This window comes from Nerophis ophidion, linkage group LG06, assembly GCF_033978795.1.
Source record: "Nerophis ophidion isolate RoL-2023_Sa linkage group LG06, RoL_Noph_v1.0, whole genome shotgun sequence".
NCBI classification, from domain to species: Eukaryota; Metazoa; Chordata; class Actinopteri; order Syngnathiformes; family Syngnathidae; genus Nerophis; species Nerophis ophidion.
Genome location: NC_084616.1, coordinates 36,159,789 through 36,303,967, shown reverse-complemented (window position 1 = coordinate 36,303,967; position 144,179 = coordinate 36,159,789). Strand labels below are relative to the sequence as shown.

The 144,179-nt window shown below is 38.5% G+C and overlaps 4 protein-coding genes and 1 pseudogene across 10 annotated transcripts; 2 read left to right on the top strand and 3 right to left on the bottom strand.

Moving 5' to 3' along the window:
• Positions 1-13,112: 13,112 nt before the first annotated feature.
• On the bottom strand, positions 13,113-31,053 carry ormdl2 (ORMDL sphingolipid biosynthesis regulator 2). Of its 3 annotated transcripts, XM_061903616.1 has the most exons (5): positions 30,895-31,053; positions 29,006-29,179; positions 23,028-23,179; positions 16,072-16,173; positions 13,682-13,827 (listed from the first exon to the last, which is right to left on the bottom strand). In XM_061903616.1, the coding sequence occupies exons 2-4, from the start codon at positions 29,177-29,179 to the stop codon at positions 16,101-16,103; spliced, it is 399 nt and encodes a 132-aa protein (XP_061759600.1). In that variant the 5' UTR covers positions 30,895-31,053; the 3' UTR covers positions 13,682-13,827; positions 16,072-16,100. The 3 variants fall into 3 exon arrangements, with proteins under 3 accessions (XP_061759601.1, XP_061759599.1, XP_061759600.1); XM_061903617.1 differs by lacking the exon at positions 16,072-16,173 and having other exon boundaries at positions 13,113-13,755; XM_061903615.1 differs by lacking the exon at positions 16,072-16,173 and having other exon boundaries at positions 13,113-13,827; positions 30,895-31,052.
• Positions 31,054-56,014: 24,961 nt separating this feature from the next.
• Positions 56,015-86,959, top strand: pan2 (poly(A) specific ribonuclease subunit PAN2). 2 transcript variants are annotated; one of them, XM_061903609.1, is made up of 26 exons: positions 56,015-56,168; positions 62,444-62,758; positions 62,842-63,011; positions 63,482-63,602; positions 63,692-63,769; positions 63,851-64,121; positions 67,399-67,744; positions 71,737-71,833; positions 71,945-72,064; positions 72,143-72,262; positions 72,355-72,483; positions 72,566-72,765; positions 79,256-79,404; positions 79,495-79,601; positions 79,681-79,779; positions 80,170-80,258; positions 80,339-80,483; positions 80,561-80,701; positions 80,780-80,839; positions 80,907-80,997; positions 82,331-82,488; positions 82,607-82,750; positions 84,803-84,982; positions 85,052-85,145; positions 86,389-86,592; positions 86,684-86,959. In XM_061903609.1, exons 2-26 carry the CDS (start codon positions 62,468-62,470, stop codon positions 86,716-86,718), a joined length of 3,639 nt encoding a protein of 1,212 aa, XP_061759593.1. In that variant the 5' UTR covers positions 56,015-56,168; positions 62,444-62,467; the 3' UTR covers positions 86,719-86,959. The 2 variants fall into 2 exon arrangements, with proteins under 2 accessions (XP_061759593.1, XP_061759592.1); XM_061903608.1 differs by having other exon boundaries at positions 86,681-86,959.
• A 2,235-nt stretch (positions 86,960-89,194) lies between these two features.
• On the bottom strand, positions 89,195-118,596 carry spats2 (spermatogenesis associated serine rich 2). Of its 3 annotated transcripts, XM_061903614.1 has the most exons (15): positions 118,462-118,542; positions 116,670-116,740; positions 111,101-111,358; positions 108,121-108,200; positions 103,573-103,681; positions 103,097-103,146; positions 102,344-102,566; positions 102,077-102,247; positions 99,627-99,762; positions 95,672-95,730; positions 93,380-93,489; positions 93,202-93,304; positions 92,986-93,125; positions 90,804-91,057; positions 89,195-89,298 (listed from the first exon to the last, which is right to left on the bottom strand). In XM_061903614.1, exons 3-14 carry the CDS (start codon positions 111,120-111,122, stop codon positions 90,809-90,811), a joined length of 1,452 nt encoding a protein of 483 aa, XP_061759598.1. In that variant the 5' UTR covers positions 111,123-111,358; positions 116,670-116,740; positions 118,462-118,542; the 3' UTR covers positions 89,195-89,298; positions 90,804-90,808. The 3 variants fall into 3 exon arrangements, with proteins under 3 accessions (XP_061759598.1, XP_061759594.1, XP_061759597.1); XM_061903610.1 differs by lacking the exon at positions 89,195-89,298 and having other exon boundaries at positions 89,908-91,057; XM_061903613.1 differs by lacking the exons at positions 89,195-89,298; positions 116,670-116,740 and having other exon boundaries at positions 89,908-91,057; positions 118,462-118,596.
• A 2,567-nt stretch (positions 118,597-121,163) lies between these two features.
• pym1 (PYM homolog 1, exon junction complex associated factor) lies at positions 121,164-127,074 on the top strand. Of its 2 annotated transcripts, XM_061903606.1 has the most exons (4): positions 121,164-121,451; positions 125,532-125,676; positions 126,043-126,136; positions 126,225-127,074. In XM_061903606.1, the coding sequence occupies exons 1-4, from the start codon at positions 121,329-121,331 to the stop codon at positions 126,730-126,732; spliced, it is 870 nt and encodes a 289-aa protein (XP_061759590.1). In that variant the 5' UTR covers positions 121,164-121,328; the 3' UTR covers positions 126,733-127,074. The 2 variants fall into 2 exon arrangements, with proteins under 2 accessions (XP_061759590.1, XP_061759591.1); XM_061903607.1 differs by lacking the exon at positions 125,532-125,676 and having other exon boundaries at positions 121,165-121,451.
• A 4,503-nt stretch (positions 127,075-131,577) lies between these two features.
• The window catches only part of LOC133554637 (transmembrane protein 198-like), a 14,675-nt pseudogene continuing 2,073 nt past the window's right edge, over positions 131,578-144,179 (bottom strand).

The following is a 144,179-nucleotide window of genomic DNA, read 5'->3' as shown; positions in this document are numbered from 1 at the left end:
CAGTCCACCCTCAAGGCATATGTAGAGGCGAGTTCGCAGCGAGTCCCCGTGTGATGTCTTTCTTATCGACGGCTAGCCGCTACTAGGTACAAACCCGTTTCCATATGAGTTGGGAAATTGTGTTGAATGTAAATATAAACGGAATACATCCATCCATCCATTTTCTACCGCTTATTCCCTTTCGGGGTTGCGGGGGGCGCTGGCGCCTATCTCAGCTACAATGATTTGCAAATCCTTTTCAACCCATATTAAATTGAATGCACTACAAAGACAAGATGGTTGATGTTCAAACTCATAAACTTAATTGTTTTTTGCAAATAATAATTCACTTAGAATTTCATGGCTGCAACATGTGCCAAAGTAGTTGGGAAAGGGCATGTTCACCACTGTGTTACATCACCTTTTCTTTTAACAACACTCAATAAACGTTTGGGAACTGAGGGAACTAATTGTTGATACTTTGAAAGTGGAATTCTTTCCCAATCTTGTTTTATGTAGAGCTTTAGTCGTTCAACAGTCCGGGGTTTCCGTTGTCGTATTTTACGCTTCATAATGGGCCACACATTTAGGATGGGAGACATGTCTGGACTGCAGGCGAGCCAGAAAAGTACCCGCACTCTTTTAATACGAAGCCACGCTGTTGTAACACGTGGCTTGGCATTGTTTTGCTGAAATAAGCAGGGGCGTCCATGATAACGTTGCTTGGATGACAACATGTGTTGCTCCAAAACCTGTATGGACCATTCAGCATTAATGGTGCCTTCACAGATGTGTAAGTTACCCATGCCTTGGGCACTAATACACCCCCATACCATCACAGATGCTGGCTTTTGATCTTTGTGCCTATAACAATCCGGATGGTTATTTTCCTCTTTGTTCCGGAGGACACCACGTCCACAGTTTCCAAATATAATTTAAAATGTGGACTCGTCAGACCACAGAACACTTTTCCACTTTGCATCAGTCCATTTTAGATGAGCTCGGGCCCAGTGAAGGTTTCTGGGTGTTGTTAATAAATAGCTTTTGCTTTGCATAGCAGAGTTTTAACTTGCACTTACAGATGTAGCGACTAACTGTAGTTACTGACAGTGGTTTTATGAAGTGTTCCTGAGCCCATGTAGTGATATCCTTTACACACTGATGTCGGTTTTTGATGCAGTACCGCCTGAGAGATCAAAGGTCTGTAATATCATGGCTTACGTGCAGTGATTTCTCCAGATTCTCTGAACCTTTTGATGATTTTACGGACCGTAGATGGTAAAATCCCTAAATTCCTTGCAATAGCTCGTTGAGAAATGTTGTTCTAAAACTTTTCAACAATTTGCTTACAAATTGGTGAGCCTCGCCCCGTCCCTGTTTGTGAATTACTTAGCATTTCATGGAATCTGCTTTTATACCCAATCATGGCACCTGCCTGTTCCCAATCAGCCTGCACACCTGTGGGATGTTCCAAATAAGTGTTTGATGAGCATTCCTCAACTTTATCAGTATATATTGCCACCTTTCCCAACTTCTTTGTCACGTGTTGCTGGCATCAAATTCTAAAGTTAATCATTATTTGCACAAAAAAAAAATGTTTATCAGTTTTAACATCAAATATGTCGTCTTTGTAGCATATTCAACTGAATATGGGTTGAAAATGATTTGCAAATCATTGTATTCTGTTTATATTTACATCTAACACAATTTCCCAACTTATATGGAAAAGGGGTTTGTACATGTCAGGCATGTGGCGGGTGCATCCATCCTTCCGTCCGACTTCGCCAGTCGCAATGCCCCAGAGTGTGACAACCCGATCTGCCAAGTGTGTGTTCATTCAAAGCACGGCGGACTCGGCCGTTCGCAACTTCGACACTTACAACGTTGTGTCGGGTACCCAGAAGCTGTCTTTCACCAGTAGGTCGGCTTGGTTGGTGTTGCAGGCCGAGTGCCTCACTGGCGCCCACCTGTGACGGGACGTTGTCATCGAGGAAGCTTAAAACTGCGTCATCAAGCTCTGCCTGAATGTCGCCACACTTGGCGAGGATGGCCTTCTGGTGGTCCACCGACATAGCCCGATGGCCCCCAGGCAGGAATGTATTATTGTGCGCAAAGCTTTGCTTGACCACTTGCTTACGTCCCTTTATGTCAAGCTGGACCACCCCACTGGACAGTGACATCTCCCGTGTCACAGAGAGCTGTCGTCCATGTGTGGCGTTACATACGGTCCCCACCTCTGTGGGCACACTGTCCACTGGCGTCGCACCAGAGGCTGTCGGGACTGCCTTCGCGGCTGACATGATGAAACGCAGCAGGCAATTCATCCTCGTGGTTAGGGTGTGTCACGTCTTTCACGCTCTCTGCTCTGATCGAGGATGAGCGCCGGGATACCCTCAGGGAAGCCTTACTGCGCCTCTGCGTGGGCCTGTGTCCCCTGGACGGCCCATTTAGTGTGGACAGAACTGACCCGGCCTCCGCGGTTCGCAGCCTCGTCCGTGGATGATCTGCTGGCGCAACACCGGCTTCTGATTGTGAACGAAGCGCTAAGAATGTGAACAAGAACCCGGTGGCCAAGATGGCCACTGTGGTACTGTCACCCCCCCCTCATGCTCGCCGTAGCTACGGCGCGATTGAACGGCTTTGTTAGGGCCCGCGACTGATCGGCAAAAGCGATGTTGTTCCAACGTGACTAGTTCTCCCACGGGCAGCTTCCCGTCGATGATCTTGAGCTCATCTTGCAGCAGCATGCACAACGTGTTGCGAACCATCCCCATGGTATGAGGTCTAGGGCCCCGTCTGGTCGTGTGGCCTTGTCTCCGGACCTTCGGCCTGGGGATTTGGTGTACCTGTACGACAATTGCAACAAGTCCAGGGTGAGGGATCGCTATTTGGTGACCTCTGTGGACGGTGATTGGTGTAACATACCGAAGTTTGCATGTAGTCAGTTGCGGCGCACTTCATATAGACTGAGTGTGGGTGACTGCCACGTAGTGCGCAACCAGGCCCCTGTGTCAGACTTAGACGAGGTGGGACTCACATCGGACAAAGAGGGGCCTGCGGAGGACTCGTTCTTGCGATGCCCAGACATCCTGTCAGCTATAACTGACCACCCCCGACCAGAAAGGCTGCCTCTGCATTTGGACAAAGCCAGCGTGGGCGTGCCTGTGATGGGTGGGGACTGGTCCAGTGAGGTGACTGAGGATATGCTTTCCGTAAATCCTAAACCTGGGCTCTTGTCGTGGGTGGCCGAGCTGATCGATCTAATCAGTCCTTTGAGCCTGAATGTAATCAACCGCGAAGGCACCATGCATTATAAACCAATTAGAAGCACTGTAAGGCGGGTCTAGTCTGAGAATTTAGCAGAGAGGACTGCACCTGCCGGTAGCCGCGCCTGTCAAGTGTGGCGGTGGCGGTATATTCAGATTTGTGACTAATCGGAATAAAAGAGGGTAGCAGCGGGATATCATCAAATACTTCTTAATGGCCAAGAAAAATTAAATAAAATGATTGAGAGTCTTGGATGGCTAACAAGAGATGTATAAAAAAGATCAAAAATGATAATATTATACCAATTACGCATACCGCAGTGGATTTGCGACATCCCAGGAATGAATATGCAATTATTAAAGAATTGAAGTTTAAATTATTATCAGATAGAAAAAAATTAATTGAGGAAAAGATTCAGAATATGTGAAAATATACAGATCCATCTACAAAACCCAAAACCAGTGAATTTGACACCTTGTGTAAATAAAAAACAGAACACAATGATTTGCAAACCCTTTTCAATCTATATTCATTGGTAAAAAAGCTGGCACAAGCGGCAAAAAATACTGACAAAATTTAGGAATGCTCATCAAACACTTATTTAGAACATCCCACAGGTGAACAGGCTAATTAGGAACAAGTGGGTGCCATGATTGGGTATAAAAGCAGCTTTCATAAAATGCTCAGTATTTCACACACAAGGATGGGGCGAGGGTCACCACTTTGTGAACAAATGCGTAAGCAAATTGTCCAACAGTTTAAGAACAACATTTCTCAACAAACTATTGCAAGGAATTTCGGGATTTCACCATCTACGGTCTGTTATATCATCAAAAGGTTCAAACAATCTAGAAAAAACACTGCACGTAAGCGACGATATTATGGACCTTCAATCCCTCAGGCGGTACTGCATCATAAAGCGACATCAGTGTGTAAAGGATATCACCAAAAGGACTCAGGAAAACTTCCGAAAACCACTGTCAGTAACTACAGTTTGTCGCTACATCTGTAAGTGCAAGTTAAAACTCTACTATGTCAAGCCAAAGCCATTTATCAACAACACCCAGAAACCCCGCTGACTTCGCTTGGACCTGAGCTCATCTAAGATCGACTGATGCAAAGTGAAAAAGTGTTCTGTGGTCTGACGAGTCCACATTTAAAATTGCTTTTGGAAACTGAATGTCGTGTCTTCCGGAACAAAGAGGAAAAGAACCATCGGGATTGCAAAGTTCAAAAGCCAGCATCTGTGATGGTATGGGGGTGTATTAGTGCCCAAGGCATGGGTAACTTACACATCTGTGAAGGCACCATTAATGCTAAAAGGTACATACAGGTTTTGTAGCAACATATGTCGCCATCCAAGCAACGTTATCATGGGCGCCCCTGCTTATTTCAGCAAGACAATGCCAAGCCACGTGTTATAACAGCGTGGCTTCATAGTAAAAGAGTGCGGTGACTAGACTGGCCTGCCTGTAGTCCAGACCTATCTCCCATTGAAAAAGTGTGGCGAATTATGAAGCCTAAAATACCACAACGGAGACCCCGGACTGTTGAACAACGTAAGCTGTACATCAAGCAAGAATGGGAAATAATTCCACCTGAAATGCCTTAAAAATTGTTCTCCTATTTCCCAAATGTTTACTGAGTGTTGTTAAAAGGAAAGGCCATGTAACATAGTGGTAAAAATGCCTCTGTGCCAACTTTTTTGCAATGTGTTGCTGCCGTTACATTCTAAGTTATTGATTATTTGCAAAAAAAAGTGTTCAAACATTAAATATATTGTCTTTGCAGTCCTTTCAATTGAATATAAGTTGATAAGGATTTACAAATCATTGTATTCTGTTTTTATTTATGAATTACACAACGTGCCAACTTCAATAGTTTTGGGTTTTGTAAATCATCACAAAAAGGTATAAAATCAAGAAAAAGGCAAATTCAAGGCACTTGTCAGTAATCTTTCTGCTGCTGCCAACAGGTATCAGGTGTGCACCAGTGATATTGTTTTTGTTAGTGATAGTGTTGTTGTTATTGTTACATTTTAATTGCATAAAAATCCATGTTAGGAATGTTTGACTTATTCAAGGCTCCAATTACAATGTATCAAATATTTGGGGAAATTTTGCATACTTTGCTCAACAAAAAAAAAGTGTTTTCTTTGACAAAAAGGGCATACAACATACGAAAACATAAAGAAATGAGCAAAAATTTAATATCAACGGATAGATCCAAAGTGGATCTTGAAATGTTAGCGTCCAAAGAGAAAAAATATATATATCAGTATATATAACTTACTTTTAAAACATTTATGAGTAGGAGCTTTAAGGATCCAAGTGTTGTTTTTAATTTAAAACAGTCATTGCTCAAACAATTATTATGAATCAAAATCAATGTTGTTGCGAATTATTGACCTATTTGAGGCTCTAACTACTTCACATCAAATATTTTACTTTTGAATTTTCTAGGAGAAAATATTGCAGAGTGTGTGTTATTAGGGGGATTAAAAAAATAAATACATTTAGGTATAAAGTTGAACTAGCGATGTAAGCATTGAAAGTAAAAAAAACTAACAAAAAAAAAATTTTTTTAAGATTTTATTGGCTGAAACCCTTTTAGGTCCTGGGACGTATAACTTTAAAATATTTAACTTATAAGTTTTTGGAGGGAAAAAAATCGCATAAGTTTTGTTTATGTAATGCAAAAAAAGGGGTTTCTTTGACAAAAGGGTACAAGATAAGATGTACAAAAACATAAAAAACAACAAAAACTTATTATCAATGGAAATATCTCAAGTTAATCTACAGATTTAAGCATTCAAAGACAAAAAAATAAATCTAGATATATGACCCACTTGTAACACTTTTATGAGTGCAACCCTTAAGGTCTAAAGATTTTATAATGTAATTTTATTTGTAAATTTAAACACGGTCAATGCTTACTATGAATCAAAATCAATGTCATTGCGAATTATTGACCTATTTAAGGTTCCAAATACTTCACATCAAATGTTTTACTTTTGAATTTTCTTTTGGAAAATTTTGCCTAGTGTGCCTGAAAGCAGCTGAGCACTCCCCGCGACCCGAAAGGGGCAAGCGGTAGAAAAATGGATGGATGGACGGATGTGTTAGTAGGGGCTTTAAAAAAATAAATAAAAAACATTTTATTCTAACGAATGGATTTAAAGTTGAACTACAGATTTAACCATTGAAAAAAAAACTAACTAGGGCTTAAAAATAAAAAATTGGATACATTATTTTTAATCAGAATTAATCGCACTATTTTTCCAGTTTATCACGATTAACTGAATTCTATACGCAAAACCCAATAACGAATTCAAAAGTAGTGGGTAGTGCACATTCATTGGAATATTCTCCCATATGAACAAAACAGTTGTTGTGCAAACACAATTTAAATCAGTACTTGTTAAACAGTAGCAGTTAAATAACATATTTTATGAAAATCCACTCGAAAAAATGCAAATACAAACATTCAAGCTTATTGCCACTGCCAGGGTATTTAAGTTATCCTGTTTGTTATGGAAAATAAATATAATCTACATACAAATCCCTCAACCACATTCACAACATCCGAACAGGCAATTTCTGAGGTAACAGCAGAAACCTTTTCTTTCATCAGCGAGAAAGAAAAGAAAGGGTAAAGCACAAAACACTTCACTGCTGGGATTTCCTTTACAGGGGACTAGAATGTAAAGTCCATATTAATGATGGAGTTCCTTCAGAGAATCTCACTCAACTCGGTGCAGTTTGTTCATTCTTAGAACTTGACGGCCATTAATTTATTGATAAAAACATAAAAATGTTTTCATCAACGAAAAGACTTAAAAATTGATCTACAGATTTAAGCATTGACAGTAAAAAAAAGTATATATATTGCTATATTACTTACTTTTAAGATTTTATTGGGACCTATAACATTCATAACATTTAGGGATTCCCCAAGGATTCAAATGACCTATGCACTGCCGCCATCTTTCAATCTTGAAAAATTTTCAGGGTATATTGGTCAAGCGTAAGGGTGGCTCACCTGAGGTTTAATTACTCTTATTAAATGGGTAGAAGTGTAAAAACAGACCTAATTGGCAGCTAAAGCTCAAAGCCAGACTGAAAAACCATGATGCATTGTTCAGTGCGCTCCATCAAACATTGAGAAGATTTATGTAGTTGCATTAATGAGGCAGATTTGACACGGTGACATTTACTGTAACTGTGCTTGTCATTCTCCTGCTGTGACTCAACACAAAGCCTCCGATTACACTTGGCACTACGTGGGGAAAACAGCTGACGCAGCAAATCAAATCTGTACGTGTTTCCCCTGGGCCAAAGGCGGCTTGCACAGCGACGTAATCGCATTTCCTACGCAGCACAACATTAGAAGGGGTAACTTTGCACATGAGAAAAGTCACCTCTTGATGACTAATGGGTAAATTAGCCTGTACACGACCCCACTGTCACACACTTGCCTTTACGTCATAGATAAAGAAAGAAAAAAATAATCTGGAATCTGACCTAAAATGTGGCATGTTGCAATGTATACATTTGCAGCCACATTCATACTCGTTATCTCCAGTTCTATTTTTAGAAATGTGTTGGCACGTTTTCTGTTTCATGGTAGGGCTTTGACCAAAAAAATCAAATTGAGAGACAGAAAAAAATGTAGCACACATTTTTAATGTTGGCTACATACATGCCTTTAAGTGGCTTTTGTCTTGGTTAATATGCCTTACTTTCTTCACTCAATCAAATTTGATTTATATATAGAAAAATATACATATATACATATATACATATTTTGTTTATATTAGTTAATCCAACGAAATAATACACAATAATACAATAATTATACAATTCCAATTCCAAAACCAAACCCGGCCCAGCAACATTCACAATAGCAATCAACAGAGCAATTGAGAGGACACACAAACATGACACAAAACAATCCAAAGGCAGTGAAACAAAAACGAATAATATCGACAACAGTATCAATATTAATAAGAATTCCAACATAGCAGTGATTAGAAATCCCTCATTGACATTATCATCACAGACATTTATAAAAAACAAAAGCATTTAAAATATGAACAATAGTGTCACAGTGGCTTACACTTGCATCACACCTCACAAGCTTGGAAACACATTATGTTCAATATTTTCCACAAATATAAAATATGTCATATTTTAGGTTAATGTAATAGTTAAAACAAATTTAGATAACGGATCCCATATCCAAGTGGGTTTTATCTTTATTTTACCTTGGTTGACATGCCTTATTTTCTTCATATATATATATATATATATATATATATATATATATATATATATATATATATATATATATATATATATATATATATATATATATATATATTGCTTGTCATGCACAGGCAACTGGCAACATCTAAAACATTGTATAAAGCTTATTTAAAATACATATAGTGCATCTATCACTTTTCCACATTTTGTTATGTTATAATTTATTCCAAAATGAAATACATCATTTTTTGTCTCACTATAATGACAAGATGTGTTTTTATTTTTTATTTTGCAAATGTATTAGAAAATAAAATAAATACCAAAATCACATGTACATACAGTAAGTATTCACAGCCTTTGTTCCATTCTTTGTTGATGCACCTTTGGCAGCAATTACAGCCTCAGGTCTTTTTGAATGCGATGCCACAAGCTTGGCACGCCTATCTTTGGGCAGTTTCACCCATTCCTCTTTGCAGCACCTCTTAAACTTCATCAGGTTGGATGAGAAGCGTTCTTTTTTTTTTTTTTTTATCCAGGATGTCTCTGTAAATTGCTGTACTCATCTTTCCCTCTGTCCTGACAAGTCTCCCAGTTCCTGCCGCTGAAAAACATCCCCACAGCATGATGTTACCACCTCCATGCTTCACTGTAGGGATGGTATTAGCCTGGTGATGAGCGGTACCTGGTTTCCTCCAAATATGACGCCTGGCATTTATGCAAAAGAGTTCAATCTTTGTCTTATCGGATCAGAGAATTTTGTTTCTCATGGTCTGAGAATCATTCAGGTGCATGTTGGTAAACATTTTACAAAGAAATGGCATCCGTCTGCCCACTCTACCATGTACAGGCCTGATTGGTGGATTGCTGCAGAGATGGTTGTCCTTCTGGAAGGTTCTCCTCTCTGCACAGAGGAATGCTGTAACTCTGACAGAGTGACCATCGGGTTCTTCGTCACCTCCCTGACTAGAGTAAGATGACTGCAGCAATGTACAGAGACATCCTGGATGAAAACAAATGCTTTCCATCCAATCTGATGGAGCTTGAGAGGTGCTGCAAAGAGGAATGGGTGAAACTACCCGAAGATAGGTGTGCCAAGCTTGTGGCATCGTATTCAAAAAGACTTGAGGCTGTAATTGCATCCAAAGGTGCATCAAAAAAGTATTGAGCAAGGGCTGTGAATACTTATGGACATGTGATTTTTATTTAGTTTTTAAATACATTTACCAAAAAAAAAAAAAAAAAATCACCTTATTATTTGGGGTATTGTCTGTAGAACAGGGGTCTCAAACTCAATTTACCTAGGGGCCACTAGATGAAGAAACTGGGTGAAGCTGGGCCGCAAGAAAAGATTTCTTAAAAAATCCAACATGCACTTTTTAATGAATTCACCTTCTATGAATGGCTTTCCCGCCCTAGCATTGTTAGGGCAGGAAAGCCAACCCTCGGGATTTTTCCGGGAGACTCCTGAATTTCAGGGCACCTCCCGACAATCAACCGGTGCAACCATTTTCCCGATATTGTCCCAATTTTCACCCGGCCGACATTATTAAGGGCTGCCGTGACTGCACTGCCTTTAACGTCCTCTACAACAGTGGTTCTCAACCTTTTTTCAGTGATGTACCCCCTGTGAACATTTTTTAAATTCAAGTACCTCCTAATCAGAGCAAAGCATTGTGGTTGGAAAAAAGAGATAAAGAAGTAAAATACAGCATTATGTCATCATTTTCTGATTTATTAAATTGCATAACAGTGCAAAATATTGCTCATTTGTAGTGGTCTTTCTTGAACTGTTTGGAAAAAAAGATATGAAAATAACAAAAAAACTTGTTGAAAAATAAACAAGTTATTTAATTACAAATAAAGATTTGTACACATAGAAGTAATCATCCACTTAAAGTGCCCTCTTTGGTGATTGTAATAGAGATCCATCTGGATTCATCAACTTCATTCCAAACATATCTTCACAAAAAAAGAAATCTTTAACATCAATATTTATGGAACATGTCCACAAAAAAATCTAGCTGTCAACACTGAATATTGCATTGTTGCATTTCTTTTCACAGTTTGTGAACTTACATTCATATTTTGTTGAAGTGTCATCCAATAAACATATTTATTAAGTATTTATGACTGACTGCTATATTTTAGAATGTTCTTGATAAATCTCACTTAACCCTTGGCATTCCTTCACGTGGCGTACCATCTATAAGAAAACAAGTGCTCTACAACTCGTCATTGCGCACGTAACACAACTAAAGTGACAACTCTTGATCATGTTGTGCGAGACTTGTGCAAAACAACGTTGACGGCTGCAAGACGTACTTACTCAACAGCCATACAGGTTACACTGAGGGTGGCCGTATAAACAACTTAAACACTGCTACAAATATGCGCCACACTTTGAACCCACACCAAACAAGAATGACAAACACATTTTGGGAGAACATCCGCACCCTAACACAACTTAAACACAAGAAAACAAATACCCAGAACACCTGGTAGCCCAAACGTCCCGGGTTACAATATACACAACCTCACCCGACGCAAGTAGGGAGGGTGGGGGGTTGGTGGTAAAGTCAGGGTTGCATGGGATTCTGGGTATTTGTTCCGTTGAGTTTATGTTGTATTACGGTGCGGATGTTCTCCTGAAATGTGTTTGTCTTTCTTGTGTGGTGTGGGTTCAGAGTCTGGCACATATTTGTAACAGTGTTAAAGTTTTTTTTACTGCCACTCTCAGTGTGACTTGTGTAGCTGATGACCAAATATGTCTTGCAACGTCACACATGTGGACTGCTCAGCCAAATGTAACAATCAAATAGGCCTGCACGTTGTCTGTACAGGATTCAGAGGGCGCTAGGAACAGTGCCTTTGCGGCACCCCCTGAGTATTGTTGATTGGGTAGAAATCGGCAGGGATTACCAGAGAATGGTCACCCTGATATTAAGGGAACGTTGGGAAGTATGACGCTGTCAAGTTCTGTTGATATTAAACTCACGGTTCGCACATACATTAAATTGTCATATCAAAGTGCGGGCTGCAAAATAACCTTTTTGAGACCCTTGCTGTAGAATGTGTAGGACGAAAATGAATTTATTAAATTTTGGAATACAGCTGTTACATAACATGTGGAAAAAGTAAATCACTTTGAATAATTTACAGGTGCTCTGTATATGTAAAAATAAAAAATAATACATTAATAAGTGAATAAAAACAAAACTTAAAGAGAATAATAGTAAATAAATGCAATTGAAAACCTAAGAAGATTTTAACATGATCAGCAAAAAGCAGGATTAAAAAGATGAGTCTTTAACGTTTAAAAAAAAAATATATATACATATATATCGATTACTGCAGTCCTGTTCCGCATAGTGGCTAAATGCCAAGTCACCATAGGTCTTGGTTCTGGTATTTGGAAAAGGTAAAAGTTTGTGGCCAGAGGCCCTTAGGATCTGCAAGTGTTGATATGGTAAAAGCAGGTCAGATATGAAGGCGCAAGGTCATTAGGAAATGTATAAATTAATGGAGGCATTGCAGTGGCTTTAAAACTGGTGTAATGTGGTCCTTGCCAGTACAAGTGCAGGTGAGTTTTGTAATATTTATGTATTGTGTTTGAAGACTTCTCTTTTTAGTAACGCTTTTAGTTAATCCACTTTTTATGGCGTTGCTCCTGTTGTTTTGATTCACCTATGTTTTGTACAGCGCTTTGTGATTTTATATATGAAAAGTGTTTTATAAATAAAATGTACTTACTTACTTTGGAAAGACCAGAGCAGAGCATTACACTTGTCTGGATCAGTGGTTCTCAAATGGGGGTACATGTACCCCTGGGGGTACTTGAAGGTATGCTAAGGGGTACGTGAGATTTTTTTTTAAAATATTCTAAAAATAGCAACAATTAAAAAATCCTTTATGAATATGTTTATTGAATAATACTTCAACAAAATATGAATTAAGTTCATAAACTGTGAAAAGAAATGCATCAATGCAATATTCAGTGTTGACAGCTAGATTTTTTGTGGACATGTTCAAATATTGATGTTAAAGATTTCTTTTTTTGCAAAGAAATGTTAGAATGAAGTTGATGAATCCAGATGGATCTCTACAATCCTCAAAGAGGGCACTTTAAGTTGATGATTACTTCTGTGTACAAATCTTTATAATTAAATTACTTAAATTAATAACCTTTTTTTTTTTTGTCATTAAATAGGGACGTTTTTGTCATGAAAAAGGGAGGTTTTTGTGGTTGGTGCACTAATTGTAAGTGTATATTGTGTTTTTAATGTTGATTTAAAAAAAACAAAAACAAAAAAAAAACACTGGTCTAGATGACAGGAAATACAAACATGCATTAGTAAGTGTTGGCCTTAGAAGAAAACGGGCAGACTTAGGTTTTTTTCAAGTTTACTAATAGAATATATAGTTAGTATGCCTTGCTGTTATTATAAGTGCATTTTTTTCCCACTAGAAGATTATATTGTAATGTTACAATATATCTGCAAACTAACTTGCAAATGTAAACACTTGCCTATTGCCGATATAAAGATAATATGGATCTATGTGCATCCACTGGTCTTTGTATTAAATTGATTAGAAATACAATTTAATGGAAATCACAGCCAATATTTATTGTACAAACACAAAATGTAAAAAGGTCACATTAAAAGCCATACATACAGTTTGCAGACCTACAGCCAATCCTGGTTGTGTCTGATAAATGAGGGTCAAACATTTTTCTCATCTTGTGAAAACAACGTCATTATGAAATATTTTGAAGGCAACCATCTAGTGCTTGATTACATGCAGGTAAATTAATATATCAGCTTTCCAAACAATCATCAAACTAAGAATAGATCTTAATTTAACAAACTAAGTGGTTTACAAAAAAGACACATAGTAGTGGGCAGTGTGTCATAGTTCTAAAATAAAGGTTCAACTTCCCATTGCAAAGCAGAGCAACTTAAACATGCTGCTTTTTCGACAGCAAGAAGAAAAAGATGTCACTTCTGACAAAAAGACATATCTTTACAAAACATCAGCAGAGCGTGGGCTCCTTTAACAGACAAGACAAACAGCAAATCCATATATCGCTTCACAGAGGACTCAGATAGATGTAAAACGGTAAAGCCTGGACACAAATCAAAAGTCCAGTGTTTAATTCCAAGTTTTCAGTTTGTTGTGTCAGTATTTGTTGATTCCAAATATCCGCACTCCATGGAACTGAGGCAACTTTGGCAGCAGGACACTGAGGAGGGAGCAGGTGTTGATTAAGAAATGCGTACGGTCGTACTTTGTGTAGAAACTGGCAAGAATGTAGCTGTAAAGACAAAGACATTAAATGAGTACAGTATAAGGTCAACATTAAGGGGCAATGATTTATTCACTTTCACTTTACTGGCAGTGCAGTTGCCAGAATTTTACCTTAAAAAATACTGTAGTACTGTAAAAACAACTGTGGATTTTACCACATCCTTACATGTCGCTGCCCTTCCAACACGCGCGCGCGCGCACACACACACACACACACACACGCACACACACACACACACACACGCACACACACACACACACACACACACACACACACTGTGTCAGTGTCACTTCTTTGGAATCATTAAAACAACTTAATTCTAACAGCCAGCTTGCTGCAATGATTAGGAATACAAACATAAACTCCACTTTGCCTACTTAACTAGTGGAAAGGACGGAGTCAGGAAGCCATTACATGTTATGTAGACCGCAAGGAAGTGTTTTAAGTGTAGAAAAATAATCATGTGTCTCCACTGCGACAGCGTCATGTACGTTGTAGGTTTTAGCGCTTCCAGATATAAGTGTGAACAATACGCTAATTTGTATTAGAAATTGCAACAGCAAAGGATGCATGTGCATGTGCGAGCCAGTCTGCCCCACAACAAGAGGATAGAGAAAAATCAGGAACTTGTGGACGACAGCGTTGGACTACAATGGTGGAATTGTCAGCTCAGCAGTGCTATCTTCAGTGCCAACTCTTGTGCTTTTTGACTGTCTTTTTTGTTGTTTTAGCCCTTTTAAAGCATTTTTGTAGTTTTGTTGGCTCAATATGAGTACTAAGAAAGCAATAGACAAGCAATGAATGTTTGAAACAATCAAGAATAGAAACAGTATCCACAGCAATGTGGACACTGCTTCCTGCCTCAATCCTTTCCACTGGTAAAGTAAGTAAAATGGATTTTACATTTTTATTCCTAATAATTGCTGCAAGCTGGCTGTTAAGGTTAAGGAGTTTTAATGATTCCAAACTGTGCGAGCATCACAGAACTGACACAGGCACAGTGTGTGTACAAGCGTCTGCAGGGCAGCAGCATAAAAAATAAAGAACATTTTAACTTAGAGATGTCAAACATGTGGCCCGAACGGGTTTCATCTGACCGCGAGATGGGTTTGTTAAGTGTAAAAATGAGCTGCATTTTTAAATGAAAGAAACCGCTGTTTTAAATGCGTCCACTGGATGTGGATGATTCTTCTGTTAGGCAAGCAAAAGATTCTAGGTGACATCATACGCAAAGATTCTAGGTGACATCATACGCAAATACGGTGTTAGCTTTTACTGTTATGGTGATGACACCCAACTCTACATGTCCTTAAAGCTGACCAACATGGCAGATTGTAGTTACCTGGAGGCGTGTCTAAATGAAATTAAATAATGGATGTCCAGCAACTGTTTGTATCTTAACGCTAAGAAAACGGAAATGCTGATTATCGGCACTTATTTATTAACATCACCTTAACATTTGACAACCAAACAATTGTACAAAGCGACTCGTTAAAGATTCTTGGTACGATTTTCGACCTAACTCTCACATTTTAGTCACACATTAAGAGTGTTACAAAATGCCGCTGCTTGACTTTTGATAAGAATAAGAACGTTTGATCATATTACGCCGCTACTGGCTCACCTGCACTGGCTTCCTGATTGATTGATTGATTGAAACGTTTATTAGTAGATTGCACAGTACAGTACATATTCCATACAATTGACCACTAAATGGTAACACCCGAATAAGTTTTTCAACTTGTTTAAGTCGGGGTTCATGTTGATCAATTCATGTGCACTTAAGATGCGACTTTAAGATTTTACTACTTACGAATAAAACTCTAAACGGTCTAGCTCCATCCTATCTTGCTGATTGTATTGTATCATATGTCGGGCAAGAAATCTGCGTTCAGAGAACTCCAGCAAAAAATTCTGCAGGCTTTAAAGCGTTTTCTATTCAAGCTCCAGTCCTTTCAAGTGCCCAGTTAGAGATGCTACCGCAGTAGAAGCATTTAAGTCCCCTCTTAAAACTCATTTGTATACTCTGGTCTTTACATAGACCCCTTTTTAGACCAGTTGATCTGCTGTCTCTCTTTTCTGCTCTTCCCCTCTCTCCTGAGTGGAGAGGTTATCAGGTGACCTTGGATCAGCCTTCATGGATGATGCGTGAGCTGTTCAAAGGCGGGACCCAGGATGGACCATTTCTCTTTGCATCAGTTAGTGACATCTCTGCGCTGCTGACTTGTCTCCATTTTAAATATACTGTACCTCTGCTAGTTTCCCAATGGGCTGGACTTTCACATGAAGTCGGGACTCAGGATGGACCACTCCTTATGCATCAGTCGGTGACGTCTCTGCACCGTGACATGTCTACATGCAAGAGGATCCCCTTTTTTGAGTTTGAGTTTGAGTTTGAGTTTATTTCGAACATGCAAGCATACAACATGATACATCAAAATTTCCAGTTTCTCTTTTCAACATGTTCGAAAACGAGGAGGAAGAAGCAGAGCTTATTTAATCCTACCCCTTTTCTTTACATAATAGTTGCTAAAACTTTTGTTCACTTCCTGTTCTCAATGTATTCACAATGTATACTCCATAAGTAATAAGTAATCACCATACAAATAAATAAATAAATAAATAAATAATTGCTTAAGTAAGTTTTATTCCATACAATGTGATAAATCAGATTATTTTGAGAATGAATGGGTGAGTAAAATCAGAATGTTTATCATGGTTCTTCATTTTTGTACTTTGTAAAGACTTCCAGTTTGAAGAGTTTCTTGAAGTGGATCATATTAGTACATTGTTTGATTGCTTTGCTTAATCCATTCCATAATTTAATTCCACATACTGATATACTGAAGGTCTTAAGTGTTGTACGTGCATACAAATGTTTTAAATTACATTTTTCTCTAAGATTATATTTCTCTTCTTTTGTTGAGAAGAATTGTTGTATATTCTTGGGAAGCAGGTTATAGTTTGCTTTGTGTATAATCTTAGCTGTTTGCAATTCCACTATGTCGTGGAATTTCAGTATATTTGATTCAATAAATAAATGTATGTTCTCTATACCCTCAATTATCTAACTGATCATTTTTGTAACACTGTTAGTGAATGAAGTGTTCTTTTGTAATTATTTCCCCATATTTCTACACAGTAACTCAGATATGGTAACACTAGTGAGCAGTAGAGAATATAAAGTGATTTTTGGTCTAGAACATATTTGGCTTTATTCATTATTGATGTATTTCTTGCAACTTTATGTTTTATATTTTTTTACATGAGATTTCCAGTTCAATTTATCATCAATCATTATACCTAGAAATTTGGTTTCATTTACTCTTTCAATTTCTATTCCGTCTATTTGTATTTGTGTTTGACTTTCTTTTCTACTGTTACCAAATAGCATTATTTTAGTTTTACTGAGATTCAATGATAGTCTGTTTTTGTCAAACCATTTTTTTAATTTGTTAATTTTTTCTGTTATTATTTGTATTATCCACTGTGTGTTCTCTCCTGAACAAAAGGCTGTTGTATCATCCGCAAATAATACTAACTTTAAATCTCTTGTAACTTTACAAATGTCATTTATATAGAGATTGAATAATTTAGGTCCTAGTATTGATCCCTGAGGTGCACCACAGGAAATATTTAGCATTGTAGAAGTGTGTTCGCCTAGCTGCACGTATTGTTACCTGTTCATTAGATAACTTCTTATTCAATTTAAGACTAACCCTCTGATGCCATATCGTTCCAGTTTTTTTATTAAAATATTGTGATTAATTGTGTCAAATGCTTTAGTTAGATCCATAAACACTGCTGCCGCACATTTTTTACTATCTATTGCATTGGTAATTTCTTCTGTGATTTCAATTAAAGCCATTGAAGTTGAAACATTAGTTCTGTATCCATATTGGTTGTCTTCGAGTATTCTATATTTATTTATGAAACTCTCTAATATGTTATTGAACAGTTTTTCAATGATTTTAGAAAATTGTGGAAGTAAAGAAACAGTACTATAATTTGTAAATAGATGTTTATCACCAGTCTTATAAATTGGTGCAACTTTAGCTATTTTCATTTTGTTTGGAAATGTACCTGTTTGAAATGATAGGTTACCAATATACATTAATGGTCCTGAGATCTCATCAATCACCTTTTTTATCGTATCCATATCAATTCCATTACAATCAGTTGAAGTCTTTGATTTACATTTTTTCACAATTTTAACTATTTCCTCCTGTGTCACATTACTGAGGAACATGGAGTTGGGATTTCGCTCTATGGTATCATAATAGTCCTCAATTGAAACTGGGTCTGGAATCCTTTCTTCCAATTTTGGTCCAATATTTACAAAGTAGTTATTAAAGCTTTCAACTACTTCCTTTATGTTGTCATTATGTTTATTTCTGTCTAAGAAGTAATGGGGGTAATCCCTTAGTGCCATTTTTAATAATGCTATTGAGAATGCCCCATGTTGCTCTCATATTATTTTTGTTCCTGTCCAATAATTCACTGTAATATTCTTTTCTACATGATCGTAGTATGTTTGTTAACTTGTTTTTATACTTTTTGTACTTAACTTCTGCCTCTGTAGTTCTTTGTACTATACATTTTTTATATAGCGTATTCTTCTTCTTACAAGCATTTTTTAATCCTTTTGTCATCCATGGTTGATTATTCTTTCTCTGTTTACTACTGAGTTGTCTCCATGGACAATGTTTGTCATAAAGTATTATGAACTTGTTTAAGAAATGTTCGTATGCTTCATCAACCTCTTCTTCATTGTACACATTGTCCCAATCTTGCTTTTGTAGCTCCATTTTAAAAGCAATCATCCTCTTCTCTGTGCACAGTCTTTGAAATGTCCTTTTGTCTTCCGTGTTCTTTTTGCAGTTTCCATCATATATTGTAAAAACTGGCAGATGATCACTAACGTCGGTTATAAGTAGACCACTTGTAGTGTTATTATCAAAATCATTGGTAAAAATATTATCAATAAGCGTGGCACAGTGTCCTGTGATTCTGCTTGGCTTTGTGATTTTAGGATATAAACTGATGCTGTACATTGTATCAATGAAGTCATCATCGATAAACTTTTGCTTGTTAGAATTCAATAAGTCAATATTAAAGTCACCGCATAAGAAAATTATTTTTTTACCATTGTCCATGTAAGATGCCTTGATCCATTCTTCAAAGGTTTCTATACTTGACTTAGGTGATCGGTATATACAACTAATTACTATGTTTTTGCTATTTTCCTGACATATTTCAATGGTAATACATTCTACGATATTATCTACAGCAAATGACATGTTTTTTACCACTTTGTAGTTCAGGTTCTTCATCACATACACAGCTACTCCTCCTCCATTTTTGTTGGTTCTGTTAATATAGTTTAGTTCATATCCTTCCAGATCAAAATCGGTTCCTTTTTTTATCATCAATCCATGTTTCTGTGATGGCGATCACTTTGAAGGGTTTGTTGATGTGTTTCAAAAAGTTCTTAATGTTGTTGTAGTTTGCATACAAGCTTCTGCTATTAAAATGAATAATTGACAATTTGTTGTCACTTTTAATGTTACTATTATATTGCTCATCTGTGTAATAAAAACAATTGTTACTAATGTGGGAATTTTTTTTTATATCTGGATCTATATCGTTTTCCAAATCCTGGTTTTTGTGCTCTTTGTTGCAGAAGTTTTGTAGTTCCATATTTCCTTGCTCAACAATCTTTGATGTCGTTTCAATAATCTCTATAAGTGTAGATGGATGCAGTTCTGAATCTAAGTCTTCTTTTTTAGTCGTCCCTTGCAGTGTAGTAGTTTTGATGTTGAATTTAGGTGCTTGTTTTCTGTCAGAGTCCATTATCATCGTTGTTGTGGAAGCTGTGTAAACTTAAAATTTTTCCAGGTCTTTGATGTCATTGACAACAATTACTCTTGCTTCTGGACCTCCATTCAGCTTGATGTAGATTTTACAGTTGGCGCTCCAAGTTCCCTGGATTTTTCCCTGCTTTCTCAAGTCGCGTGCTTTCTTGGCGATTCCAGCATTACGTTTAGTGAGATGCTCATTCATGTACACATTTGTTCCCTTCAGCTTCTTTCCCTGTCTCAGCAATGCCATTTTAGATTTTCTGTTTACAAATTTCACAAGCACGACTGGAGTGGCGTTGTTGTCTCTTCTGTTCAGTGGGATGCATGTTTCGATGGTATTAATGTCGATTTCAATTTCCTTTGATTGCAGGAAGTTGACCACTTGCTATTCTGCCGAGACAAGATCCATTTCATCTGGTTCACCTTCATTATTCACAGCTTTCGCATAGGATCTTGGTTTAATTCGGTGCCCTGTCATGATGATATCATTCATTCGTTTATCCTCCTCCATTTCATCTATGATATTCCACAGCAAGTAGTTTTCTTCTTGAAGGGTCTTCATTTGTTGGCGCATATCTTCTTGAAAGGTCTTCATTTGTTGGCGCATATCTTCTTGAAAGGTCTTCAAATGTTGGCACATGTCAGAGACTTCATTTTTTCTGGTGATGATTTGAGTTTGCAGACTTTCAATATTTTGCTGCAGACTTTTCACATCTTGTTTGTGTTCTTCCATTGCTTTTTTCTGATCTTTTTTTTTTTCTTTAATTTCAAGGAGTATTTTTTGTAGTACTCCTTGTTCCCCATCATGTCCTGTGTCCAGTCTCAAATCTTGGTCCCAGTTGTGTCCTGTCGGCTGACACCGAAGATTTTGGGCTTTCAGTCTTCCCTTTAGCTTTTGGCATAGCGGCAGATCGATGACGTCAGTGCCTCTTGTGTCTTAAACGGCAGTTACTTTAGCAGCTTACAGCAGGTTTAACTTGGTTGTTCCAACAATGCGTACCTTGTGTTGTTCACAGATCAATTTGAGGTGTTAGTCTGTCAACTTATAACACTGCGACGTTGGAAGCACTTTAAAACAGCTGTAAACTCGCCGTAGTTTTTGGTTGCTAGGCAACCGCTTTGAGCTGCGGTAAGGCGCCGATGGCTTGAGGCTAACGACTCATCCAACTTGCCTTATTTCAGCGTATCAGTGCCTCACAACTGACCAAAATGAGGTCAAGGATGCCAGGTTACTCTCCTGTGGCTGTGATCGCAAATAAGTGGTCAAAATCTTCAGAATAGACAAAAACTCCAGTAGCAAAAGTGGAGCCTTTTTCTTTGCGTCCTTTTCTCATGAACAGGAAGTGACGTACAGTCCCACTATGGACTGTACTTTCACATTATTAATCGTATCCACTCAGCATACATTGCACTGCGGTCCCTTCCAAGGTTTCTCGTTGTTCCCATTGGGTTGAGTTTTTTTCTTGCCAAGTTGTGGGATCTGAGTTGTCATGGCTTATGCAGCCCTTTGAGACATTTGTGATGAAGCACTATATAAGTAAACTTTGATTGATTGAAAGGTTTATAAAGGTTGAGCAAGAAGAACAACAAACAGTAAAGTGCGGCTGCAGCTCTACCCTCTGGACCCAAATGAAATGTAAAACCTGCCGTTTTTCATCTTTTGCTTCAAACTCATCATTTGGCACCCTCATCTTCCTAAAATATCTTGGTCTAAAATGAGAAAAGTGGACGCAGAGTGTTCCATGAAAAAATATCTTCTTTCTTTTTATTAACGGAATTGAAAGAGAACCCACACATCTTTGTGAGCAAGTTTTCTCTGTAAGGAGCATCAATAGAACAATAAAACGCTCAAGGCTCACGCAAAAGCACTTGAATGATATTCTGACACTGTCTGCCAATTAAGATGTGACACTTGATATTGATGTATTTGTGAAAGCTAAAAGAGGCCAGGTTTCATAAGTAAAATAAACAATTGGTACCCCCACTTAAAAAGCTGCATGAGACATTGCACCTTGATGTAATTCTGTGAAAATGATTGTCCTCTGTGCAAATGTAAAGAAAGTGAACAATGTGTGATTTACTGCAATACTGTCAGTCTTTTAAGTTTGTTGAATTGGTTCATGGATTGCTCTCTATCCATCCATGTTCTACCGCTTGTCTCTCTTGGGGTTGTTTGGGTGGCTGAAGCCCATCCCAGCTGCATTCGGGCGGAAGGCGCGGAACACCCTGGACAAGTCGGTTCATTTATGCACTGCTTTTATTTTTCTATCAATACACAGCGATGCCTACAAGACAGGAAGTTACTCAACCCTCTTGAATAGTTTCTATCTCAGTTGGTATGGTTTGTTGAGTTAGCGCAGGATTGTTATATGGAAATTAAAAATGAGGTTGTTGATACCTACAAGTTTTTATTTATTATCTATTTTTGCATTTAGGTCAATCCTAGATAGGCTGTGACTTACAGTTTATTGGCTTTGTAGATACACTGAGACAAAGTCTAAGTTCATGTGTTCTTTATGGTGTTTTTGCAACTGCACCAATTTTTCCTCAGATATTTCAACTACATTTTCAGAATGTGCTTGTTCTATTGAGGGTCAGAGTAAAAAAAGAAAAAACATCTGTAGTTCTCGTAATTTTATTTTTTAAGTTATTATACTATGATTTTATCAGTCGGAATAGATTTTCCTCCATGCGGCACCTGAGCTAAAGTGAGTTTGACACCCCTAGTTGAGCAAATTGTTTTTTTAACTTTGTTATTAAATCGTAAGTTCATCCATCTTGTTATAATTTTTTTTTATAAATGGTACTGAAAAGTGCTTTATATTGTGATCAAAGTGCACACACTTTTACTTAAGCACGGTATGGACTTTTGTCAAGACTGTAATGCATTATTCATGTTTACGTTTTTTCTTATGAGGACATTTGCTTTAATATAAAAAATGTTATTTTTATGAACCCTGTTCAAAAAACAGTTAAGTTTGTAAATTCAAGTTACACTGTATTTTCATTTAGCAATACATTTTTATTAACCCCAAAGAGGGCAGTTACAGTTAATTATTTTATGTGTTTTGGTTTTTTATCTCCAAATCTTTTAAGTAAGACAACTACAGATAAACACTATTTTGGACAGTAAAAAATTAGATACTGATACTGCACTGCTTTGTTTTTAACAAAAGTGCAGGCCTATTGTAGTGGGAGTCCTTGGATAAAAAAAAAAAAATTCCACAGGTGGTATAGATCTACATGGTGCATGTATTCAGATGCATACTCAAGAATGAACACAGGTGTTGTGAGTAAACGACAGACCAATTGCACGGTGACATAAACAATTGTAGACCCACTTACAGAACAATTGGTGAGATGGTGAGGAATTTGCGTGAAGCTGTGAACTGTATGCCGTAGTCCATCTGTTCCCAGTGTGTGAGCAGACGAGCTTTGCCTTGGTCCGGTGTCTCAAAGGGTGTGCCCTTTACCGTATGCAGGAACAGGTACATCACCTGCACAGGTACAGGAAGGAAAAACACTTGGTCATTGATCAACATTGGTACTTCATATCCTCCTCTCTCCCTGAGAATACATTTAAGTAAGAGACAATTCCTGAGTGTACGCAATCAAGAAAACATGTATACTTTTAATTACACAATGTTTCAAGCCACAAAAGCAAAGTCAAATGTTATTATAAAAAGAATATTGCTGCTCAGGAGTTTCCATCTTTGTGGATGGAGCTCACTGATGTCATGATCTTCTGTGGAATGTCAACCAATCGAGAATGAACAGCGTCTTAAGTCATACATTCCCACACATCCCATATCCTTGAAATACTAGTTATGGTGCAACCAGATCACTTCCTATATTTGGGTGATGTTGCAGCTGAAAATGTGTGGAATCCCCTTATTCACTGCAAGTAAGATGGGTACAAAAGTCAATTCATTCACCAGTAAGCGGTTGAAGATGCCAGGGTGCCTCTCTGAAAAGGATATCTTTGGAAAGAACATACTACAACCACAGTCCATCAGGTTAGGCTAAAAAATGCAGTAGATCAAGGTAATTCTTGATATAACAAAGTCTGCTGATCAGTCAGTAAGGAACCAAACTATAGTGTTGCGCTGAAAGTGGAATGCACATACTGAGGCCGATTGAGTCGTCGCTAGGCTTCAACATCAGGAGATTGGCAGAGTCTGCGCAGGTAAAGCAGCACTAAGATGGGGAGGAGGCGCCTTGCTTCTGGTCTAAAGCCAACCGCGAGGAAATGAAAAGAGATTCTGGTGTTGGAGGTGACAAGGATGAAGGTAGAGCGATATAAGATGAAAGCTGAGTCGCAAGGCCTACAAGGAAGTTGGACAACCTGAGATGGAGTTGTCAACCGCAACTTCAGTTCAGAAAATTGTAAAATTCAACAGGCGAGGCTTAGCATCCTGAGTCCGTCAACCTAAGACACATTTTCCTGCCATCACAAACTCCACCAGTGGTTTGGGAACGAGCAATGTTGTTACATCTGCAATAGGAAGAACGCGAGTCTCCAGCGCATCTTATCAGGCTGTACGATCGCACTCTCTCAGGGGCGCTATAAATGTCGCCACGACCAGTACCTAAGTAACCTAGCCAAAGTGCTGGTATCGTCAAGGCAACAAGAAGTCACCACCAGTAAAGAACCCCACCAACTTTGTCATGTAAGGTGAGGAACAGAGATAAACCAGACCAAGGAAAACACCAAGAAGAACTCAAAATCCCAACCAGAACGCAGGGGGAAATACTATCAGCGGCAGATAGTGACAGAGAGACGTCCCGAAAACTGGTTTGCCACAAGGTGACGTTCCAGGATGAAAGTAGTGAAACAATGAGGATTGGTGGTTCCTGGCTAATAACCCTGCAGCTGACCCACGGGCACTGGAGGAGGTGCGACAGCAGAAAATTCAACTTACCTGTACCTTTACAACCCCCCAATAATGCAAGTAAATACATTTTGTACAGTAATTTCACTACTTTATCAATTACAACAGTATATTTAAAATATAATGGATAACAATAATAATTAAAATGTAGTAAATAAATGTAATTTCAGTTAAAGAGCTTCTGTTTATCAACCGTTACCCAAACCTTAAAAATGTTTTTGTAATTTATTACTATCTATGTTGATTAGGGTAATCATGCCTAACCCTAACCCTAGCAATGGGTGGTTGTCTCATAAATTTGTTAACGGGGAACAGCACTTTTTTAAAAACGTTTGCCTATCATTCACAGTACTAATAAGCGATAAGAAGACAAAAGTTTTGTTTTTTTATTCTAACATGTAAAAATCAGCTCGTTGTAGGTAGCGAGCCATGCAGCTAATGGGAGCAATCAATTCTACTTCCAAATCATTTAAAAAAAATGCATTCAAATACCGTTACCAATACTTCAATTATGTTCTGTGACCTGTAAAATAATAAAGCTGTAGTAACATAAATATAGTAAGAGCAAACACTGAGGAACTCTTTATCTAGCGTAGTAACACTTTGGCATGCTTCGGTATTAGCCTTAAAAGCTAACTACTGCAAGAGTTAAGCTAGCTTCTATGTCAGCACAACATGCACATCATTGGGATGGACACCAATCTGTACTGACTGAAAAATATGAACAATCATATTACTGTATCTGTAAAGTATTAGCCAACGTTTCGTGTTCTGTTTGTACACAGCTAGCCAGACAGCATATGCACTGCAGTTATAAAAACATGCACGACGTGCTGCGTGTATATCAGTATCACGCTTAGCCTTTTTTACTAGCGGCACCGGTGCTACTAAATGACAAAAATTAATAGAACAGATTTTTTTTTTGTAGCACGGAAATTTTTTTGTAGCAATATGAAATGTCTAAAATATTACAAATTCATTAACACTCAAAAAAGGTACACGTGTGCCCCCATACATATAAACACAATACCATCATAAGGCCTACTGTAACGCTCAATTAAACATAGAGAACATCTCTAAACTGTGCTCGTACAGTCGCTAACATGAGTGTAGGGTTGGGCGATATGGATCAAAACTCATATCCCGATATAGTTTGGCCCATAAACTAACCCATCCATCCATCCATTTCTACCGCTTATTCCCTTTGGGGTCGCTGGAGCCTATCTCAGCTACAATCAGGCGGAAGGCGGGGTACACCCTAGACAAGTAGCCACCTCATCGCAGGGCCAACACAGACAGACAGACAACATTCACACTGACATTCACACACTAGGGCCAATTTAGTGTTGCGAATCAACCTATCCCCAGGTGCATGTCTTTGGAAGTGGGAGGAAGCCGGAGTACCCGGAGGGAACACACGCAGTCACGGGGAGGACCTGCAAACTCCACACAGAAAGATCCAGAGACCGGGATTGAACACAGGACTACTCAGGACCTTCGTATTGTGAGGCAGACACACTAACCCCTCTACCACCATGCTGCCCCATAAACTAACCCATTAATGTAAATATTCGTTGACGTAACTAAGTATCTCCACCATGCCTTGTTTTTCTATTTTCGAGACTGATGGGGATCCCAAATGCCCCAAAACAGTTACCAACAAGTAAGAAAAGTAGGTTTTGCATAATAGGAACCCAACTTAAGAGGTGTTTTGAGATAAGAAAAAAACTAACTTGAAAATAATATAAGAAAAGTCAAATATAATCCGCAATCTTCTTTAAGAAAACATTATCTATGCTCAATTCTTCAGCTAACAAAAACACAAAAGAAAAAAATATGAAATAAAGTACCTTGGTTTAAAAGGACGTGTTTAGCAGCAACATTAAATTGTTGACCTTTAACAATGGTGTTTTTATAGGTAAACATTGTTATAAGACATACACAAAGATTTTAGAGAAGTGGTGGTGAAAAAACATTTGTCTTTTACTGACCAGTTCCTTCAACTAAGATGTAGTTTCATTTGTGTTGGATTGAATGTGCGCGCTATGAGGAGCAGCCCCGCTCCCCTCTGTGCATGTTGCGGGTGGGGTAGGGTTGGTGGGTATACATACAGGTCAATGTGGGAGTGATCAATCATTTGGTTATGGTTTAAATGTATTGCAATCATGCTATGCAAAATCTTACTCTAGTTTTAGCAAATTTGGATGGATTTTAGGAACAAAATGCTATAATGGGTCGAAATCTGTTTTCGCACATGTGAAACAGTTTTTTGTTTTTTTTTTAAGTCGCACGGCCTATTTTTAGGCCCATTTGCGAGTAAATTTGTCACAACGTACAGCACTGTATCCTGATCAATATTAAAATGTGACTCACTCGATGGACAGTTGTGCATTTGGTCGAGTGGCCGGGGATGTTTTATCCTAATGATTTTGCACTTTATTTATGTCAAAATAGCTATTCTGCAAATTCCATGTTTGCAGCTTTGTGTCACGCCGACCTTACTCACTTGGCTTCCGTCCGCTCCGTTTCACCCTTTGTCCGTGTTTGCTTCTATATGCAGTAGTTCATCCTCTGTTCATTCAGCTTCAAAAATATAAGGTTTTGAATCCTCATTTGTCCAAAAATAGTCATCTTTGTTGTCCATTACCAAGTCTGCCATAATTACAACACACACATGCCTGTTTCCGGAAGAAAACGGTAAATGGATTATTATACTTTTATACGTTTTTTTTTTTTTACCTTCAAGGTACTCAAAGCGCTTTGACACTATTTCCACATTCACCCATTTAAACACACATTCACACACTGATGGCGGGAGTTGACCCACTCAGGAGCAAGGGCAAATTTATGTGTCTTACACAAGGACACAACAGGTGTGACTATACTAGCGGAAGCGAGGATCAAACCCGGAACTAGGGCTGGGCGATATGGCCTTTTTTTAATATCTCGATATTTATAGGCTATATCGCGATACACGATATATATCTCGGAATTTTGCATTAGCCTTGAATTAACACTTGATACATATAATCACAGCAGTATGACGATTCTACGTGTCTACATTAAAACATTCTTCTTCATACTGCATTAATATATGCTAATATTTTTAACTTTCATGCAGAGAGGGAAATCACAACTAAGTCCATTTACCAAAACTGTATTTATTAAACAGTTATTAAGCAGTGGCACAAACATTCATGTAATTTCCAAAACAGAAAGTGCAAGATTGTAAGAGACATTTAAAAACAAGCTATTAGTGCACTTTTGTGCAAGATGTCACTAAGATGACATATCAAAACACTAAATTAAAGTGCACTTTTTGTACAAAACACCACTACAATAGTTTAAAACAAATAAAGTGCACTTTTTTGCATGATTTTGGGTGCGTGTGGCACCGAATGGAGATGTTGACACGCAAAGTAAACATTCTTCATTCTCTAGCAGGTGACTTTTCAAATGATGCTACATATTAGCAGTAATGTTACTTTTGGTAGCAACGCTTTAGCACCACACTTGACAAATTACGGTTGTCTGTTCGACATATTCCCGCTTGAAGTCAAACCAGCGCCAGAAGATGGACCCCCTGCTGTTTTTCTTGAGAAGTAATTATTCCTTAATTTTTTACCAGATTCGCACCTTCTTACTCTTGTATTAACGCTAGCACCACAGCTAACAATACCAATGCTGCTACCTCTCTGCTGGGCGAGGGCGTATAACTATGTGACGTATGACGTGACAGTTTGTGACGTGTGTAAGAAGGTGCGCTTGCTCTCTGTGAGACAACAAACAGTAGGAAGCGCCTGTCGTGTAATGCCAGCAGCTAAGCAACTGCGTGAGAACGTATACTCGAATATCAAGATATAGACTTTTTCTATATTGCGCAGAGACAAGTTTTGCGATATATCGCCCAGCCCTACCTGGAACCCTCATGTTTCTGGCAAGGCCGCTCTACTACACGAGCCACGCCGAACCAAGTAGGGACACACGTACGTTTATTGCCGTAAGTCGGATGTGTGCTCCTTTGGAAACGGAAATCAATGCGCGAAAGAAGTCAGTTTTGGCTATGTTTAAAATGACTAAAATACAGTAAATATTGTACATATTACATATTGTTATGAACGTATCTGTTAATAAATTATATACATACTTGCAGTATGTATACAAAACGTTTGATGTAAGGTTTTGAAGTTGTTTTAAAGGGCTTTGAAGGCTACAACGGTGACTCCCACTAGTTGCATCTTCCAAGCGTTTTTGTCATCTTTAAAATACTATATAAAAAAACATGTGGATTCTTGTCTCTGATAATGCTTGTTAACAATAGGCACAATTCCAAACAAAGTGCAGCTCCCCTATAAGAACAACTCATACGCTCAAGAAGCTGCAGAGTTTATCTGCTCAGGTTTTCGTGATGAACATAATTTGAAAACTTACCAGGTTGTGAATAACATTGGTTAGGGTCCAGACAAGCGGCACAGTGAAAAAGGGAATGCTTAGCAGAATGATGTGCAACACCACAGTCAGCAGCATGTAGGCGAGCCATATGCCTCGGCTGTTCATCACCTGTGTGTTGGGGTTGACTTCGCTGTGAGCCACGCCCACGTTCATCTTGGACAGAAGAAGAAAACATCTTAGTTGCTGAAAAAATCGATTCGGTTGTGTGGTTAATCCGCAAAAACGAAAATAAAATGTGTAAGTTATATACGCACATACGAAAGATGAATGAGGGAATAACTGAAATTGCAGTTTTTGGTCCGGCCCTCATTGACTTGGGACCATTGCAAAATTATGTGCGTTCCAAAGTCACCAGCCTTGGCGTCACTATAGACAGCGATTTTAAACTTGACAAACAAGTCAATGGCGTTTTAAAATCGTGTTTTTATCACTTTCGTCTTTTAGTAAATGTTAAACCTTTTTTATCTTTTAAACTTTTTGAACAAGTCGTGCATCCTTTTATTTCAAGTCGCCTGGACTACTGCAATGGACTTTATGCAGCACGACTTTTAACAGGGACCAGGAAACGCCAGCATATAACCCCAATTCTTCAGAGTTTGCAATGGGTCCCTGTTCATTTTAGAATTGATTTTAAAACCATTGCTGTTTGTTTTTAAATCTTTACATGGACTGGCACCTCAGTATATCTCGGACCTTATCCAAATTTACACTCTGAGGTCCGAGAGCCAGCTCCAGCTCGTGGTGCCCAAGACCAGACTTAAAACCAGGGGAGACAGGGCCTTCTCTGTGGTGGGCCCTAAGCTCTGGAACATTCTGCCCCTCCATGTTCAAACTGCTTCCAAAGTGGAGTGTTTTAAGTCTCGTCTTAAGACCCACTTTTATTCTTTGGCTTTTAACACTACGTGAGTTGTGTGGTCCTCTGTCCTCTGTTGTCCTCTGTGTTTTTATACTTTTTGATTTCTATTTTACTGTTTTAATTGATTTTACCCTTTAAAATTGTTTTTAATCATATTTATTTTTTATATTGTTTTTATATTGGTTTCTATATTTATTTATTTTTTGTTTTTATTCAGTCATTGGTGGAGCATAATATGTTTTTTAATATTGTTTTTAACATGACTGTGTAGCACTTTGGAAACGTTCTTGTTGTTTAAATGTGCTATATAAATAAAGTGGATAGGATTGATTGGATTGAAATGAAAACACATTGACTGCAAGTAATCTATTTTGCATTACAACAAATATTTGTAGAAAAATAATCAGTGTTCAGTAATTACTGTGTATGACTACATGTTGAGGAGAAGTGTGCATAGTTTTTCTATATTGTATTTACTTGACTCAGTAGTATTCTTATGTTTTGCATAATTCTGCTGCTCACTTTCTTGTGACACAGTTGTGTAGTTGCAAACATACATTATATGGAAATATATATCAGAAATTGCTAGGCACATCTGTGTCCCACAAGAGATAATAGTGTACGATATATCCATATGCTGTCATTCCTAAGCGCCCACCTGAACTCTGCTGAGTGTTTAAACAGGTAATCCCCTTCAAAGGACTGAACATTCCCAAACTTAACATTAAGCGCGTAAAACGCCAATACGTGTTAAGTATGAACTTTTCAAAATGAATATAAATGTTCACCATATTAAAATCTCGTCACGTTCTGAATTCCTCAAATGACATATTGTATTCATGCTAGCTAGCGAACGATCGCAGCTGCTTGCTTGATAAAACGCAATCTGGGTCAAATTTACGCTTATTGTGGCAAGCAATAGCGGTCAGCGTGGGATAAAATGCCACCACATTTTGTTTTTACAAAAATGCGAAGTAGAACTGAAGTAGGTTTATTGGGTTTAAAACTTTACCTTTGCGTGTTGTCACTGCTGAGCAGGAAATAACTAGTTTGGGTTAAACCCCGCCTTCTTGGGCTGTCCCTCTACGTATGTCAATTGTCAAAGACCAGCCGAGGATCCATGATTCAGATAAGCGTCACATCACTTTTCTGACCACCAAAGGCACAAACTACTTAACTTTCACCTGATAGTTACTTCTCTCTCTTTTCCTCCAGACAATTGAGTTGAATAACCCTGCTCTAAATTGTCTATAAGTGTGAACGTGAGTGTTCTCGCAGTGGTCCTCAAACTTCATTCACCATGCAAGTACCACTTCAGAATGAACTCCAACTACCACCTTAATGATCAACAATATAATACAGTAGCACAGTAGGCCCAGCATTCATTAAAAACAAAAAAGAGCTTAAATGTAACATGTATATTTAATGATTTGGGACACTGTAACATTGAACATTGAACAGTACTGCGTGTGACTATTTAATTAAGTAATTCTTTGGTGTACCACTAGGTATGGATAACAAAGTTTGAGAATCCCTAGTCTATATGTATTGTGTGATTGACACAGATTCAAGTCAGCTGTGATAATGAGGACAATCAGACCAGAAAATGAATGTATGGACAGTCAGACATACATTATCATTGCGACAAATTTTTCACGACATAAATAATTCAAAATTGGTTTAAAATGTTATTAGGGTGGAGTTGTTTTCCATACGTGCTTATAAATGTCATTTCTTGTTTCAATTTGTTCTACTCAGATTCAAATTAGAGCGACAATCCATCCATCCATCCATTTCTACTGCTGGTCCCTCTCGGGGGTTGCAGGTGTGACTGATGCCTATCCCAGCTGCATCCGGCGAGGAAATGTCACCCAATGGGAAAGTAGCGACACATTAAGAAACATTAGTAAATATACAGATTTTTAAAATGACTTTAAATCGTAAAACACACACACACACAAAAAAATGATTACAATACAACAAGTCAGTGTTCAATCATTCCAAATATATTTATTTCGCACTTTTCATACACAGGCTAGTTGCAACACAGAGTACTTTGCACCAATTTAATAGGCAAATTGACAATAAAAATACATGGAATTTTACTAAGGATTTAGTAAAAAGCCACCTTTGAGCGGCGAATAATATAAAATGTATGTCATCGAAAAATATTTTAATATTATATATATATATATATATATGTATATATATATATATATATATATATATATAGGTGTGGGAAAAATCACAAGACTATTTCATCTCTACAGAACTGTTTCATGAGGGGTTCCCTCAATCATCAGGATATATATATATATATATATATATATATATATATATATATATATATATATATATATATAGTATCTATTGCTACTTTTGCTACAATTTTTCTTAATAGTTTATGTTGTTATTTATGTATTATTTATACTGTTTTGTATTTGTATATATATATATATATATATATATATATATATATATATCTATATATATATATATATATATATATATGTAGGTGTGGGAAAAATCACAAGACTACTTCATCTCTACAGAACTGTTTCATGAGGGGTTCCCTCAATCATCAGGGGATTTTAATGGAAGCATTCACATACAATGGTTTATATAGGGCATAGAGTGGGTGGGTACAGGCAGGCGTAGGGGCGTGGTGATTGGCTCATGTGTTACCTAGGAGGTGTTTCCGTCTGTGGCGGCATGTTGAAATGATTTCACTGCGCTTGTTGAGGGATGATAGAGCTGGATGATATATAATAAACAGTTTCTCTTTTAAGCATAGGTTGCATCTTTTATTACCACTGTTGTAAGGTGTGCTGGATGCAAGAATTTGCCATGTTATTGAATATTCAACATTATTGTCTTTGAGGTTCCAAATGTGTTTGCTGAGTTCTGTAGAATTCCGCAAAGTCTGGTTTCTAAAGGAGGCATTGTGATTATTCCATCTTGTTTTGAACGCTCCTTCGGTTAATCCTACGTACGTATCGGATGTGTTAATGTCCTTGCGTATTACCTTTGCTTGGTAAACGACTGATGTCTGTAAGCACCCTCCGTTGAGAGGGCAATCAGGTTTCTTGCAACAGTTACATTCCTTATTCGTTTCAGAGTCGTTTAGTCTGGGGGTAGGCAGTCCTTTTGCAATTGCTTGGTTGTGGTTAGAACTTCGCAAATAACCCAACATGCCGACTAATAAACCCAACTAAATCCGAAATAGGAAAAATCAGCAAAATAATCCTGGACAGAATCAACACAAAAATCAAGGACACAACACCACTCAACCAATGGAGAAATACAGCAGCAGTAATCAAATGGTTTAACAACATCCAACACAAACAACAACACAACTTTATCTCCTTCGACATCGAAGAATTTTACCCTTCCATCACGCAAGACCTACTGACCCAAGCACTAAACTTCGCCTCGGACTACGACTCAATCACAGGCAATGAAAGAAACATCATCATCCACGCAAAGAACTCCATACTCATCCACAACAGTACACCATGGCAAAAAAAGAACAATTTGACATTTGACGTTACTATGGGGAGTTTTGACGGAGCAGAAACGTGCGAACTCGTTGGGAGTTTCCTCCTCTCCCAGCTTGCTAGCCTCAACCTGAACCTTGGTATTTACCGTGATGACGGACTGGCAGTGTGCCGCGCCTCGCCAAGGAGCAGCGAGAACACCAAGAAGCGCATATGCCAAATCTTCAAAGAAAACGGCCTACGGATCACGATTGAAGCCAACAAGCAAACCGTCAACTTCCTCGACGTCACTTTCAACCTGAGAAATAACAGCTACCAACCATTCACAAAACCCAACACAACACTCCAATACGTGCACCATGACAGCAACCACTCACCCACCACCACGAAAAGAATACCTACCGGAATTAATAAAAGGCTATCAATGCTGTCATCTAGCAAAGCTGAATTTGACCTAGCAACCCCCCCGTACCAGAAAGCACTTGATGAAAGCGGATACAACTTCACCCTCACCTATGAACCCACTCCAGGAAACCAACCAAAAAAGAGCAGAAAACGAAACAACATCATCTGGTACAATCCGCCATTCAGCCAAAACGTCTCAACCAACATCGGCCGCAAGTTCCTCACTCTGATCGACAAACACTTCCCCAAAGGCAACACCCTAAGAAAAATATTCAACAAGAACAACATTAAATTGAGCTACAGCTGTATGAATAACATACAACAAATCATTTCAAACCACAACAAAGCAATTGCAAAAGGACTGCCTACCCCCAGACTAAACGACTCTGAAACGAATAAGGAATGTAACTGTCGCAAGAAACCTGATTGCCCTCTCAACGGAGGGTGCTTACAGACATCAGTCGTTTACCAAGCAAAGGTAATACGCAAGGACATTAACACATCCGACACGTACGTAGGATTAACCGAAGGAGCGTTCAAAACAAGATGGATTAATCACAACGCCTACTTTAGAAACCAGACTTTGCAGAATTCTACAGAACTCAGCAAACACATTTGGAACCTCAAAGACAATAATGTTGAATATTCAATAACATGGCAAATTCTTGCATCCAGCACACCTTACAACAGTGGTAATAAAAGATGCAACCTATGCTTAAAAGAGAAACTGTTTATTATATATCATCCAGATCTATCATCCCTCAACAAGCGCAGTGAAATCATTTCAACATGCCGCCACAGACGGAAACACCTCCTAGGTAACACATGAGCCAATCACCACGCCCCTACGCCTGCCTGTACCCACCCACTCTATGCCCTATATAAACCATTGTATGTGAATGCTTCCATTAAAATCTCCTGATGATTGAGGGAACCCCTCATGAAACAGTTCTGTAGAGATGAAGTAGTCTTGTGATTTTTCCCACACCTACATATTGCGCTCTACCACGGTATCGAGCACTATTCTCTGGGTAATCCAATCAAGACATATATATATATATATATATATATATATATATATATATATATATATATATATATATATATACATATATATATATATATATATATATATATATATATATATATATATATATATATATATATATATACAAACCCCGTTTCCATGAGTTAGGAAATTGTGTTGGTGCACATATAAACGGAATACAATAATTTGCAAATCCTTTTCAACCCATATTCAATTGAATGCATAACAAAGACAAGATATTTGATGTTCAAACTGATAAACTTTTTTTAATTCTTTTGCAAATAATAATTAACTTAGAATTTCATGACTGCAACGCGTGCCAAAGTAGTTGGGAAAGGGCATGTTCACCAGTGTGTTACATCACCTTTTCTTTTAACAACACTCAATAAACATTTGGGAACTGAGGAAACTAATTGTTGAAGTTTTGAAAGTGGAATTCTTTCCCATTCTTGTTTTATGTAGAGCTTGTCGTATTTTACGCTTCATAATGCGCCACACATTTTTGAAGGGAGACAGGTCTGGACTGCAGGCGGGCCAGGAAAGTACCCGCACTATTTTTTCAGGAAGCCACGCTGTTGTAACACGTGCTGAATGTGGCTTGGCATTGTCTTGCGGAAATAAGCAGGGGCGTCCATGAAAAAGACAGCGCTTAGATGGCAGCATATGTTGTTCCAAAACCTGTATGTACATTTCAGTATTAATGGTGCCTTCACAGATGTGTAAGTTACCCATGCTTTGGGCACTAATGCACCCACATACCATCACAGATGATGACTTTTGAACTTTGCGTCGAAAACAGTCTGGATGGTTCGCTTCCCCTTTGGTCCGGATGACACGATGTCCAATATTTCCAAAAACAATTTGAAATGTGGACTCGTCAGACCACAGAACACTTTTCCACTTTGCATCAGTCCATCTTAGATGATCTCGGGCCCAGAGAAGCCGGTGGCGTTTCTGGATGTTGTTGATAAATGGCTTTCGCTTTGCATAGTAGAGCTTTAACTTGCACTTACAGATGGAGCGACAAACTGTATTTAGTGACAGTGGTTTTCTGAAGTGTTCCTGAGCCCATGTGGTGATATCCTCTAGAGATTGATGTCGGTTTTTGATACAATGCCATCTGAGGGATCAAAGGTCACGGTCATTCAATGTTGGTTTCCGGCCATGCCGCTTACGTAAAGTGATTTTTCCAGATTCTCTGAACCTTTTGATGATATTATGGACCGTAGATGTTGAAATCCCTACATTTCTTGCAATTGCACTTTGAGAAAAGTTGTTCTTAAACTGTTTGACTATTTGCTCACGCAGTTGTGGACAAAAGGGTGTACCTCGCCCCACCCATTCTTGTGAAAGACTGAGCATTTTTTGGGAAGCTGTTTTTATACTCAATCATGGCACCCACCTGTTCCCAATTAGTCTGCACACCTGTGGGAGGTTCCAAATAAGTGTTTGATGAGCATTCCTCAACTTTATCAGTATTTATTGCCACCTTTCCCAATTTATTTGTCTCGTGTTGCTGGCATCAAATTCCAAAGTTAATGATTATTTGTAAAAAAAAAAAAGTTTTATCAGTTTGAACATCAAATATGTTGTCTTTGTAGCATATTCAACTGAATATGGGTTGAAAATGATTTGCAAATCATTGTATTCCGTTTGTATTTACATCTAACACAATTTCCCAACTCATCTGGAAACGGGGTTTGTATATGTTAAATATGCTCTGTGATGAGGTGGCGACTTGTCCAGGGTGTAACCCGCCTCCCGCCCGATGGTAGCTGAGATAGGCAGCAGCGCCCCCCGCAACCCCAAAGGGAATAAGCGGTAGAAATGGATGGATGGATGGATGTATATATATCTATATATATATATATATTTATATATCCTTTAGGACTGCGAATCTTTGGGTGTCCCACGATTTGATTCAATATCGATTTTTGGAGTCGCGATTCGATAATATATCGATGTTTTTCGATTCAACGCGATTCTCGATTCAAAAACGATATTTTTCTGATTCAAAACAATTCTGTATTCATTTAATACATAGGATTTCAGCAGGATTTACCCAGTCTGCTGACATGAAGAATCGATTTTTAAAAGTACCTTTTTAATACTTCTACACGCTTACTTCATGTCTCCTATGTTAGCCACCAAGAGGGTACTTTTGTAACCTGTAATTTGTTTCAAAGAAGTCTTGTTGTACCAAATATCTTGGGAGAATTGGTCTGATATGGATTTCGGTTAAATCAAGAAGTGATTCTGAATTTTTTTGTGACCCCAAAAATCACACCTGAATTGAATCCTGAGTGTTTGGAAGATTCACATCCCTTGTGGCAATAACAGGGAAATAGAATGCAATGGAACTTTAATTCACTCGTGAAGGAATTTCAATAAATATTCAGCATCTGTCTCTTAACTATAGCAATAGCCTTGATGGACAAACATTGAGTTTTTGACACATTGTAAACAATTTTGGAACTGGAACGCTTCATATCACATTGGGACCTGTGATAAATTATTAATCCACATTTTTTTAAACCTGAAGTACATGCACGGTACTTGTTCAATGTAAAATAAATGCAGGAAATGGCAAGTGAATGACTTGCCCAGAGAATCAAAACATGGCCTTACATCAGCATGTAGAACAGTAAATGTGGAAGTGATGCCAGGTTCAATCTACAAATATTCCATAAATTACACACTGTGACATCCTGAGGAAATGACTTCATGACTCTTGTGGCACATTTTATACAGACGTGTTTTGTTTAATCATTAATAATTTTTTGTTTTGCCTTTCTTCTTTTTATGTCTACAAGGGGAAAATTGCATGCACTTACTGTGGTGATCAGCAATAACAAAACAAACTTTCCCTTAAATAACATTGAAAAAACACACTTATATTGTTTGTTAATGCCCATGTGACTTAAAAAGATTTTTTTTCTTTTTTGTTTTTTTTAGCTCAAGATTACAGCAAAATCTGACAAACACCATGAAAATGTAAACAAATTATATCCAAAAAGCCAAAAATCTTAGAGAAATGTAAAAATCCTGATAATATGGAAGAGAAAGAAACCAAAAACACTTTTCATTTACAACACATTGTAATATTTTCCATGAAACTATGAATTTATTTCCAATATATATATATATATATATATATATATGTATATATATATATATATATATATATATATATATATATATATATATATATATATATATATATATATATATATATATATATATATATATATTTCCTTGAATTGCCGCAGGGCATATAGTATGCGCCTCCCTTGAATTAGTGCCGGGTCAAATTCGCTTCGCAAAATAATTAGCGCATGCTTAGTATTACCGCCTGGTCAAACTCGTGACGTCACGAGTGACACTTCCCCTGTCATCATTTTCAAAATGGAGGAGGCTGATTTCAATACCGGTAATTTGAAATCGCATAAAGGGAAGAAGATTAAGAGCTATTGAGTAGGGTTTAAGGTCCAAGCATACATCACACTTTTTACTGCATGCCTTTGGTAAGTGCCGGAGTGAGAAGAGGTTTTAAAATAATTAGCGCATTCTTACATTTACCACATGCCTTTGGTAAGCGCAGGAGTGAGAAGAGGCTTTAAATTAATTTGCGCCTCTGCGGCAATTCAAGGAAATACAGTATATATACTGTGTGGGCCCTTGTTTCCTTGGGCGGCTGGGGCCGTACTTTGGCTCCCACACACACTGGGAGACAAATATATTGTACATACAAATGCACATACATACTCACATACACACAATTATACATACATACACACATACTGTATGTATATTCATTCATTAATACATATATACACGCACACATTGGCATTCTGGAAATCCATCCATCCATTTTCTACCGCTTATTCCCTTTGGTGTCGTGGAGGGCGCTGGTGCCTCTCTCAGCTACAATCGGGCGGAAGGCGCTGGGCCATTTTGGATATGTAGCCCTCAAAACAATTTAAATAACTATCCCTGCAGGTTTACCAGAGAATTTAAGGGGATACCTTTAGTCAAAAGTGATTTATGACCCCTCATAAAACAATGATTTATGACCCCTCAAGGTCAAAGGTCAATGATTTATGAGGGGTCAAGTTCAAAGGTTAATGATTTATGAGGGGTCAAGGTTAAAGGTCAAAGTCAAAGGTCAGGTTCAAATGTCAAGGTCAAGTGGGTGTGGCTTACCCGGAAGAGGGTGGAGTTAAGACCTGCGGTGGGAGTGGTTAAACCAGGAAGAGGGTGGAGTTTTAAACAGAAAGAGGGCAGAGTTAAGACCTGCGGTGGGAGTGGTTAAACCAGGAAGAGGGTGGAGGAAAGAAGAGACGGAAGCCCTTTCTCGATATTTTCATCGTTATCTACCGTGGATTGGGAAGTTTTTGGTGGACACGCACACACACGCACACACACGCACACACGCACACACACACACACACACACACACACACACACACACACACACACACACACAGACACACACACACACACACGCAGAGGAGGGGTACAAAAGGGCGGTGTAAGGCTTAGTCATTATTTGGAGCTTTATACGTTAGCGTAAAGACTTTGTTCGATTCGGTCATGATTAGTGAAACGCCTGTGTCGATTTATAAAAATAATAAAACTTACATTGACGCTCCGCAAAAAAGTCGAGTGTTTCTAAATCGTATTCAGATGCCGCCGACCGAGTCTTTGCGTGAGAAATGGGACTTGGAAGGGTTAGGGATGGAGGGATCTTTTGGATTTGTATTCAGATACGAAATGGGTGATATCTGCTTATTTCAGCTAAAAGAAAGAAGAGACGGAAGCCCTTTCTCGATATTTTCATCGTTATCTACCGTGGATTGGGAAGTTTTTGGTGGACACGCACACACACACACACACACGCACACACACGCACACACGCACACACACACACACGCACACACGCACACACGCACACACGCACACACACACACACACACACACACACACACACACACACGCACACACGCACACACACACACACACACACACACACACACACACACACACACACACACACACACACACACACACACACACACACACACATTCGTACGCACACATCGTTAAGACCTGACGAGGGAACAAAGCAGGGTTCAGTTTTTTAAGAAAGCAATGTCATCTGAGCAGCATGTGACCACCCATCTGACAGTTTAAATGTTTACGATCGTCTGAAACAACTTCCATACCTCACGAAAACATATTTAAACAGATGGAAAAAACTATCGCAGAACACAGTGTCACGTAGCAACTGGTCTTTACGGTCGTTTGAATCAACAGGTCAGTTTGGGGGACAAAGGAGGGTTCAGTTTTTACTGACTTCCCATCTGACAGTTTAAATGTTTACGATCGTCTGAAACAACAGGACACGCACGCACGCACACACGCACGCACGCACGCACGCACACACACACACACACACACATACACACACACACGCACACACGCACACACACACACACACACACACACACACACACCATTACCTCTGCTTCACCATGTTATTAGACATTGGTTTAACTCCATTTAAGCATTTAAACGTTAAAAGCATTGCACTTGTACGACGTTGTAATACTTTTTTTTTTACAGCCGATGACGACGAAGTGAAAGACGATGAACTTTGCTTAAACGATCTTACAAAGTTGGAAGATGATTATCGAGGTGTGTTTAAACCTTCAAATTATTTAATATTATGTGTATTCATTATTTAGTTTCATAGAGGATTTGCCGTAAGATCCTAACGCGATCGTTTTAACACAATCGCAGTCTGGTGAGTCAAATGATTCTCATTTTACAAGAAAAAAAACATGCGGTATACAATACATATATACATATATTTACTTACAGATTTTCCGTTTACATCTCCGGCTCGCTCGTTTCCCTTAAAGCTGGCGGGTCCGTCAACGGCCGTTCCAGGCAGAGGAGAAGGCTTGATTGCGCCAAAGACTCCAGACATCGAATCCTTGCTCCGAGGGGAAATCATCGAAAACGACGGTGAATGTCCGACAGGCACCCGCTGTAAGTTTTTCTCGTTTTCTGTAAGCTTTTTAAGATTCTCAGGAGCTTTAAAGAGCTCCTCTCACTCTAATGTCTTTCGCTCAAATGAATTTCGCGCCTAAGGGGAATGGGCGGGGACTGATTCCGGAGGTGGGCGGTTGTTTCCGCCAAGCAACCTTCTGGTTGAAATGGAGTGTGGATCAAGATGGATCCCTACTCTATATTCTTTTATTTAACCCAATGTTTTTTAAATACGTGTATAATGCTTTATATCCTATGTGTTGTGAATTCCATCCTACAATATCTTCCAAGGAACCCAAAGAAATGTTACCACACCTCCCGCTTTATTTATTCTATAGATTGCCTGAACTATTTCATAAACTAAATCTTGTCTTGTTTCTGATGCTATGTTTTTTATGCTCATCAATGCACTGTTGGACTGCGAGCACACAACTACTTTCCTTGCTTTGTTTTCCTCTATCCAGTTAACTGCCATATAAATTGCTACCAATTCCCCCGTAAAAACAGATAGTTTATCACTGATTATTTTATTTAATACTATGTTTCCTTGTGGGATAACTGCTACAGCTCTTACCTTTATTTTTTTTTATATAGTTTTTGATGCATCCGTATATATCATATCTCAATCCATTTTTCTATCCGGTAACTATTTAAATTTCTATTCTTTAGTAATTGCATGTTTTCTTTTGGGTTATCAAACATCCACGGTGGTATTGCAGGCATTGGTACTGTAGGACTAACTTTAATATTGTCAATTTTAACTTTATTACATATGTCTCCTATAATCCACCCAAAACTATTCTTTTTTGTTTTCTCTTTTTCTTGGCAGATTGGTAGCACTGGACAAGTCGGATATCCTTGCTTGGATCCTTTTAAAGTTGCCCGATAAACTGCTGAGAGTTGATCTCTCCTCTTGTCCAAAGGTTTTTCGTTCATTTTTACTTGTAATACTGGCACTAGGGTTGATGTAGTAGCTCCACAACATAACCTTAAAGCCTGTGACTGGATCCGGTCTATTTTCCCAAGTCATGTTTTTGAAGCAGATTGGTAAATAATGCATCCGTAATCAATAACAGATGGAATTAAAGTTATAAATATATACATGTATTGTTTTCAACGTTAACCTATCAGCCCCCCAATCATTAACCCTCAAAGACCTCATTATATTTAACACCTTTTTACTTTTTCCCCTATTTTTTTATTTTCCGGAAGGAACACTCCTGAAGGAATAAATAAAGTACTATCTAATCTAATCTAATCAAATCTATTTTGCTGATGTGGGTTGACTAGTTCATATTTTTATCAAACCATATTCCTAAATATTTAAATACTTGTACCTCTTCTATATTTTCACCTTAGAGTTTTTATTTGGAGCTTGTTTGGTACTTTTGTCTTTGTAAAATGTATGACTTTTGTCTTTCCAACAGAGAATCTTAAACCTCAAGCCGTTCCCCAGTCTTGAACATTATTTACCACTTTGTTAGTTTTTTGATTATTTCTTTTGACTCTAAATAATATACTAGTCTTTCATTAATCTTTTTTTTTTTTTCCATTACTTTTCCCCAAATTTATAATTTCCTGCCTCTTCCGGGTCTTACCCTGACTTGCATATTGGAATTGTTACCGCTAATTTTCCCCTCTGCCGGTCATTCTCCTTCTTCATATATCCTGTCATATCATTTCAAGACCACTTCTTTGACGATGCCACCTAAGTTTTTGATCATTTGATAACCCGCTAGGTCTTTCCCCGGTGACGTATTTTTAACCTTTTTCAAAATTCGAACCATTTCATTCAAAGAAAATGTCATATCCATAGTGTTGGTAAAGCTATTAACGTTGTCTTCCATCATTTCCCCAATATTTAAACTCATTGTTTTTTCTCTCTTTTGTTTTTCCACATTTCTCAAATTATCATTACTGTGCACTTTAACAAATGTTTTTGCTAAAGGTTCTGCTGTTTCTTTACCCGTGACTACATCTTCTTTGATAAATGTGGCACATCATCCTCTTTACCCTTCATTCCTATCTTTACGAATCGTTATATATCCTTTTATTATAAAGTTTAATTTTGGCTTCAGCCCTGTTTCTTGAATACAAATTATACGTGGTTTAGTTTTCATATTTTTAATATATCCCTTTAATTCATGTTCGGTTGCTATCAAACTTCTGGCATTCCACCGGACAATTAACAGGGTGTTGGAATGTGGTAACATGACTCCGTCACGTCTACTCTCCGTAGTACAGCTTGCACCCGGTACCAAGATAGTTCTTTCAACAACTTTGATGCTGCTTTGACAATTATTTTGATCTTCTCAGTCTTATTTTTACTTTCATTTTGTATCAAAGCTGAGTTGTGCTCTCTGGTTTATTTTGCAAATGAACCGACAGAACATGATCATGTACAAGACTCGCCTACCCACAATGCACTGCAGCCCAACGCTCCTGGTCGGATGTTTTTTTCGGGGTTCATGGAGAGATGCGGTAAAGAGTGGTAGCCAAGACACACGGTCACACACGGTCACACACGGTCACACACGGTCACACTCGGCAATTATTTTGACCTGGGGAGCAGATATAGAGGAAAAAATGTGTCTGGGGGGCCGGGATATCTGATTTTCAGGTACAAAAAACTTCACAATGACACAAAATAAACACAACAGTTAAACCTCACACTAAAAACAAGACATTGACTTGTACGTTCAAAAGACAGAATAGAACAAGTCAAGACATGCAATGCCATCTACAAAATGTTATGTAAATGTTAGTCATTACACACGCGGCTATGGTTTTGATGTATTTGTTACAGACATGTTTACGTCAAGTAACATCACATGGTTCCATTTGCACCTTTCAACAAATCTGAAAAGGAATATTAAGAAGTAAAACTTATATTTAATCCTACCTCTTCTCCGAGCACACGGTGACTGTACATACGGGTCGAAAAATGTTGACCTAATTCAGCATTTCTCAAAGTGTGGGGAATAGAGACATGACAGGTGGGGCGCGAGGAAAGGGAGGAAATTTTTATTTTTGATTTTTTTACTATGCTTTCATTTTCTATACACACTGTAAATCACTTTGTGATTCTGTCTGTGAAATCCGCCGTATAAATAAATGTAAATTACTTATTTTTCCTGTAGGCTTTAAATTTCTCGGCAGGAGCGAAAGTTTGACAGACATAGCAACAGTAACTTTTGCAGGCGGGGCTAAGAGGAACAAACTTTCGCGCGGATGGGTAGCAGGCTAATGTGCGAACCACAATTACACAAAATGGATACATTTGCAACTCGCACCTCAAAGGTCTGCGGAGAAACAAAAATATGACGGGTCTAATCAACCAAAAAGTCAACCTAAAAGAAAATATGGCGAAGGGTATCTTGCTCTTGGATTCACGGCAGCGGAGGTGGGGGCAGAGGAGAGACCCCTGTGTGTTCTTTGTCTAAAACGGCTAGCAGCAGACAGCCTGAGACCCAACAAAGTAAAGAGACAACTCGAGACCACACATGATGTCCAATAAATTGTTTTGTTGGGGCGATGGGGGTAGGTGGGCCTTGAGTCTAAAGTGGGGATGACAGAAAAAAAAAGTTTGAGAAGCCCTGACCTAATTGTACGGATCTCACTTTAAACGGCAATCCGATCATTTAAATGTTTTCACTTTGAATATGAAACGAGGAGTAAAATGTACAATATACAATATTATCAATTATTTCACAAGGACATGTTTTAAGGATATTGTACAGTATAATTAAATCTAAAATGAATGTGATCACTTTCAGGATCATTTTATTTTTAGCCAGTAAACAACTGTTATGTACTTTTGAATCGGGTTTTCAAAAAAAAGAAAAAGGGAGGGACAATCAAGGATCAACAATGGCACGACTTTCACTAGCTTGCGTGAGGTCAAAAGACAAGAGATTTTAGACCAATGCTGCTTTGGATCTGTTCCTGCTAAACTAGTAAGTGACTTTCAAAGCTCAAATCAGATTAATAATACTAATTTTAGCTACTGGAAATTTGTGTGGTAGCAATAAATACCCACCAGCGCGATACTTCGCAGTTCCACACTGACCAACCACGCAACAAACTCAAAAGAACTGTACAAGGAAAAAACAATGCAGTGACTTCAAACTGCAAATATAAGGTTTGAGTAAAATATGTAGGTTGGTGTGAATGTTGTCCGTCTATCTATGTTGACCCTGCAATGAGGGGGCGACTTGTCCAGGGTGTACACCTCCTTCCACCCGATTGTAGCTGAGATAGGCGCCAGCGACCCCCACGTCCCCAAAAGGGAATAAGTGGTAGAAAACGGATGTAGGTTCCTACTGTGGAAAGTTCAGTAATACACAATCATTGTGGCATTATCGTGTCAGTTGGACGCTATATGCGCTAGTCCTCATGGTAAATGTGGTTTTCCTTTTGGGAAAACGCCATCGCTTTGGTTCACTGGTGCGGCCAATATAAACCAAAACTGAAAATTCTTAAGTGGGGCTTTAAGTAGAGTTTATAAATCTTGTATCTGTGCCACATATAGCCTTATTTCAGTGTCAACAGTCTCCAGCTTACTTGCTACACATGTTTTGGCTCTGCCCATCCCTGTGCAGTTATTGGACCGACATTTTTAATACTTTGTCTGTTGTTGTAATTACCTACTAGGCCTTCTTTGCCTTTATTTGTTGTTGTATCTTTATGTTAGCAATTGGGACTTTTTGAATGAAATTGTCTGTGGCTCCATGTTAACGAAGTTGTCTGTACTATTTGACTGATGCATTTTATTGATTGATTTATTAGCAGTAATTGCACAAAGGCATTCTTCTTCTTTTAGTTTTCTGACAGCACGTAGGCGTTCGCATCAACTTTCATCTTTTTAACAAATGGGTAAAGGGGGGATGATGTATGCCGTAAAACTAGTTGGCACATTTAATATTTAATAATAATGAATATTGTAAAATTCTATAATTTTTGTTATTTAAAGGGGAAAACCCGATTCAAAAGTACATAACAGTTGTTTACTGGCTAAAAATAAAATGATCCTGAAAGTGATCACATTCATTTTAGATTTAATTATACTGTACAATATCCTTAAAACATGTCCTTGTGAAATAATTGATAATATTGTATATTGTACATTTTACTCCTCGTTTCATATTCAAAGTGAAAACATTTAAATGATCGGATTGCCGTTTAAAGTGAGATCCGTACAATTAGGTCAGGGCTTCTCAAACTTTTTTTTTCTGTCATCCCCACTTTAGACTCAAGGCCCACCTACCCCCATCGCCCCAACAAAACAATTTATTGGACATCATGTGTGGTCTCGAGTTGTCTCTTTACTTTGTTGGGTCTCAGGCTGTCTGCTGCTAGCCGTTTTAGACAAAGAACACACAGGGGTCTCTCCTCTGCCCCCACCTCCGCTGCCGTGAATCCAAGAGCAAGATACCCTTCGCCATATTTTCTTTTAGGTTGACTTTTTGGTTGATTAGACCCGTCATATTTTTGTTTCTCCGCAGACCTTTGAGGTGCGAGTTGCAAATGTATCCATTTTGTGTAATTGTGGTTCGCACATTAGCCTGCTACCCATCCGCGCGAAAGTTTGTTCCTCTTAGCCCCGCCTGCAAAAGTTACTGTTGCTATGTCTGTCAAACTTTCGCTCCTGCCGAGAAATTTAAAGCCTACAGGAAAAATAAGTAATTTACATTTATTTATACGGCGGATTTCACAGACAGAATCACAAAGTGATTTACAGTGTGTATAGAAAATGAAAGCATAGTAAAAAAATCAAAAATAAAAATTTCCTCCCTTTCCTCGCGCCCCACCTGTCATGTCTCTATTCCCCACACTTTGAGAAATGCTGAATTAGGTCAACATTTTTCGACCCGTATGTACAGTCACCGTGTGCTCGGAGAAGAGGTAGGATTAAATATAAGTTTTACTTCTTAATATTCCTTTTCAGATTTGTTGAAAGGTGCAAATGGAACCATGTGATGTTACTTGACGTAAATATGTCTGTAACAAATACATCAAAACCATAGCCGCGTGTGTAATGACTAACATTTACATAACATTTTGTAGATGGCATTGCATGTCTTGACTTGTTCTATTCTGTCTTTTGAACGTACAAGTCAATGTCTTGTTTTTAGTGTGAGGTTTAACTGTTGTGTTTATTTTGTGTCATTGTGAAGTTTTTTGTACCTGAAAATCAGATATCCCGGCCCCCCAGACACATTTTTTCCTCTATATCTGCTCCCCAGGTCAAAATAATTGCCGAGTGTGACCGTGTGTGACCGTGTGTGACCGTGTGTGACCGTGTGTCTTGGCTACCACTCTTTACCGCATCTCTCCATGAACCCCGAAAAAAACATCCGACCAGGAGCGTTGGGCTGCAGTGCATTGTGGGTAGGCGAGTCTTGTACATGATCATGTTCTGTCGGTTCATTTGCAAAATAAACCAGAGAGCACAACTCAGCTTTGATACAAAATGAAAGTAAAAATAAGACTGAGAAGATCAAAATAATTGTCAAAGCAGCATCAAAGTTGTTGAAAGAACTATCTTGGTACCGGGTGCAAGCTGTACTACGGAGAGTAGACGTGACGGAGTCATGTTACCACATTCCAACACCCTGTTAATTGTCCGGTGGAATGCCAGAAGTTTGATAGCAACCGAACATGAATTAAAGGGATATATTAAAAATATGAAAACTAAACCACGTATAATTTGTATTCAAGAAACAGGGCTGAAGCCAAAATTAAACTTTATAATAAAAGGATATATAACGATTCGTAAAGATAGGAATGAAGGGTAAAGAGGATGATGTGCCACATTTATCAAAGAAGATGTAGTCACGGGTAAAGAAACAGCAGAACCTTTAGCAAAAACATTTGTTAAAGTGCACAGTAATGATAATTTGAGAAATGTGGAAAAACAAAAGAGAGAAAAAACAATGAGTTTAAATATTGGGGAAATGATGGAAGACAACGTTAATAGCTTTACCAACACTATGGATATGACATTTTCTTTGAATGAAATGGTTCGAATTTTGAAAAAGGTTAAAAATACGTCACCGGGGAAAGACCTAGCGGGTTATCAAATGATCAAAAACTTAGGTGGCATCGTCAAAGAAGTGGTCTTGAAATGATATGACAGGATATATGAAGAAGGAGAATGACCGGCAGAGGGGAAAATTAGCGGTAACAATTCCAATATGCAAGTCAGGGTAAGACCCGGAAGAGGCAGGAAATTATAAATTTGGGGAAAAGTAATGGAAAAAAAAAAAAAAGATTAATGAAAGACTAGTATATTATTTAGAGTCAAAAGAAATAATCAAAAAACTAACAAAGTGGTAAATAATGTTCAAGACTGGGGAACGGCTTGAGGTTTAAGATTCTCTGTTGGAAAGACAAAAGTCATACATTTTACAAAGACAAAAGTACCAAACAAGCTCCAAATAAAAACTCTAAGGTGAAAATATAGAAGAGGTACAAGTATTTAAATATTTAGGAATATGGTTTGATAAAAATATGAACTAGTCAACCCACATCAGCAAAATAGATTTGATTAGATTAGATTAGATAGTACTTTATTTATTCCTTCAGGAGTGTTCCTTCCGGAAAATAAAAAAATAGGGGAAAAAGTAAAAAGGTGTTAAATATAATGAGGTCTTTGAGGGTTAATGATTGGGGGGCTGATAGGTTAACGTTGAAAACAATACATGTATATATTTATAACTTTAATTCCATCTGTTATTGATTACGGATGCATTATTTACCAATCTGCTTCAAAAACATGACTTGGGAAAATAGACCGGATCCAGTCACTGGCTTTAAGGTTATGTTGTGGAGCTACTACATCAACCCTAGTGCCAGTATTACAAGTAAAAATGAACGAAAAACCTTTGGACAAGAGGAGAGATCAACTCTCAGCAGTTTATCGGGCAACTTTAAAAGGATCCAAGCAAGGATATCCGACTTGTCCAGTGCTACCAATCTGCCAAGAAAAAGAGAAAACAAATAAGAATAGTTTTGGGTGGATTATAGGAGACATATGTAATAAAGTTAAAATTGACAATATTAAAGTTAGTCCTACAGTACCAATGCCTGCAATACCACCGTGGATGTTTGATAACCCAAAAGAAAACATGCAATTACTAAAGAATAGAAATTTAAATAGTTACCGGATAGAAAAATGGATTGAGATATGATATATACGGATGCATCAAAAACTATATAAAAAAAAATAAAGGTAAGAGCTGTAGCAGTTATCCCACAAGGAAACATAGTATTAAATAAAATAATCAGTGATAAACTATCTGTTTTTACGGGGGAATTGGTAGCAATTTATATGGCAGTTAACTGGATAGAGGAAAACAAAGCAAGGAAAGTAGTTGTGTGCTCGCAGTCCAACAGTGCATTGATGAGCATAAAAAACATAGCATCAGAAACAAGACAAGATTTAGTTTATGAAATAGTTCAGGCAATCTATAGAATAAATAAAGCGGGAGGTGTGGTAACATTTCTTTGGGTTCCTTGGAAGATATTGTAGGATGGAATTCACAACACATAGGATATAAAGCATTATACACGTATTTAAAAAACATTGGGTTAAATAAAAGAATATAGAGTAGGGATCCATCTTGATCCACACTCCATTTCAACCAGAAGGTTGCTTGGCGGAAACAACCGCCCACCTCCGGAATCAGTCCCCGCCCATTCCCCTTAGGCGCGAAATTCATTTGAGCGAAAGACATTAGAGTGAGAGGAGCTCTTTAAAGCTCCTGAGAATCTTAAAAAGCTTACAGAAAACGAGAAAAACTTACAGCGGGTGCCTGTCGGACATTCACCGTCGTTTTCGATGATTTCCCCTCGGAGCAAGGATTCGATGTCTGGAGTCTTTGGCGCAATCAAGCCTTCTCCTCTGCCTGGAACGGCCGTTGACGGACCCGCCAGCTTTAAGGGAAACGAGCGAGCCGGAGATGTAAACGGAAAATCTGTAAGTAAATATATGTATATATGTATTGTATACCGCATGTTTTTTTTCTTGTAAAATGAGAATCATTTGACTCACCAGACTGCGATTGTGTTAAAACGATCGCGTTAGGATCTTACGGCAAATCCTCTATGAAACTAAATAATGAATACACATAATATTAAATAATTTGAAGGTTTAAACACACCTCGATAATCATCTTCCAACTTTGTAAGATCGTTTAAGCAAAGTTCATCGTCTTTCACTTCGTCGTCATCGGCTGTAAAAAAAAAAGTATTACAACGTCGTACAAGTGCAATGCTTTTAACGTTTAAATGCTTAAATGGAGTTAAACCAATGTCTAATAACATGGTGAAGCAGAGGTAATGGTGTGTGTGTGTGTGTGTGTGTGTGTGTGTGTGTGTGTGTGTGTGTGTGCGTGTGTGTGTGTATGTGTGTGTGTGTGTGTGTGTGCGTGCGTGCGTGCGTGCGTGTGTGCGTGCGTGCGTGTCCTGTTGTTTCAGACGATCGTAAACATTTAAACTGTCAGATGGGAAGTCAGTAAAAACTGAACCCTCCTTTGTCCCCCAAACTGACCTGTTGATTCAAATGACCGTAAAGACCAGTTGCTACGTGACACTGTGTTCTGCGATAGTTTTTTCCATCTGTTTAAATATGTTTTCGTGAGGTATGGAAGTTGTTTCAGACGATCGTAAACATTTAAACTGTCAGATGGGTGGTCACATGCTGCTCAGATGACATTGCTTTCTTAAAAAACTGAACCCTGCTTTGTTCCCTCGTCAGGTCTTAACGATGTGTGCGTACGAATGTGTGTGTGTGTGTGTGTGTGTGTGTGTGTGTGTGTGTGCGTGTGTGCGTGTGTGTGTGTGTGTGTGTGTGTGTGTGTGTGTGTGTGTGTGTGTGTGCGTGTGTGCGTGTGTGCGTGTGTGCGTGTGTGTGTGTGTGTGTGTGTGCGTGTGTGCGTGTGTGTGCGTGTGTGTGTGTGTGTGTGCGTGTCCACCAAAAACTTCCCAATCCACGGTAGATAACGATGAAAATATCGAGAAAGGGCTTCCGTCTCTTCTTTCTTTTAGCTGAAATAAGCAGATATCACCCATTTCGTATCTGAATACAAATCCAAAAGATCCCTCCATCCCTAACCCTTCCAAGTCCCATTTCTCACGCAAAGACTCGGTCGGCGGCATCTGAATACGATTTAGAAACACTCGACTTTTTTGCGGAGCGTCAATGTAAGTTTTATTATTTTTATAAATCGACACAGGCGTTTCACTAATCATGACCGAATCGAACAAAGTCTTTACGCTAACGTATAAAGCTCCAAATAATGACTAAGCCTTACACCGCCATTTTGTACCCCTCCTCTGCGTGTGTGTGTGTGTGTGTCTGTGTGTGTGTGTGTGTGTGTGTGTGCGTGTGTGCGTGTGTGTGCGTGTGTGTGCGTGTCCACCAAAAACTTCCCAATCCACGGTAGATAACGATGAAAATATCGAGAAAGGGCTTCCGTCTCTTCTTTCCTCCACCCTCTTCCTGGTTTAACCACTCCCACCGCAGGTCTTAACTCTGCCCTCTTTCTGTTTAAAACTCCACCCTCTTCCTGGTTTAACCACTCCCACCGCAGGTCTTAACTCCACCCTCTTCCGGGTAAGCCACACCCACTTGACCTTGACATTTGAACCTGACCTTTGACTTTGACCTTTAACCTTGACCCCTCATAAATCATTAACCTTTGAACTTGACCCCTCATAAATCATTGACCTTTGACCTTGAGGGGTCATAAATCATTGTTTTATGAGGGGTCATAAATCACTTTTGACTAAAGGTATCCCCTTAAATTCTCTTTTACCACCTTAGGAGCAGTTTTGAAAATATTTTGTAGCCGACGATTGTATTTGATGTTTGGTGAAACAATAAGAGCACGTCAGCATTAATCATATAGTAGTTTTTTGCAGGCTTGTGAGACATGAAAAAAGTTTGAATGAATTCTAACAAGTTACTAACTTCCTTCTTGAGCCACAATATGGTTGGATCACACTGAGCTTAAGAATACTTCCCATTCAAACTTTCCTTCTTTCATACCACTAAACATTCCCCACTACTACTCTATTAACATTGCATCATTAGTGTGTGGAGTCATTCAAGTAAATACATCTTCTACAGGGGGACAGACACGCCAGACAGGAAGCGCGCAATAAAATGTTGAGGTCTGCACTAAAGCAGAAATGCTTTTGGAAATCACACTTTTTTTAAGTCGTAGTGTGATTTAAGTTCAACATTCCAACGGCAATATGTTCTCTTATTTTCAAAAACCCCAAATCTCGATCATTTTAATGTACTTATCATGTGGATTACAGGATTTATTTATTTATTTAATCAATATAGCACCCTTCAGTCTTTTTGCACTTTATGTGAATTTATGTAAATTTCGCTTTATCTCAATTTGGTCAGGGAATATGAAAACATTTGGGCTTGGTGGTTTGTCTTTTTGGATAAAAGCCAAACGGTTTGTTTTGTCAAAAAATAAATAGACTCATAGTTCAATTGTGAATCTTTATTGTACATAACATAGAAAATCAATAAATAGCCATAAATACAATAAATATAATTTCAAGAATGATCACATACTGTAAAATGTTCCATTGGAAATACATTACAAGCTCATTTCTAAACATGATCAGCCTCTATTGACTGATTATTTCAATCAAAATGTTCCATTTTTTTTGGTTGACTTTCTAATTGCACATTAGGTTCGAGTCTTGTAAGTGCTGAGCCGGATTTTCAACTGCAAAGACTCGAGCTGTGATGATGGAGAAGGAGAAAAGTCGTTCCACGTAATACTTGCAGAGGGAGTCTTTGGACCAATTATCGATATTGTGGTGCTCCTTCACCTTGTTGGTGTTGTCCTGCAGAAAGACATCACATCAGAGCTACCCCACCTGGTCTGACTTGAAACATTTTTTTTTTGAGCCCACTCACATTCTGGAGATTCCTGCCCTTCACCATACAGAAGTTTATGTTCGTATACAGACTGTTCAATACTGGCTTCACCTGATCCACAATCATTGAGCAATTTTGAAATTGTGAGACAGTCTCAATGGCAGATTTATAGTCAGCCAGATTCTTGTAGATCTTTTTAATGCATGGCTGTTGAGGCAACACAACAAAGAATACCATCAAGAACAACTCTTTCAACAGTGATAGTTTTGTTTGGACTATTTTTTCTTACAGTAGAGTTGTGTTTCATAATCCTAGGATCACAATGATCTTTGGCTTCCACCCAAGCAAGATTGTTGTTGAAGTTTGAGATATATTTCAGTTTATCTTGAGCCTGTAGAAAAGTACAGATGTGTTGGAATATATTAAACTGTAAGGAAGTGATATAAACAAAATATAAGCAATATGACATGATAACAAATGCATTCCTATTTGAATGCAGATTTGGTTGTATTCATCATTTTCTTAGAACAAGATCAAATGTTGCTTACCTGTTTGTTGGCTTTTTCAGCCTCCTGGTTGAGCCGCAGAGCATTGTCCCTCACCTTTGTACAAACTTTCGGGACAGCAGCAAACAACAAAAAAAGAGACACTACAGTTTTGAAAACAAACTCCATTGTAGATTGTTGATGATGTGTAATGTGTGTGAGTGTGTGATTTCTGATGAGTGCTGTACTGAGCTTTATTTATACCTAAGAGAATGAGTCAGTGTTGGGATTTCCTGCACGCATGGGTATCCCTCAGGTGAGTTGTGGTGGGGAGCAACTGGTATGTTACATTTTATTCATATACACAAATACAATACAAAAGGTTAACATTTGGTAGATTAAAATAAAAATCTAAACAAAAATGCTTTATTCATATTGCAAGTGGTGACTTTAAAATATAAATATATATATATTATATGTATATACATATATATATATATACTGTATATATATGTGTATATATATATATATATATATATATATATATGTACATTTATATATATATACATATACACAGACTGTTGGAAATAAATTCATAGTTTAATGGAAAATATTACAATGTGTTGTAAATGAAAAGTGTTTATATAAGCGGCAGAAAATGGATGGATGGATGGATGGATATATATATATATATATATATATATATATATATATATATATATATGTATATTTATGTGTGTGTGTGTGTGTGTGTGTGTGTGTGTTTAAAGTAACACTACTGCAAAACTAAATGTATTTGGATTACAGTTTGCTGGTAGTTTATTTATCAATTATGCTGTACAGTAATGAATAATTCAATTGTTTTGATGTTTCTCCCGGATCAGTCCCCTTGATCTTGGCCAGAGAACTCTCTATAAACATTTTAGAGACCTTTGTCTGCGCTTTTGTTTACCACTTTTGTCGTTTTTGTTTTGCAAACCAAGCGTTTTACAAATACTTTGTATGCAGTAATGTATATCTTTGCTAACTTTAATTTGGAAAACCCTATAGGAAAATGTGAAAGAAAGTTTTTGGCGTGGGTTGCTATCACCTAATTGGTCCGCTATACAGTTCACAGAAATATTAAAGTAAATTAACATATCCTATTTGGTAAGTTTACATGTTTTTAATGTTTGAAAAAATAAGAACATGGTACTTCTTATGCTCTGCGAAACAAGCTTATTCAAATAAGACATACATGAAAATGGTGTATTTTTGAATGGAGCGTACGGTTTTTGTTTGATTGATTGAAACTTTTATTCGTAAATTGCACAGTACAGTACATATTCCGTACAATTGACCACTAAATGGTAACACCCGAATACTTTTTTCAACTAGTTTAAGTCGGGGTCCATGGTTCTGTCTTTTAAAGAGACGAGCTTTATTCCAGACTTTTTGGTATTCGTGAGACATTGAAATTATTCGTAAATTAATTATTGGAAGAAACTACATCACGAATGACAAAGATATGAATTGTTTTTTTTTTGTTGTTTTTTTTTTTTTAACAAACATTTACTTTTCCAGTTTCGTACGCTCACAAAACCAAAGTGTTCGTGAACGCACCACCGCTCAAAGCAAGGAAAGTAGTCGTGTGCTCGGACTCAAGCAGTGCATTGACGAGCATAAAAAACATAACATCAGAAACAAGACTAGATATAGTTTATGAAATAGTTCAGGCAATCTACAGGATAAATAAAGCGGGAGGTGTGGTAACATTTCTCTGGGTTCCTGCTCATGTAGGAGTTGAGGGAAATGAGTTAGCTGATAGGTACGCAAAACAAGCAACCACTAAAACAGAAGTAAACATGGAGATTAAGCACAGTAAAGAAGAAGTGAAGAGCATAATTAAGATAGAACACAATAAAAAGTGGCAGGATAATTGGAATAAGGAAACAAAAGGTAGAGAGTTTTACAAAGTCCAGAGGAGAGTAGGTGTCATGAGAGGAGGGGGTAGAAATAGGAAGGAAGAAGACATTATTACTAGAATGAGATTAGGCCATACATATCTAAATAGTTCACTAAAATTGATAGGAAAACATACTACAGGGCTGTGTGATTTTTGCCACCAGATAGAAAATGTTGACCATGTCTTAATACAATGTAGGAAATATAATAGAGAAAGAGAAATACTGGAAAATAAGTTAGCAAAAGAAAATATTAGGTTAGAAGTGGGAGGTATATTAGGATTGCATTCAGAAAACATAGGGTATAAAGCAATAGATAGATAGATAGATAGATAGATAGTACTTTATTGATTCCTTCAGGAGAGTTCCTTCAGGAAAATTACAATTCCAGCAGCAGTGTACAGAGTTGAGATCAATTTAAAGAAAAAAGTAAAAAGTAAATAATGGGGGTTTAAATGGAAACGAAATAGAGAAATATTACAAAAAGAATAAAAACAATGGGAATAACAATATAACAGTAAAATAAGAATATAACAAGACAAAGTAGGCAGTAGTGACCATGTTATGAAAACGTATTGCACTGTTATTGTTTTGCATCCCCTGTCATCCTAATACCCCCCACCCCCCGACCCAGATAGGAGTTGTACAGTCTAATGGCATGTGGGACAAAGGAGTTCTTGAGTCTATTAGTCCAATATACACATATTTAAAAAACACTGGGTTAAGTAAAAGAATATAGAGTAGGGATCCACCTCGGTCCACACTCCATTACAGTAGGTGGCGGTAATGCACACCAGAAGGTTGCTTGCCAACCGCCATAAAAACAAAAGAAGAAGAAGAAGCAGACGCACCACCGCTGCTCCGGAAGTGTCTGGTGCAGCGTGTTGTTGTTGTTTGTTGTGACTGCCATGAGGATGGGCGGCAAATTGAACTTCAAGCCCAGGTTGGCACAAACTTTGGATTTTTCATTCCATATGTTCTCGTTGGGTTGGATTCTAAACGAATGAGAATGTTCTTGTTGCTAATGTACTAACTGTGATTGTGTGCAACTCCTGTTAGCCGAATGCTAACATTGGATTTCAGATATCAGTTTTCAATAATGGCGAAAGACCCCACGTAGTTGTACCTTGTATTTATGTTTCAAAGGTGTGCTAGGGTGCTCCCCTATTTCAATTTTAATGTGTTAGGTGTTTTTTTCGAGGGGGCGGGGGTTTGACGTATTATGTTAGCGCACAGTTAGCTAACATTTAACCTGGGCTGTGGTTCCCCAAACGTTTCTAACCACTTGCCTCTCCAAGTACCACCATTGTGCCCACCATCAACATAGAGTAGCGTAGTAGGCCTACATATTCAATAAAAACAAGGCAGGGGTTATTTTTTAACAAGTATCACCACTAAAGGGACAAGCGGTAGAAAATGAATCGATGGATATTTAATATTTTGGCCACTAACATTAAATAAATGATAAATGGGTTGTACTTGTATAGCGCTTTTCTACCTTTAAGGAACTCAAAGCGCTTTGACATTACTTCCACATTTACCCATTCACACACTGATGGAGGGAGCTGCCATGCAAGGCGCCAACCAGCACCCATCAGGAGCAAGGGTGAAGTGTCTTGCTCAGGACACAACGGACGTGACGAGGTTGGTACTAGGTGGGATTTGAACCAGGGACACTCGGGTTGCGCACGGCCACTCTACCACTGCGCCACGCCGTCCCTTACATTACACACCGTTTCAACCGTAAAAATGTTTTTGAATATTAAGGCACCGTATTTCCTTGAATTGCCGCCGGGGAAAATAGATGGATGTTGTAGAAAGTAAGCTAAGGACCGGGGGCCCGGACTTCTATCTTCACTTTTCTTCTATTGAGAAAAAAATGATCAGCTCAAGAGTCATTTGTTTTTTTGTCTATTTATTTTGTCAGCGTTACAAATATAAGACAAAAAAGCTCTAGTGGTTAGAGTGTCCGCCCTGAGATCGGTAGGTTGTGAGTTCAAACCCCGGCCGAGTCATACCAAAGACTATAAAAATGGGACCCATTACCTCCCTGTTTGGCATTCAGCATCAAGGGTTGGAATTGGGGGTTAAATCATCATAAATGATTCCCGGGCGCGGCACCACTGCTGCCCACTGCTCCCCTCACTCCCCAGGGGGTGATAAAGGGGATGGGTCAAATGCAGGGGACAAATTTCACCACACTTAGTGTGTGTGACAATCATTGGTACTTTAACCTAACTTAAACAATACTAGTATCAACAGCAGTGTAGGTTAAAATGTCAATGCAAAGATCTGCCAAGGTGTTTTCAATGGTCCAAGTTCCTCTATAGTCTACACCAGTAGTTCTCAAACTTTTTTCACCAAATACCACCTCACAAGACTTGGCTCTCCAAATACTACTAGTCTATAGTCTACACCAGTAGTTCTCAAACTTTTTTCACCAAATACCACCTCAGAAGAGACTTGGCTCTCTAAGTACTACTAGAAATGACCACCATCAACATACAGTGGCATAGTAGGCCTACATATTAAATAAAAACAAGGCAAGGGTTATTTTTAACAAATATGTTTAATATTTTGTCCACTAACATGACACACAGTATCAACCGTAAGAATGTGTTTGAATATTAAATTAAGTGATAATTTACATATCACTGGTATGCGTACCACAGTTTGAGAATTTTAACCTCCACTGCTAAATTGTTCTGTCTGTGTTGGCCCTGTGATGAGGTGGCGACTTGTCCAGGGTGTACCCCGACTTCCGCCCGAATGCAACTGAAATAGGCTTCAGCACCCCCGCAACTCCGGAAGGGAGAAGCAGTAGAAAATGGATCGATAGATGGATGTTCTCGAAAGAAAGCTAAGGACCGGGGGCCCGGACTTCTATCTTCACTCTTCTTGAGAAAAAAATAATCTGCTCGAGAGTAATTTGTTTTTTTGTCTATTTATTTTGTCAGAGTTACAAATATCAGGCAAAAAAAAGCTCTAAACAATACTAGTGTCGACGGCAGTGTAGGTTAAAATGTCAATGCAAAGATCTGCCAACGTTTTCTCAATGGTTAAAGATCCTCTATACCAGTGGTTCTCAGATTTTTTTTTTTTTTACCAAATACAACTTCAGAAAACACTTTGCTCTCCAAGTACTACTAGAATGACCACCATCAACTTACAGTTGTGTAGCAGGCCTATGTATTAAATAAAAACAAGGAAAATTTTATTTTTAACAAGTATATTTAATATTTTGGCCACTAACATTACACACAGTTTGAAGCAGAAGAATGTGTTTGAATATTAAATTAAGTCATTATTTGGTGTACCACGGGTGTGCGTACCATAGTTTGAGAATCACTCGCCTTGAGCAAGGCTACTAAACTGAATTGTTCTATCTGTGTTTGCCCTGCGATGAGGTGGCGACTTGTCCAGGGTGTACAGCGCCTTCCGCCCAAATGCAGCTGAGATAGGCTTCAGCACCCCCCATGACCCCGAAAGGGAGAAGCGTAGAAAATGGATGGATAGATGGATGTTCTTGAAAGAAAGCTAAGGACCGGGGGCCCGGACTTCTATCTTCACTCTTCTTCTTATATTGAGAAAAAATAATCTGCTCGAGAGTAAATTGTTTTTTTGTCTATTTATTTTGTCAGAGTTACAAATATCAGACAAAAAAGCTCTAAACAATACTAGTGTCGACGGCAGTGTAGGTTAAAATGTCAATGCAAAGATCTGCCAACGTGTTCTCAATGGTCCAAGTTCCTCTATACCAGTGGTTCTCAGACTTTTGTTTACCAAATACCACCTCAGAAGACACTTCGCTCTCCAAGTACCGCCATCATTGGCACTTTACTTTAACGTTAATAATGACCACCATCAACATACAGTGGCGTAGTAGGCCTACATATTCAATAAAAACAAGGCAAAGGTTATTTTTAACAAGTATATTTAATATTTTGGCCACAGTTTCAACCGTCAGAATGTGTTTGAATATTAAATTACCGGTAAGTAATTATTTGGCGTACCACAATTTGAGAATCACTGGCCTAGACCAAGGCTATTAAACTAAATTGTTCTATCTGTGTTGGCCCTGTGATGAGGTGGCGACTTGTCCAGGGTGTCAATGCAAAGATCTGCCAATGTGTTCACAGTGGTCCAAGTCTCTCTATACCAGTGGTTATCAAACTTTATTCACCAAGTACAACCTCAGAAGACACTTGGCTCTCAGAGTACCTCCGTAATGATCCACATTAAAATACGATTGAAATATTCTTTAAAAGGAGGCAGAGGTTTTATGTACAGGTGTCTTCAATGGTTTTAGCCACTGTAACATTACACGCAGTTTGAACAGTAACACTGTGTTTGAATATATAGTGGTATGCGTAACACAGATTGAGAATCACTGCTCTTTACAACAGGCGCACAATAGTGTTTTAAAGAATTAGTTGGAAAAATGTTAGTCTCTCTCAAGTTTTTTACTGTCCAGTCTGGTGTCATTCCCGAGCCAGATTTGGCCCACAGGCTGACATATGAATAGCCCTGGCCTAATCCAAGCAAATAGTAGCACCTACAACTGGGGTGGCCAATCCAAAGACTGCATACTGAAACATTAATAGATGGGGCGTGTTGATTTTTTTCAATATTTATATTTTCAAACTTAAAAATGTGATATACATACAGACAAGGTGTTGCGTTCTCAGTACTGTGCTCTGAGTAATTATTAATATCGACATTACAGCATTTTCCTTTGACATGGAGCATCTTTCCTCTATTTTTTCCATTGTTTAATGTGTTTTTTTTGTATTTTTATTTTTACAATGTGCCGCGAACAAACCACAGGCCACATTTTGGACCCCCCTTCTTTACAGAAGTTATGGTTTCATCTGTTCTTAAATCACAGGTGTTAAGCTCAAGGCCTGGGTGCCGCATCTGTCCCGAGACATAATTTTATGTGGCCTGTGCAAGCCTGGAAATAATGTGTGTCATTAAGACATTTGATCTTTTTTGATTAATGATTTTCAATTTTAGCAGAAAACAAATATACATGCAAATGCTGTTCTTAACACAGTATTATTTAATACAACAAGCAATTCCATTTTGTCATTAAAACCCTTATCAAATGAAATTCTTCACGAGCTGAACTAAAATTTCTGTTTATCACTTTCTGATTCCAAAGAAAGTTTTCTATCAGTTTGTTGGTAAATAATGATGATAATAAAATGAAGGGGCAGTGTAATAGTCAGTCCCTCCAGGATTTTGAAACCTTTTTTTGTGATTGCTGTGGCATAAAATGCTTGATTTTGTGGCAGCAAAGTTGCTGCAAAATCTCTCCCGAGGTGCAGGAAGACATTTAATTGGTTACAGTTGCATTGTGTTGGAGTGTTGCTGGGACAAATTTGATTGGCAAATGTGTGGATGACTGGCCAAAGTCAAGTAGGGAAATTGTGGGGATAAGAGGCTGGGCAAAATTTGTATGGATTGGTTTAATTTACCAACCCCGTTTCCACATGCGTTGGGAATTTGTGTTGGATGTAAATATAAACGGAATACAATGATTTGCAAATCCTTTTCAACTCATATACAGTTGAATGCATTACAAAGAAAATATATTTGATGTTCAAACTCATAAACCTTTTTTTTTTTTTGCAAATAATAATTAATTTAGAACTTCATTGCTGCAACACGTGCCAAAGTAGTTGAGAAAGCTCATGTTCACCACTCTGTTGCATCACCTTTTCTTTTAACAACACTCAATAAAAGTTTGGGAACTGAGGAAACTAATTGTTGAAGCTTTGAAAGTGGAATTCTTTCTCATTCTTGTTTTATGTAGAGCTTTAGTTGTTCAACAGTCCGGGGTCTACGCTGTCGTATTTTATGCTTCATAATGCGCCACACATTTTCGATGGGAGACAGGTCTGGACTGCAGGCGGGCCAGGAAAGTACCCACACTCTTTTTTCACGAAACTGTGCTGTTGTAACACGTGGCTTGGCATTGTCTCGCTGAAATAAGCAGGGGCGTTCCTGATAACGTTGCTTGGATGACAACAAATGTTGCTCCAAAACCTGTATGGGCAGTTCAGCATTAATGGTACCTTCACAGATGTGTAAGTTACCCATGCCTTGGGCACTAATACATCCCCATACCATCACAGATGCTGGCTTTTGAACTTCATGCCTATAACAATCCGGATGGTTATTTTCCTCTTTGTTCCGGAGTACACCACGTCCACAGTTTCCAAATATAATCTGAAATGTGGACTCGTCAGACACAGAACACCTTTCCACTTTGCATCAGTCCATCTTAGATGAGCTCGGGCCCAGCAAAGCCGGCGGCGTTCCTTGGTGTTGTTGATGAATGGGTTTTGCTTTGCATAGCAGAGTTTTACCTTGCACTTACAGATGTAGTTACTGACCGTGGTTTTATGAAGTGTTCCTGAGCCCATGTGGTGATATCCTTTACACACTGATGTCTGTTTTTGATGCAGTACCGCCTGAGGGAACAAAGGTCCGTAATATCATCGCTTACGTGCAGTGATTTCTCCAGATTCTCTGAACCTTTTAAAGATTTTAAGGAGCTTAGATGGTAAAATCCCTAAATTCCTTGCAATAGCTCGTTGAGAAACGTTGTTCTAAAACTGTTCGACAATTTGCGTACAAATTGGTGACCCTCGCCCCATCCTTATTTGTGAATTACTTAGCATTTCATGGAAGCTGCTTTTATACCCAATCATGGCACCCACCTGTTGCCAATTAGCCTGCACACCTGTGGGATGTTCCAAATAAATGTTTGATGAGAATTTTTCAACTTTATCAGTATTTGCCACCTTTCCCAACTTCTTTGTCACGTGTTGCTGGCAGCAAATTCTAAAGTTAATGATTATTTGCAAAAAAAAATGTTTATCAGTTTGAACATCAAATATGTTGTATTTGTAGCATATTCAACTGAATATGGGTTGAAAATGATTTGCAAATCATTGTATTCCGTTTATATTTACATCTAACACAATTACCCAACTCATATGGAAACGGGGTTCGTACATGAATTGGTATGATCGCAACATTGATACATCATGGAGGGACCGATTAATATCAGGAAGTGGCCCTCTGAGGGCATCCTAACTGCGAAGAAGCCATGACAAAAATGAGTTTCACACCCCTGCCTTAAATCGAACAAAAATCATCTTTACTAGTGTGAAGGCTGTTTACCACAGACATTGCTTTTCACTGCAGGTGAATGTTAATGTAGCTGGACCCATGATGAACTATGATGGGCTGGACTCTGGGATGGGGGAGTACCCTCCCAGTCTCCATGGGACTCTGGATGCAGCAGGGATGGAGCCCTCCATGGATCCTCACATTAACCCCAACCTCCTGCAAGGTGTCGAGATTGATGCGGATGGTTTGGCTGTCACAAGTCCTGAACCTGTACATCTCATGGAGGGAATGTTTTCTGAGCTCCACAGTGTGGTCTCTGAAGTTGGCATCCCAGTCACAGCCACACATTTTGATCTGCAGGAAGAATTGCTTTGGATGGGAAACCATAGAGTGAGAGCAAAAACAAAACATCATACTGTGATTCCTTAGAAAAACAAAAAACACATCTCTTGCTTGTTTTGTTTTGCTTACAGGGTCATGCCACCTCCTTCTTTGGACCTACAATGGGTCGCTATTCTTCTTTTCAAGTGCATGCAACTGATGACATCCGACAAATTCAAAATCTGGAAACAGGCGTGCTGTTCCTCTCTAAGTGCAACCTTAAGTGCTACACTCGTGGGGGCCTGGTCATGTTTGATTATCCGTAAGTATTTTATTGTTCTAATCTTTTTAAGTTCTTTATTGCATGATATATTTTTTTTATTATGACTGCAACTATTAATCAACAACGTGGGTTATTATCATTAATTGACAAAGATTTGTTATTGTCGACTGGTCACTTAATACATTTTTATTCATAGGCTGCCAAGAATGTTCATGTTTACACTTATTCATTTAGGTATATAATTTCAGCTAAATAACACCTAACATTACTGGATCAAATAGTTTTTGCACTGAATGTCATGTTTAGAAGACATTATGTACTTAAAGTCTGCTGATTTATTTTTCATGGTTATATATTTTTTGTTATAAAGTAAAACCCTTTGTTTCTCAGTAATGTGTTTTTTGTGGTATTTTACAATTATTTCGTATAGGCTCCTGCTTGCATGTGACTAATAATGGAAAAGCAATATGAAAAATGTATGAATATTCATGACAATTCTCATATTGTAGGATGGATGAAGGAGCTGATATGCATAGCCTCCTAATGACTGACAACAATACCTTGATAATGGGTGGACTTCAGAACTACGTAGCCGAGGTTGACTTAAATACAGTTCAGGAAACTCAAAAGGTGACACTCTTAATGACCGCAGCATCACATGACATAGTTGTCTCAATTGAATAATTTTGAATTCTTTATATGTTTTATGTACTTAAAAGTTTACTGTGGAGTTACCTGGAGTTGCAATTATGCGCCAAACCGGTCGTTTTTTTTTCTGCGGGCACACATCTGGCAAGGTAAGCATGGTCCAGTGAGATGTGAAATAATTGTTTTACTTTCAGATTGCAACACTCATGCTCTCTTTTTTTTCAAACCAGGTTACGCTTCGTGACTTGCGTACATTCAAAACAGAACACGAGTTTGACGCCTTCTCGGGCAGCCTCTCAGACTTTGACGTGCACGGGAACCTCCTGGCTGCGTGTGGCTTCTCCAGCCGCGGACTGAACGGGTTGGCTTGTGACCGTTTCCTCATGGTGTACGACCTCCGGATGATGCGAGCCGTCACCCCACTTCAAGTGCATGTGGACCCTCTCTTTTTGCGTTTCATTCCTACTTACACGTCACGCTTGGCCATCATCTCACAGACAGGTACAGCATATAGACAACTGTTGTTACCGTGACTTGTTTGACACACACACATTTATTTAAAATCTATATTATTTCTAGTTAGCCTTTTATATAATTTATACTTACAGTACATGCATGTGAAGGTGTCAAAACAGTCATTTTTCTAATCAGACTCACTGTCAATAACGCCCTATACAACAGTTGTATCACAAAACTTTGCCTTTACTTAAAGCTATTTTTCAAGATAGTAATGTTCAGTATTTATTTCAAATATGTTTATTTCTTGTAAGACAGTCAAACAATTTATTTTTTAAATCAGATCAATTGGATCCCCGTGACTGCGTGGGTTCCCTCCGGGTACTCCAGCTCCCTCCCACCTCCAAAGACATGCACCTGGGGATAGGTTGATTGGCAACACTAAATTGGCCTTAGTGTGTGAATGTAAGCGTGAATGTTGTCTGTCTATCTGTGTTGGCCCTGCGATGAGTTGGCGACTTGTCCAGGGTGTACTCCGCCTTCCGCCTGAATGCAGCTGAGATAGGCTCCAACACCCCTCGCTACCCCAAAAAGGGACAAGCGGTAGGAAATGGATGGATGTAATTGATCATGATTAATCACAGTGAACTACTTGCTTGCATAATTTAAATGTAAAGTCTCCTCATGCATCTTTGCACTGATGTATAAATTAACCTAATCTTTGACCATACAGTATAACAACCATTGGCAGTTATTGTGGTCAAAATACATTGTCTGATTAGTCTGCATTCATACATGTTTAATGTGGTATTTTTTTTTTGATTAATCACATGCGTTAACGCGTAATTTTTTTTTTTTTTCAACATTTGTAAACGGAACATTTTTGTCACATAATTAACAGAAATATATTACAAATCAAATTTAATTTTTTTCTACACTCAAAAATAATAAATCTGTTAAATAAGTACAGGCAAATATTAAAATCCACAGACAGCTGCACTTCTGAATGGCCCCTAACATGATGCAGCAATACACAAAATCTTTCAAAAGGCTCATCAATCATCCACAATTTAACCTTGTCTTAATCGGGGCCAAACTGGAGATCAGTCTCCTTTAAATATTTTAAGAAAGCACCTCATACTTCCTTAAATAAAAAAATAAAAACATTTGATGTCATCCTAATTTTATCCAATTTAAGGAAATAAAGAAAGTCTCTTATCCAGCGGGTCTGGGAGGGAAGCGCTGCAGCTTTCCAGTTAAGCACAAAAGGTCTTCAAGCTAACAAAGTAGTTAATGCCACCAGATTATTTTTGGATTTGCTGAGAGAAGATGACAGAGTCGCAAAAGTCATGTGTAAGTAGACAGCCTACATACGCGGATTTAAAACACACTTACGCGGATCTGAAGACACACACTTGGATTGATATACGGACACACAAATAACACATGCAAATTGGATTACACACGCATAGATTGCATAACACGTGTGCAAATAATTTTGCTACAATAATACTTCCATAGGCTTCCCCGAATAGTCCACTTAAAGAATTTGGTTCAATCCTTTTGCCAATTACCAAACAAAAAGTATTTGAATCTGGAAACCTTAGATGTATATTACAAACAAAACTGCGAATCTGTAGTTACCTAATTAAGTGTTGATTAGGTTAAAATATATTACATTTTTTGAAATTTATCACAAAGTTGCTGAAAAGAGGCAAAAGTGTTTTCAATGTATACATCTTTAATGTTGTTGATCCCCAGACTTGACCATCTTAAAAAGGCATTATCAGCAAGAGAGGGAGGAAATGCATCATTATAAGTGATGGGTGCAAGATTAGAAATAGTCTTCAAGCCAAAATAGCGGTTAAACTGAACCTAGATCCTAAATTAAGTTTTTACAATTGGAATGTTGAGTGAATAGGAGAGTAAACCAGAGCCTTAAGACAGTGGTTCTCAAATGGGGGTACTTGAAGGTATGCCAAGGGGTACGTGAGATTTTAAAAAAATATTCTAAAAATAGCAACAATTCAAAAATCCTTTCAAAATATATTTATTGAATAATACTTTAACAAAATATGAATGTAAGTTCATAAACTGTGAAAAGAAATGCAACAATGCAATATTCAGTGTTGACAGCTAGATTTTTTGTGGACATGTTCCATAAATATTGATGTTGAAGATTTCTTATTTTGTGAAGAAATGTTTAGAATTAAGTTCCTGAATCCAGATGGATCTCTTTTAAAATCCCCAAAGAGGGCACTTTAAGTTGATGATTACTTCTATGTGTAGAAATCTTTATTTATAATTGAATCACTTGTTTATTTTTCAACAAATGTTTAGTTGTTGTTATATCTTTATTTCCAAATAGTTTGAGAAAGACCACTACAAATGAGCAATATTTTGCACTGTTATACAATTTAATAAATCAGAAACTGATGACATAGTGCTGTATTTTACTTCTTTATCTCTTTTTTTCAACTAAAAATGATTTGTTCTGATTAGGGGGTACGTTATTTAAAAAAATGTTCACAGGGGGTACATCAGTGAAAAAAGATTGAGAACCACTGCCTTAAGAGATACTGCTTTGGTTGAGTTTGCCTCCATAACCAGACATAACAAAGGAGAATCAAATGCTTCATATTGCAGCCAATATTTAGGAATTCTAATGTTAGCGGCCCAGTAGTAAAACCTAAAGTTTGGTAACGCTAATCCTCACAATGATTTAAGTCTTTGCAAATATTGCTTATGTAACCTGTGAGTGTTTTTATTCCAAATGAAGTCTAAAATCTGACTAATTTACAAAAGAAGGCCTGAATTGGATTGAATCTGCGGAATATAATGGGATGCTGATATCTGGCGTAGTTGATGAGCTAATTGTTTAACGCGTTAAATTTGACAGTCCTAGTTTATTGTTGTTGTAGTGTAGAAATACACTGCATTAAAAGTGTGAAGTGTTTAATATTTTGTCCCTCATGCAGATTAAGTAAACCAAACTGTTATTTTATGTAAACATATATTTAGAATGTCTTATTATCATGCAGAACAGATCACACTATTTTAATCTGCAATTGTAAAATGATTTAACATTCAATTTAAATCTATCTTTTAAAAAGCAAATTAGGGCGTTCTTTGGTTGTTATTAGTTTGTTCAGATGTTCTGTGGCCAGTATGCATGTGTTCTGTTATTACATCTTCCAAAATGACTGGTGGAGTTTTATTCGTCAAAAGGATAGAATAAATGGCACGGCACTGCACTGTTAAGACTTCATACCAGAAAATGTACAGTTTGAAATGAAATATCTGCCTTGTGTGTCCCTTTTAGGTCAGTGTCAATTTTGTGAGCCCACTGGGCTTGCCAACTTGGCGGACATTTTTCACGTGAACACCGTGGGCCAGTTGCTGATGAGTTTTGACGTATCGTCCAGTAAACAAGCTTTATCCTTTGGGGACTCTGGGGGATGTGTTCACTTGTGGTCGGACGCTCCAGAGGTTTCATACAATGACTACTCTCGAGAGACAGAGTTTGCTTTGCCGTGCCTTGTGGATTCGCTTCCTCAGCTGGACTGGAACCACGACCTGCTTCCACTTTCTCTCATTCCGATGCCACTAACCAGCACGGAGCCATTGCTGTCAGACTGGCCCGCTGTGCAGGCCACACCCAGCCCCAGGTAACACAACCTTTCAGTTCTCGCTGTACAGGCGTTTACTTTGAGTCATCTGCTCCCTGGAATATTTACCAACACACCAAAATCTGCATGAAAGCCACCCTTATCGGCAACTTCTATTTTGGCTTCTGTTAAAGATGAAGCTGGGGAAGTCAGAGTGGGTGGATACAGTCGCTAACGACACTCTATCCATAACGGAGGTGTATGATGTCACTACTGACTGCAAAGTAATGTCATGCATAACTCTTACTATGTGGAAGTTCAGTCAGAACGCTTATCTGAATATGTGGTTAGACAGCCATGAGTATTTTATTGAGTCATATCATTGAAAAATTTTCACCCCCCCAGCAATTGAATCATCCACAGTGAATAACCGTTGATTTAATCTGTGATTTAAAACCAACACCTACAAAAAATGTATGTTTATTGGGCGACTGTTTTTTCTCCATGAAATACGAATCACTAAGTAGAGTACGTTGAAAGTGTTGGTTTCATTACACACGTTTATTTTATCTTTAAAATTTTCAGGCAAAAAGTCTGGAGACTACGGTTTTTTAAAGATAGGGGAATTTGAAGTAGTCAATCAGGGGTACTGGAAAAAAATATTACCATCTGAATGGTGATTCTTCTGTATAATGATTCTAAAAGGATTCAAAATGTTGAAGAATTAATTTAAAAAAATAAATGTTTTATTTTGTCCATTTCCGCACTTACTCGCGTGTATACGCCAGCAGCCAATAGGAGATTTTCTATCCTGTTACCTATTATTGGAAATGTTTACGGTTATTATAATTCTTATACCAAAAATACAAACCCCGTTTCAATGTGAGTTGGGAAATTGTGTTAGCTGTAAATATAAACAGAATACAATGATTTGCAAATCATTTTCAACCCATATTCAGTTGAATATGCTACAAAGACAACATATTTGATGTTCAAACTCATAAACATTTTTTTTTGTGCAAATAATCATTAACTTTAGAATTTGATGCCAACAACACGTGACAAAGAAGTTGGGAAAGGTGGCAATAAATACTGATAAAGTTGAGGAAATGTCTCAAACACTTATTTGGAACATTCCACAAGTGTGCAGGCTAATTGGGAACAGGTGGGTGCCATGATTGGGTATAAAAACAGCTTCCCAAAAATGCTCAGTCTTTCACAAGAAAGGATGGGGCGAGGTACATCCCTTTGTCCACAACTGCGTGAGCAAATAGTAGGGGTGTAACGGTACACAAAAATTTCGGTTCGGTACGTGCCTCGGTTTAGAGGTCACGGTTCGGTTCATTTTCGGTACAGTAAGAAAACAACAAAATATAAATTTTTGGGTGATTTATTTACCAAATTTGTAAACAATGGCTTTATCTTTTTAACATTGGGAACACTATAATAATTCTGCCCACACTGATCAACATTAAACTGCCTCAACTTGTTGCTCTGATTAAATAAAATGACAAAACTTTTCTTCTACTTATAAAAAGTGCAACATTAAACAGTTTCAAGTCAACTCATAATGCTTAATTTATTACAGCGTTTGGGAAGCCTGTAGTTGATTTTTATTATGTAAATGTTATATTTTTATTAACATGTGATAGCAGGGACCCTGCCATTCAAACTAGCCTGCTATATTACTAATGATTAATGTAAAAAATAGTACAACCGCAATAGGAGAGACTATTCATCCCTGAACACCATGGAGTTCATGTAGGCTTAATGATGCAGTTACATTATTATATCACTAGAATACACACACACACACACACACACACACACACACACACACACACACACACACACCGCACAATGAGCTAACACACACGCCGCAAAATGGGCTAACGTTACGCTAAAAGTTCATTAGCCTTCACCTCCATCCAGGACTCGAACGTCATCGAGAACGTTGACTGGGAGGTGTTTTTTTTTACAATTTGGGGAGAGTTCGCTGTTCACCTCCTAAACACTTACAGTATGTGCTCGACGCTGAAGCGCTGACTACATGCGCTCTGAATATGCCCTGCTGATTGGTTGTTACCGCTCTGAATACGCACTGCTGATTGGCTGTTACCACTATATGTAACCATTCAGATGGTTGTGTGGGTGGCACAATGCTGTTGTGCTGTGTAGGAGACAGAGGCAGAGCAGCTTATTAAGAATTTAGTTTAGGCGGCTACTTCATATTTTCGTGTGGAAACTTATTCGGTACACCTTTGAACCTAACCAGAACCCCCGTACCGAAACTGTTCAATCCAAATACACGTACCTTTACACCCCTAGCAAATAGTCAAACAGTTTAAGAACAACGTTTCTCAAAGTGCAATTGCATGAAATTGAGGGATTTCAACATCTACGGTCCATAATATCAAAAGGTTCAGAGAATCTGGAGAAATCACACCACGAAAGCGGCATGGCCGGAAACCAACATTGAATGATCGTGACTTTCGATCCCTTAGACGGCACTCTAAAGGATATCACAACTTGGGCTCAGGTACACTTCAGAAAACCACTGTCACTAAATACAGTTTGTCGCTACATCTGTAAGTGCAAGTTAAAGCTCTACCATGCAAAGCAAAAGCCATTTATCAACAACATCCAGAAACGCCGCCAGCTTCTCTGAGCCCGAGATAATCTAAGATGAACTGATGCAAAGTGGAAAAGTGTCCTGTGGTCTGACGAGTCCACATTTCCAATTTTTTGGGGGAAATATTTGACATTGTGTCATCAAGACCAAAGGGGAAGCGAACCATCCAGACTATTATCGACGCAAAGTTCAAAAGCCAGCATCTGTGATGGTATGGGGGTGCATTATTGGCCAAGGCATGGGTAACTTACACATCTGTGAATGCACAATTAATGCTGAAAGGTACATACAGGTTTTGGAACAACATATGCTGCCATCTAAGCGCCAACTTTTTCATGGACGCCCCTGCTTATTTCAGCAAGACAAATGCCAAGCCACATTCAGCACGTGTTACAACAGTGTGGCTTTGTGAAAAAAGAGTGCGGGTACTTTCTTGGCCCGCCTGCAGTCCAGACCTGTCTCCCATCGAAAATGTGTGGTGCATTATGAAGCGTAAAATACGACAGCGGAGACCCCGGACTGTTGAACGACTGAAGCTCTACATAAAACAAGAATGGGAAAGAATTCCACTTTCAAAGCTTCAACAATTAGTTTCCTCTGTTTCCAAACTTTTATTGAGTGTTGTTAAAAAGAAAAGGTGATGTAACAGAGTGGTGAACATGCTCTTTCCCAACTACTTTGGCATGTGTTGCAGCCATGAAATTCTAAGTTAATTATTATTTGCCAAAAAAAATCTAGTTTTTGAGTTTGAACATCAAATATCTTGTCTTTGTAGTGCATTCAATTGAATATGGGTTGAAAAAGATTTGCAAATCATTGTATTCCGTTTATATTTACATCTAACACAATTTCCCAACTCATATGGAAACGGGGTTTGTATTATATTCATGTTGAATCGATTCTAAATCGAATTGTCACCCCAATAATCAAAATCCAATTGAATCCTGAGTTGTTGTAGGATTCACATCCCTATAGTTAAATCCTTGCTCTGTGTACTACTACTACCACAAATATGTACAGTAATATAAAATAATCAGTCACTTATTACAGTCTCTCTCAGCCTCAAACTGTTCTGGAACTCCGCTAACGGTGTTTCTGTCAAAGCCAGTATATAATTATACTTTTTAAAAATATTTATTCAGTCACATTAATATCAATATATTTTAATATTACAGCATATGCCTCGTTTATTATATTCAGTTTTATTGTAGTAATTTAAATACTTTTTTTTTTTGTGGGAAGGTGGGCATAGCTAAGTGAGGTAATTTTTGGATGATTGACCATTTAAAAAATATATTACAAGCTGAGGTTAAAGTTCAGATGGCTAGGTGCTCTATTTCAAAACTTTGTAATGATGTCAAGTATTGACTGTTTTAAGAAAATCGATGCTTAGGTTTTTAGTGTTTTGTATGACTTACAGACGAGCTCCCCCTGTGGATCCAGAAATTCTGCGCACAATGAAGACTGTTGGATTCATTGGTTACGCAGCAAACCCTCGTGCTCGTCCCCGTAACCAGGCACGTTTTAAATCATGCATATTTTTTTCTGCTGTGGACAGGTTCATATATTTGATAGTGTTTACTCGTCAATGCCAACTCATCTAAATCCATTTCAAAACCTTTGTTCAGGTGCCCTACAAAATAAAAGACGTGGAGCAAGACTACGACAGTTACAATCAGGTTCCGGAGTCGCCAATCGGGCGCGATGAGGAACCACACCTCTACATGGTGCCAAAAAAATACAGAAAGGTTAACCTTTTTTTATTTCATCAAATGGGAAATTGTTTGATGCTAACACATGATAGTGACATCTTTGTGGCCTTGTAGGTGACAATTAAATACTCCAAATTGGGACTAGAGGACTTTGATTTCAAACATTACAACAAAACCTTGTTTGCCGGCCTGGAGCCACACATTCCAAATGCGTACTGTAACTGCATGATCCAGGTGAGTTATTTCTTGTGTCTTACATACATAAACATATGAATGTTTTTTCCCTGTTGATGTAAATGTTTGCTGTTTTGTTTATGTGCTGGCAGGTTTTATATTTCTTGGAACCAGTTCGTTGTCTAGTGCAGAATCATTTGTGCCAGAAGGAGTTTTGTTTGGCTTGCGAGCTTGGCTTTCTCTTCCACATGCTGGATTTGTCCAGAGGAGATCCGTGTCAGGTAGATCCCTGTCCGTCAACCCTAAATTGCATCCACAATTGTTCGGTGTGACAGCAGCCGCTCCTCTCTCCTCTCTTCAAAGGCCAGCAATTTCTTGCGGGCGTTTCGTACCATCCCTGAAGCGTCCGCACTGGGACTGATCCTCGCAGACTCCGACGAGCAAACGGGGAAGGCCAGACTCGGCCGCCTTATTCAAAGCTGGAACCGCTTTATCCTCACCCAGCTGCACCAGGAGACTCAGGAGCAGGAGGGTCCACAGGCCTACAGGGGAGCCAGCAGCAGGTGATTGGCCATGAATTGATTTACGTGGACCCCGACTTAAACAAGTTAAAAAACTTATTAGGGTGTTACCATTTAGTGGTCAATTGTACGGAATACGTACTGTATTGTGCAATCTACTGATAAAAGTTTCAATCAATCAATCAATCAATCAAATTGGCACAGTGGCAGATGTGATAAATGCCAAAATAATGAATTTGTGCCATAACACTTCCATGGGCATGCTAACAAACAAACAAACTGTCATCTTCTTTGTAATAGGACAATTAATTTGGTTAAAAAAAAAAGCTTCCATTTAAATTCTGTGCTTTGGTTTATCGTTTAATGAGTATAATTAGGTTTAGGCGATATGGCCTAAAAATAAAATCTCAAATTTTTTTCACAAAACAATTAATTCAAGATTTTTTTACTATACTTTTTAAGGAAACAAATGAATACAAATTACATTTAATTCAGATCAAGTTATGCTGTTATTTGATAAAAAATTAGTCGTTTCAAATGACACTGCATTTTACTCTCAGCAAAATTCTAATCTGTATAGCGTTGTTCTTTTTAGACCAGTTGTAAATTGTACTTTTTATGCAATAATTTTCAATGAACTAAAGTAAGAGCTTCTTCTGGGAGACAATACTTCTGCTTGAATAAAATACTTCTGTTAACAAAAAATTAGCATTGCACATCGCATGCAAATAAATAATAATCCGCAACTTTGAGATAAATATAGTGCAAACGTAAAACTTCTGTCTTGAATAAAATAAGTCTCAAGTCAAAAAGAAGCACTGAACATTGCATGCAAATAAATAAACTAGAATAAATCAATAAATATGTCAATAATTATTTAATAGTAAAAATCAATCAGCTCAATAAAGTGCAAACTTAAAACTTCTGTCTTGAATAAAATAATTCTGTAAATAAAAATATAGTATTGTATGCAAATAAATAAACTTGAATACATCAATATGGAGATTAATATTACTTTGATAGTAATAAAATAAACCAGCTAAATAAAGTTCTAACTTAAAACTTCTGTCTTGAATAAAATAATTCCATCTTCTTCCGCTTATCCGAGGTCGGGTCGTGGGGGCAGCAGCCTAAGCAGGTAAGCCCAGACTTTCCTCTCCCCAGCCACTTTGTCTAGCTCTTCCCGGGGGATCCCAAGGCGTTCCCAGGCCAGCCGGGAGACATAGTCTTCCCAACGTGTCCTGGGTCTTCCCCGTGGCTTCTTACCGGTTGGTTGTGCCCTAAACACCTCCCTAGGGAGGCGTTTGGGGGGCATCCTGACCAGATGCCTGAACCACCTCATCTGGCTCCTCTCGATGTGGAGGAGCAGCGGCCTTAATTTGAGCTCCTCCCGGATTGCAGAGCCTCTCACCCTATCTCTAAGGGAGAGCCCCGCCACCCGGCGGAGGAAACTCATTTTGGCCGCTTGTACCCGTGATCTTATCCTTTCGGTCATTACCCAAAGCTCATGACCATAGGTGAGGATGGATCGACTGGTAAATTGAGAGCTATGCCTTCCGGCTCAGCTCCTTATTCACTACCACGGATCGGTACAACGTCCGCATAACTGAAGACTTATAGTATTGTATATTGTATGCAAATAAATAAACAAGTCAAACATTGAGATGACTAAACAGTTTTAGTGAGTGGATAAATGCAGGCTTTTCCATTAAGTATAACACTACTATGTTCAGAGGGACCAATAATCAATAAGACCGAGATTGATGATAAAAAAATAAAAAAATTTTGATCTGGAAGTATATGGACTAAATTAAATCAACAGAACCAACAAAAATTAAGGAGGAGTAGCAGTGTACATGATGAAGAACCTGAACTACAAAGTGGTAAAAAAACATGTAATTTGCTATTGATAATATCTTAGAATGTTTAACCATTGAAATATGTCATGTAAAAAGCAATGTATAGATTTCCAAAGTCAAGTATTGGAAACATTTGAGGATTGGATCAAGGCAAATTTTATTGACATCAGTCAAAGAGTAATTTTCTTATGTGGTGCCTTTAATATTGACCTATTGAACCCTAATAAGCAAAAGTCAATTAGTTTATGTTCTAATATCACAAAACCATGCAGAATCACAGGACACTGTGCAACGCTTATTGATAGTATTTTTACCAATGATTTTGATAATAATACAACAAGTGGTCTACAAACCCTCTTTCAATATGAGTTGGGATATTGTGTTAGATGTAAATATAAATGGAATACAAAGATTTGCAAATCATTTTCAACCCATATTCAGTTGAATATGCTACAAAGACAACATATTTGATGTTAAAACTGATAAAAAAAATTTTGTTTGCAAAAAATCATTAACTTTAGAATTTGTTGCCAGCAACACGTGACAAAGAAGTTGGGAAAGGTGGCAATAAATACTGATAAAGTTGAGGAATGCTCATCAAACACCTATTTTGAACATCCCACAGGTGTGCAGGCTAATTGGGAACAGATGGGGGCCATGATTGGGTATAAAAGCAGCTTACATGAAATGCTAAGTAATTCACAAACAAGGATGGGGCGAGGGTCACCAATTTGTAAGCAAATTGTCGAAAAGTTTTACAACAACATTTCTCAACAAGCTATTGCAAGGAATTTAGGGATTTTACCATCTGCGGTCCGTAAAATTATCAAAAGGTTCAGAGAATCTGGAGAAATCACCGCACATAAGCGATGATATTACGGACCTTTGATCCCTCAGGCGGTACTGCATCAAAAACCGACATCAGTGTGTGAAGGATATCACCACATGGGCTCAGGAAAACTTCAGAAAACCACTGTCAGTAACTACAGTTGGTCGTTACATCTGTAACTGCAAGTTAAAACTCTACTATGCAAAGCGAATGCCATTTATCAACAACACCAAGGAACGCCGCCGGCTTCGCTGGGCCCGAGCTCATCTAAGATGGACTGATGCAAAGTGGAAAAGTGTTCTGTGGTTTGACGAGTCCACATTTCAAATTATATTTGGAAACTGTGGACGTGGTGTCCTCTGGAACAAAGAAGAAAATAACAATCCGGATTGTTATAGGCGCAAAGTTCAAAAGCCAGCATCTGTGATGGTATGAGGGTGTATTAGTACCCAAGGCATGGGTAACTTACACATCTGTGAAGGCACCATTAATGCTGAATGGTCCATACTGGTTTTGGAGCAACATATGTTGTCATCCAAGCAATGTTATCATGGACGCCTTTGCTTATTTCAGCAAAACAATGCTGAAATAATGTTACAACAGCGTGGGTTCATAGTAAATGAGTGCGGGTACTTTCCTGGCCCGCCTGCAGTCCAGACATGTCTCCCATCGAAAATCTCTGGCGCATTATGAAGCGTAGGATACGACAACAAGACCCCGGACTGTTGAACAACTTAAGCTGTACATCAAGCAAGAATGGTAAAGAATTCCGCTTTTAAAAGCTTCAACAATTAGTTTCTTCAGTTCCCAAACGTTTATTGAGTGTTGTTAAAAGAAAATGTGATGTAACAGAGTGGTGAACATGCCCTTTCCCAACTACTTTGGCACGTGTTGCAGCCATGAAATTCTAAGTGAATTATTATTTGCAAAAAAAAAAAGTTTATGAGTTTGAACATCTAATATCTTGTCTTTGTAGTGCATTCAATTGAATATGGTTTGAAAAGAATTTTCAAATCATTGTATTCCGTTTGTATTTACATGTAACACAATTTCCCAACTCATATGCAAACGGGGTTTGTACTTATAACCTACATCAGTGATCATTTTCCAGTTTTCTATAATCTATGATGACAACTACAAAAACAGGAACATGGATGACACAAAGACATAACGAAGACTATGCACAGAGAAGAGTATGAATGCTTTATAAAATAAGCGAGAAAAGCAAAACTGGGCTAATGTGTACAGTGGAAATGATGGAAGCGTATGGTACATTTTTAAACACGTTCATGATGCTTTAAGACAAACATTTTCCTTGGAAAAAACTCAATAGGAAGCAGAAAAAACAAACAACCATAGATGACCAAATGATTGATAAATTCTTGCAATAAGAAGAATACATTATTCAGAAAATGTATAACACAAAAATCTACAGAGGCGGAAAATAAGTACAAAAGGTATAAAAACAAACATACTACAAACACGTAGAAAGATAATATTACAGTCAATTATCAGACATAAACAGAAATAATATGAAAGCAACATGGGGCATCCTTGATAGCATTATTAAAAATGGCACTAAGCGGTATTACCCTCAATACTTCTCATAAGGAAATGTAAACAATGACAATATGAAGGAAGTAGTCAAAAGCTTACATAATTAATCTGTATATATTTGACCAAAACTGGACGAAAGGATTCTAGACCCAGTTTCAACTGAGATCCCAACTCAATGTTCCTCACCTGCGTGACACAAGAAGAAATGGTTGAAATCATGAATAATTGCAAATCCAAGACCTTAATCGATTGTAATGGAATTGATATGGAAACCATAAAATAGGTTATTGAAGAGATCTTAGGGCCATTATTGTGTATCGGTAATCTATCATTCCCAAACAAAATGAAAATAGCTAAAGTTGTACAGATTAAATGACTGGAGACAACCGCCAATTTACAAATTACAGACTTTGATTGATTGATTGAAACTTTTATTAATAGATTGCACAGTTCAGTACATATTCCGTACAATTGACCACTAAATGGTAACACCCGAATACGTTTTTCAACTTGTTTAAGTCGGGGTCCACGTTAATCAATTCATGGTAAAGACATGTTTCTTTACCTCCTCATTTTTCTAAAATGATTGAAAAATTGTTTAATAACAGAATGGACAAATTCATAAACATACAGTATATAGAATACTCGCAGAGAACCAATATGGATACAGAGCTAATATTTCAACATCGATGGCTGTAATCCAAATAACGTAAGAAATTACCAATACAGTAGATGGTAAACAGTGTGCAGCGGCAGTGTTTAAGGCGCTAACTGAAGCATTTGACACAATTAATCATGATATATTTTAATAAAAAAAATAGGACAGTACAGCCTCAGAGGGGTGGTCATGAACTGGGTTAGAAGCTAACCAACAGAAAGCAATACGTGAAGCTTGGTGAATACACGTCTACCACGCTAAATATATCCTGTGACGTACCACAGAGTATAAGTACTGGGACCATACTTTTGCACAATTTTATATAAATGACATTTGTAGCTACAAAAGACTTAAAGTTAATATTATTTGCAAACAATACAGCAGTGTCTAGTACAGAAGACCACACACAACAAATAATAACAGAATAAATTAAAAAGATGGTTTGACATAAACAGACTATCCTTAACTTCATTAAAACTAAAATAATACTATTCGGTAACAGTAGAAGAGAAAGTCAAACACAAATATAAATAGACGGATTACACATTGAAATAGTGAATAAAAAAACATTTTGGGGTGTAATTATTGATGCTAAAATGAACTACAAATCTCATATAAAAATATACAACATAAGGTGGCAAGAAATACATCAATAATGAATAAAGCAAAATATGTATTGGACAAAAAAAAAATCACTGTATATTCTCCAATGCTCGCTAGTGTTACCATATCTGAGTTATTGCGCAGAAGTATGGGGAAATAATTAAAAAAGTACGCTTCAGTCAGTATCCATAATTTTGGATATAGAGAACACGTAAACCCTTTATTTATTGATTTAAAAATATTGAAATTCAACAATACAGTGAATTTGCAAACAGCCAAAATTATGCACAAAGCAAACAATAACCTGCTACCACAATGTACACACATTATTTTTAACAAAAGAGGAGAAATACTACCTCAGAGAAAAATGTAACTTAAAACGTTTCTATATACGTACAACACTTAAAACCTTCAGTATATTCATCCATCCATCCATCCATCTATTTTCTACCGCTTGTCCCTTTTGGTGTTGCGGGGGGTGCTGGAGCCTATCTCAGCTGCATTCGGACAGAAGGCGGGGTACACCCTGGACAAGTCGCCACCTCATCGCAACCTTCAGTATATCAGTATTTGGAATTAATTTATGGAATGGATTAAGTAAATAAATCAAACCATGTACTAATATGATCCAGTTTAAGAAACTGTTCTAACTCAAAATATGTTTACAAAGTACATAGAATAAGAATCATGATAAATATTTAGAATTTATGGATACTCCTATTCATGTCACTATGGGAAATACAATTTACTTCACTATTTATTATTCATTTACTTATTTTTTTATTATTTATGGAAGATATTGTGAACAAATTGAAAACAGGAAGTGAACAAATGTGTTAACAATTGCTATGAAATGGAAAAGGGGTAGGGCCATAAGCCACACCTTAGTTAGTCAAAATAATGTATTTTCAACAGGGATGTCCGATAATGAATCATGAATCATGTTTAGGTTTTTGCAGTGCATGCAAACCATTGCTTATAATCTTTTGCAGGGAAACAAAACATATCATCGTTTATATGTTTTAGCTCTCTGGGCTGCTCCGGTGAGTCTGCTATCGGGAAACTGTTTGGATGCGAGGTGGAGAACAGCAGCTTGTGTCGCTGTGGCAAGGAGACCATACGCTCCTCCCTCACTTTACTCTTCACCATGCACTACCCTGAGCAAAACCCTCAAGGCGAGTCCACAGTCTCACCACCTTGAGCATCCAAAAACCCTACAGACACAATCAAAGTGTTTATTGACAAAGCATAATTTGATTCATCAGAAAAAGTTATAAAGGAGTACGACTTTGCTGAGATCTTGAAGAAGAGCATCTGTCTGGAGCAAAGCACGCAGGCGTGGTGTGAAAACTGTGAGAAGTATCAGCCCACAGTGAGTTCCAGCAAGCATTCACTTCCCCGCTGATGAACCCATTTAAAGGGCTCACTCTTGTCCTTGTGCGTCTTTTTAGGTGCAGACACGCAACATTCGATGTCTCCCCGATGTTTTGGTCATAAACTGCGAAGTGAACAGTATTAAGGAGGCAGAATTCTGGAAGGTTCAGGCAGAGGTGACAAGAATAATTTTTTTGCATTGTGAAATGTGTTCGTATGAAGTTTGTTATTCAAGCCATCTAAATTACCAGCTACTCAAAACGCATTTCCGTGGCGCTAAATGTAACGTGAAATGGGAATGTCCTTCTCTCCACAGGGCGGTATAGCTTGGTTGGTAGAGCGGCCGTGCCAGCAACTTAAGGGTTGCAGGTTCGATCCCCGCTTCCGCCATCCTGGTCACTGCCGTTGTGTCCTTGGGCAAGACATTTTACCCACCTGCTCCCAGTGTCACCCACACTGGTTTAAATGTAACTTAGATATTGGGTTTCACTATGTAAAGCGCTTTGAGTCACTAGAAAAAAAGCGCTATATAAATATAATTCACTTCACTTCACTTCACTTCACAGTACGCTTTCACCAAAGCCACACAGAAAGAGAAATCTGAGCCGGCAAAACCTAAGGAGCCTCCACCCATGCCCACTGAGTGGTGCTTGGAGTAAGACGCTCCTACTCTCAGTATCATTGGCTTCATGGATGGTTGAACCTTTAACCTGACTAGTGCTCTACCTTGTGCAGCGGCGAGGAGATGTGCAACATGGAGGGCTTCACCTTCAACACTCGCTTGGAAGACCTCAGGCACATCTGGATCTCTCTCACAATAAAGATGTCCATCAGCAAAAATCAGGGATTGGAGATTATCAGCTGGCCTGAAGGAGAGGAAGTAAAGGGGGATACTTTCCTGATAAAATAAGAATATTCTTTATTTGGGGTTCTCACTGTGTTGTTACTTTGACTAAGATGAGTGCTGCTGAGGAGGAGATGGAGGGAGCCGCCCTCTACGACCTGGTGGTCACCGTGCCGCACATCCTTGATGCTCGCGCAGGTGGAAACCTGGTGGCGCACATCAAAGTGGGAGAAACGTATCACCAGAGAAAAGAGGTCAGTGAAGCCCAGGGAAGACGGAAAATCCATTTTCCCTTCTGTGTTGGAGTAACCACTTCAAAATTTTTGTTTTAGGGAGTCACACACCAGCAGTGGTATCTTTTCAACGATTTCCTCATCGAGCCCATCGACAAGGTAAAGCATTCCCTTGTTAGTTTCTTACTTTAGAGATTTATCATAATGTACAGGTGTTTCATCACAGACTGAAGCTGCACAGTTTGACATGAGCTGGAAAGTGCCCGCTATTCTGTACTACGCCAAGAGGAACTGCCACTCCAAATACGACTTTCGCAGTAAGTTTCACTTCATGGGCCATTCCACTGAATTAGTGCCAAAAATTTGAAAAAAAAGAAGTTAAGCCCCTAATATTCTCTTTTGCATCCTTTTCAACTGATGTATTCTTCGAGACGCTTCAGGGAATGCTGAAAGAGCACGTGGAAACTGGCTATTGTGTCTTTGAAAGAGGAGATGGAAGATCAGGGAAGTCCCAAAATGACGATTCTTTTTAATTTATTTTCTGCACAGAATGTTAATTACATCAGTTATGAAGTAACTATGGACCAGCACGTCAAAAACATGCAATTAACTATTAAGTGGTCAATATATAACAATTTTATATGACATGAATTAAACTATCTATACGGGGAAATCGGCTCCAGTTCTGTTGGTGACGTCACAGTAAGAGGGGGCGTTTTATCGAGTCTGGCAATGGAAAGGGAGCATTCCAAGTACATTTAGGTATCTACCGATGAGTTGGCGACTTGTCCAGGGTGTACCCCGCCTTCCGCCAGATTGTAGCTGAGATAGGTTCCACCGCCCCCTGTAACCCCAAAGGGAATAAGCAGTAGAAATGGATGAATAGATGGACTCAAAATCGAGTTGATATTGTGGGAAATAACTGCCATATTCATTTTCAGGAAAAAAATTACATTAGGAGGACTTGTTAGGGACATTTTTGTCATCTGTAAGCACATCACAGTGATTCAAATATTTTGAAAATAAAGAAATAATAATAACTAAGGTAATAGGACCATGCTGAGATTTGAACCCCCTAGTCATAGTTGAAATATCGAATATACAGAAAAATAAATGAATTAATTCACTTTCGGCTTTCCATGGCCTGTAGTAGAACTGAATAATGCAAGTTCCTGTGGACCATGTGATTTGTGTAATATTCCACGTTTTTCAGAGGGTGCAATAATAAGTTAGGGTAACAGGAATGAATGTAAAGCCAGGTGTGAATTTTAACGACATTGTTTTGTTAAAAAAAAAAAAAAAAAAAAAAAAAAAAGAAAATTAATTCAAGGTATAGTTGGCATAAGTAGTAACACAGTTGCATAAAAGATTTCACATTTCTGGTAGATTTCAAATGATGATTTCATGGTAAAGTCAAATTTTAGTTAACTTGAACAGACAATTATTTAATTGTTTTGATTGATTTTGCAATAAATAAATTATGTGCAGAAAACTCAGCTCAATTTAAAAACATTTTACAGTTATGTTTATCCTGCATATTGTATATGCATTTCATTTCCAGGAGATGCAAATGTCACCAATTCAGTGAAATGTCCCTGATGTATAAAACATGCAGTGTTCATTGAGGGTCTGACTCTGCTGTATCTTCAGTTAAGAACCCCATTGATGCAAGTGTACTGTTGACGGAGGCCTCACTGGCTCGGAAACAGAGAAAGAGTCACGCCACTTTTATCCCCCTTATGGTTAGCGAGATGCCGCAGGCTGGCGACTTGGTGGGTCTGGATGCGGAATTTGTGACTCTCAACCAGGTCAGTGTGTGTGTGTATGCGTGCGCGTGCGTATGTGCCCTCATCACAAGTGAAACCGCAGAAGAAAATAATTCCGAAATTTTGAAAAGCTTGATTTTGACCATGCGTGAGCTCACAGGAAGAGGCGGAGCTGCGCAGCGACGGCACCAAGTCCACCATCAAACCCAGTCAAATGTCAGTCGCCAGGATCACCTGTGTGCGGGGTCAGGGGCCCAATGAGGGGGTGCCTTTCATTGACGACTACATATCCACTCAGGAGCAGGTGATGTTGACACACCGAACACTCCAACTAAGGATGTTTGGATGAGGGTTCCATGCTGCCGATACTTATAACGATACATGCATTAACTGTACATTTTCAATATATTTATTATGAGTACTATTGTTTAACAATATCAACACAATATTTTAACTACCGTATTTTTCCGACTATAAGTCGACCTTTTTTTCTTAGTTTGGCCGTGGGTGCGACGTATACTCCGGAGCGACTTATGTGTGAAATTATTAACACATTACCGTAAAATATCAAATAATATTATTGTCCAGGGTGTACCCTGCCTTCCGCCCGATTGTAGCTGAGATAGGCGCCAGCGCCCCCCGCGACCCCGAAAGGGAATAAGCGGTAGAAATGGATGGATTATTTATCTCAATCGCGCGAGCGACAAAGAAAATGTCCACAATCGTCACACGCACGTCAGCAATCGTCACTCACACGCCAACCAATAGGAATTCGGCGGGGACGGGTCATGGCAAAAGTGCATTGTGGGTCGTGATATGCTAACTGCTATATGCTATACGCTACTGCCGGAGCTATTAAAATGGATCACATCAACATTGGCGGTAACTTATAAAAACTGAGAAGGGCTGAACTAAAATGGCACCGAAAACTAAATCATACACTGTAGATTACAAGCTGGACGTAGTGAAGTATGCTGCAGAGAACAACAATCGAGCAGCAGAAAGAAAGGACGCTAGCGGGGCGCATACCAGAGGCGACACCGAGGAAGAAGATTTCATCGGATTTAGCGATCGGGAATGACAGATTGTTTGGTAAACGTATAGCATATTCTATATGTTATAGTTATTTGAATGACTCTTACCATGATGTGGTGCATTAACATACCAGTCAGGTTCTCAGTTGCTTATTTATGCGTCATATAACGTACACTTATTCAGCCTGTTGTTCACTATTCTTTATTCATTTTAAATTGCCTTTCAAATGTCTATTCTTCGTGTTGGGTTTTATCGAATACATTTCCCCAAAAATGCGACTTATACTCCAGTGCGACGTATATATGTTTTTTTTCCTTCTTTATTGTGCATTTTCGGCCGGTGCGACGTATACTCCGGAGCGACTTATAGTCAGAAAAATACGGTAGTTTATTCTATACAACTGGTTGATAAAAACAAAGTCAATCAAATTTCAAGTTTATTTAGGATAGCTTCTTAAGATACAGCATCTCGTTTGCACAATTGCAAAAACTATTCTTTACAACTTATTTAAATTATTTTGGTTTTTGACCTCAAAGTCCTCTTGTGTCCAAGGAATATTCCCTGAATTTGTAAATATAAAAATAAAAATCTAGACTTCTCGAAGCGCTTATTTATTGTGTTGTTACTGCTATCTTAGCGGTTAGCATGCTTGCACCTGCCTGCTCTTACGTTGATCGAAACACGTTTTGCCTTGTCCTTAATAATGACCCTTAAGATACTTCAAAATGTAGTTCATTTGCCGCTATGGAGGCGATTATATTAACTTAGAGGAGCAGCACTGCACTTTTTATGAAAATACACAATTAGCTGCTAGCTGCCTCTCTGTTAGTCGAGTGACCAAAAACAATTAAAATATGATCGGCATCAAAAGACATTAATCGGCAACTTTTTCACAAAAAAGGTCTGATACTGATCAGTGGCTGATTGATCGGCACATCCATAACTGCAACTCTTTTTCATTTGTTATAGAAGCTGGTAAAAATAGCACAACATAAAAATTACCAAAGTATTTAAACCATTTTCAATATTTATGTTGGGAATATTTGAGTTTAATTAGTATTACGTCACAAAAGCTGTTAAAGCATGTTTGTACCTTATGCACGTTTTTAAATGTGCAGCCTTTATTTCCATGAGAAACATTGTGAACGCTACTAGGTAAACCAGGCCAGATGTGCACAAGACATGTTTAAAAAATAAAAAAGTGTATGAACATATTCTTGTTCACATATTAGTACTGTTTAACAAATGAACTTCAAACTATCGCATGTTTTCTCCTCAACTGTTGGTAGTGTCTAACGCAGATGAATGCTTCCTCCTGCAGGTGGTGGACTACTTGACTCAGTATTCCGGAATCAAACCAGGCGACCTGGATGCGAAGATCTCCTCGAAGCATTTGACCACTTTGAAGTCCACCTACTTGAAGCTGCGCTTCCTCATCGACACAGGAGTTCGATTTGTTGGTCATGGCCTCCAGAAGGACTTCCGGGTTATCAATTTACTGGTATGCTAACTGTGCAGGTGGGTATTATTTGAAGCGTTTGATGGTGATTGATTGTTGTCTTTTTCCCAGGTGCTGAAAGACCAAGTCATTGACACAGTCTACCTGTTCCATTTGCCTCGGAAGAGGATGATTTCACTCCGGTTTCTTGCCTGGTACTTTCTTGGTAAGTCATCTTAAAAGTAAAAGGCATTTGAAAATTCTGCAATCAGCGTTTCACTTCAAAATATCACTTTTGTGTTTTTTAAATGAAATGTAAAACATTTTTAAAAATAAATCTCACTGTCGTATTCGCTGTTCCTCTTGCCTAAACGCTGCACTGAGTTGCAAGACGGAGAGACGATCAGGAGCACCGAAACAAACTTGCTAGTTAGCTAATTATAGAGCGAGCTTACTTATTGTCTCCTCATGTCGCTCTCCAAGCCAGAACCTTGACGGCTGTCCACTTTGCTGCTAAATCGTATTTGAATGATTACGATCCGAACATTTAGTTCCGAGTCAGTTATAGTTCTAGAGCAGTGTTTTTCAACCTTTTTTGAGCCAAGGCACATTTTTTTCATTGAAAAAAATCCCAAAGCACACCACTAACAGTAAACATAAAAAAATTCAACTCTGCAGCCGATATTGACAATAAAAAGTCATTTTCGCAATTGTTGGATATAAATTCAAAAAATAACCAACCATGCTCTGTCACAACCTGTCACATCACGCCGTGACTTATTTTGAGTTTTTTGGTGTTTTTTTGTGTGTGGTGTTTTACATAGGGGTATTGTGTGTGGAATTTTCAGGACAAAATTAATTTATTCCATTGTGGAAAAAGTATAGGTTGATTGACAACACTAAATTGGCCGTAGTGTGAGTGTTGTCTGTCTATCGGTGTTGGCCCTGCGATGGTGCGGCGACTTGTCCAGGGTGTACCCCGCCTTCCGCCCGAATGCAGCTGACATAGGCTCCAGCAACCCCCGCGGCCCCAAAAGGGGCAAGCGTTAGAAAATGGATGGAAAAAGTAAAACCTGGTAACTGCAACGCTCGGAGCTGTGAAGTCATTCTCAGCTCCGACTTTCAATTTCCGAGATTATGGAACCTGCCATCGCTGTCAAAAAATGTATTTACATTACATATGTATTTTCTATGAAATGGTCGGATAGTTTAATGATATTGGTCCAGATGAAGTCATATACGTTGGACATCTGTTAGTCCCAGGATGTCCAAACACGGCTGACACACAAACGGTCGCCTTCCACTGAGCTCGCACTTTTCTTCTCTTCCACTCAAGCAGACAAGACAGCAATTACAGATTGATGTTATACTCCTTTTATCCTCTTCTCACTGGATGTATTTCAATCATATGTTGAAAGTGCTAAATGTTCACTGTTTTTTTCTTTGAAATGTCCCCCCCCTGCTTTTAGACCTCAGCATTCAAGGGGAAACCCACGACAGCATAGAGGATGCCCGTACCGCCCTGCAGCTGTACAGGAAGTATCTAGAGCTCGGTCAAGGAGGCGGTGCCGACGAAGTCAGGAAGGTCCTGAAGGGCCTCTATGAAAAAGGCCGGCAGATGGACTGGAAAGTCCCAGACACAGATGCAGGAGACGGTCAAGGTAGTCCAAAAAGTACGAAATGTGTAAAGAACGTCGAATGTCACATCCCCTCAGGTGGGAGTGGAATGTGAGTGGACTGATCCCAATCTTCTTCCTCAAGCAGGTGCTGCTGTGTTTCCATCTGTGATGGGCCTCTGACTCACTCAGTGAGGAGGTCAATGATGCCGCCATCTTACTTTTTTGCATCGTCTCGGAAAGTCCGCTTCATCGGCATTACATAATATTGCTTTTCACTCAACACTTTTAGCATTTATACTTTTCATTGAGGAAGTGATTGTGGAAACAGGAAGTCAAGTTGTATTTTAGGATGTGTCAATCTTTTGTGCTGGCAAAAGTCTTTGGTGCACGTAAATAAATAAATGTAACGTGCGCACCAGAAGGAATTTGGTTTGATGTGTGTAAAGAGAAAGGAAGACGACATCAGAGCCACAACAAATCCCTGCCTTATATTAAGTGACCATTGTGATTCTTATTTCAAAAGCACCTCTGGTGATATTTTGAAGGCAGTTTCTCTGTAGGTCTTATGCTGAAAAAAATCAGATTTAATAAGTAAGTAATTAAAAAAAAACTACTTTGGAAAAAACAACTTTGAAATCAGGGCAGCACGGCAAAGAGGGGGTTTGTGCGTCTGCCTCACAATATGAAGATCCTAAGTAGTCCTGGGTTCAATCCCAGGCTCGGGATCTTTCTGTGGAGTTTGCATGTTCTCCCCGTGAATGCGTGGGTTCCCTCCAGGTACTACTGCTTCCTCCCGCCTCCAAAGACATGCACCTGGGGATAGGTGATTGGCAACACTAAAATTGGCCCTAGTGTGTAAATGTGAGTGTGAATGTTGTCTATCTGTGTTGGCCCTGCGATAAGGAGGGGACTTGTCCAGGGTGTACCCCACCTTCCGCCCGATTGTAGCTGAGATAGGCACCAGCGCCCCCCGTGACCCCAAAGGGAATAAGCGGTAGAAAAGGGAACTTTGGAATCAGAAGCTTTGTAGTAAAGCATTAGTGCCCTCTACTGGCTACATCTATACCTTAAACAAGTTAAATATATACAATGTCAGTGGTTCCTAAACTTTGTTCATTATGTACCATTTCAAAAAACAACTGGTTCTCCAAGTACCAGTATAATAGCCAACATTAAAATACAGCAGCATAGTAGGCTTAAGTATTCATGAAAATAAAGCCAGATTTTTTTTGTTTTTTTCAAAAAGTATATTTAATGTTTGGTTACTGCAACATTACATGTAGTTTCATCACTAACACAGTTTCTGAATATAGAAAAGTAAAACACTTATCACTTGATTCTTAGGTGTACCATTAGGCATACCACTACCAGTTTTCAAAATCACTGCATTATGTAATAACTTGGGTTTTTAGTGCTTAATAGTATTTTTATTTTTATTCAAGAATTTGAATTCATGTATTAGGCCAAAACTTAAGGTTTTTTTTTTTTTTAGTTTGTAACATTTAATGGCTCGAAATGACTCATAGTGGTGAAGACTGTAAGACATTATGTTAAGAACTATTTATTGAAAATACAGGATATGTTCTACTTTTCCTGTTTGACATATTTACATGTTCCATGTCCAAAATTGTTGATAATCCTAAAATATTCAAGCATATCAGAATCAGAAATACTTTAATAATCGGCCAAAAGGGAAATTTAAATTTTCAGCACAATCCCATTCAAGAGCAGACAAACAGAGGGAGACAGAACAGGATCGCTGACAGGTCTGCTAACTTCTCCGGTGCCCCTGACAAAAAAGGTGAGAAACAGGTAAATGCTGGGGAGGAGGGTTGAGAAAAAAAATACATTCAATCTAAGCCTGGGCCCCTGGAAAGGGGTTCCAGACTGAAGCCAAGGGGGAACAAAAAAAACTCAGCCATAGCACACATAAACATGTGTTTAAGAGGGAAACACAGAAGAACACTTTGAGCTCATGCAACCAGTCACTTCTGCACAGCCACAAAAGTAAAACAAAAAAAAAAACACAAAACTGTGGTGGCCTCTGCGGTGTTCCATGCCTCCGTCTGCTGGGGTGGAGAGAGCATGGCCAGAGACAGGAGCAGACCCAACAAAGCAACCAAGAGTGTCGACTCCACTCTCACCAACTCTCAGGCAGTGTCCAGTCTGCATGGATGAACGAGGATACGTCAGAGGATCCCGAGGTGTCCGATACTTGCCCTTTCAGCCAAGACACCGTGAAGCTTTTCCGTCCCGGCGCAGCCCTGTCTCTTCATCCACATCTCCTCCAGTCTCTCTATGATTTGTAAGATCTAAATCTATAGTTTTAGAACACTCTTGACGAGATCCCTTGAATGAAAAGTTAAGTTTTCTTCAAATTGTCCCGTAAAATCATGGATACAAAATTATATTTTTAACTGCTTCTTCATGACTTCAGCTGTTTAAAAAATAAAACTTAAGATGTCAAATTTTAAATATTATCGATTGCATTCTTTTATGTAAGTTTTTGCCACAGAGCCCTTCTCCGTGTGCTACAAGAGGTGAAAGTTATGGCCAGACAACACTCCATTTTTATTCCCTTACCCAAAGTCTTAGAAATCACATCTAGAGAGCAAGTTGATCAGTTAATTGATAGAAAGGATTAAAACTCAGTGAATATTGCAAACCTTTTATTGGTTACAAATCAAAAGTGTGCCATTCATTGAGTGGGGCTAAAGAGCGTTGAGGGTGTTTGGGGATGATCGACATCTTTGGTCCCTTCTGTGAAGGTTGTTTGATGAATGAGTGAGCGGGAGACAGAAGAAAAGGCACTTAAGGTTTCTCTGAAGTGACAACGACACAACTTGATCATACAAATAATAGTTACACAAATGTATTTACAGGGAGGAGATTACATTGCTCATACAGGATGTTGACGAAAGGGAAAGGCAACAAGGGGGATGAAAAGAAAAATATTCCTACCATTTGGAATGTCAAACAAAAAGATGTCCTATTTTTGAAGCAATGGACTAAAAACTGCTTTCATCAACTCTCACCCTGTGGCCCAACAACAACAAAAAAAATACTTCCCCCCCCCCCCCCCCCCCCCACCACCACCTTTCTCCAGCAATGTCAGTCAGAAATAATAGTTTGGCATCTTGGCTAAATATAAGTGATAGATAAGTGTTTTGTTTACCATAATAAAAGATTAACTGAAGACTTGTAAAAGACGGGAACAATTCTCTAGCACCTTTAAAGCTTGCTTCAAACAATATTCCTTTTGTTGCGCGAGAACCAAATACATGCAGCAAGAAATATGGTCAACTGTGATTTCTTGGACTTTTCCCAAAATGCTCAAACTATTAAAAAAACAAAAACAAAGACAGGTGATGTCTCTACAAACAAAATGGTGCTCTTGTCCACAACAGTCACCAACAACAGAATTACAATTTTCATTTCAAAACTGAAAATAAGCAAAATGTCTCTTGGATACGGATAAAGAAAATCAAAGGGGGTGGGGAGGTTCAATTCACCCCTCCTTCCCGCTCACTTCTTTGCTTGATTCCCACAATGAAGTATCAGACTCCTGCTTGCAACATCAGCAACACCAAGGAAGTGCGTAGCTGCCAATTATTTCTCTAATGTCCGCAAAAAAGCAAGGTCCTATTCTTACATGGACATGACCTCTCCTAACCATTCCTTTAGAGACTTTTCTACAAAAAGGCAAACGTGTCGTCGATGTTACAGCAAACGCGGGAGAAGATGTTTGTTGAAGTGATGGTCAGAAGCCAAACAGCACGTGGACACTTGGTGTTGTGAAACTTCAGTTTTTCACATTATTCCACTAAAAAGAACAAAAAAAAAACAGCCCTCATCTATAAAACTTTTGCGTGTGTTTTATTTACCACAGGTTTGCCCTTTTGTCTGGCGAATTAGCATAGCTTAGCATTAGGACTAGTCTTTGTGAACGTGCCACAGCTTTTTACTCAGTCACAAACTTTACAGTAGAGGAGAACCAACAAGCAGCATTCACTTAGGTTTCCTCGCACAGTTTCTCCTCTTAGTGCTTTCTAACGAGGGCAGCGCTACCAAGAGTTCCGTGCGGGGAAGAGGAGGATCATCTAATCAAGATGCTGTTCAAGTCTAAAGGATGAACATGAAAATATGTAAACTTGGATTCTATTCTTCATCGAGACGAGCGTGGGAGCTGGGCGGGAAAGTGGGCGGCGGCCCTGGTAGTGCAGGGTTATTAGTAAAGGGGCTGGGAGAGAGCGGCGCAATTTTACCGATGTCAAGGGCAGGGCATCCGTGGGAGCCTTTGAGGCAAGCCGTTGTGGGACGCTCGGTTTTGGTTGGACGAGGAGGTGGAAGGGCCCCTATTGGAGTGCTGCGGGTTGGAACCGGAGGGGCCGTCGTTGCCTTGGTAGCGGTGGCTGGTGCGCCCGGCGCTTCGATCGTGGTTAGTGCCGCCGTTGTAGCGCTGCTGGGCCCCTGATTGATAGCCTTGGCCATGGAACGTACGTCTGTTGCCCTGGAAAATCTGCAGAGAAAGTCACAATTAGCCAGAAAAAAAGCACACAAAGTTTTGAGTTTGAGTTTATTTGGAACATGCATGCATACAATACATCATGCATGCATGCATGCAACATGATACGTCACATATGCATGCAACATGATACATCGCACGCGCATGCATGCAACGTGATACATCGCACGCGCATGCATGCAACGTGATACATCGCACGCGCATGCATGCAACGTGATACATCGCACGCGCATGCATGCAACGTGATACATCGCACGCGCATGCATGCAACGTGATACATCGCACGCGCATGCATCACGATGCATCACGATGCATCGCACGTGCATGCATCACGATGCATCGCACGTGCATGCATGCAACACGATGCATCGCACGTGCATGCATGCATGAATGCACCATGATACATCAAAAATGCATGCATGCATCACACATGAAAGCATGCAAAATGATACATCACATGTGCATGCATGCAACATGATACACCACACGTGCATGCACTTGTGAGGAAATGTCATTAATTTGCAAAGAATTAGTGCTTTAGGAGCTGCTCTGTGGAGGCACGTTATAGTGAGGACACGTTTGTTGGCTTGTTGCTGTCAAATGTGCATGATACAGCAGAAAAGTGTCATTACCATGCATTATCAAAATATAGTGATAGACTTAAAATTAGAGGTCGGCCGATTATCGATGCCTATATTTTGCGTTTTGACGTATTTATGTATGGACCTCTTTTCGTTTTTTTTTGTGTGTTTCTTCACAACTACAACAGAAGTACATCAGCAATTACACAATATACACATATACCATGATTTAAATCACATATAATAATTCACATGCACCAGCTCGTTGCCTTCCCCCCCCACTGCAGTGCTTATTTGGCTTCACACATAATAAAGGTGTTTGTGAAATCCCCTGATTTTGTTTGGTGCTAAATCAACCACAACATTAGCGCCACAATAAACATTATGCTTGTTACTGGTCCAACATGTCCTTAAAAAACACACAAAAAAATTAAAAGCCTTGTCTAGCTGTTTACTGACAATTTGTGTTTAAAAAACTTTTACTGCAAATGAATATTGTCTCCAAATATCGGTTATTGGACTCCTTGACTACTAATAGTCGGTATCGGTCCTGAAAAAAACATATTGGTCGATCCCCAATTAAAAGTTGTGTGGCCGCCCACTTTTTTTTATCATATACTGTATCGTAAATATCGCTCAACACTAGGCGTTTCCAAAAACATCTTATTTTAATTCAATTTCAACTACTCATACATTTGTATTTTTACAATTAATTTATGCATATATGGTAATCATTTTATATTCCAAAATGACCTCTGGTGTTCCTGTGTACCACTACATGGAGTAAACATACCTCCATTAGCATGAAATCAATGACTTCATAGTGGTCGGGGTGCTTATTGACCACAAATAGGACACTCTGGTATTTGAAAGCAGGCAAAACTGTGAAAGGCATAACATAATTAAAAAGTTTGATGCTAATAACAAATAAATACCCAAAGATTTGCCTTTTTGTGAAACTATTTGATGAAAAATTACATGACGTCACACTACTGACATATTAAAAGAATATTAGGAACAATATTGGTTGTTTATTTTTACTCGAAGGCCGCTGTTTAAGTGTATTTTTTTTAAATTCAAACAATGATAGCACAAAAGAAAATAATCATTTGTAATCTGGATTTGATAGCTGTTGGATGCCATGCCAGCTACTTCAAATGCAGCTAGTGCCACCTTGTGGACGTAATAAAAAGCTAAATTAGGAGGTTACACAGAGCCACAGTTTTGAATGCTAATGCCAATTTATTGATCTCTTTGCTTTAGAAGAACAGGCACATTAATTGAATAGATGCGCGAGTTGGAGCACTTACACTAAGTCGAAGTGTCTCAATGGGAGCTCACCTGCTTGGCCGGTGGGGGGCGAAATTCGCTGGGCGGGCTCTGAGTGGGAGGAGGACTTTCCACAACACTGGGACTGGCCACCAAAGAGGACGTGGAGCTGCAACGGGATCGATCAGAGTAACCTGTGTGGGGATGATACACTGGAAAAAAGACAAGGAGTCAGCGATTCATCACCTGATTTAGGATCAATAAAGAGGCAATACAGAGATCTTATACCCGATCCAAATTGGGAGATGATCGTCTTCAGCGGCTCCAGATGGAAAGTAAACTTGACAGCTTTGCCGAGGTCCTCGTCATATTTGCGCTCGCTCACAAAGTGCTGCCAAAGACCAAACATAACGACAGTTATGATGTTCAGGTGTGAAAGAACACTCGCAGTCACTCAGTGAAGCACCTTGATGTCAGCTCGCAGTTCAGTCAGCTGATCCTCAGACATGGACGCCGACTGGTCGGTCAGTCTTCTGAGCTCCTCGGCTCTTTTTTGGCGGCCGTTTAAAATGAGGACTGCAACACAACAACACGGAAGTAACATAATTAAATACGTACATGCAGGTTTTCACACTCTCTGACAGCAGTAAAAATCTCTTCTTTGATTCTAATTTGAGTGCTTTAAAGCAAGGGTTGTTAAACTTTGACCTTGGGGCCCAACTTTTTCAAAATAGAAAGGCCCGAGACCCACCCAAATATTACCACTTAGTTATCTTACTCCTGATTTTAATCATATTCAATAATCATAGTTACCCTGCTTAAAGTTTAAAACCTTGTCAAATGATATGAAAGCATGTGTTAGTCACAAAGATTATTATTTATTTAACAAATAAACCCGAGGCTTAGGTCAGGCTGATTAGAAAAATAAATACTAACCAAACATAATACATGTGGCACTCAAAAATAACTGATAAAAAAATACATTTCCATATCATTACGTTGTGTTAAAATACATAAACTAAATTAGTACAAACGTCAATAAAATAATGTTCATCTACACTTCAGTCATAATTTTTTAAGAAACTTCTCTACTTCTTTAGCTCCATACTTCTGTTTCGATATTGTCAATACTGCCAAAAGTGGCAAAACATTTTTTTACAATTGAGTACACTTTTTCTATTTTGGTGGTCCCCTAGCGAGAGCTCCCGGCCCAACAATGGGCCCTATAGATTAAGAAATACTGCTTTAAAAGGGCGCTCAATCGCTTGGGATGGGATTTGACTACATTTCCTTGACTATAGAGCACATTAGTGATAAATTAAAACTTTTTTTTTTAACATTTCATATATGACAAGACAATCTCTCTGACTGTTCTAAACTCCCGTTTCCATGCTGTATTGAGCAGATTAGTGCTTTCTGCAAACATGTCGTGCACTCGATTTTGGCTCAACTGCTTGAAGGTGCAATTAACCTTTAAAAATAACACTTGGCAAGCTTTTGTGGCCATTACTAGTTTAAAAAGGTTTTTCTTCTTAAATACTAATTAACAGAACATGTAAATGTCTATTTTTTTTTTTTTTACAAATACCAATTATCATAAGTTGCAGTACCACTGTACTTAGGCTATGACTTAAAAAAGAAAACGTTTTAATCTTTTTTAGTCACAAATGTCAAAGTATGCTAAGGGGTTAAACAACAATCCCATACATGGGAAAGAATACAATAAAATAACATGCAGCTTACAATGGATCCATTCCCCTCCCCCTGGGGCAATTCAATATAAACCAGTAGGTCAGAAAGATAGTTTATCTTCACTGTGCTGAGACAGACAATTTCTACGTAATGCACAGAGGTGCATTGGCTTGGCAGAATAAACCAGGCTTTTTTGAAAAATATAAATTTTATGGGTGTCGGTTTACTTTTCATTCACTAATTGCGGGAAGCCTTGGCTGGTACCCTATGAAAGTAACTTTTTAATGGTCGAATTCAACTGACCTATTATCCAACTTTCTGATCCGTCTCTTAAAAGTGACACAGATTTAGTCCAAAGTACATCAGACATCTCTGGTAAAAAAAAAAAAGCTCAAATATCATGGCACAGTGAAATGTTGTCACATGAATCTCCTACAAGCTCAGTAAGTACACAAGAGCTACTCAACGAATCCAACTTGGCAAAAAGAAAAATTTCAACCCCAACTCTTCTTTCCGTTTGTCACACTACTAGACACAGTGAACGGCCTATTTTCAAATGAAGCCGTCTTAAAAGTCGATATGAATTCGTCTAACAAGTTCTGGAGGCTTAAGACCGGAAAGACAGTAGAAGCCCAAAGGGGAAAGTTTGGCAGGGTAGACTTGAGAAAAGCTGCTTTTTCTGTTTTCATTCAAGCACTCATCTTCCTTCACTCGCTTGCCCCCGCATCTAGTCGACACTGAGCCTCTCTCGACACCCGACACCATTCAATTTTTCCTGGAACACTCCACACTTACAGAACAGAGTGAGACAGAATGGCCTACTTGGGCAAATACGCAGCCTGTCATGACGCATGCACAGGTATGCTGTAGGTATAAGCAGGAACCCTTGAGGCACCACTCTGCGTCGGAAAAAACAACTGGAACTTGCTCTTCCACAACAATCACTTTTACAAGCTTTCTGGAAATATTTTAAGCCAGACATCCCCCAGCCCCCTCCTCTTCTTCTTGAGGCATAAAGAACTGATTTTTCCCAGGTGGTGTGCGGCATTTATAAGACAGTACTTACCAGCCTCTGCTTTCACTTTGTCCATTTCGGCAAGCAGTGTCACTTCTCTGTCCATTAAGCTGCAAAAGAAGAGAGGACCGAGGACTTATTTATCTTTAATTAAATTACAAAGCAGAATTCCAGAAACATGAATCCAGGGGGGGGGGGCTGTTTTGCTTTAAGAAGTGCATGTAAATTGTCACTTATTGAGTGACAGGTTACTTCTTACGAAATTTTACAGCAAAGAAGTACACCTAGCTGCTTCCCGCTTTGTTACTGATTAGAATGTAGTGGCAAATTTCCCCATTTTGTTTTTGTTGCGCACAGCAATAGTGGTTGTTTTGCAAAGCAGTAAGCACAGGGTTAAAAAAAAATGTGTTTAGGTATAAAACATGCATCTAATTAAATTAATGTTTGATTAAAAAAAAAGTCTAAAAGCTGTTTCACGTATATTAAAAAGCAAGAAATAAAACTCTAAAGGGGGGCTCAAAATAAAATACGATTCTAATCAGGGCCACAATTTAGCTTGAAGGAGCCCTGGTAGCAAACATGCTACGTATAATCAACCACATAAAATGTTATTAGTAGGGATGTAACAATAAACGGTAATACATTTTAATTTAAAACGATAATACTAACCACGCATTATTATTTAATAATAATGCGTGGTTAGCATTACCGTTTTAAATTAAAAGGATCAACAAAAGAGATTGATAACTCCACTTTAACAGAGTAGCGCCAGTTCGCTAGCTTGAATGCTAACATGAAAACAAGAGCCATCAACGTCTTTCCCCTATCTATAAAAAAAATATATACCCCAATCTAACCTTACATAAATTGCTACTTGAACAACTAAGATATTAAATTGTGCACCTTGAATGCAAAAGCAGTACTTTCTTACGGTCTCATCTCAAAATGATCGTTATTTTTTTCAAAGAAAAAAAGACTGAGGTGTTTTTATGGTGCGTTCAAGGACCGCTGAATAGAGTATGATGTCACAGCACCCGCTAGAAATAATAAATCATTTTCCATTTTATTTGTTACGCATTCTTCATTTAAATAAATATGGTAAATGGGTTGTACTTCTATAGCGATTTTCTACCCCTTTTTAAGGAGCCCAAAGCGTTTTGACAGTATTTCCACATTCACACACTGATGGTGGTTATATTAGCCATTTAAGCAGATAAAATACTAATGCTAAAACATTATCATAAACACGAACATGCAAAATAGTTGGTTTTCTAACACATATTTTTCTCTTTTAAATAATAAATATATAATGATAACCATAATAATTTTGGCCGCAGTAACCGTAATATAAAATGTTCATATTGTTACATCCCTAGTTATTAGACAAAATAAAACATTACATTTCAGGGGATTAAATAAATCCCATCCAATCGTTTTCTGTACAGGCTCACAGCAGGAGTCTATCTCAGCTGACATTGGGCGAAAGGCTGGGCATTTACAGTTGTGATCAAAATTATCCAACCCCCACACAATTTGGGTGTTTTAGCAAGTTGAACATTTATTCCGTATTTTGTTTATGGTCATATCAAATAAAGATGCATTAAATAGACAAATGCAACTTGAATTATAACATACCAAAGAGTGTAATTTCTCTTAATATCTTATTGACAAAATTATTCAACCCCTTGAAGATCATAACTCTTAAGAACAGAATTTGAATAAGGTATTTTCAATCAGGTGTTGAAAACACCTGTAGATGTGATTAGAACCATAACAAGCAACAATTAAACTGATTGAAAAAGAATGTGACACTCAGCTTCTTGTACATAGTCAATGGTGTATTTGCAACATGGTGAAGTCCAGGGAGTGGTCAAAGAAGTCAAGAGAGGAAGTAATTTCTCTTCATAAGAAAAGATATAGATATAAGAAAATAGCAAAGACATTACACATTCCAAGAGACACAGTTGGGGGCATAATTCACAAGTTTAAAGCTAAAGGCACAGTGGAAACACTACCTGGGCGTGGTAGAAAGAGGATGCTGTGTGTAACTGCTGTCCGGTATTTGAAGCGTACAGTGGTGAAACTACTGAGCAGCTGAGGAACTACAACAGGACATTGCAGAGGGAAGAACGCAGGTTTCGTCCCAGACAATAATGCGCTTACTACGAGATGAAGGCCTCCATGCCAGAACTCCCAGGCGCACCCCACTTCTGACTACCAGGCACAAGAAAAATATACTCCAGCATGCCAAAAATCATCTGGACAAACCCCAAAGGTTTTGGGAAACTGTTCTATGGAGTGTTGAGACAAAACTGGAACTCTTTGGGCCTATGAATCAACGTTATGTCTGGAGGAGAAAAAAATTAAGCTTACAAAGAGAAGAAACACCTTGCCTACTGTTAAGCATGGTGGGGGGTCAATCGTGCTCTGGGGCTGTTTCTCTGCCTCAGGTACCAGGAATCTCCAGCACGTTCAAGGCATTATGAATTCTATTTCCTACCAGGATATATTAGCTGCAAATGTCATGAAGTCAGTGACGAAGCTGAGGCTTGGGAGACGTTGGACCTTCCAACAGGACAACGATTCCAAGCATACCTCCAAATCAACAGAGTGGTTGCAGAAGAAGGGCTGGAAGACTCTGGAGTGGCCTTCACAGTCGCCAGACCTAAATCCTATAGAAAACCTGTGGTGGGACTTGAAGAAGGCAGTTGCAGCACGCAAGTCCAAGAATATGAATGAACTGGAGGCCTTTGCCCAAGAGGAATGGGCAAAAATACCTGTAGATCGTTGCAAGAAGCTTGTGTCCGGTTATGTATCACGTTTGAAGGATGTAATTACTGCCAAAGGGTGTTCTACTAAGTACTAAAGATGCATGTAACTAAGGGATTGAATAATTTTGTCAATGAGATATTAAGAAAAATGTCCTTTTTTGGTATTTTGTAAAATACAGTGTTACAATTTAAGTTGCATTTGTCTATTTGACACATCTTTATTTGATATGACTATAAACAAAATACGGAATAAATGTCCAACTTGCTAAAACACCAAAATTGTGTGGGGGTTGAATTATTTTCATCACAACTATAAACAAACTATTCACACTGTTGCTAAATGGGGACTGAACCCACAATGCCAGCATGAAAGTCAGACGAGTGAAGCACTTTGACCTGGATTAAAAATGGATTGACAAAATAATAAATGTCATAATATTTGCCTCTCTCTAGTTCAATATTTAAACAACTCCTAATGTCGCAGCCTACACCTTTATTTGGTGCTCCTTGTCAAACAGATGGGACTCAAAGTTTCAACATCCTTTCACAAGATTAAAAGTTGTTTGTTCGCAAAAAGCTTATGGATACTAGCTTTGAGGGTCCCATTAAGCTAACCCATTTAACAAAAACAGGAAGTTGAAACTTGCCAAAAAAAACAAAGCAACACTAAACTTGAAACTTGTAAGAACCTAGGCTTTCAAGTTTCATGGCTACATTTTGTAACACTGTCAAGTCATCTATATTGCTGAACAGGGTGCAAATGGCAATAAAAGCAGTAAAACGGTGAATATACAATAAACAGTAATACAATAACAACACATTTTGAGTTAAAACTGTTGAGGTAAACAAGATTAAACTGGACAAACAATGGACTAAAAAAATACTTCAACACGTACTTCACAGCAATTTACGTGAATATTTTTCTCTTATTACGCAGTAGCCTCCCTTTCATGAAACAATGCTAGCTGGAATAAGTTTACAGAGGTGTGCTGACAACTCAATATGCCCGCAACGCATACAATGACAGTCATTTTGGGTAACCCTAAATTGCACAAATGTTAAATAAAATGTGAAGATACCAATGTATATCAATGTCCTGAAAGATATTTTGAAAGGTAGGAAATAGGGTTTTGAACGGCGGATTTTAAACATAACCATTGTCATCTTGCGGTTTACATTCCCCTTTGTTTAGTTTTTGAACCATGAATTATTGAATTGTTTTCAAATGTACACACCTGCCCTGAAGCTCAGCAAAGGCCTGCTTCATTGTTTTGACAGAGGACTCCATCTCCTCCTTCACCACCATCCTGTAGCGAGTCAGTGAGGCGGTGCATCGCTGCAGGTCCTTCACAGAGCGGTCAATGTTGGGCGCTAAGGGGAAACAAAGGGAACATCATTTAACACTAATACAAATGGTTTAAGGGAACATCATTTTTTCCTACGTAAAACAGGATTCCGCATTATCTGGCTTCTGTTTGTGACATAACCAAATCATTTTTGGCAACAAAACAGCTGAAGTAATTTGGGGGCCCTCCACATTAAAACAACATGATAATTTTCCATGTTGTTAGAAAATACCAAACAACCTGCACATTTAAACTTCGCTAGCCCGAATAAGTATCAATGATTCAACATTTTTTCAGCAATTCATTGAAAGTCAGGAACATTAAACAAAGATCAATATTTTGTTATTGCAGTCAGACTGGATGTGACATGTAGCGCTATTACTGTGAAGACCTCAAGTGTGTGACTAGTGGAAAAAAGACAGAGCTTGAAAGTTGACGGTGGCCATGTTTGAACAGGACAAGACTGTTGACTTTAAAAAGGGCCTTTTTTAGTTTCTACCTGCCGAGCTTTCACTAGATCTTACCAGAACTTCGATTACAACAGCTTACCATTTGTAGCACCTTATACTCAGACTTCATGAATAAAAATGAAAGACTCACAAACGACCAATCCGGATACAGAGTCAACTTTTCAACGTAAATGGCATTAATCGAAATAAGTAATCAACAATGCAATAAATTACAATAAATGCGCTGCTACAGTGTGTATGGATTTAACAAAAGAATTTAAAACAATCAATCATAATATCTTAATAAATTACAACGGTATGGCATCAGAGGGTTGGTCTTAAACTGGGTAAGAAGCTACCTAACCAACAGGAAGCAATACGTGAAGATAGGAGAACAAACGTCTACAGAACTAAAAATACATTTTGTGGCATACCTCAATGATCAATACTGGGACCACAATTGTTCAATCTTAAACTATATTTGTAAAGTTACAAAGGACTTAAAGTTAGTACTATTTGCAGATGACACAACTGTGTTTTGTTTAGGAGAGAACACAGAAGCTAATACAAACAATAACAGAATAAATACATTAAAAAGAGGGTTTGACAAAAACAAGACAATCTTTGAATCTTTAAAACTAAAATAATACTATTTGGTAACAGTAGAAGTGAAAATAAAACAAATACAAATAGACAAAGTAGATATTGCACGGCTAAAAAAAAAAGATTTTTTAGGAGTAATAATAGATAAGATAAACTGGAAATGTCATGTAAAAATATACAACAAAGTAACAAGAAACATGTCAATATAAACCTCCTGCACAAAATATGTTCTGGACCAGAATACAATCCATATTCTCTACTGCTTGTTAGTGTTATCATACCATAAATATGGGGATTTATATGTGGAATTGAATTATGGAATGGATTAACCAAGTGCATCAAACAATGTACTAATATGACCGACTTCAAGAAAGTTTTCAAACTACAAGTGTTTACAAAGTACAAAGAAGAAGAACTATGATAAAACATCTTGAACCTATAAAAAAAATTAAAAATAAATAAATCTAATTCATCTCCTAGTTGAACCATAAATTACTTAACTATTTTTGAGAACTTTAATTATTGTGTATATGTTTATATGTCTGACATTTACTTATGTATTTATTAATATTTGTTTACCTACTAATGGTATATTCATTAATTTAGTCACTGTTCTATTGCAGAAAAAGAAATTACATAAAAGAGCTATGATATGAAAAGGGGTAGGATTAAATCAGCTGTGCTTTTCCTATTCCTTTTCGGCTGTGCTATAATGAAACAACTGGAAATATGTGATGCATTGCATTGTATTTGTATTGTATTGCATGTTCGAAATAAACTGAAATTGAACATACATTGTGATGAAAAGTGACACTCTCTACTTGCATGCTGCAGGGACAGTAGTTATTGCTGTATTGAACATATGTTCGCTGTCAGTGACAGATAGGTTGACACCCCGGATAGTTTTAATCAAAATGGTTTGTTTTGTTCTCGCCTTCTCATTTCCTACACTCCACTTGGATAACTCTTCTTCATCTTTATAAAAACATTTCGTAACGGAGTCAACAGGTTTGTTTTGGTTTGGAATCAAGTCTGCGCATCTGCAGTAAGTAGCATTGAATAGTCCATTGCATGAGAAGAGTCGAAGAGCTTTCAAAAAATATCACGATTAATTAGGCATTTTAGTGTATTTTAAGCACACTAACACAAAAAAGAATCAAGCAGAAAGACGCAACTGCCTGTATTTGCCTGATGGTAAGGCTCCTGTCTGTTGTTCCTGCCTAAAACCCCAGCTGGCACCTGAAATATCTTCTATTAGCTCACGCGTGGAGAAAGATTTCTTATTACCAATCTTCTTGCCACCAGACGACCTTTGCTGACTTTGTTCATCGGGAAGTACATGAGATGAGTTTTGGCGATGTGAATCTTGGCGGTGGCGTATTTTGTTCCCTTTATGTGCCTGGTGAGTATTTGGTCCCAGCTGAGAGGGAGGACTGTCTGCATCTGCACCCGTGAGAGCTGCAAAGATAGATGTACATGCTCTTTGAACTGGTGAGCTTTTATGGAATTAAAAAAACAACTAATATAAATGGAACAACAATATACACGTTTTACCGGTGGTTTCAGACGTGATCGGTTCAGAGTCCAGCTCTGATGCATCCAAGGACACAGAGTCCAAGTGTTCACTCAGGGAGTCAAGTGACTCTCCATCCACTGCTGATCCATTGTCATGGAAGCCATTGGTTTTGTCCTTACACTCCTCAAGTGGTGTGGCCTCCGATGGGCCAGGTTCTGTTGAGGCCTCCTGCTGGGGCTTGGGCTTCTTTTTCTTATTTGGCTGGAGGTCAAGATAACAGTGTCAGAGTGCTTTGTTCTGTTTTTCTTTTTGTTAGGTGACAACCTGCACCACACTAGCAAGAGGCGCAGGAGCGGATCCCAAATTAAGATTTTACAACAAATTGAATCAGATGGTGAAAGAACAGTGTATAACAACAAAATATATGTTTTTTTAATTATTAAATTTAAGCAAAATTGAGTGCATCAAAAACAGCAGAGGCAAAGTTAAGTCAGTTTCAACAACCGGTAGTTTTTGGTGAAAAGAATAACAAGACATCACATATGGGAAGGTGAGCTACATCTAAAAGACCTCCACTACTGAACCGAAACAGAGCTTAGAAATATTTAAATTTTCCCACTCCATTAAAAATAAATCAACAGTTTTACCACAGCAATTTAAGATTTGTCAAATACCCACCCATAAGTCTTAGTGTCTTGTGTAAGTGCAATCAACTTTTTAATTCAGTTCTACTGCATATTTTATACTGACGCAAATATGAACAATGCAGCGGTACTGCATTTAATACCTACCTTCTTTTTGCCAGTGACATTCCACTCCTTAAGAATTTCCACTGCACTACCTGCAAATATGTTAAACAAACAATTACGCTGCACAGCAAGATTTAGCAGATTTTATACACAATGTCTCTGAATGACTGGTATTTCTGTCAAGATGTTGACTATAAAAACAAAAAAAGGAGACTGAGGATGTTTCAGTGCTAAATATAGACCAGGTATGTGTAAGAAACCTCCTTCATACATGTGAATAATGCCATGTGGTTAAGTATTGCAATTATGCTGGTGAGCGCGTCATAGCAGACTTACGTCGAACCATTCAGTCACTTTGCTGCGCTCAATAAATGTGGCAGCTGTCAAAGTTTGTTTACATATCTGATACCTTCAAGACATTACTACACTGAGGGTTTTATGGGAAATAGACAAATTAAAATTTTGCTCAGGTCCTTAATTTACGGACCAGCAATGGCCCCACCGAGATGTCGGCATACCTTCTAAGAATGCTTGAACCGCCTTGTCAACGCAGTTCTCAAAATGCTGCAACACCAGAACAATCTCATTGTTGCTTTTGTTGGGGACAACTGCCCGGACGGAGTTGATCTGCAACAAATAAAATGAGTTGTGTGCACACAAAATCACACGTTCCTGAAAGTGAAATCACAACAATTGTAAATTCTCAGAAAAACATGTCAACAGACTGCTTTGACTTGGACTTTTCTCTGATCAAAGAAATTGTTGATTTTATAGCTGTTCCCTTCACTTATATTTGCAAATATTTATTTTAGAAAAGGTGTCTTCCCAAAGAAAATGAAAACGGCAAGTCATTTCCATCTTCAAAAGTGGATATAAGCATCAGTTCATAAACTATAGGCCTAATTATTTACTCTCACAATTTTCAAAAGTCCTTGAAAAAATATTTGTGTCAAGATTAAGACAGTTAGATTGATAAGCATCACTTGCTAAGTAATACGGTTTCCGATCTAATAGGTCCACTTCCATGGCAGTGATGGAACTAGTTGACGAGGTAACCACTGCAATTGACCTGAGCAAGGCCTTTGACACCATCAATCACACATTACTTTTAAGCAAAATGCAGAGGTATGGTGTCAGAGGTCTTGCTCATGATTGGTTGAAAAATTATCTTGGTGGCAGAGAGCAGTATGTGCATATGATCAATGTAGATTCAGATAAAGAGATTATAACACATGGAGTACCCCAAGGTTCTGTACTGGGACCAAAATTGTTTTTACTGTATGTTAATGATATTTGTAAAATCTTTAAAAAACTCAACTGTATTATTTTTGCTGATGATACAAGTCTGTACTATTCTGAGCAAGACCTTGACCAACTCCTAGAGACTGTAGAGATTGAACTCCACATACTAAAGCAATGGTTTGATGCCAATAAACTATCAATCAACCTAAATAAAACAAAATATATAATTTTTGGAAATAGGAAAAATAACATACAGCGTCATATAAGAATTGCTGATATGGAGATAGAAAGGGTGTATTCAATACATTTTTTGGGAATCTATATAGATGATAAATTATATACGAAACTTAACATAAATATACTAAAGACAAAGATGGCAAAAATTATTGCTATGTTACATAAAATTAAAAACTCTGTTAATCAAAAGGCTCTTAACATGTTATATAATTATTTCATACTCCAATATCTTAATTATTGTGTTGAAATCTGGGGTAACAATTACAAATGAAACATCAACTCTATATTCTTACTTCAAAAGAAAGCGATTAGAATTGTAAATTATGCAAATTATCATGACCATACCAATGCTCTGTTTATTAAATTAAAAACATTAAAACTGCACGATCTTGTTGACCTCAATACTACTATTGTGACTTACAAAGCTCATAACCACATGTTGCCTGGGTGTCTACAGGGGAGGTCCAAACCCAGAGAGAATCCCTATGACCTCAGAGGTTCAGCTTTCTTTCAGAAAGCAAAAATAAGAACAAGCTTAAAAAGTAGATGTGTTCCTGTTAAGGGAGTTGAACTGTGGAACAGCTTGGATGATTCCTTAAAATGTTCCAGTTCCATTCACACATTTAAAAAACACTTTAAGACCAATGTCTTGAAAAATATATCACTCTTGAATCAACATTGTAGTTAATACTATGATTAATGTTAATTAAAAACTAAACGTGGGATATAAATAATAATGGAAGTATAATTGTTTGTTATATTGTGGGGCGGTATAGCTCGGTTGGTAGAGTGGCCATTTCAGCAACTTGAGGGTTGCAGGTTCGATTCCCGCTTCAGCCATCCTAGTCACTGCCGTTGTGTCCTTGGGCAAGACACTTTACCCACGTGCTCCCAGTGCCACCCACACTGGTTGAAATGTAACTTAGATATTGGGTTTCACTATGTAAAGTGCTTTGAGTCACTAGAGAAAAGCGCTATATAAATATAATTCACTTCACTTATATAGTATATAATTGGTGCAAAGGTTTAATACATGTGCAAGGATATTTCACATGCCTTTACTGTGTATATAATTGAACTACGTTCATGTTGTGTATAATGTGTATTCATAATATGTTTTTCAAAGGACATTTCATAATTTTCAGAAGTTTATTTTGTACATGACATTGTTTATAGGGTTAGGCGCAATAAGTGTTCAACTTCAGCTTAAACCCTTTCGGTCTGCAACATTTTCATTTTCAATCTATGAATAAAAAACTGTTTATTTGTTTTGTTGACCATTGACCGAAAAACAATAAACTACTACAATGTTCATAATAGGTTTCAACCCATTGGTTAAAAATGATGCATCTATTGACAATCATGTTTTTTTTAAACAATACAAGCGTCATAGATTGGCCTTTGACAGGTTTTTATGTATATTTATTTATTTAGCACCATATCCGCACACATTTTAAGGTTATAAGAACCCTCCATGTACAAACACCGTTTCCATATGAATTGGGAAATTGTGTTAGATGTAAATATAAACGGAATACAATGATTTGCAAGTCCCTTTCAACCCATATTCAATTGAATGCACTACAAAGACAAGATATTTGGTGTTCAAACTCATAAACTTTTTTTTTTTGCAAATAATAGTTAACTTAGAATTTCATGGCTGGAACACGTGCCAAAGTAGTTGGGAAAGGGCATGTTCACCACTGTGTTACATCACATTTTCCTTTAACAACACTCAAATGTTTGGGAACTGAGGAAACTAATTGTTGAAGCTTTGAAAGTGGAATTCTTTACCATTCTTGCTTAATGTACAGCTTAATAGAATAGAAAGTACTTTATTTATCCCTGGGGGAAATTCCACACCACAGTTCGCTCACAATAAACAATAATATTAATAAATAATATATTATACATATATAATATATAATATATGAATAATATACATATATTCGACATATATTATACATTTAAGTGCAGTCAAGAAGGAACATATGCATTATACAGTCTGATGGCTGTCGGTATGAAGGACCTCCTGTGTCGTAAGTTGTTCAACAGTCCGGGGTCTTTTTGTCGTATTTTACGCTTCATAATGCGCCACATATTTTCGATGGGAGACATGTCTGGACTGCAAGCGGGCCAGGAAATTACCCACACTCTTTTACTACGAAGCCACGCTGTTGTAACACATGGCTTGGCATTGTTTTGCTGAAATAAGCAGGGGCATCCATGATAACGTTGCTTGGATGACAACATATGTTGCTCCAAAACCTGTATGGACCATTCAGCATTAATGGTGCCTTCACAGATGTGTAAGTTACCCATGCCTTTGGCACTAATACACCCCCATACCATCACAGATGCTGGCTTTTCAACTTTCCGCCTATAACAATTCGGATGGTTATTTTCCTCTTTGTTCCGGAGGACACCACGTCCACAGTTTCAAAGTATAATTTGAAATGTGGACTCGTCAGACCACAGAACACTTTTCCACTTTGCATCAGTCCATCTTAGATGAGCTCGGGCCCAGCGAAGCCGGCGGTGTTCCTCGGTGTTGTTGATAAATGGCTTTCGCTTTGCATAGTAGAGTTTTAACTAGCACTGACAGATGTAGCGACCAACTGTAGTTACTGACAGTGGTTTTATGAAGTGTTCCTGAGGCAATGTGGTGATATCCTTTACACACAGATTTGTCGGTTTTTGATGCAATACCGCCTGAGGGTTCAAAGATCCGTAATATCATCGCTTCCGTGAAGTGATTTCTCCAGATTGTCTGAACCTTTTGATGATTTTACGGACCGTAGATGGTAAAATCCCTAAATTCCTTGCAGTAGCTCGTTGAGAAATGTTGTTTTAAAACTGTTCGACAATTTGCTTACAAATTGGTGACCCTCGCCCCATCCTTGTTTGTGAATTACTTAGCATTTCATGGCACCCACCTGTACCCAATTAGCCTGTACACCAGGCTGTGAGATGTTCCAAATAAGTGTTTGATGAGCATTCCTCAACTTTATTAGTATTTATTGCTAACTTTACCAACTTTTTTGTCACGTCATACTGCAAAAAAAAATGTTTATCAGTTTTAACATCAAATATGTTGTCTTTTTAGCATATTCAACTGAATATGGGTTGAAAATCATTAACAAATCATTGTATTTCGTTTATATTTACATCTTAAACAATTTCCCAACTCATATGGAAACGGGGTTTGTACTAGCCATTTAAGACAACCCTACTTGGGCAAGCACTAAAAGTGCTCCAAAGCCCATATAAACATTACACGCCCCTCCACCTCTGAATAAAACACGACTTCTACTCTGTTAAGGTTTTGCAGTGCGTTTTAATTAAATTCCTTTTGAACGGCGATGCCAGTTCAGGACATTAAAAAGGAAGCAGACCATTCTCCAGTGTGTCTAAAGATATTCTCATTCATCCAAGTCATTGTAATCTCAGTGCAGTCAATCGATTAGGTTTAGGCCTTGGGCCTAAACCAAACAGCACATAAGGACCTAAAAAGTCCAATCTAATGGGTGCTGCTGTTGGTTAAAACAAATCTAAAAGTAATGTAAATGTTGGCATTCCCGTCTTACCTTCTCCTTCATCCTTTCAGGCGGCTCTCCTTGGGACATGACCATCTTTGAGCGCGTGTCAAACACCACCCCTGACGCATCTACAACGAGCAGAAAACAACATTAAGCTCCAGAGTCTGTTCGGCATTTCCATTACAATTGCAAAACCAAACATGTTGTCTAAGTGCACAGAGATCATGTGAGCCACGGGTGTCCAAACCTTTCCCACTGAGGGACGTTCAGGATTGAAGGATGCAAAAAAGCCTGCGCACGCACGCACCCAATTGCCCTATTACTTTTGGTCCCTTGAAAAAGAGGCCGCTATGTATTAAGAGCTGTATTTTCTAAACCCTTGGATGTGAATACTCTCAAATTACAGCTGACAGTCTTCCCATATTGATTACATTATATAAAGACAGCTAAAATAAAACTTGTGTCACTGTCCCAAAATTTCCGGGTCTAACTGTACATTCATACACACACACACACATATGTACATACATACATACATATGGACACATCTTTATACACAAACACATACATATACACATAGCAATGTACGCACTATTAACTATTGATGCACTGACAATTTGGCTGCCCAAAAAATACTTAAACCACCAAAACCGGTTGTTTGATGACGTATCCTGGCGGGCCGCGTCTTTTCCTGCACACGCACACCAACGACATAGTTTGCCCATAGATTACAAACCCTGTTTCCATATGAGTTGTGTTAGATGTAAATATAAACGGAATACAATGATTTGCAAATCCTTTTCAACCCATATTCAGTTGAATATGCTACAAAGACAACATATTTGATGCTCAAACTCAAAAAAAATTTTTATTTTGCAAATAATCATTAACTTTAGAATTTAATGCCAGCAACACGTGACAGCGAAGTTGGGAAAGGTGGCAATATATACTGATAAAGTTGAGAAATTCTCATCAAACACTTATTTGGAACATCCCACAGGTCCATCCATCCATCTTCTTCCGCTTATCCGAGGTCAGGCTGCGGGGGAAGCAGCCTAAGCAGGGAAGCCCAGACTTCCCTCTCCCCAGCCTCTTTGTCTAGCTCTTCCCGGGGGATCCCGAGGCGTTCCCAGGCCAGCCGGGAAACATAGTCTTCCCAACGTGTCCTGGGTCTTCCCCGTGGCCTCCTACCGGTTGGGCGTGCCCTAAACACCTCCCTAGGCAGGCGTTCGGGTGGCATCTTGACCAGATGCCCGAACCACCTCATCTGGCTCCTCTCGATGTGCACAGGTGTGCAGGCTAATTGGGAACAGGTGGGTGTCATGATTGGGGTATAAAAACAGTTTCCATGAAATGCTAAGTAATTCACAAACAAGGACAGTGCGAGGGTCACCACATGCGTGAGTAAATTGTCCAACAGTTTAAGAACAACATTTCTCAACGAGCTATTGCAAGGAATTTAGGGATTTCACCATCTACGGTCCGTAAAATCATCAAAAGGTTCAGAGAATCTGGAGAAATCACTGCACGTAAGCGATGATATCACAGATCTTTGATCCCTCAGGCGGTACTGCATCAAAAACCGACATCAGTGTGTAAAGGATATCACAACATGGGCTCCGGAACACTTCATAAAACCACTGTCAGTAACTACAGTTGGTTGCTACATCTGTAAGTGCAAGTTAAAACTCTGCTATAAAAAGCAAAACCGATTTATCAACAACACCAAGGAACGCCGCCGGCTTCTCTGTGCCCGAGCTCCTCTAAGATGGACTGATGCAAAGTGGAAAAGTGTTCTGTGGTCTTGACAAGTCCACATTTCAAATTATATTTGGAAACTGTGGATGTGGTATCCTCCGGAACAAAGAGGAAAATAACCATCCGGATTGTTATAGGCGCAAAGTTCAAAAGCCAGCATCTGTGATGGTATGGGGGTGTATTAGTGCCCAAGGCATGGGTAACTTACACATCTGTGAAGGCACCATTAATGCTGAATGGTCCATACAGGTTTTGGAGCAACATATGTTGTCTTCCAAGCAACGTTATCATGGATGCCCCTTTTTATTTCGGCAAGACAATGCCAAGCCACGTGTTACAACAGCGTGGTTTCATAGTAAAAGAGTGCGGGTACTTTCCTGGCCCGCCTGCAGTCCAGACCTGTCTGCCATCAAAAATGTGTGGCGCATTATGAAGCGTAAAATACGACAGCGGAGACCCCGGACTGTTGAACGACTAAAGCTCTACATAAAACAAGAATGGGAAAGAATTCCACTTTCAAAGCTTCAACAATTAGTTTCCTCAGTTCCCAAACGTTTATTGAGTGTTGTTAAAAGAAAAGGTGATGTAACACAGTGGTGAACATGCCCTTTCCCAACTACTTTGGCACATGTTGCAGCCATGATATTCTAAGTTAATTATTATTTGCAAAAAAAAAATAAAGTTTATGAGTTTGAACATCAAATATCTTGTCTTTGTAGTGCATTCAACTGAATATGAGTTGAAAAGGATTTGCAAATCATTGTATTCCGTTTATATTTACATCTAACACAATTTCCCAACTCATATGGAAACGGGGTTTGTACTTAGAAGTTGCATTTCGGTTTAGACGGCAGTTACATTTGAAAAGATCAGATTTCAATTGGATTCGGACTACCTCCTGTTGTGGCCCAAATCTCACGCAAAAAATCCGATTTTAAGCACCTTTTAGACTCGCAAAAAATATCCAATCTGTGTCACTTGAGGGTAAAAAAATCAGATACGCTGTCCTGTGCAAACATAGCCCGAAAAGCCATTTCCTTTAAAATGTGAAAAAAAAAAACCAAAACAAACAAGACAGCTGAGAGTGAAAGGAAAGTCCAAAGTTAAAGCAATCACTTACTGATATGGTTGTTTTTTCTGGAACTGAACATAGGTTAATGTCACCCAGTGACTGTACATGTGTACAGCCAGGTCACTTTAACTGTTACACTCAGACTTTTACATTTGTGAAACACTTAATTATTGCAAACCTCCAAGCACACACACTCACCCTTTTGGTTCTTCTTTGCCATGTTGTCAGCTGCAGGTTCACACAGGCGTGGCCACAAAATGATTAGATGGCAACTTCCTCGAGACTGAGACAACTTCTTAGACGTGTTAGAGCTGCGGTTTCAGTGCAGGAGCCACAGTTTGGAGAGAAAGGTGGTCCTCCTTCTCGAAAGTTTTTGTTGTGAGTTGTGACAGAGAAAGTTATGGTGAAGCTCCACACCAGGAGGTTGGGATTCTCTTCCTCGTGCTCCACACAAATCTGTGCAGGGAAGAAGCACCTCGGAAATAAGTTAACTGTAATTTTATGAGTAATACAGACGGATACATGCCAAATTCCTGCTTTCTGATTGAAAGACAAGAAAAAAATATACATTTAATATTGTCCTTATTACTTATCTAGTCAGCCTTGGATAGGGCACAAGAAGTTTGTTATTACAAGCATTATTAAAAGACAGATGTCATGCGTCACTTGGAATAATCTCTCTATCAACAGAGTAAAGAGACGTCGTGTGTCACACCTGTGGAACGCTTTTAGGGCTGGAACATTATGGCCATTCAATTCTGGAACATTGGATGGTTTTAAATGTATCCAAAAAAATATGGCAGGCCTATTTAAAATAAAAGGTTTTTTATTAATTTAGTTTTAAACCAAGATGCACAATTACATAAAAGAATGGAAGGGAAACTTTAATTGAATATTTTGCAAACTAAATGTATAATGTATTTTCCAAACATAATTAACGGTATTATGTGTGCTGGCTCTAAGATTTTTGTGGTCCTCAACAAGATTTTGTTTTTACAGCAACAAGTTAGAAAGATAATGGCCTGAAATTCAACAAAACTGTTAAAACTGGACCTATGATGAGTTTCATCTTTACTTATTTAAAAATGTTGTTACAATGTTGGATACTGGTGTTAAACAATACTAAAGCGTCCAATCATAAGGTTCATACATTGGGTGTGAGCTTGCACACAGTTTTGAATGCCTCTGAGCGCTGTTTTTGGAGGCTTTTTTTACACAGTGGGCCATTTGTAATTTCACAGGTTGACGAATGTACATACATGGGCATCCTCATATACAATGTGTCGGCCGTGAAGGCCTCATCCCCCTATACTCAGCCAAGACTGCAGCCTGAAGTTTCACTACTTGTCATTACTTTTTGTCCAATGCCCCCAGCACCTGCTCTGATGTCCTTAAAATAAACGCTTCAATGTTTATTCGTCCACGGTACTGTTTTGTTAAGAAGGGCTCTAATTAGGGTTGTCCCGATACCAATAATTTAGTACTGGTACCAAAATGTAGATCGATACTTTGATACTTTTCCAAATAAAGGGAACTACGAACAATGTCAATATTGGCTTTATTTTAACCAAATATCTTACACTACATTAAACACTCAGTCAAAGAACAATTTTACAAGGTTAAAATATAAATTAAAAAGCTTTGAAATGGCATCGACTCTGAAGAGAATGTCTTTCCTGTGGTCCTCGACTACCGTCTGCACCGGACCGAACCGCAGGACAGGTGTAACAACTACATTATTACCTGTCATTTTTAATAATTCCTTGTACAGATCTGAATGCTTATTGTTTACCTAAGTTTGAAGCACAGGTGGTAATACTAATCGCCACATTTGGTGTGGCGTTTTTTAAAGCAGCTGTTGTGAGAGTAGCGTATGCGCGCGTGTGTGTGTGTGTGTGTGTGTGTGTGTGCTCCTTTAAAAAAATGGCAGTATGTGGGGTGAGTGACATGAGTAAGTGAGTGGGCAAGTTAGGAGAGGTAGCGCTAGCATGTGCAGGAGTGTCAATAGCATGGTGGATGTCCGGTTGTCCACCCATTTTTTACCGCTTGTCCCTTTTGGGATTGCGGGGGGTGCTGGAGCCTATCTCAGCTGCATTCGGGCGGAAGGCAGGGTACATCCTGGACTAGTCGTCACCTCATTGCGGGGCGATGTCCGGTTGTTCCCTGTGGAAATTATAAATAAAGTGACCAAGTTGTAACTAATCGACTGCCTCGTCATTTCGCCCAAATAGCGCAGCCTTACGGACCCATTGTGAAGTGAAAGGTCTCCCCTGCTCTCCTCGACCACGGTCTGGGAGCCGACAAGCAGGAAAGCTGTAAAACAGTACTGGCAACAAGGTGCCTCCCTGTTTACAGCGTCAAAATACCTCCATATTGTGCTTCATGCACCCTCTTTATTAACCAGTAGAACTGTAGGTTTTTGCCATTTTCCCTCTCCAAGATGTTATTACTTGTATGCACTTTGTGCGTGCGTTTTGACACACAACATCATGCGCCTCGGTTGTCATCACCGCCGCAAAGCAGCACTCAGATAAAAGAGCTGCACCTGTACTTTTCAAAGGTGGTATAGTACCTATTTTAATTGATTAGTACCGCAGTACTTTATTAGTAGCGGAATACCGCACAACCCTAGCCACTATAAAATTAGACTACTATTGCTAAAAACAGCTTTTTTTTTAATGCAGTTCTATATTGATCGAAATATGGGCAGGAGTACCTAATGTTGTGACTGGCGAATCTATGAAAGTTTTTTTCCGACTGTGTCTAGAAAAATTGTCTGCAAGATATATGTAACAGTGTACATTTTCAAAAGATAAATTCTGACACTTTTCAAACGGGGGTTTGGGGAGCGTTTTTTGCATCTATGGGAGCGCCTCCACTCAAGACATGTTTGCATATAAAACCCCCAAAAAACGTCTTATAATGTCACTGCGCAAAGATTTAAACTGTTGCACATCCAATACATATTATTTACATCAGTAATCCTCTAACCTAGTGGTACCTGGGCTCCATCTAATAGTACACCAAATATTTTATTTTAATATTGTAATGACGTGACTCGAGCCATTACCAAAGGTTTTTCAGCCTTCAAATGGAAATCATTATAATCAGACTACTGCAGGTTGTAGTCGAACTCCAAAAAAGACACAATCAGAACCGTCTTAGTCTGTCATTTCTATCACCCAACACGCGTGAGAACTGAATGTTCTCCACAATCCCCGCTTACTTCTACTGCCAGCCAATCAACACACAGAACACATTTAAACAATATTCATATTATTTTCATTGGCATAAATATTAAATACACTTGTTAATAAATAAAACCTCTGTGTTTTTTAACAATTACTTAGGCCTACTTTTTTTATTGTATTGCAATGTCGGTCATTATGGTGGTACTCAGAGAGCCAAGTGTTTTCTGAGGTGTTACTTGTTGAAAAACGTTTGAGAACCACTGGTGTAGACCACAAGGACACACTTTGAATGTAGATTAGAATTATCATAGGTCTTCTTCAAAATGTTCTACTTTTAAATCGCCCTTGGAAAAGGGAAAGAAAAACAGACTGCACACTCACCCACCTGGAGCCCTTTTAGACCCAACTAACACCTATGCTATAACACATTTTTCTATACTTAATATATTGACCTAAACGGCTTTCCGAAGTAAGTACATTTTATGTATGAAGCGCTTTTCACAGATACAATCACAAAGCACTGTACAAAATCATAGGGAAAGTAAAACCACACTTCAAATTAAAACAACAGGGACAACATCATAAAAAGGATACAAAGTCGATTAAAAGTGATACTTAAAAGGTGCATTAACTAAAAGCTTTACTGAAAAGAGAAGTTTTCAAATGTTTCTTAAGAGTTTCAACACAGTCAAGATCACAGAGGGACTGATGCAAATTGTTTCAGAGTCTAGGAGCTATAGCCTGGAATGCCAGGTCTCCACAGGTTTTAAAATACGTTTTTGGGATCTTCAGAAGACCATAGCCTGAAGACAGGAGGCTGCACCTGAAGAGTAGGGGCATGGAAAGTCATGTATCCACTGAGGGGCCCCAACATGCAACGCACGGAATTTCAGGACTAAAATTGTAAACTCAATGCAGAATTTAACTGGAAGCCAATGAAGACTGGATAAAACGGGGGTGATATGGGCTGTTCTGGGTGCAACAGTCAAAAGTCTGGCAACCGCATTTTGTACAATCTGAAGTCTCTTTAGCGTCGACTTTATAAATATTTCTGAGATGATAAAAAACAGTTTTTAGTCAGTTGACGACAGTGACCCTCCAAAGACATTGACTGATCCAACACAACCCCAAGGTTTCTGAGGCTGCTTTTAACAGATGCACCCAGAGCACCAAGGTAGCTTTTGATCAGGGGGATCTTTTTTGTCGGGGGCAATTAGCAAAATTTCCGTTTTTATTTATTTATCTGGAGGAAATTTGAGGACAACCTGTTTTTTAATACAGGATACGCACTCCAATAACTCGGATAAAAAGTGAAACTCTGAATCATTGAAGGAGCATAACAGTTGAATATCATCTGCAAAAAAATGATAAGAAACATTTTTAAAATGACTGATCAACCTCCCAAGTGGCATCAGATACAACACAAATAAAACAGGCCCCAGAACAGAACCCTGGGCCACACCACCTGACAGGTTGAAGGTGATCCCCCCACCCCCATGTTCAGTGATTGTGTCTCCCAACAACCGCTTATTGTGTTTAAGCCAGGAGCTGACCACGGGTTTTATTTAATTTGTTTAACAGCAGTAACGTGAGCCTTGGCTCCAATGACAAGCAGAAATAATGTACAAAGGTTCGTGCCGTTTCTGTGCCACAGAACACACAAAAACTATTATCATCTTTAGGAGCAATGATATGACACACTGCTGCAGCATAGCTCTTGTTTAAATCACAGTATTTCCCTTCGTAGACAGAATAGACATCGGTATCACTTATGAGCCGCTTCTCATGAAATTAAAACTTACAAAGTTGCACACGCCTCTGGTGTTGTAAAAGCCTGGTTGTTCCCCGCCTGTGTGGACATCAAACTAACTGGTGTACAAAGCACAAGTGTTTCTTGATCAAAGTGTGTTGCTCCTTGCTTGAGACGCCAAGAGAGCCAGTAAGATTTATGTTGCCGAAGGCAGTGTCTTTCAACCTTTTTTAAACCAAGGCACATTTTTTGCGTTGACAAAATCTGGAGGCACACCACCAGCAGAAATTATTTAAAAAAACGAAACTCAGTTGACAATAAAAAGTCGTCGCAATTGTTGGATATGACTTTAAACCATAACCAACCACGCATCACTATAGCTCTTGTCTCAAAGTAGGTGTACTGTCACGACCTGTCACGTCACGCCGAGACTTTTTTTTTTTGCTGTTTTCCTGAGTGTAGTGTTTTAGTTCTTGTCTTGCGCTCCTATTTTAGTGGCTTTTTCTCTGTTTTTGGTATTTTCCTGGAGCCGTTTCGTAGAATACAATAGAATAGAAAGTACTTTATTGATCACCTTCGTGTCTTCCTTAGAGCGATATTCCCCGCATCTACTTTGTTTTAGCAATCAAGAATATTTCAGTTGTTTTTATCCTTCTTTGTGGGGACATTGTTGATTGTCATGTCATGTTCGGATGTACATTGCTCCAGGGTAAGTCTTTGCTGTCGTCCAGCATTCTGTTTTTGTTTACTTTGTAGCCAGTTCAGTTTTAGTTTCGTTCTGCATAGCCTTCTCTAAGTTTCAATGCCTTTTCTTAAGGGCACTCACCTTTTGTTTATTTTTGGTTAAAGCATTAGTTAGCTTTTGACCTGCACGTTGCCTCCCGTGGTTTCCGACATCTACAAAGCAATTGTATTACATGGTTAGTCTGCTGAGCTCTAGACCAGTGTTTTTCAACCTTTTCTAAGCCGAAGCACATTTTTTTTCATTGAAAAAATCCCGAGGCACACTACCAGCAGAATACATAACAAAAATGAAAGTCAGCAGCCGATATTGACAATAAAAAGTCATTCTCGCAATTGTTGGATATGACTTTAAACCATAACCAAGCATGCGTCACTATAGCTCTTGTCACAAAGTAGGTGTACTGCCACCACCTGTCACATCCCGCCGTGACTTATTCTGAGTTTTTTTTGTGATTTCGTGTTCTCCTTGTCTTGCGCTCCTATTTTTGTGTTTTTCCCTGTTTTGTTGGTATTTTCCTGTATCAGTTTGATGTCTTCCTTGAACGCTATTCCCCGCACCTGCTTTGTTTTCGCAACCAAGACTATTTAAGTTGTGCGGACGCTATCCTTCTTGGTGGGGACATTGTTGATTGTCATGTCATGTACAGATATACTTTGTGGACGCCGTCTGCTCCACACGCTGCAAGTCTTTGCTGTCGTTCAGCATTCTGTTTTTGTTTACTTTGCAACCTTAAGCTTCAATGCTTTTTCTTAGTGGCCCTCGTCTTTTGTTTATTTTTGGTTTTAGCGTTACGTACCTTTTTACCTTCACACTGCCTCCCGCATATTGTAATCACGACAAACCACGTTCCCGACATCTACAAAACAAATAGCTACCTGCTGCCACCTACTGATATGGAAGAGTATTACACAGTTACTCTGCCGAGCTTTGGACAACACACACACTAAACAAGACACATTATTTTCGGGTTATAATTACTCGTTGGCAAAAAAATATTCTTAACCCAATTAGTTGAAATTACATAATCTCCCACGGCACACCAGACTGTATATCACGGCACACTGCTCTAGACAACACCGACACTCAACAACACATAATTTGCAGACTATAATTACTGGTTTGAAAAATATATTTTTAACCCAATTAGGTGAAATTTGACAATCTCCCACGGTACACCAGACTGTATCTCACGGCACAGTGCTTGAAAAACACTGGCCTAAGAATGAAAGTGGCCCTCTTAAGTGACGTCAAGGTAAAGGGGCTGCGGATAGTCCACATGAATACAAGATGTAGCCATGTAACTAACGGCTGCGAGGCGATCATGAAGCATTGTTTATGTCTCCTGGAAACTGAATCCATTGTCCATGTTACTCATCTGACGTCAGACAAGAGAATTTGCTAGGTGTGACGGATTTCATTGTCGTTCGCAAACACAATTTGTGCTAAAATGTTTTGCGTGCACCTCGCTCAACTGCGGCGACTAAAAACACGGCAGTTAGTTGACATCCAGAAGGAAACCTCTCGTTGCTTTCATTTCATTGGTTCCACGTAGGATATGGCTTGCTAGCGTTAGCTAACACTATGTTAGCTTTGCGATGCTTCGCGTTATAATGACCGCAATTATTAAGTCTCTGCTGGCACATTTCCAGCAAATATTTGTAGTATGAATATTTGCTCTTTTGAATCTTAAATGATCATTAGTATGCGGACATGGTTAGCTACATTCCAGCTAGCTTGCTTGTTTTTAATGTATATTTATGAAACTGTATTATCCATCCATTAAATGCCTTTTGTATACAATTGTGTTTGTTAGTCGCTAAGACGTTCATTGGATCTTAATATTATGCTATTAGAAAAAATTATGATCACGTACTTGATGTTGAAGGAGAAGGGAACGATTTGGACCGAAGGACCGCTGCTCCAAACGCCAGCCGTCTTCTCTCTTCTGAGACGGGAGTGCAGTATTTTCCTCTAAAAGACTCTTCCACGGTTGCCAGGTTGGATCCAAAAACACCCCTTTACTAAATTTCCAAATCAGAGAGGAAATTTGCTGTTGTTGTTTTCCTTGGATGTAATGATAAATTAAAACATATTGAATAAAATATATTTACCGAAAATACAAATGTATATATTTTTATATTTTCGATATTGCTGACACCGTATACAAAAAGACAAACACTGGTTATAATGACTGAATGTGGAACGTTATAAGCTGTTTTTTTTCCCCTTTACACCAATCGATTGATTGATTGATTGAAACTTTTATTGGTAGATTGCATAGTACAGTACATATTCCGTACAACTGACCAATAGTAACACCCGAATACGTTTTTTAACTTGTTTAAGTCGGGATCCACGTTAATCAATTCATGGCAATGATAATAAAAAGTCTAGGGAAAAACATAGATTATTCAAGGTTACCAAGGAATACATTTTATACACTGAACGCTACCAATAAATTACTTAATCTAGAAAATATTCAAAACTACACATGGAAGTTGCTATTATTAAGTGAATGCAGTATTTGCTTTACCTGTCCTTATTTAATGTGACCACTTATTCTAACGTATTTGTTATCTGGTTATTTTTAAGAATTTTTATTGTATATTATTTTATTCATACAGAACTTTTGTATTTTTTTAAATCTTTCTTTAAACATATATATTTTTTAATGTCCCCTTAACATTGCACACGGTATACAAATTCCTAACCTAAATCTTGTTTAATATTTTTTTCACCATTTCTTGTCAAACGCTTAGTGGTCATTCCATGACATAATGTAAGCAACCAAAATATTTTAAGTGTCAATTTCAAAATATATGCAGTGACTGAGTAAAACGCAAGCACCATTGAATTGGATGTGCTTCTTCCTACTCGTTTTCGGACATGTTTAATTGTGCAAATAAACACACGATGTGTCTTTCTTTCTTTTCTTTTTTTTTTTTTAGGATTCTGTTTTTTTTTTTCCATTTTATTTTTATTGACATCCAGCATCAGACATTCCTATACATTACATCAGTGATTCTCAACCTTTTTTCAGTGATGTACCTCTGTGAACATTTTTTTAATTCAAGTACCCCCTAATCAGAGCAAAGCATTTTTGGTTGAAAAAAAGACAAACAAGTAAAATACAGCACTATGTCATCAGTTTCTGATTTATTAAATTGTATAACAGTGCAAAATATAGTTAATTTTTAGTGGTCTTTCTTGAACTATTTGGAAAAAAATATACAAAAATATACAAAAACTTGTTGAAAAATAAACAAGTGATTCAATTATAAATAAATATTTCTACACATAGAAGTAATCATCAACTTAAAGTGCCCTCTTTGGGGATTGTAATAGAGATCCATTGGGATTCATAAACTTAATTCTAAACATTTCTTCACAAAAAAAGAAATCTTTAACATCAATATTTATGGAACATGTCCACAAAAAAATCCAGCTGTCAACACTGAATATTGCATTGTTGTATTTCTTTTCTCAGTTTCTGAACTTACATTCATATTTTGTTTAACTATTCAATAAATATATTTCGAAAGGATTTTTGAATTGTTGCTATTTTTAGAATATTTTCAAAAAATCTCACGTACCCCTTGGCATACCTTCAAGTACCCCCAGGAGTACGCGTACCCCCATTTGAGAACCACTGCATTACATCATATTTACATACATCATATATCTTTTATGTATCTGTCTTCCCTAAGTGTCAAAATATATTTTTTTGTTAATATCTCAACCATACCACCCCCCAAAAGAAAGAAACAGCAGGAAAACAAAACAGTATTTGCAAATACATCAATTTAAAAAATAAGAAAATAAATAATAATACATTCCGCGACCCCAAAAGGGAATAAGCGGTAGGAAATGGATGGATGGATAATAATACATTATTAATAATAATAATCAGAAATAAAATAAAATAAACATATATATATGTAAGTGTATTATATATATGTAAGAAACATATATATATATATATATATATATATATATATATATATATATATATATATATATATATATATATATATATATATATATACATATATATATATATATATATATATATATACATATATATATATGATTGAGGGAACCCCTCATGAAACAGTTCTGTAGAGATGAAGTAGTCTTGTGATTTTTCTCACACCTACATACTGCGCTCTACCACGGTGTCGAGCACTATTCTCTGGATAATCCAATCAAGATATATATATATATATATATATATATATATATATATATATATATATATATATATATATATATATATATATGTATATATATATATATATATATATACATATATATATATATATATATATATGTATATATATATATATATATGTATATATATATATATATATATACATATATATACATATATATATATATATATATATATATATATATATATATATATATATATATATATATATATATATGTGTGTGTGTGTTTCTTAATAATAATTAAAAAAAAACTATACGATACATATTTTCTCCTAACTGCAATTCAAATAAGGGAGCAGAGTTTTTTTTTCGTTAGACGTATAAACTACCTGGCAACCCCAAATCCATGTCGTCATTTCCGCCATTGAGCGCGATGGTTCGCTTGGTTTGCTGCCTTGAGTCGCCCGTTTAAAAGATCAGGTCGTTACAGCAGTTATAAAGTACTTAGCTACTCTCTCTTGGAATTACCCGCCAACACTATGACAAGACGTCTTGAAGAAGAAGTTCATGTTTTTAAAATGCCAAAAGACTTGTAGCTTATACCAGGTGAATGCAGAGACGTTTGGACGGACCCGAGGAGTGGAAGACAGCGCCTCAAAATGGCAACCCCCTATGTTACAGATGAATCTGGTAGGCCTGGTACATGTGTCACAGCCTTGCCAAATACATGTCAAACATGTCCGTTAAATACCAAATATTAAGCAATTGTTTTCTAAGTCAACCATCTTACTTCCAGCTGCTTGGTCTTTGCTAGAAGCAACGGCCCTGCATTGTTTTCACTCAGACGTTAGCAGCTTGTTAGCACGTTGCTATCTCCTCAAACATCATATATATATATATATATATATATATATATATATATATATATATATATATATATACACACACACACACACAATACTTATTGCATTTTCAAACACAAAACGAAAATGTGCACAAAAGTCAGAGCCGACAAGTTTATTTTCAGTTGATGAAGTACAATGGAACAATCTCTCAAAGCAGCCTTTGTTTTAAGTAAAATGGCTTTCCATGAACTATCATAACTTATTAAAGTCATCATTAAAACAACTGTTATCCTCATTCTCCACGAGGGGGCAGCATGTTTTTAGACAACCTGACTCAAAAAAAGCATCTCACGAGAAGGGGTATTTCAAATGATTGATAATGTTGTAGGCATAATACCAATGTGAGCATTTTGCAAATTTTTATAATGCGCAATCTTTTTGCAAATTGCTTCCAGCTATATATTTGAATAATGTATGGTGCACATTTTGCAAATCAATGGGCGCAAATACATGTTTTTGGTGTCAAAATAATTTATTAAATACTTATGTAAATCAATTAATTTGTAGTTGGGACAATATAACTGAGTATTGCCCTCAAATCAGTCCAACCCAAACCCTAACCACTATACAGTGTACATCCACGACTAAACTACTGACTAAACTACTACCATAACTTGGTTTACTATTTATAAAATATAATAATGTAGGGTTACTGACTAAACCATCCACAAAATCTCGTCTTAAATCTCGTCTTGCGATATGCAAATTGCTTGCGCACAAGGGAAATGACGTATAATTTGAAAAGTGTGCGAGATGGGTGAAATGCTTATAACAATAACAAACCAGCTCACTGGCCTTGTGGTTATAGTGGCTGCCCTGAAACCGGTAGGTCCTGAGTTCAAACCCCGGCTGAGTCATACCAAAGACTATAAACGTTAGACCCATTATGTTTCTACTTGGCACTCAGCATCAAGGGTTGGAATTTGGTGTTAAATCACCAAAATGATTCCCGAGTGCAGCCACCGCGGCTGCTCATTGCTCCCCTCACATCCCAGGGGCTGTAACAAGGGGATGGGTCAAATGCACAGGTTAATTTCACCTCACCTAGTGTGTGTGTGTGTGTGTGACTATCAGTGGTACTTTAGCTCAGTGGTTCTTAATTTTGTTGGAGGTACTGAACCCCACCCGTTTCATATGAGCATTCCCCGAACCCTTCTTTAGTGAAAAATAAAATGTTGTCTTTTTTCAAATTCAAGAAAAAGTCATATGTTTTTTTACTGGTGCACAAAATGAACCGTGCATGAACATGACCTTGTTTAAAGAACAAAACCAACACAGTGCATGAACTTACAACAAATTACACACCTTATACCAATTACCACGAATTGATTAACATGGACCCCGACTTAAACAAGTTGAAAAACTTATTCGGGTTTTACCATTTAGTGGTCAATTGTACGGAATATGTACTGTACTGTGTAAACTGTATTGTTTCATATAGTGTATTCTCCTCCTTTGCAATCTGCAAGTAAAAGTTTAAATCGATCAATCAAACAATCTGCTATTCAGATGGAAAATTAGAGGGAACATTGTTTGGGGGTATCCATAATACGCTGATAGGAAGAAGTTTTTATTTACACGATAAGTCAGATGTGTCTTTACCTCCGTGGCAAAGGCTCCACCGAACCCCTCAGGCCGAATCACCGAACCCCTAGGGTTCGATCGAACCCAGGTTAAGAACCAGTGCTTTAGCTTTAACTTAAATGTAGACTAAACTGGAGTTTGATGAGACAATTGTGACAATTATCAAGACATTTATTGAAATCTGATGGTTTGCACAAGGCAGGTAGCCCGGTGCAAAGAAAGCAGCTTTTAGAAGTTAACGATCGGAACTTTTTTAATACATTGATCCATCCGTCCAATAGGGGAGTTGGTTAGCTGTAGCGTATTCCAACTGACTTTGGACAACAAATGAGTTACCCACTTGACTGGTCACGGGTGAATCAGTCCACATTTTTTCAGCGGGGCCATTTCTACATACATCTATCATCCATCCATTTTCTTCCGCTTATCCGAGGTCAGATCGCGGGGGCAGCAGCCTAAGCAGAGAAGCCCAGACTTCCCTCTCCCCAGCCACTTCGTCCAGCTCCTCCCGGGGGTTCCTGAGGCGTGCCCAGGCCAGCCGGGAGACATAGTCTTCCCGACGTGTCCTCGGACGTGCCGGAAACACCTCCCTACGGAGGCGTTCGGGTGGCATTCTGACCATAGGCCCGAACCACCTCATCTGGCTCCTCTCGATGTGGAGGAGCAGCGGCTTTACTTTGAGCTCTCCCGGATTGCAGTGCTTTTCACCCTATCTCTAAGAGAGAGCCCCGCTATTCACCCTATCTCTAAGAGAGAGCCCCGCCACCCGGCGGAGGAAACTCATTTCGGCCGCTTGTACCCGTGATCTTGTCCTTCCGGTCATGACCCAAAACTCATGACCGTAGGTGAGGATGGGAACGTAGATCGACCGGTAAATTGAGAGCTTTTCCTTCTGGTTCAGCTTCTTCTTCACCACAACGGATCGATACAGCGTGCGCATTACTGAAGACGCCGCACCGATCCACCTGTCGATCTCATGGTCCACTCTTCCCTGACTCGTGAATAAGACTCCGAGGTACTTGAATTCCTCTCCTCCACCAGGGGCAAGATCTCCTAAAGTAAAAACAATTTGCAATAAATAATACATATTGCGAACATAAAATTGCACCATGCATTGACAAAACAAAAACACCCTCTGGCCTCTGCAAGGCTCCACGCCATCGTCTGATACATGCTTATTCAGCCAGGCCGACAGAAGCTCGTCGACGCTCACGCTAGCTCCAAAGCACCGTCTCTTCCGCCACATCTTCTCTGGGTGAACGAAATTACGTTTTTCATACATTGCAGTGCATTTAGTGCAACAACAACCATGAAAGGCTTAGCCAGCAACCTCGGCTGACCTGAACTCCATAGATCCTTTATTGGCAAGAGGAAGATGAGAGAGAGAGACAGACCCAACAAGCAACATAAGTTCATACATCCATCCATCCATTTTCTACCGCTTATTCCCTTTTGGGGTTGCGGGGGGCGCTGGCGCCTATCTCAGCTACAACCGGGCGGAAGGCGGTGGCAACTTGTCCAGGGTGTCCTGGACAAGTTACCACCTCATCGCAGGGCCAACACAGATAGACAGACAACATTCACATTCACACACAAGGGCCAATTTAGTGTTCATACATAAGATTCTTTATTGGCAAGAGGAAGATGAGAGAGAGAGACAGACCCAACAAGCAACATAAGTTCATACATAAAAGAGATCAAGGAAAATGAAATGATTTAAAAATGGATGCTATGGTGGTTGGTATATGCGTGTTGAACCAGTGAATGAAATAATTTTATTGTCACATAACATTATTATTTTCCTTGCTCTTTTGTTTTCTTGATGTTTCCTTTTTGCTTTCATTTGTGTTTGTTTTTTTGCTTTCATTTGTTTTTGCCTTTTGGTTCAGGCCCCTTTGGGACTGCGCAACTAGGGTTGACTTCTGTGCTTCTTTTTGGTGAATTTTTCGATCTGCCTTGGGGCAGACTTTTGGCCATGGTCATTTTTGCACCGTGGACCAGCTGCTAGCACTCTGCCTCACTGAAGTCCGCGTGGAAAGACTGGAGGAGATGTGGCGGAAGAGACAGGGTCTTTTGGAGCTAGCGTTGAGAGTGGGGATGGACAAGTTTCTGTTGCCCTGGCTGAAAAAGCGTGTATTGGATGCCTGCAGAGGCCAGAGTGTGTTTTTCGTTGTTTTTGTTGTTGTTTGTCTTTGCAATAATCTGGGCACAATTGCGCCACTGAAGTAGCAGCTGCTTGCATAATCTCTGTTCTTTGATGTCTCCCTCTTGTTTTTATCAGAATCAGAATCAGACACTCTTTATTAATCCCCGAGGGGAAATTAAAATTTTCAACACAATCCCATTCAAGATCAGACAAACATTACAGGGAGACAGAACAGGATCGCTGACAGGTCTGCCAACTTCCGGCGCCCCTTACAAAAAAGGTGAGATACAGGTAAACAAGTGGGGGGAATGGGAGAAAAATAATAAAAATAAAATAAAATCGGTGCGAACCTGGGCCCCTGGATGGAGAGGGGGTCCAGACTAAGGCAAAGGGAAAAAACAACTCATTATGTACGTTTACCTGTTTTTATGCAGACTTTTTGTATCGGCACTACAACCAAATAATTCCCTATTGTAGGATAAATAATGTCTAACCTATGTACCTAACAGTTGTGAACGCGAGCAACCTTTTCATGACATTCAGCAGCTTTTGAATGATTTGAACCGGCTTCAGTTATGACCGTCAACATCAATAAGTGGCTAAGTGTTGACAATCTTGCTGTAACGCCATTCCTGTTTTTCTTTAGGAAAATACATTGCCGCCACTCAGCGACCGGACGGTTCGTGGAGAAAACCACGGCGGGTAAAGGACGGTTACGTCCCCCAGGAGGAGGTCCCAGTGTAAGTCAGCGTGACTCTTCACCAAATTGTGTAGCAAAAGACGAGGCCTATTATTTTTCACTACTAACATTTCCTCATTCTGTTCCAGGTATGAAAACAAATATGTGAAGTTCTTTAAGAACAAACCAGGCCTTCCGCCAGGCATGAGCTCATCTGACGCTGAAACACCAAAACAAGATTCAAAAATCCCGGGATGTGCGGACAGCGACACAGCCAGTCTCTCCAAGTCGGCCAAACGCAGCATGAAACGCAAAGAAAAACGAAAGCAGCAGCAAAAGCAGGAGCCGGAGGAGAACGAGGACGTGTCGTTGCTCACAGATGCTGTCGAGAACGCCACCATCTCAGCGTGCAGCGAGCCTTCCCCCGAAGCCAACAGGCCAGTTGTGGCTGCTTGTGAAGTGTCGTCAGACCATTCCGACGCAGCAGAAAAAGTCAAGAAGATTAAAAATGTGAAAAAGAAGCTGAGGCAAGTGGAGGAGCTGCAGCAGAAAGTAGACTCAGGGGAGATAAAAGAGCCAACGTTGGATCAGCTGGAAAAGTTAGCCAGGGCGAAGGCTTTACGAGACGAGTTAGAGCAGCTGGAGCACGACTCATGAAGCACTGAATGGACACTTGGACTAAACTCGGTCAACTTCATACTGACACAAAGGAAACTGAGCAGCTATGATTCCAGCCTCCATTTAAACGTTTCCTACCTATGTGGACTTCATGATGAACATCAAGTCGGACCATCGTGGATTGTTAACATTTTAGACTCGATGCTCATTTCTGAACATCTTTTTTTAAAAAACACTTTTGTTTTATTTGTCCATTTTTTACCTTTTTCAAGAACATGTTTGTGTTCACAAGGAAATGTAGTTGTTGATTTGTGTGCTTTTAGAATGATGACAGCCAAGGCATCATTTCCACCATGAATAAAACTACAAGCTGCAACAAAACGTTTGCATTCTGCTTTTTTAGTGTCAAAGTGGGCACAAGCAGCAACATTAGCCCCAGTGAAGGCGGCACGGATTAAGATTTGGATTAATGTTCCATCCATCCATCCATCCATTTTCTACTGCTTGTCCCTATCGGGGTTGCGGGGGGTGCTGGAGCCTATCTCAGCTGCATTCAGGTCAAAGATGGGGAAATTGGTGCAAATTTAGAAAAACTGTCAAGACCTTTGACCTCACCTAAATTTAAGGTTTTGATCTACTCTTCATTGGTAATTGATCAATAAAGAAACCAAATTGTGTATCAAAGGTGAAGTTTTATTGAACATAAATGATAATTCTCCTTACCTTTAAATTGTATATGGAGGGTGTGTGAATCTTTCTACTTTCAAACCACCCCAGTAAATTATATTGATGTTTTAGATAACTTATTCAGAAGTAGTTTTAAGCCTACTGTCATTTACATGTAATTCATTTCCATAACAAAGACAACCTGACCATCACCAGGAAGAAATTATACTGTACTTTTAGATTGCGCCTGGATTGAAGTACTTGTGTATTGATTGAAGACATTCAGAAAACTATACTTGCCATTTTCTGCTGGGGTGGGAGGCAGCATTGCCATAGACCGGAACAAACCCAACAAAGCAACCAAGAAAACCTACTGTATCCTAGGCTGCCCACTAGCTTTCGACCAATGTCCGGTCTGTGTGATGAGTGAGAATCCATCCAGCGAAAACCAAAGTTTCCGATACATTCTTATTCAGCCACGGCTGTGTGAAGCTCGTCCATCCAGCTGCTCATCGCTACCTCCGTAGTACCGTCTCTTTCCCCGTATCTCCTCCGGTCTCTCCATGTGGACTCGGTGTGGAAGAGAGCCAGCAACTGGTCTCCGGTGCAAACACCCGGGGTGGATCCAAAAGTCCACAAAAATGCACCAAATAGCAGCGCAGAATTCACAAAAGCTTGTTACGCAGTGCCCAAGTGGGCCGATCCAAAAGACAAAAAAACAAAACAAAACACATGGAAAGCAGAGGAAAACCAAAATTTCACGAAGGAGGACACACAAGAGCACAGAGTTCCTGCAACCAGCAGCCACTAACTACAGTGGCGCCTTCTTTAGAAATGTCATAGTGTGTGGAACTGTGGATATTTGGTAGCCCTGGATAAAACTCTCATTTGAAATGAGCTGCTAAAAATACCCAGGTTCTGTCTTAAAATAATGGCAATATTCACATAGTTTTAATAAAACAAATGTACTTTCCACTACTGCCTAAAATTATGTTGTATTCATGTTTAAAAGCAGTGTGCAATCACGTTCCTTCATTATGGCCACCAGAGGTCACCCGAGAGTCAATGTTGGGCAGGAATTTAGTGATGTCACAATATTTGTTCATCGTAAGACAAAAGGTGCCAATATAGAACATACGGAGATACATGGGACGTTTTTATCTCGATATTGGGTATTACACCAATATACAAAAACAAGAATAAGTTCTGTTTGACTTCACGTTGAATAAAACCAACAAGACGTAAGGTCCATGTGCTGTATGCGCTCATAAGATGCCATTTTAGCAACATTTGTAGATGCAAAGCACACAACTCCGGCCGTGTCAGTGACAGACATGCTGTTTCCCCAAGTGCAAGTCAGTGAACATTATGACTTCACCAAGTGTTTTAAGCCGAAACATAAATTGTTGCATTTTAGCCTGGAAATTCATCATGGCACGAACAGCTGCTCAAATATTCAGTCTGTATTTCATATTAACTGTGTACAACTGGCCCCCTTTGTCATTGCAAATATTAAAATAATACCGCTGTTTATTCCTGCTGTATACGTTTGTGCTGTAACATTTTTTACTTCTAAACAAGTTTTCTGTCCTAATTGTAAAAAGTGATAAGGATTTTACAGCATTTTGCAGTATTTTTACACAGTAAAATACTGTAATCCAAATTTCCCGCAACATTCCAACACATGAGTTTACAATTACAATAGTCTTGTATTTCCCATAAATTAATAGCTATACATTGTTTTTTTACATTAAAAACAGTAAATGTTACTGTAAAAGTAATGCAATTATGAGGCAGCAATTTGCTGTGAATTCAATGAACATTATTACACTGCGATGATGTCACCAAGCTCCCCCAGCTTGTGCAAATATCACCAAACATGAATAATAAAACGTTAAAAACAATAAAACTGTAAAAGCACACTTAAGTAGAGTAAGGCTGTCAACTGATTTTTATTATTTTTTAAATCAAATTAATCACATTTAGGAATTTGGACTAAATGTGATTAACCCACAGGTGATTACTTGCTTGCATAATTAAAATAAGATTAAGAAAAGACTCCAATATTTGTACACAATGCAATTGTATTGTCAGAATGTCATACAGGGATTTTTTTTAACATTTGATCTGAATGCATGTCATTTATTTGCACAACATTTGGTAACAGTTTTATGTAAAGTGTTTTCAGGCTGTATTTTGGAGTGAAATTTGCCGGCGAGCACACCAGTCGGCGTCTCCTCACTCATTTTTCTACTGACACATGCATCAATCTGATTACTGTTAAGGTAAAAAAAGCTTGTACGGTCCAAATAAATTTCTTAATGTAAGTCCATCCACCCATCCATTTTCTACCGCTTATTCCCTTTTGGGGTCGCGGGGGGCGCTGGCGCCTATCTCAGCTACAATTGGGTGGAAGGCGGGTACACCCTGGACAAGTCGCCACCTCATTGCAGAGCCGTGTTCATGATTAATGCGGCAACCTATTGTGAATAATCATATGAGTTAACTTGTTAATTTTGATGACCTTAATCTGTGTATATATATATATATATATATATATATATATATATATATATATATATAAAACATTCTCAATTACAATTATAAAAGCTTTTTTTTTTTTTTAAATCTACTACTCTGCTTGCATGTCAGCAGACTGGGGTAGATCCTGCTGAAATCCAATGTATTGAATGAATACAGAATCGTTTTGAATCGGAAAAATGTTGTTTTTGAATCGAAAATCGAATCGAATCGAAAAAATCGATATGTTATCAAATCGTGACCCAATAATCGATATTGAATCAACTCGTGGGACACCTAAAGATTCACAGCCCCAATATATATATATATATATATATATATATATATATATATATATATATATATATATATATATATATATATATATATATATACATTATATACTATATATACTGTATATATATATACATATATATATATATATATATATATGCATATATATATAATATACATATATATATATGTATATACACATATATATACTGTATATATACATATATATATATATATACATATATGTATGTATATAAACATATATATACTGTATATATACATACATATATATATATATATATATATATATATACATATATATATATATATATATATATATATATATATATATATATATATATATGTATTAGGGCTGCGAATCTTTGGGTGTCCCACGAGTTGATTCAATATCGATTCTTGGGTCACGATTTGATAACATATCGATTTTTTCGATTCGATTCGATTTTCGATTCAAAAACAATTTTTTTCCGATTCAAAACGATTCTGTATTCATTCAATACATTGGATTTCAGCAGGATCTACCCCAGTCTGCTGACATGCAGGCAGAGTAGTAGATTTAAAAAAAAAAAAAAAAAAAAAAAAAAAGCTTTTATAATTGTAAAGGAGAATGTTTTATCAACTGATTGTAATAATGTAATTTTTTTTTAGCTATTAAATTAACCAAAAATATGACTTATTTTATCTTTGTGAAAATATTGGATACAGTGTGTTGTAAAGCCTACGAGATGCGATGCAAGTGTAACCCACTGTGACATTATTGTTCTTTTTATTTTTATTTTTATAAATGTCTAATGATAATGTCAATGAAGGATTTTTATCACTGCTATGCTGAAATTATAACTAATATTGATACTGTTGTTGATAATATTCATTTTTGTTTCGCTACTTTTGGTTTGTTCTGTTCCGTGTTTGTGTCTTCTCAATTGCTCTGTTTATTGCAGTTCTGAGTGTTGCTGGGTCAAGTTTGGATTTTGAACTGAATTGCATTGTTATGGTATTGCTGTGTAGTGGTTTGTTGGATTGATAAAAAGAGAATCGATTCTGAATCGCGCAATGTATTTGATTCGATTCGTATCCGAATCTATTTTTCCCCACACCCCTAATACATATATATATATATGTATATATATATATATATATATATATATATATATATATATATATATATATATATATATATACATATATACATATATATATATATATATATATATATATATATATATATATATATATATATATATATATATATATATACATATCAACAGCACAAAACTTTTTTTTACGGCACAAACCAGCACAAATGTAGCACATAAGAATGCAGTGTTACACTAATATTTGCAATGACATGGGAGCCAGTGTCACAGAGGTGTATTAGAGCTCTTGTTGCTAAGTTATATTGCATGGCAGAGTGAATCAACTAAATATTTGAGCCATAATCACATTAATGTTTTTTGAGTAGTGTTACTGTCACCATTTCTCATAGCGTAAAAAAGATATACACAAACGTATACAATAAATGGTAAATGGGTTGTACTTGTATAGCGCTTTTCTACCCCTTTTTAAGGAGCCCAAAGCGCTTTGACAGTATTTCCATATTCACCCATTCACACACACGTTCAGACACTGACGGCGGGAGCTGCCATTCAAGGCGCTCACCAGGACCCATCAGGACCAAGGGTGAAGTGTCTTGACCAATTAAGGACACAACGGACGTGACTATGATGGTAGAAGGTGGGGATTGAACCAGTAACCCTCAAATTGCTGGCACTGCCACTCTACCAACTTCGCCACTCCGTCCCCGAACATCACTTATACTATTCAAGAGGCCAAAGATAGACTATATTGCCAAAAGTTTTTGGCCTCACATATGAACTTGAAGTGCCATCCCATTCCTAACCCATAGAGTTCAATATGATGTCGGTCCACCTTTTGCAGCTATTACAACTTCAACTCTTCTGGGAAGGCTGTCCACAAGGTTGCGTAGTGTGTTTATAGGAATTTTCGACCATTCTTCCAAAAGCGCATTGGTGAGGTCCCACACTGATGTTGGTGGAGAAGGCCTGGCTCTCAGTCTCCGTTCTAATTCATCCCAAAGGTTTTCTATAGGGTTCAGGTCAGAACTCTTTGCAGGCCAGTCAAGTTCATCCGTATTAGACTCTGTCATCCATGTCTTTTTGGACCTTGTTCTGTGCACTCGTGCACAGTCATGTTGGAAGGGGAAGGGACCCGCTCCAAACTGTTCCCACAAGGTTGGAAGCATGGAATTGTCCAAAATGTTTTGGTATCCTGAAGCATTCAAAGTTCCTTTCACTGGAACCAAGGGGCCAAACCCAACTCCTGAAAAACATGGGTAGCCAAATACTTTGGGCAATATAGTGTATATGGGGCTATTGCCAGTTACATGGTGGGGACAGCATCATGCTGCGGGGATGTTTTTCAGCGGCAGGCACTCGGACACATGTCTAGATAAAGGGAAAGATGAATGCAACAATATACAACCTGGATAAAAAAACAACGCTTCCCACCCAACCTGGTGGAGCTTGAAAGGTGCTGCAAAGAGGAATGGGCAAAACGGAATTGACGAAACTGCCCAAAGAGAGGTGTGCCATGTTGATGGCATCTTATTCAAAATGACTTGAGGCTGTAATTGCTGCTAAAGGTGCATCAACAAAGTATTGAGCAAAGGCTTTGAATACTTTTTTTTAGTTTGTTTTATTCAATTTGCAAAAAATGTAAATTAAAAAATAAATGATCGTATTTATATTATGGGCTATTGTCTTTAGAATTTTGAGGACAAAAATGAGTTAATTCCATTTTGGAAGAAGGCTGTGACATAACAAAATGTGGAAAAAGTGATGCACTGCATCTCTCAGAAAAGTTCCACGCATGATTATCACTACCTCTGCTCTTTCAAACCGTAAAGGTTGGCGAGGCTGCGGTCAGAGGTACCATGGAGCCAGTCTGGAAGTCAAAGTCAATGAGAGTGTGTGTGATGGTGCTCACACTGCTGCTGGATGAGCCTGTTCCCACCTGGCGCTCCTGCAGGCTGCGCAGGTAACTCTGCAGAGTGCAAACATAGCGGCAATGATTTTTGTGAAAAATTATGAATGTTGTTTTATTTTTGTTTTTAATTTGCTTGTATACTAACCGGTGCAAGGACATCCCCTGCATAGCGTTTAAGAGCTGGAGGCCTACGCCGACGGTAATGTGGAGGCCTTTTTCTTGACTCTGCGAAATGATGCTTTTTGGAATGTTTCTACATTGTTTTGTGTGAACCTGGGGAGGGGATGCAATATGAGCGTCACAATGTAGTGTACAATAGCTAGGCAATTCATACGGCCCCATTCGTCACGGTTTACCTGACGCTTGAATTGTGACAAATTGGAGGGGTGCACTATTCCCGTCAGCCACCAAACGGCAGTAGAGTGTTGAATATCTTAAAATAGGTTTTGTGGCAATTCAAATTTTGACCACAGCGTTAGTTGCTATGCAGAGTGGTGCTTTCCATCATTTTCAGCAAACTGCATTCTATCATGCGAGATTCACCCAGGAATGGGGCCATATAAATCCCTTTCCAACTGTATTTCACCATCAACACCCTCCTGTCTTACCCTGTGTATGACACGCTCCTTTGGCTGTAAACTTCCACTGCGCCAACACTCCTGTCAGACTTAAAGCAGGGCCAATTCCACCGATGGCCCAGTTAAACCAACATAGTGGAAGTGGGGCTGCTTGACAGAACACATCATGCACCTGACCAGGCAGCATGAAGGCTCCCACTAGTTAATCCACACACAGCATCACAGTGATGGAGCCAAACACAGACGTGTATATGATGACAAACACTTTCTGCCACTGCAGGGTGAAGACACTCTGGTGTGATGCGGTAAAACTGTCCGACGACCACAAGGGTGGCAGAAGAGAGCAGGCCGCCCAGTTGGAGGCCGCATAAGAGGATCCCCAAGGCGGGCACCAGCAGGGTGACCAGGCCCACGAGCACCCCCACACCCAGACCAATCCCAGCTCTGGATTCAGCACCCAGGTGAGCCCCCAGCTCGGGTTCATTGTGGTACAGCAGCAACACAGAAGCTGATCCAAACAGGAAGCCAGAGAAGAACATGACTATCTTTAAGCAGAGGTATCCTGGGAAGACAATGCACAGAAATAACTATAACAGTATTTGTCATTTGAAATATTACTTTTGCAATACTTCAAATACTGTGTGAAAATGTACAAAGTACATTAGATCCGGTGTATGCATGCTGTATTAACTCAAAATTGTCTATGTGAATATTGGAGTAGATGGTTGTTGTGTTGTGTCTACTGTGACTGATTGGCGACCAGTCCGGCGGCGAAGTGGAGATTGGGGTTAGATGACACACTTTTTACTCGAGTGTGAAATGCTGATCATCAAAACATATTTCAGCATCCCTATATTCATTTGTTGGCTTGACATGTGCAGCCTTTTCAGTTTACAACTCATTTAGGTAAATAACGGCCAAAAACGTCATGACACATTGTGACAACCATCGCCACCACGGGCAATTGTGATTAATCATGATTAATCCCAGTAAATTACTTGCTTGCAACATTTTGAATTCACTTAAAGAAATACCCCAATATTTTGAAACAAATGCAATGTAATTGTCAGAGTGTCATAGAGGAACATAAAAAGATGCTACTAGGACTACTTATACATTTATGTAATTTATTTGCTGAAAACTTCATAACACTCTTTCCAAAGTCCCACCAGGATACATTGTAAAGCCAAATTTGCCAGCGAGCACATCAGTCAGAGTCCCTTCACTCATCTCTGCACTGATGTATGCAATGACCTGATCACTGACCGTATAACAACCCATGTCGCCGTTAAAGGGGACCTATTATGCGAAACCATTTTTTTTTTATACCTGTTGATACCTGTTTTGGGGTTTTTAGGATCAGCATAAGACAATTTGAAATTGAACCAAAGAGACATGGGGGAGATATGAATTACACAATCTTGCCTTCCTCCAAACGAGCCATTTGGAATTTGACCAATTTGTTAAATTTTTCCAAGTGTGACATCAGTGGATATCTCCAGTAAAGATTTGCTCGAAGAATTTTGCTCGAGTCCACCATTCTAGTCTAGTCAGTAGGTTCTTTTTTTCTCTCTATCCTCTTGTTGTGTGGCAGACTTGCTGGTATGTGCATGTGCATCCTCCGCTGTTGCCATTTTTAATAAAATGTAGCATGAAGTCTGAATTTATAGCTGTCAAACGACTCAGTTGAGAAGCCGCAGACGAAGTGGAGGCACGTAAATAAGACCGCATTCTAAAAAGACTGTCAGTAAGCGCTTTGAAGATGGTATTTAAAACATAATCTATGCACAATTTTGACCAAAGCACCACCATTACATGTTATGTAGACCACAAGAAAGTGTTATAATATGACCAGTTTAAAGTAACCATCCGCGGTTAGAGTAAAGAAGTATATGGGGTCAAAATAAATTGGGTGACTAATCGGCGTTGATACATAACTAATGCTAATGCAATATTTTTTGCGATTAATCACATGCGTTTATTCATTTTGATAGCCCCAGTAAAAATGTTGTTAGGAAATCCTTCTGTGTATGTGCATTTATGAATATATAAGTATATGTGGCAAACTCCAAATTGATTTTTTGCTAACATACAGCTAATACTAATAATACAAACTACAGTATAACCTTAGAGGTAACAAGGAGAAATATAATCTTAGAGAAAATGTAATTTTCAACATTTGTACGCATGTAGAACGCTTAAGACCTTCAGTATATCAGTATGTGGAATTAAAATTATGGAATGGATTAACCAAATAAATCAAACAATGTATTTATATGATCCACTTCAAAAAACTCTTCAAATTTAAAGGCCTACTGAAACCCACTACTACCGACCACGCAGTCTGATAGTTTTTATATCAATGATGAAATCTCAACATTGCAACACATGCCAATACGGCCGGTTTAGTTTACAAAATTGCAATTTTAAATTTCCCGCGAGGTATCCTGTTGAAAACGTCGCGGAATGATGACGTCTCGGATTGTAGCGGACATCTTTTTCCAGCCCGATCCAAGCTATAAGTAGTCTGCTTTAATCGCATAATTACACAGTATTCTGGACATCTGTGTTGCTGAATCTTTTGCAATTTGTTCAATTAATAATGGAGAACTCAAAGTAGAAAGATGGAGGTGGGAAGCGGTGCACTGCAGCTGCCTTTAGCATCACAAACACAGCCGGTGTTTCCTTGTTTAAAATTCCCGAAGGTGAAGCTTTACTATGGAACAGAGCGGTCAAGCAAACATGGATCCCGACCACATGTCAACCGGCAGGTTTCGGTGAGAAAATTGTCGTAATAAGTCTGCTCTTACCGTTGACATCAGCGGAGCTTGTGTCCTGCTGCAGCTGGCGACTATTATCTCCTCCCACCGGAGACACTGGCGGTCACTACATCCGTGGCCACACCCCTTCGACTTTCAGGTACTATATAATCTCACTAAAACACTAGTAACAAAGTAGGCAGATAAGGGATTTTCCAGAAATATCCTAGTAAATGTGTCTAATCGCTCTCACTGCCCTCGTCTTAAAAAAAAAAAAAGATTTTCACCTTTTTTTTTTTTTCCCCTAGTCCTTCACTCTCATTATCCTCATCCACGAATCCTTCATCCTCGCTCAAATTAATGGGGAAATTGTCGCTTTCTCGGTCCGAATCGCTCTAGCTGCTGGTGGCTATGATTGTAAACAATGTGAGGATGTGAGGAGCCCTACAACCCGTGACGTCACGCGCACATTGTCTGCTACTTCCGGTACAGGCAAGACTTTTTTATTAGCGACCAAAAGTTGCAAACTTTATCGTCGATGTTCTCTATTAAATCCTTCCAGCAAAATATGTCAGTATCGCGAAATGATCAAGTATGACACATAGAATGGACCTACTATTCCCGTTTAAATAAGAAAATCTCATTTCAGTAGGCCTTTAAAGTGTTTACAAAGTACAATTAAGCAGAACCATGATAAACATTCTGAATTGATATCATCCATCCATTCATTTTCTAGATAATCTTATTTATCTCACCAAAAGTAATGGTAAATGGTAAATGTTTGTACTTGTATAGCGCTTTTCTACCCCTTTTTAAGGAGCCCAAAGCACTTTGACAGTATTTCCACATTCACCCGTTCACACACACATTCACCCACTGATGGCGGGAGCTGCCATGCAAGGCGCTAACCAGGACCCATCAGGAGCAAGGGTGAAGTGTCTTGCCTAACGGACGTGACTAGGATGGTAGAAAGTGGGGATTGAACCAGTAACCCTCAGATTGCTGGCACGGCCACTCTCCCAACTTCACCAAGCCGTCCCCACACATAACTTACTTCACTTATTATTCTTTATTTATTTCAAATGTTATTAGTTATGGAGAATGTTGTGAATAAATTGAGAACAGGAAGTGAACAAAGGTTTTAGCAACTTCTATGTAAAGGAAAAGGGGTAGGACTAAATAAGCTCTGCCTCTTCCTACTCCTTTTCAAACGTGTTGAATAGAAGAACTGGAAATTGTGATGTATCATGTTGTATGCATGCATGTTCTAAACAAATACAAACTCAACTCAACTCAACCTTCTCTTCACACGTTTTAAGGGTAAGTTAACAATGGTTTTGTTATGAAGCCATTATGCAAAATATAAGACATATACACTGATGAATATCTACAATTTTACACGTGTAACATAAATAATTCTGTTGTCTTACTTCTGAGAAGACTATGTAGGTGAGCTCTGGTCCTAATACTGTAAATGTCCATTCCTTAATTTGAGAGACAGGGCTCTCCCATGGCGAGATATAAGTATGACAACCAACTGAGTTCAAGCTACCTTGCCTCTGTCCCAGTCAGTCAGCTAGGATAAACTGTAACTCACCAGAGACCCTGAGCAGGATAATGGGTAGAATATGAATGAATAAAAACAATACAAAGAAGCCTGCTTGAAATAATAAGAATAAATAAACATGCAATGTTAAGTAGGCTACTTTCATAATTCAATTCAATTTGTGAGAGCGGTGAGAGGTTGTTTACAGACTGTCACATGATTTCAAGTGTGAGTTCAAAGGTTCCACACTCCTCACAACACTGCTGGAAAAGTGTCCACACAAGGAGTTAAAGAGGAAGCAAAACATTATGAATTTGCTTGATATGTTATTTAATAGTGTTTGTGTACTGTGTGGAAGTCAGGCATGCCAGTGTTACTTCCTTTAAGGAGAGATCTGTGTCCAAATTGGAGCTTATCCACTTTAACCCACATTACTGTACATCTGCCACTTAGCACACTTACACTAACTAAAGACGAGTAGGGCTTGGTAATATGTTTGCAAAGGTTTGACATTCTTTACAAAACAGTACTTTAGGATAATAATCACCAGCTATTTATATGGACTGTTGGGCGTCTTTTTATTACAAGCTTTGTTTAATTTTACATGATGCAATATCGCTTTTTGACTTGATTGTGTGTATTTTAAAGTCATAATTCACTTTTTTATGCAACGTCTTAGTGCTCAGCGCACATTTATTATGACCGTGACAAATAAAAGCAGAGTTCAGGGGATGTCAATTAACCTTTTATAATATGTTGTGTTTTCTAGTTAGATAACTAGATTAAATTGCTAAAACAGAATATCTAACAACTGTAAGCATTTTTTTCACAAAGACATGCACCTGGGGATAGGTTAATTGGCAACACTAAAAATTGGCCCTAGTGTGTGAATGTGAGTGTGAATGTTGTCTGTCAATCTGTGTTGGCCCTGCGATGAGGTGGCGACTTGTCCAGGGTGTACCCTGCCTTCCGCCCGATTGTAGCTGAGATAGGCGCCAGCGCCCCCCGCGACCCCGAAAGGGAATAAGCGGTAGAAAATGGATGGATGGATGGATGGATGGATATATGAAGTAATTTTGAATTTGTGAGAATTAAAAAAAAAATATTGGCAATTATATTTTTCTTCTTGTTACTTGTTAGTCCAGTATTATGTTCCTTTTATTGGAAATCAATCGTGAAGAAAGCACCTTCAGTTCAGTTCATCATAACTGATCTCTCAGGCAGGCGAATGTCTCTTGTCCCATGTCTGTTTTTCCATTGTTGCTTTGCTAAAAACTTTATTTGTACTTGCATTTTTTTATTGTTTGATTGTATTTGTTAAATACTTTTCAGTGCTTTCTGATGACCTTGAGTGCCTTGAAAGGTGCCCCAAGCATGTATTTAGTCAACAACAACATGTTCATCTATCATGTTAGCAACTACCATGCACTTGCAGGTACAAAATAAACTGATGCTAACTCTTGTACTGTAATTGAGAGGAACATTAATCCGCATTTATTAAAGTGTGAGCCATTTTTAGACATTAATTTGTTAGCGCAGTTGTACCGAATGTAATGTGTAACTCTATTATTGTGAAGTCTGTATGTGTATGACTGGTGGGCAAACTACTTTGAAAATGTAGCAAACTAAGCTACAAGTTGCACTCTGATTAAATCTAGATAAGCTGCAGGGGAAGCTATCCCCGGAAAATTGTAGGAAGCTACACTACAAGCTACACGGCAAAAGTAGCTTGCTACATCAAAGCTACATTTAACGGCAGTAACCCAATAAGGTTCCATTACTAATAACTATCTGTCATTGAGCTGGCGACACCCTACAATTACCTCTAGGGGTCCCCGCATCTCACTGTATGTATTTATTTAGATTGCCTTTTCTTTGGCTCACCGCTATAATGTTATTAATTTTCTTTGCCAAAAGTAAAAAACAGCATCTATGTGTATCTTGACAAAAAAAAAAGAAAAAAAAAAAGACTTTTTTGGGAACAGTTGATAATGGTTATGTGCAGTAAAACTTTTCATGAACTCAACTCACAAATTTCTAAACTTGTGTTGGGCGTCTTGGATGAAGAGAGCAGTTATAATTTTGGTTTACGGAGTAAACAACTAACAAATAAGGTTGGAGGAATTGTTTTCTCTAAACGCATACATTTGTCTAAATATGCCGAAGGACATGCATTTTTGTGGGTTTTCTCCACGTCATCATCATTACAAAAACATCTAATAGCTGTGGGAGAAAATTCCTCTGCCGATTTCAAGTTCTTTTTTATTTTTTTACTGGTCAGCTTGAAGCGACTTTCTGTCTCTGACTCCCTTCGTCGTCATTGGACACGAGTGCGTGTCTGTTATGATTTTGCTTCCTGGTTTTGATGACCCGCCTTATCTTTCTTCTGATTGGCCAGTCCGTAATGTTTCGCCCACACCTTAGCCAATTGTGATTCATCATACGAACACCAACCTATCATTAGGGATTTTCTCCAAATGAATCGATGTCGTCATTCATCCTGGTCATTGTATTGTCTACATATTTTTTTGGGCCTGGGTTCACAGTCCATTTTCTCTCTTTGAAGCTTGTAGCTTTGATGTAAGCTACCTTGCTACATGGGTCTAAAAGTAGCTAAGCTAAAGGAAAAGCTACTCGTTAAAAAAGTAAATAAGTTACGGCCTAGCTACTGTAAAACCTAACTTTAAAGGAGCAATACGAAGTAATGTGGCCAGAAAGGGTACTGCAATCATGGTCAAAATTTTGTAGTCCCCTCCCACTCTCCATGACTGAGGTTGCCAGATACGCAGCCGATTCTGAATCCTACTCCAAGGTACTTCCAATAGCAATCGACGAGTCGTACGTTGTAGGTTTCTCTTGTTTATGCTTCTTGCAAGATGGTTTACGGAGTAATTGTGCCACATTTTACTGATGTCGATTAGCCAAATGTATTTGTAAAGTTACGTACAATATTTTTGTCGCGAGACAGGACAAATTGTTGGCATTACCCTGCTAAAATGTCTAGTTTTCCCGCACAGACCAGCATCAAAATAACTACATATAATAATATATAATATATTATATACCGCATAGGCCTACTTTGATGGCAAGCCAAGGCCAACAGTAAATTTACCACCACATTTCATTCAGCATAACTCCATGATGCATCCAAACTGATGCACTGCATTCTTTTCCATGTACGCACATCACAATCTTTCAGTGCAGAGTGCAACTCTATAAGCCAACCCACGTTAGGCATAAACCACGTTACGCATAAATCATATAGCCTACTACCATGTCAATACCCAGAGTAGAAAATTGTTACATGTAATGCATTATATTGTGCCAAGCAAATACCACTCTATATGTGCCCGATGCACATACAGTACAAGAAACTGCAATTAGCCGTGCTAATGTTGGAGCGCATTTCCTCAGCGTATCAGCATACCGGTATTGAGAACAAACTAGGCACTGACACCACCCATATCCACATAGGTTTTTTTGTCGAAAATATACCATGCCCTGTCAGTTGGATGACACAGGATAACGGATATATATATTTCCCCCCGTTAGCCTATATGTCGATGTGTCCTTGACCGGGCTAGCATGCTAAGCATTTGTTGCACTAGCTTTGTTAAACAAGATTATAGACTGTGTTTGAAAATATAGTTTAATACGAAATGTCCATTTCCATTTATTACAAGTAAAAAGAAAACGTAAATGCCTTACTTACCTATCAAGGAGAAAATGAGCAAGTTTGTCGTCTGATAAAAAAAAATTTTTCTGACTTCAATTGTTTCCATCTTTTGAAGACATCCCCGATAGAATTCCTCGTTTTGTTCCTGGCTTTGTCATGAATAAATTGAAAATCGTAATGACGCCTTTTAGATTTACTAAGGTCTGATATGTTTAGTAACTTTACCAGTGGCAGTACCTTGAAGGTGGCAGTGCGTAACTGGCAACCTGGATGTGACATACTCACAGACTTTCTAATTGGTCAAACGGTGGAGGGCGGAGCATCGAAATGAAAACAATAACATGATTTCGCAGCTGTAAATCTAATTTTGAAATGGGCATATACCGACTGAACTACCCTTATCAGTTATAGAAAGATTCGAAAAGAACATGATATATTAATGCCTTTTGACTAATCAGGGTCATTTAATGATGACTTGACATGACATTTCTACATATGGAAACTTTAAGCTACGTAGCATATCTACATGTAGCTTGTTACTGACCATCACTGCTGGTAGGAATAAGAGAGCTCTGGACGGTGGCTGTACCTGAATAAAGAATTGTTTTTAATGTGATATTTTGAACACCATGGAAATATCTGGGTCCTTGGCAAATGCCTGTATTGACTCCGACTTAAAAAAAAGGACTTAAGATAAAAGCGTTACCATGTTTTCAGCAAATAAATTCATTAAAAAACATTTAAAAAAATGGTTTTAGATTCAATTCTGTCAATAGAATTGCATTCTGTATCAAATGATTGGCGTCTTTTCAAATGTAATTTAAATCATGCACCCAAGTAATTTTCTGCGATTATTTGTGATTATCCAAAATGTAAAAGTATAATAATTTGATTAAAAAAATATATATATTGAAGAACATAATGAAAGAATTGTAACAAGGGAATCGAAATAAAATTCTTCCTAGGACCTCAATTTTTCCAGGGGCGGCCGTGCATGGAGGGGTTATGTCCATTATCAGGTTTAGCTTGTGAAATGTTTACCTAGAAAGCAGTAGATAAGTCCAAACGAGAGGCAGACAGAGCAAACAACGGACGGGATGACCTCATGGCTGCGGTTGATATCCAAGATGCAAATGTCCATCTCAACAGCTGGCTCCTTACTAACGTTTAATGACGTGTCCGCCATCTTGGAGGCGGATTACAGTTTCCGGCACAGATGCTCATCATGAGAAGCTGCCTTGTTCATGGTGGCGTGATCAAGCTGGGATGTCCCACATGTGAATGAAAGCGTCTTAAACTCTTTGATCCTGCAGAAAGAACACACACTATTTAGACATATTGGGACCCATTCAGCAATGAGTTCCTTAACTTTTCCTCTTATCTTTCTTCCAAATTGATTTCCTAAGAGGAGTCCATTCAAATTCATAATGTGTTCTTAAATGGCCCAATTGTTCTCACCTGCTGTTCTTAGGTTGCTGAATGCCAAATGGTTAGCGCGTGTGTATCCATCATCCATAATATACATAAATAAACACTCTTAATTCCATAATTTACATAGGTAAAGGCCCTTAATTCCCCATGTAAGGGCACAATTTCGGTGGGAAAGCCGAAGATCCAACACACGGAGAAAACACAAACAGATTACAGAAGAGAAATTCGTATTATCCCGCGGGGGAAATACATAATGTCAAAAAGTAAGTGTTGACATTAAGAAAGGGGGGACTACTGAGGTAGCCTAAAGCGTTCAAATAAATATTTGTCAATTCAGGCAAATAGGTCTACATGGTCGTGAAAGACCTTACCTCAGCCTTCCGGGTAAAGTCTATTCAGGTGTACTGGAGAGGAGGCTACGCCGGATAGTCGAATCTCGGATTCAAGAAGAACAGAGCGGTTTTCGTCCTGGTCGTGGAACTATGGATCAGCTCTATACTCTTGGCGGGGTCCTTGAGGGTTCAAGAGAGTTTGCCCAACCAGTCCACATGTGCTTTGTGGACTTGGAGAAGGCATTCGACCGTGTCCCTCGGGAAGTCCTGTGGGGAGTGCTCAGAGAGTATGGGGTATCAGACTGTCTGATTGTGGCGGTCCACTCCCTGTACGATCAGTGTCAGAGTTTGGTGTGCACTGCCAGCAGTAAGTCGGACCCAATTCCAGTGAAGATTGGACTCCTCCAGGGCTACCCTTTGTCACCGATTCGGTTCATAACTTTTATGGACAGAATTTCTAGGCGCAGTCAGAGCGTTGAGGGGATCTGGTTTGGTGCTGCAGGATTAGGTCTCTGCTTTTTGCAGATGATGTGGTACTGATGGCTTCATCTGGCCAGGATCTTCAGCTCTTACTGGATCAGTTCACAGCCGAGTGTGAAGCAACTGGGATGACAATCAGTACCTCCAAGTCCGAGTACATGGTTCTCGCCCGGGAAA

Coding starts and splice junctions, on each gene's coding strand:
- pym1 (XM_061903606.1), top strand. CDS start 121,329: ATGTTTTTAAAATGCCAAAAGACTTGTAGCTTATACCAGGTGAATGCA. Junction 125,677..126,042: donor CGGCGCCCCTTACAAAAAAG/GTGAGATACAGG, acceptor GTTTTTCTTTAG/GAAAATACATTGCCGCCACT. Junction 126,137..126,224: donor CCCCAGGAGGAGGTCCCAGT/GTAAGTCAGCGT, acceptor ATTCTGTTCCAG/GTATGAAAACAAATATGTGA.
- pan2 (XM_061903608.1), top strand. CDS start 62,468: ATGATGAACTATGATGGGCTGGACTCTGGGATGGGGGAGTACCCTCCC. Junction 72,484..72,565: donor CCAGAGGAGATCCGTGTCAG/GTAGATCCCTGT, acceptor CTCTCTTCAAAG/GCCAGCAATTTCTTGCGGGC. Junction 86,593..86,680: donor CGGTCAAGGTAGTCCAAAAA/GTACGAAATGTG, acceptor TTCTTCCTCAAG/CAGGTGCTGCTGTGTTTCCA.
- spats2 (XM_061903613.1), bottom strand. CDS start 111,122: ATGGCAAAGAAGAACCAAAAGG. Junction 103,682..108,120: donor CTGAAAGGATGAAGGAGAAG/GTAAGACGGGAA, acceptor TATTTGTTGCAG/ATCAACTCCGTCCGGGCAGT. Junction 93,490..95,671: donor CAAAGTGAAAGCAGAGGCTG/GTAAGTACTGTC, acceptor GTTGTGTTGCAG/TCCTCATTTTAAACGGCCGC.
- ormdl2 (XM_061903615.1), bottom strand. CDS start 29,179: ATGAACGTGGGCGTGGCTCACAGCGAAGTCAACCCCAACACACAGGTG. Junction 23,180..29,005: donor CCAATGTTATTCACAACCTG/GTAAGTTTTCAA, acceptor GTACCTGTGCAG/GTGATGTACCTGTTCCTGCA. Junction 13,828..23,027: donor ACCATCTCACCAATTGTTCT/GTAAGTGGGTCT, acceptor TTGTCTTTACAG/CTACATTCTTGCCAGTTTCT.